Source organism: Calonectris borealis, chromosome 15 (genome assembly GCF_964195595.1).
Source record: "Calonectris borealis chromosome 15, bCalBor7.hap1.2, whole genome shotgun sequence".
Taxonomy (NCBI): domain Eukaryota; kingdom Metazoa; phylum Chordata; class Aves; order Procellariiformes; family Procellariidae; genus Calonectris; species Calonectris borealis.
Window position 1 is genome coordinate 21,064,177 of NC_134326.1, and position 144,179 is coordinate 21,208,355.

A 144,179-nucleotide genomic window follows, 5' to 3' on the forward strand; every position below is an offset into this window, starting at 1 on the left:
ACTATTTCTGCACAAAATCAGCTGGCTTATTTTAACAACCTTCATTGGCACAATTAGTGACTGATACCCCGTGAACTGAGCTAGCACGGAGGCGTGCTGGGGGTGTCTGCATCTCCAGGTGACAGCAAACAGCCCTAGGGCTGGGGTGGAAGGAGGGGATGCAAATAACTCCTTAAATTCCTCCAGGCAAGTCTCCTGTGGACAAGTCTGACAAAACATGGGTGCTGTTAAGGTGTTTGAACCATTGTTTAAAAATGGCACACTGCTGCAATGCCTGAAGAGCGCAGTACGTGCTGCTGTTGGGGAAGTAGTCGGCAGCTGACTCCTGTGGGGTTCCTGGTGCTGGTGTGTCTCTCAGGTTTGCTCAGCAGGCAGCTTAGGAATAGCTTCTGGTAGGGTTGCTGAAAGATCATACTGCTGCACGATGTTACAAAGCAGTTGAGAAAAATAGGAAACGCTGCTGAGACTGCTCATTGCACTTCTCACACGCTCCTACCTTGCTGTTGCTGTTCAAAACTGAATATTTGCTTGTTTTCTCTTCCAGTTTAATATTATGGCTTAGTGCTGCCGCATACATGATGTTTATCAACAGTCCCTCCAATGGATGCTGTTGATGCTCTGCCCAATACAGCAGATGGTAGCTAGGAAAGTACCATCCTGTGGGGCCTTGCTCCCGAAAAATACATCAAGGGGCTGTACGAGTCCCCAAGGCCAGCAGTGGAGGGGCTGCTCTCTGTGCTGGCGGTCTTCAACATTCAATGAGGTTGGAAGAAAATGGGTCAGGCTGGGAGTACAGCTGGGATCATTCCTTCCAGTACCCATCTCTAATCACCCTCACCTTCTGCAGTGAGCAGGCATTAGTGTTGAAACCTACCTGCCTGGAAATGAGCTTTTCCTGAGCAGCCTAATGCTCTGCATCCTAGGTGAATTATTATAAATGTGTTTATAATTATTTACTTAATTGCAAGTGCCTTCACAAATGATTTTGCTAGCACTTAAGGGGACATCTGAAGCTATAGTAATGAAAATATAATGCAACATGATAGCATGATAACAACACCAGAAAGACTGATCTGAGTGGGATTAGTGTTTCAAGATCCCAACCGTAGGTGGGTCGTTAGGCTAGACAGGAGCTTACAGTGCAGGGAACTGCTCTGAAGGGTGTGAACAGGCAAGGGGCCCAGGGAGAAGGAAGATCGTAGGGATTGTAGAAAAGAGGAGAATGCAGGGCACCAGGAGATAAGGACCCTTTTTTAGAAGAATGGTCAGGCTAATGGTCATGGGCACTGTCAGAAAGAAACCGCGAGTGGGTATGTTTTCATTGAACAGGTTTTCTGTATTCCTTTTTTTTTTCTTCTTTTTTTTTTTTTTTTTTTACAGTGACAGGTGCTCTGAATAAGACATCCTGGGTTTCTTTGTCTTTTTCTTCTACAATGACGTGAGAATTGCAGAGTAGTTATTTCTGAATAAAGACAGTTTCAGTCTGGAATATAGAGTCCACAGAGGGGAGTTACATGGAGAAGGTATAGAGGAACAGGCATTCAGCATCACTATAGCAAAGCAAAGCCCTTTGCAGATGCCTGTCCACAGCAGGTAAGGCAGGACGCTTATCCTCTGCGGGATGAATTCAGAGGGATAGTGGGAGGTGCAGAGGTGACAGTTAACCAGGCCATGAGGACACTTGGCCTCTGGCTGAGAGTACTTCTGTTTATAAACACAGCATCCACTTCCCAGGAAAATATTTTTGATGTTGACTTCAGACATCCTCTATCGAGAACGGCCCAGCCTCCTGGCTTGCCCAAGAGACAATAGAAGGAAAACAGGCACAATAGGTGCATGTGCTAAACACTTTAATGAGCACTTCCACACCATTCTCCTGTATTTCCCCACATCCCCATGAGTCAATAAGCACCTCATGCAGCTTTCTAGATAATGCGTAATAAACTGATACAGCTGTGGACTAGCCCAAATGTGAGCTCTCATTCATTGAATGACTGATAGAAATGTGAACTTATTTTGTTCCATGTATATTGTCTCAAAGTAATATTCCTGGTAATTTCTTTGCCTGTGTAAGCTTTCTACAATAAGATTGTGCTTAAGATATTTTAGATACAGTTATACAATTTTGTGCAAAAGGCACTGTGACAAATTTCGCACATGCACAAATACAGAGTTGATTTATCTGCACCTGCAAGCAGAAAAAGGCCTTTGAATTTGTTGCCCTGTGGCTCTGGAGGATGTGTCTCTCTCAGTTGTCTGCCGTTCATTTTGAATAGCAAGTTAATGACAGTACGCAAATCGCCAGTAATTACGCTCCAGTTTCTATTGTCACCCAACATAATGTCCTTCTCCAGTGGCACTTTGTGATGTTGCTCTGTGATGCACGGAGCGTTCAATAAGAAGCGCTGTAAGTTCTGTATCAGAAATTCAGCATTTATAGTAGTTACTTGGGACAATTTTATCTCCTGGAGACAGGGCTTTTAAATGATGACTAATACTTTGCATTGTATCTGGGAGTCTTTCACCTCCAGCTCTCTCTCAGATATTTAGTCCAGACAGACTTACATTATTCCCAAACCATTCGGCCTTTCTCTTCCAATTCATGCAAGAGGAATTTTTATGATTTATGTAAATGGCAAATTACTAGGCTTCAGAAAATTTATTTATTTTTTAATATTGTTTACACACACTGAGGAACCAGTAACAGGACCTGGAGCAAGGAATGTGGATCACAAAGCCCTGCAAAGAGAAAAGGGATGTGAGTTGGGAAGACTTAAGTCTCATTCTTTTAGATGTTGATAAATAAGAAATGTGCTGGTTTAGCATGAAATTCTGCTTCCATGTCCAACAATGTAAATCGATGAGGCCAACTGTTTCAATCAAGTTGGTCTGGCATCAGTTTAGGAACTGTTCTGATAAGTTCTGCCCCTCTGCTGACTCTCTCCAATAGTTTATCGACAGCTTTGCATCTGAGGCTGTGAAAAGCTCATATTTCAATATAAAAGAGTCAGATTTCACTTAGTATTTTCCATCATGCTTTAGGTTATACTAAATGCCCATCATCTTTGCATGCTTTGGAAGTGAGTGACTTCAAATACAATTCAGTGTGAGAATTCAGAAATAGAGATTGTTGGGAATTTTTCAACAGAATAGCTTTGCAGAAGAAAAATGCCATTTTCTCAAGCTGGGAGTACACCACTAGAAGCAACATTTCTACTGGGAAAGGTGATTGCTCGGGGTGTGGGAGACCAGGATACATTTTTCACGCTGCCTTTTCCTCCCCGCAGTGAACACAGTAACACTGTTTTTGTTAATCTAGGCTTAGTTTCTCAGATAAACCTGTTTTAGAACAATTTTCTTATTGGAGTAGGGTCTTGATCCTGAACCTCTCAGTCTACGTCCATGCTATTAAAACCAGTGATGCTTCCCAGCTCGCCGCTCTGGGCACCCCACCTCAGCAATGTCCTGTCTCCTCCCCCCGGGGATCGGTTTTTCTGGCAAGGGCTGTGAGGCAGGAGCTGTGACAGCATTTTCCTGATCTCGGTGTGTGCCGTGATGTCTCTGATGCACTTCTAAGCCATCTCCCGCAGCCTGCTGGCTCGTGACGCAGAAGCCTCTTTTCATTTCTGTTTAGGAACAAGAAAAAACATTTTTAGGAAGTTTCTCACTTCATCCCTCTGCCAAACCAGACTTTTCTGAGTGTTTTTGATGGCCAGAAGACTTTGGCAGAATGGGACTGTCCCCTATTGCCCTTTATAGCTTTAATCATAGTTTTCCCTGTTGTTTGTGTGATGAACTCCAAACTGTAGCTTGGTTGGCAGCTCAGTATGTCTTTAAATCACTACTGGTTTCTCCTATATGTCATTAATATTTTATTTATGTTGTATTACATTTCGCATCAGTCTCCATGCCAACAGTTCATGCCAGGAGCAATGTCTGATAGAATAATTTAAGTCCTCAGAGATATGAGCATTTTCTTTTTGGATAGTGTCATTAAGTCAGACTCATTTTGTCCTTTGTTTTGCCGTGTCAGAGAGCCAAGGCTGGATGTGTTCCATGCCTGCAGCAGCGTCCAAGGAGGACTCCTCTTCATGCAGCCGGAGTTGAGGACTAACACTCACTTAAGCTGGCATCAAGTGTCGTCTACAACTGACACCAAATCCCTAGGGAAAGGCAGAGCCTTTCGCTAGACCAGATGATAATTCTGGGAAAATACAAGGTTTTGAGTAGAAAGTCCCTTCCTCAGGACACTTACTTACAAACTCTTGCTTGTGGAGTTGCACCATCCTGGCTACACCACCGCTACTGCTCTCATTCCCGTGTAAGTGAATTCATGTAATGCTTTTATTGTTTCCCTGTTTATATTTTTTATCTGAACTGTGGGTTCCTATCTGTTTCTGTCAAGCAAATCCTCTGATGCTGGACTGGAGGAGAAGCCACTGGGAGGGAAGACTGAGGTCAGCTTAGCTCCCTTTTAACCACATACAGGATGGTCACAATTCTGATTTATGCTGCAGATCTGCTGGGATCCACGTAAAGTGCCTTCTAGGAGATTTACTCGATGTCTGCTGCTGAAAGCCTCTTTGTTCTTGGAAGTTGTCTCTCTTCCCTTTTATCCTGCAGTGGTAATAGTTCTCAGCACATAAAGTCCTGCAGAGTACAGACAGCAAAATGATTTCTGCAAGGAATATTCTAACCCTGTGCTCGTTGCACTCCTCTGGTTTCCAGAGAAAGGTGACACTCGCTGCTGTAGAGGACGTGGCTGGGACAGGGTGAGCCGGTGGGTGTCTGGCCCTTGGCTGCGCTGCACGGGGCCCTGGCGTTCCTCTGCCCACGTCTCCTCCCAGCCTCACTGCTCCAGCTGTTCTCTGAATGTGTGCGTTACCCATCAGCAGGTATGATGTAGGACATGGTGTGGTGGGCGTGGTGGTGGTGGGTTGGCGGTTGGACGCGATGATCTTAGAGGTCTTTTCCAACCTTAATGATTCTATGATTCTGTTCTATTCTATGAGGGTCACATCTGTTATTTCAACCTTTAATAGATGTCCAGTAAAGAGCAAGGAATGGTACTCGATCCCGCAGATCCTGCAAGAGGGGACGACTCTGCTGGGACTGCATGACTTCCACCCTGCCCTCTCTGGGATGCTTCACAGCACCAGAGAAATGCAAACACCAGAAAGAAAGAAGTGAAAAAGTGAGTAGAAATAAAAAAAAGAAAAGGAAACTTCTCAGGTTTAAGTAATAGAAGAATAAGCAGGAGGGTACAGACAAAAAGGGATGGAGTGTCAAGGGAAAGAGCAACAAAAAAGCGTGAGTGTGTTTCTCTGTGTTTAACAAAAAATGGATACAAAGGACCCCTAAAGGATTGTTATTTGAAATGCATGAAATGGGTAAAATAATGTATCAATGAGGATAATGTAATGCCTCACAGGAAAGAGGTGGTACTGAAAATACTTTAGACTCCTGGGGCCTGACAAATTCAAGTTTTCTCCCACCATATTCTTAAAATCCTAAATCTGCAAGACTCAGGGAACGGTATTAATCACAGGTGTAGCCAAAGGCAGAGATCCAGGAATCACAACTGCCTTCATAAGCCTCTGCACCAGAGGGGATTAAAGAAAAATGAGTTTAGCGGAGGGACTGTGGAGTTAGCACATATCATCCCAAGAAGCAATTTGTCAGTATACAACACCTCTATGCAAGCGAAGGGGAAGGAAAAGAAAGACCTAGGCAAAAACCTCAACTCATACACATGGCTGCCAATTAATGCCAGCTAAGAATACATCCCTGGAGACCACACAGTGAGCACTATAGGCAAAATTGCCTCGCTTAGATTACAGATGCCTTTGCAGACTCACGGTATCAGCCCTCCTTATTTGCTTCTGTTTCTTTTATTAAAAATCCACAGTGGGAAAGAAGCTGGTGCATCTTCCTGACTCCTGTAATGTAGTTGAGGGAATATCCGCCTGTTTCAGCAAGCCAAATCTATCCTCTATCTTGTTATATTTTTGTTTTGTTTTGTTCTTTGTGAAATATAATGGGCGGCCTTGCTTATGTTTCCCAACTAGCAATTCCTTTACAGATCAAATTGCAAGCAGCCCTGTAACTTTCTGACATGGCAGGATTATGCAAGACCTGCAGAACTGTCATGCAGTCTCTGCTGTGAAATCTGACAATTTAAGAGGTTCCATCCTGGCCCTGACAGTGATGATTGTTGATACCCTTTTAAAATGCACTTTTTTTCCTGCTCTGACAGGTATTGGAGAAATAAATGAAATCTGCAATCCTTTGTGCAGATGGGAGGGCATTAGATGATTCACTGGCTTTGAGGGTGCTAACAGCCATCCTTTACACGTCTTGTGTTGGTTTAATGGGTAGTTTGCAGCTGTGGGATCATTGCTATATTTTGTAGTTTTGTTCTATTATTAGCTATTAAAGGAATATGAGACCACAGATAGCATTGTATTAAACCACCAGTTCCTCTATTTATTGGCACCACCTGGGGATTAAAACAGATGCTGTCACTCTGCAGAGTTATCTTCAAAGCAGGGGAGTTATAATAAATACGTGATCAAAGCACCCTTGCTTCGTCCCATTGTGCAGTAATTACAGATGGAAAGGTTTTCTAAACAGGCAGCGTTGGCTCGGGGCAAACGAGCAGCACGGAGGCTTTGCCCCACAGGGCAGGAGCCGGCGCGGGAAAGCAAAGCCAGTCCGCGAAGCCTTCAGTGGTTCAGAGATGGGAAACACTCCACAGTCACGATGGCCTCTTCCGAGGAGAGAGCCTTTGCAGGAGGGTCCAGCAACACTCCCCGGGGCATGTAAATACCCTGTGGTTAGCCAGACGGCTGCTTATTCACAGTGACCTGAACTATGTTTATAATGAAAACTCTTTCGGTGACCTTTTGTGATCATTCCAGCTCATTCTGCCATAGCTGCTGGGCATGTTCCTGCCTCTCCAGGGGTTGATTGGGATCTCTTCACCCAAGGGGACCTCTTCACCCAAGGGACAATATATTTGCCTTGAAAATAGCATGGTAATCTGTGTTTTGGAGGAAAATTGGAAGAAACCAAGGATCTAGGATGAAGTATGAAATCTGTGGCAGAGCCACTAGCTCAAGTTCCTTGCATATGTAGGCAAAAGGGACACAATAAATAATGCAGCAAATGCACAGTAAACCATTTCGGTACAGTGAGGCTTGGCTGAGGTACATAAGAACCCCTCCTAATCTTGCAGCGCTTCTCTCTTTTTGCATTGCGGGAGGTCTGCAGCCTCTCAGACCTATGTGGGTGACATCCTGAGCCTGTCCCCTACCTGATCACCTTTCCTGACCGGGGTCAGGCAGCCACACACGGCCAGCACAACCTTTCTCAGTGCTCTACCTAACAGGCTTTGAGCTCAGCTGAATCAGGGCGCTGAAATATCTGAGTTGCATCCATCAGTGGCAACATTTTTAACGTCGAGTGTTGTCTTCCAGCCACCTCAGGTCCTGAAGCTGCTAGCGCAGGGTCTCAGAGACTGCCCTCGAATGCTAACGAACACCGTCCCCTTTCTCCTCCTGCCATTGCCAGGCACGGCTCCAGCCACCACAGGTGATACACCGAAAGGCAACACTTCCAGAAAAGGTCTGAGTGAGTAATTTGAACATCGATTGGCATTAACGTTAAGCGTAGTTCTGATATCTGGCTGCAGCCCAGTGCAGGTCGACACGTGCTGGTGGTGTGTAAGCGGTGACTCTCCGTCGGTGGGTTTATGGCGAGTTGTCTCTGGAGCTGGATGGCCTTCATGGCGTTGCTGTTCAAAGTTTGATGATGGGAGCATGTTGTGGTTAATGATAAATGTTATCTTCCTCCTTCAAAAAATGTGGGAACTGCTAAGGGAAATCTGAAGCTGGAGGCTAGTGAGAGAAAGGCGAGACACGTCCAGGAGCTGGATCTCTGCAGCTCTCGTGTTCTTGCGGAACCCTCATAATAATTATGAATAAAGCACTGTTCTTCCAAATCACTTTCTAAAATAAACCATCCAGATGGCTGTAAGTGAAGACCTAGTCATCAAGCTGAGTAATGCTTATTTTGAGTACATTAACCAAGAAATGAGTACAATTGTGCTGAATTATGCACAATGCAACTCAAACAGATGCACACGCAGAAGCAGGAATATCACAAGTGTCAGACAGCAGTGGTTCACACTGTCATTCTGGTCCTGGTCTACGGGACAGTCCTGAGAGCTATTTAAGGGTGTCTAACATGTCATGTGTAAAGAGGAAGAATGTCTTTTCTCTCCTACAGCTTTATAGGTACTGGAATCGCTCAAAAATATGTAACAGGAGATACTCAGTGCTAAGTGAAGATAAATGTTCTCTCTTTTCTTTTTGAGAGGAGGTGGAGAGGACAGAGAGATTTTCTTATAGTCTGTGAGAACAAGGTTATTTGGCTTTTCAGGCAATACTGGGGTTCTTTCCTCTCCTTTCCCCCCGGGTGTCCAATTCAAACTGGGAAAAAATGAAATCTGAAAAGCGATGCTATCAGAGGAAGGCAAAACCCAGGTGCTCTGCTAGGGCTGCCTATGTCCATAGTATAATGGATAAAATATCAATTCACAGAGATGTTTTCCATCCCGCTCTGCCCAAGCTAACATGCTTGTTTAGTACTCGTACTGAAGTGCCTGGTAAGCGCAGAGAGGTGTGCTTGATTGCTTTTAATGGGCACACGCAGTGGGATGGCTTTCAGCAGCATTTACTGCCTGAGTGGCGAAGCATCCCACGAGGTCTGTCCAGCTGAGGAATGCTGGAAGGGTCTTGTTGGCTACCGCCAGGGCTTTATGTTTCCTGGTCTCTCTCCTCAAACCTGGAGCAGAAAGCTTTCCGCAGGGAACACCCCCCAGAGTGCGCAGCGTTGTGGAGGCTGCGGCAGTGTCCCCCGCTGCCGGGACAGAGGGGAGGGCTCTGCATCGGCGCTGCCCCGCGGTGTGCCTTGCACGGGGCCCACTGCACATCGCAGAAGCTTCAACTAAGAAAAATGTCACCTGAAATCCACTACACGCCAGTTTATATAACAAAACTTTGTGCTAAAGTACAGCCTGAGTAGTAACAATTGCTTAATTTATTTTTATTCCTGAACGCAATTTTTATTAGCTGTGAAACCCAGCCCTTTCCCTAGCTGGAAGTATGTGAGCAACCTTCACGTATAGGAAGGTTATAGTGGTATAGCAGAAAAATAAAACTATTAGAAGCTCTTGAGGAATAAATTTGAACCCTCACTAATCTCTGTGGGCTGCATCTCAAACCTGAATTTTTATAGAATGTGGGTGGTATTTTCAAAGCGAGTTGCTGGAACTGGTTGGCTTAGAGGGTTGACTTAGATGGTAACAATATGTTTCTGAACCACAGTCTCTGCCTGAACAAGATGCAGGCTGTGGTTTATCCTGTGTACGTCACCGATAAAGGGTTGTGCCCGTGGCGTGGGGGTGGCTCCAGGTCCCTGCAATTCTAGCGCTGGAGAGCACAAGGGCTGTGGGGAGCGCGTGAAGCAGTGGGACTGACACACAGAGCTGTTGACAGACTAGTTTTGATTTTTCTGATATTCACTAATTCAGTTACGGCATGCTTTTTATGTGTCTTTGTTTTATTCTTTTTTTTAAGAAAAAACTGAACTCCCTTATCTGGGACAACTCAGCTTTTTTACTGTGAAATCCTAATTAAAATTGAAGAGTGTGGTGGATGTGTCATCCCAATAATTCTGTATCTCTCCTGTCTTTCACTCAGCCCCCAGAGGAGTCCCTTATTACTGAGAGTGCATCTTGCTATCACTGGAGACCCAGATGTCAGGAAGGAGGTTACACTGGCTTTGGCACAGGAGAGGTGCGCTCGACTCTTGAGCTTTTGCCTGTCTCCTAATTGCATCTGGGAGCATCAAGTTTGTTGGTTTAAGCTGTCATAATGCAAAGATTTCTGACTCACCACTGCAAGAAGAATAGCAAGAAATGAACTACTGTACTTCTGGAAGTTTAGGTTACAACTGAAGCGTTGTCTTTCATCAAGGACAGACTTTGTGCCTGGAAAGCGTAAAGGTTAAAGGCTAAATTCCAGCTCCAAGAAGGATGCAGGTTGGAGGGATTCCCTATTAGAATCTGAAAAGAGCTGTCACTCACTTTGCTATCACAAGTGTCTTAGTACCTCAGATCTGGGAATTTTCCACATTTTGTTAGTAATACTACTAAAATCTGAAGGGTGGATGATGAAAACCCTGCTTATTATGGGAGATGGTGGCAGAAATATGATTTCGTTTTCAAGTTTAAATCAGTTTGGTTTTCGCTTAGGTAAATACAGATTGGAGGAGATCCCAGTCTTCATTTTTTTTAAATAAGTATCAATAGCTGAATCTCCACTTTGGGGAAGCAGCGGGTGGTGATTTGGCCACAGCAGGTCCTAAACACAAAATTCAGCTGAAGGGAAAGTTTTGCTTATGGAGCTTTTTGTCTTTATTTTGTGCAGGTGTGAATGAGTGCGAGATACTGAAAGATGTGGTCCCCTGGGAGCAAGGTAGACATTTACCCCCCCAAAAAAGTAACACAGTACAAAGAAGAAAACCTATCTCAGTGCATCAGTCAGCTGAAGAAATACTGTCTTTCCTTCTAACAATAAAGTAGCAGTTCAACATTTCTTTGGTTTAATAATACAGTTTAATAAGAGCCAGATTCTTGTGGCTTTATGCGTTGTTAAAGCATGTAGGCAGGTTGCTATAATGAGCTGAAGAAAAACCCTGCAGAAAGAGGATTTTTTTTTTTTTCTCCTGTAGGTTTAGTTTTACTTTAGAGCACCAGAGAGGCAGAGCTGTGGATTACTTGTTCAGGAGCACAGCCTGCCGGCTCCGACCGCAACCAGCAGCGACGGGCACGAGTCCTCCTCCTACATCCATGCGAGTTTGTGTTTGAGCTTGGGAATGCTTTGCTTTGTGTTTTCCCCTTAGGAATGGACACGCCCACTGAAATCCCTATGAGGTACCCACGGCCTTTACTCCATAGCATGAAGAATATGTAGGGAAACACCTTGCAGCTCTCTGCAGGGACAAGAGGTTTGGACTTTTACAGAAAAAAATACTTCTGAAACAACGGCAAATAGTTCCTCTCCTCTCAGACCGCCAGGCTACTTGGGGATATTAAGGGTTGTGGGGCCATTGCATTGATGCTACTAGGCACAATTATTCCTTTTACTTTATGATGCTTTCTCTGGGCTGTACCCAGCATTTATGTTCAGGGCTGGCTTTTAGCAGACTCTGTAGGATGTCTGTGCCGTGTTTAAACCCCTGAGTTAGCTCTGAGCTAGCCAGTATGTCTGCACAGCTTAGGGGAAAGCTCAGAGACAGCAGTTCGTGCTGTGTGGCTGTAACTCCAGGCGAGGAAGGGCTATTATTTTAACTTATGACTGTTGACACCCATCTGTAACACTTTTTCCTCTCATTTCATAATACTTTTAGTTGCACCTTTCCCTCCTCATCATTATCACCTTAGGAAGGCTGCAGAACACGAACCCCACAAACCTTTTCCTAAAGGTTTAAAAAAACGAAAGGTAAACCCCAGCGTGCACAGGCTATAATTTATACAAAAGGGTGATGAGGCACAGCCAGGTGATGTACGCCGCAGTCTCCATGCCACAGCTCAGCTGCCGTGGGTGCAAATCTCCTGCCCTCATTCCCTTGGCTTTCCTTCCTGCAGACGCCTGCTCCCACCCTGTTCTGCTCTGAAAGCAAAACCTGCTGGAGGTTTGTGGTTCAGGTCCGTAACATCATCTCCTCCATCCTCCCTTTTAGGCAAGCTGTAGCTGGTTTTCTGCAGACCCCATTCGTCTCTGCAGCTCATGCGCCTGTGATGCCTGTGATGACCTCTGCCGTCACGCACCCGCACCGGATTTCCCACGACGATACTTATCACAGCAGGAACGGTGGCTGCGGAGCATCATGCAAAATGTATTCTGCTGTAATGGCTAGATGGTAGCAGGGACAGAGTCAGGTGTTATGAGGTACACAACACATGGTAAGTGTGTTTAATAAGTGCAAAAGTCTCCCTCAGGTTGTGTCTTGTTACTCTGCAGTGAATATGGTTTCTGATGAGGTACCTGTTATTTGCTCACTGTCGTACTTTAGTCTCAATAACATTGCTTTGCAGAAATCAGATACTGCCAGAAAGCCACGAGCTGGAGTAACTGCTCTTAGACGTGCTTAGTGACTGCCCCTCAAGCAAAATCGGTGGCCTCTCTTTAGCTAAAGGCTTGCCTAAGTGTTACTTCCACAGGCTTCGGGTTTGATGGCCCTAAGCGCTGTGACATGGATACGGTGTCACTGTGGACTTCGGGGGAAAGAAGACCAAAAGAAATTAATCTCAGCACCAGATCCCCCTGCACTCCTGCTGCGTAAGCCCTAATTAAACCCTTGCAGCAGAATAATTAATCATTAGCAAGGGAATTAAATATTAGTCTGTATTATAATAAACATTAGTTATACATTAACAAGCTCGTTAGCTATTCATTAACCTTTTAAGCCCTTCCAAATCCCCTTTATCACACTGTAGGTTTGTGTTAAATATCTGTCTCAAATGACCTTAAGCGAGTGTCATTTTGCTTGCTGTTAAAGGCATTACAAATTCCAAAACCAGTTTAGTTGTTTTGCTTCTTTGGTTATTATCTCCCTTTCTATTTGTCTTTATTTAAATTCAACTATAGTGAAGACTTATCTCGTTATTGATAGGGAGCCATTAAAACCTCCCAGAGACTGAGGGAATAACTTCCCAAAATGATATATGATAACTGAGGCAATGATTCTTTTTTCCTGTTGTTGCTCTTGCGCTGCTTGCACCGGGCATTGGCAGATCTTATCCCTCACACCGGAGTACGTGCCCTACAAAGATGCAGACAGGCAGTAAGAGAGGGGGAAGCTAATGGGTATATATAGCCCCAAATCAGATTCAGAGCCACAGATCCATTTTTGGTCCCTGACTTCCAGCTCATTAAGGCAAATCCCTGAATTTTTCTGTGCCTCCCTTCCCTCACTGGAAGCTAGGGTTATTTCTCCTGCTCCCTCTCTATTCTTTGTTACTAAAAATGTAAGTAAGTTCTTTAAGGTCATAGTTTGTGCAGACCGGTGTCCAGCATCAGCAGGGTTTGCAGCCCAGTCACTGGCAAGGTAAAACGAAGGGCAGGAACCAAGTGGGTGAAGGAGGGAGCAATGGGACCTGCTGACATGAGCATCTCTAACTCTGTGGTGGTGAGAGTTTTCTCGCTAAAGCAAGGGCAGAGCTGCTCTTAGGGATCCGGCTGGGTCACAAGGAAAATATTTATAATGTCTGGATAGAGGAAACATCTATCCCCCCCATCTGAAAGCCATCTTGCTCGACAGTCCTGGTAGCCTTGGCTATGAAGTCACGGCTTTCATTTCCCTGCCTGTTGGTTAGCGAGGGAGGCAAATGCAGACCGAATTAGGAATGAAAGACCTGTTTGCCAGGTTCCTGCCTCCTCCCTCCCCACAGCCCAGACCTGGCCAAGGGGCAGGCAGCGATCGCTGTCAGCTGGTGATGCGCTTGAAACCCTGGCCACGCTGCTCGGGTCTCCTGCGTTTGTGGTGATGGACTGTGTCCTGGCTTGTCCTTGCTGAATGATCCTTAATTTCTTACCTCTTTTAATTAGGGCAATTTCTTTTGGCCTGCTGGAAATGCTTTTCTCATGTAGATTAATTAAAAATAAAGCCGAGTTCTGACAATTTAATGTGCTGTGAGCTCTGGTCAGGATGCAGGCAGCTTTCTAAGCCATTATTCATGTCACTGTTCTTCCTTCTTATTTACTTCTAAACCGTGTTTTGTGGGAACTGAGGTCAGCAGTCGTTCTCTGTAAAGTTACAGAATTCTGGGTAGAATTAGTCCAGCTGTGAAGGCAAAGCTGCGTATGAAACATCACCTCCACTCTGTGGGCTTCAAAGCCCATCCCATGCTGCTGAAAGCGGTGGCGTGATGCCAGATGCCCTCGGGCAGCTCCTGTGTTCCAGGATTTGCACCTCTGGTCAGCAGGGGTTCCTGCCTTAAAACCTTGCAGTTCAGCTGTTTAAAGCTATTTAAAGTTAATGGTTTCTGCTGTTTGCTCCCTTTCTGTTAGCAGTAACTGACTGGTTTGGCCTTTGCAAAGCGTGAAACAACTGTCTGAAGACTTGGGCAGTCAGCAAATCAATATTGGCTAGTTAATTACTTTGTTCTGATTTTCCTCAGGGTGTCTGTTTAAGTTCTAGTTTGATTGGCCTGCGGGATTTGCAGAATTAGGACGATGTCTTGGAGAATATTCACTCTTCTGTGGATGACTTCAGGTTAGTTTCATCTTTCTCTAACATATTTCCCTTAAAAAGTCATAATTCTGTATCTACAAAGAGTTTGGGGAAAGTTGCATTCCTTAGCAGTATGAATTTGTCCAAGGAATATTAAATCCTGTATTTCAAAGCTAAAAGTAAGAGCTGTTACAGACCGGATTAAATCTAACCCAGCAGGTGGGTTGATGTGGCACTGGCCTGCCATGGGGTCTCTGGTGATGGGAGATGGGACAGGTCTGCTCGTCTCAGGTCTAATCCGATCTGGGAGCCACGTACTTTGATTTTTCCTCTTCAAACTCCCTAAGTTCTCTCAGGGATCTTTTAGTAAGGCTTCTTAATTTCAGTTTCTTATAAACAGGGCTTGGAGAATTAACATCATTTCTGCTGATAGCACATTAATACACAGTGTGCAGCTTCCTTGGGTGTGTTCCTGGGACCAGATGAGAAAAGCACTCTGATGAACTGGGATTTTGCTTGTCATGAATATTTATATAAGAAGTCTCAGTGCCTTGATAGTTGCTGGAATGTAAATGCAAAAGGGGAGGAAGCAGATTTTATTAACAGTATTTTTTATACATCTTTTAGTCTACTTTCGAAGTTCTAGAAATTTTTATGCTCTTTCATAGCAAATTCCTGAATGCAGAGCAGCATGCGAACTACCTGTGGCAGGACTGCACTGCTTCACTTACACAGATGCTATGAGGGCAGCAGGCAGTAGCTGATGGGACACGGCTATACCTCCCTCATGTGGGCCCACATAGTTCAGCAAAGCAGCACGGTGGTTTTTGTGCTGACCAGAACATGCATTGACCGCAATATTCAGCAGTAGGAGAACATTCTTGCTGGCATTGATGGACTTTAAGACAGGCTTTTTGTTGAGTTGCGTTTAAATGTACAAAATGTAAGTGCATCATAGCATGTCCACGTAACTTTCTTGTATGACTTGGCATGCAATATCATGAGAAATGGAAACTATGGTGGTTATTGTATGTTCTACCCAGAAAAATTCTGCTTTAATTCTGAGGGGATGCTAAAACACTGAATGGGAAGAGTAAAGCAATGCTTTGATCAGGAGCCAGGTCTAGAACTGTAATAAAATTAATTTTTAAGACAGTGCTGTGGCAACAGGGCTGATTTTCCGAAACTGAAAAAAGTTTTACACAGTGGCTGGAAATGGAGGGAAAAAAAGCAGTATTGCCATGAAAGATATTCCTCCTTCTTATGGGGAAAACTGAGTATTTGAAATCAGCAACATTTTCTGGTTTAAGTAGCGGAAGACAGCCCAAGCGATGAGTTATCATTCTTGCAGATATTATTACTTGCAGTGTCTGTCTTCTTACACTGGCATTTGATACTCTCTGCTGAACGTTGACATCTAAGTGTTTCATCATGGCACTACATTGCAAGAGCTATCATGCAAGAGCAACAGATTTCCCACATTTGCAAACAACGGCTATGGGAAACGCTACCCTGTGCTGGAGCGCTGTAAAGTACCACTTACCGAGATGGGGTAATCCAGGCGCAAATACTGTTTCGGGTGTCTTACCAGCTAAAGCCTGTAAACTTCGGTGTTGCTCATTTGACTTTTGATTGCACACTCGGTACCAGCACTGCGCTTGTCTGAAGCCAGCCGAGCTGAATTTCTGTTTTTGAAAGGCAATTTTACAAATACATTAATAAGGATACAATAATTTCAAATTAAGGACCACAAATAAGGAGTTATTTTTGCAGACTGTAGTTGGTCACAGAACCTTTAATTTCTTAGTTTTATTCTTTTTAAATGTATTGTAGTTTAAGTTTTGCTTTTTGACTCTTTCGGGCTTCAGAATTCCTATGGCAAAATTTCTTTATATAATGATTTCACTGTTGACACATCACAGAAAAGCAAAAAAATGTCCATGTATTGGATAGTCAAAAGATCAGGCAAATATTTCACTCAATGTACAACAAAATATTATGAGGTAATTTTATTTTTTTCCCATTTTTAAGTAAAAATATTACAGTATACAAGATAATCTTATTAAAGGTAAAAATACAGTATTTTGCTTTTTCTCTAAACAGATCTACGTACAGTACACTTTTTATTTTGTTTTCTTTTTTTTTTTTTTTTGTACAAATATAACTATTATTCTATTAGGCTATCTGTGTTCTCATCTGGCACTTAAGAACTGATCACAGGTCACCTTCTGGTTCTGTTTGTTTTTCTTAGCTGATACCTAAATGTAATGTTCATCTTATAGGTGTCTCTTGTAAACAAACAGTACAGTTCAGCGGTTCCCAAGTAGTAAGGTGTGCTTTAAGTAGTTGAAATCATGTAGCTAAACGTAAAAACCCAAGCAATCCAAGTTTGCAGTTGTGTTGCGCAGACCCATCACTTTCCAGTCATAGAAATGCAATCCAAGTACTCGTATTACTGCAGCCTTTAAAACAGTTTTAATCCCTTCCTCATCCTCTGTAACAGCCAAACACATAAGACAATAATTTCTACAAGGATTTTTCCTTTTTTTATCAGAATGTTCTCAGTGGAATTGAAGCCTTTTCGTATTGATGTAAAGGTTTGAAACTACTGGGCTATGTTCTTCATGATTTATCTCACCCTATGGCTTGCCGTTTGACCTCTGGAATCCGAAAGCTGAGCTCAGTTGCATCGGTGTCGCTGGATTAAGGTTGTTCCTTGAACTGAACACATTAGCACAATTATATGTTATTTCTGGGTATTCCTGGGAAGTGAGTTTCACACCATTATGAATATTTCAGTACACTGTTGTTGAAGCTGGGATCATCTAAGGATAAAAGAGACGCTAGGTGTGTACAAAGAGATCATATGCATTAGTGGACAGGCTAATATAGCTGGAAAAGGTGTAGAGGAGTATTTGGCTGGGAATCCTTTTATCAGGTTGTAGCAGAGGGGTGAAAGGATCCTTTACCCAACAAGCTTGGTCTATTTTTTCCAACACTGTCATCCAGTCTAAAAAGCAGGTGCCTTCTACCTGCCATACTTCACCTTGGTGATTTCAGCAGATTATTCCTCATTTGCTTTTCATTAACCACAGTGCTGTTCAAAGCTATCTTCATGCCCATGTAAACATAAAAGGAAAGTACACACCCAAGGAATTTTTAAAACTTTTCAGAGAATATGCTTGGCACATTTTTTCTTCAGACTTCACCCAGTCTCAGTTGGTATAAATGAGCACAGTTGCATTGTCTTCACGAGAGTCAGATGGATGAAGATCTGGCTTTTTTGCCTTTAACTAGAGGTGCCTTCCCTATGGTGCATCTATTTCTGATGTCAAAGGGCATATATTTTTACCAGTAAGTCACTTCTGTATCATAAAAGATTTAACTGGTAACTCATCAAGCACAGGAGTAATGCAAAGTGCTCCTACCAATACTTGCTAGTTAGCAAAAGTTGAGCGTGCGGTACCCATCTTTTGCATGGGTTTTGCCCTCCTAAGATGCTGGTTGAGGCTGAATAATGTTTAGAAAACCAGTTGCCTTTCTCTGTGTTCACCATCAAATGTCCTTATTTAAGTTCTTCCCAAATTTGTCGCTCAGCTGTTGTATTAGTCTTGCCAGCTCGCCAGTAGCTTGTGACTTTTCCTCTAAGAGTTCATAGCGGAGACTAGAAATATCTTGCTTAATCTCTTTAAGTTCTCCTAAAAGGAGGAAAATGTTCTTATTAGTAATATTGAACCAAATAAGTAATCCCTATGGTTTTAAAACCTGAGAAAGAATTAATTTCAGTTTGTTTGGTCATGAATGTGTGGCGCTCCATATAATGTCCCTGCATCTATGCACTTAATACTTGACTTATACGAAATAACCTGTACTTGTGGTAATGGTACTGACAGCAATAGCAAGTAAGTATGGAAGGTTCATCTTTTTTCTCAAGTCTATTCTCTCTCCACATATGGATCTCCACCTACATAGGGCATTTGCAGGAGGGTAGCAGGTAAGAGGTGTTAGTCGGAGGAGGTTCTTTGCTGTCTGCATACAAATCCTGCATGATACCATGGCCATAAATATCCTTATCCAGTTCAAAACAAGTCCTTGGGGCAGGCATGGGCAGTACAGTCAGGAATTCCTTTAATTAGACCCCAAGAAAAGGTTAGGGGTTGGCAATATTGTGGGTGTTGTAAAGCAAGGAGAGGTAGAGCTGTGGGGCAGAGCAGGACTGTGGAAAGACAGATCCTATGATATATGTGTTCTGCTAAGGAAAATGAAGGACCCAGAACTTCAAGAGCATAAAGGTGGCTCAGAGTCACCACTGCTTACCTTAGTGCGAGCATGCGCATGCTCTCTCTCTACAGAGGATGTTATCTAAGCTCAACCCTCTTACTGGCCATATCAGTAGCAATAACATTACATGCTCTAATCTGTGTCAAATATAAAAATCCACTTGCCTTCATTGACCTCATCATTTTCTCGGTCAACCTGAGCCTTCAGTACATACCGCTTAATCAGACGTTTCATTATTTTCTGAAAAGAGAACAGAAACACTTATCTTAACATGAGCTTATCCACATTGCCTTAATTCTAGACTTATTATGAGCAATTCAAACACCTGATTTCACTACGGATAAAACCTGGCTTCAGAGGATGCAAAGAGAATTCTTTATTGATTTCCCATTTATTTTATAGTTTATGTTATGAACTTTGTACTACAATAGCTGATTGACAGCCATTCCATAATGACCCCACATAGAAGGCACTTTGGGGTATTTAGTGGAATGCACATGAATGTAGAGTATGTCCCACAGATGATCCAACAGCAAGCTAAGAAATGGGATCCAGAGCCTTCCTTTAGCATGTTGCTGTTTAATGTACCAATAAAAAATACTTTACAGGAAGAAATAAGTGGTTAATTAATGACGTTAGCAAACTCACTCATGATGATGAACTAAACATCTGACCTCAGGTTAATAGAAAGACTCTGTTTGCTTTGGAATTGGGGTTTTAGGAGAGAAAATAAATGTAGTGAAGGACAGAGAAAAGAGAGTTTGAACAGAATTGGAGAACTTGGCTTAAGTGAGAGAATTTTCTTAGGGAAATGGCAGATTTTAAGGGACATGTACAGGGACAAAATAGAGCCGTAAATAGAGACTTATAAAATGGGAGATGATTGTTAGTAAGGAACAGCATATATGGAACTAGTAGGAGATGATTATGGATACGAACTTGCAATGTGATATTGTTCAAAAAATGCATAAGTTACATTTATCTAGAAGGCAAGTAACTTTGGCAGTCTTGGGCTACACACTGGGTTACAGCTGAAGGCCTGCGTCATTGCCGGTTCTTCACTACAGAAAAGACACTCATTGATGGGGGAAAAAAAATCTCAACTCTGATAAACATAAAAATGATTGCTCTATCACAGACAATGATTTAGGTGCATCCTCTGCAAACAGAGGAGAGCTCATTGAGCATCCAAGAACAGATACACAAATGTCTTTCATTGACCAGATGGCCGCTGTTAAGGGAAAAGCCTCTCCCAGCATGGGCTCACCTATTCACAGAGCAATGTCTCTGCTTTGAACATCACTGAAAAATGCTGCAAAGAGTGTGAAATATGAACTAAGAAATCAGTACACCTCCTCTTTCTTGTTAGTAGCCAAATACAGATTATAGCAGTGCAAAAGGCATGTGAACGTCAAAGAAGGATCCAGTCCTTGGTGTATGTCATGCAGTCATGGAATATGGGATGTCTAAGACTGTCCTTGTATCAAAGAGGCATCTGGCTAACCAGGTGAGTCATTAAGGCAACAGAGATGAGGCACAGAGCACGTACGGTGTGTTGAAGATGGCCAAGGTAGTAGAATCCAGAGGGAGGTAGGGTTGTCACCTGAGAAAACATAAATGAAGTAATGTTTGGGGAAAGTAGGGGAATCCTGGATCCAAAAAGAAACGATTTTTTCAGAACAGACGACAGAGGACATTGAGACTAAAACAAGGAATCAGCACACAGTGAATGCTCTTATTACCTGGAAAAATATGATAACATAACATCTGTCTACTCCAGTTTCCATATAGCTTGTATTTTTGATGGACACTACTCAAATGCTATCCTATATTAACAACAATGTCTGATATAAGTCACAAGCTTAAGGCTGCCTAGTCTATCAAATACATGTTCTAGTCAGATTTGGCTACAGAATTTTTAACACTTTTTAACACTTTTTAACAAAAGTCTACTTAGTCACTTAGTAGATATTTCTGCCAATAACTTTAGGAAAGTAATTCATTTTTGTGTCAATATTGCACTATGGCTTCTAAGCCTTGCTCCTCCCCTTCTCCCCAATACTGCTCCTTTTGGCTACAATGAGTGAAATAGCTTCTTGGCAAAATAATCCTGGTTACTGCAGGGAAATGCTGAACAAAACTTCCAGACAACCTCTTGGTAGCGAACGCTAAACTTGAAATAATTAAAATACATCTGATTTCTATAGAGTACTGTCCCCCGGTTCTCTAAAAGTTAAGTGAAATTATTCAGGTCTTAGAGATCTTTTATACTATGCAACTCTCAACTACCGAGTGTTGGTCTTAAAACGGTCTTAAGAGATAGGTTCTAGGAACAGGTCAGGCATTTGTAAGTTATAAATCTGTACTGATTTCGATCTTTTTTATGTATTTATTGGCACAACCTTCAAGCTCAGCATTTGCCATCAGCTATCTGAACACCTTCTATACCTTCTAGTACAGAGGGAAATGAGAAGAAAAGGACAGATCTGTGGCCAAGGCACTGCAACAGGACTCATGAGATTTGGGGTTCAGTTTCTGGTTCAACCATAGGCTTTTTGGGTCTGATAAATCCTGCTGAACCTCAGTTCCTTGTCTTTAATGTGGAGGCCATGATGTCTTCCCACTTCACTATTTATAGTGTTTTATTCTGGACTTCACTTATATGTGCCATTGAAGATCATGTTGTTACAGACCTTAATGCTGCTATTTAATTCACAGGTTTCTTCTTGATGCTGTGTTTGTGGACACTGCAGATGTCATTTGGCATGAGTGTGGTCCCAGGGCAGCACTAATGGGAGGAAATGTTTTGCACCTTCACCTCCCTGGTCAAAATCAGACGCAAGTCAGCAGTGATCAGAGGGGACAACTACTCACTGGGGCATCAGATCTCAAACCTGGGGATCTCAAATGCAAGTTATCAGTTAGCAGTAGAAGAGCACAAGAGTGAAGCGAGCAAACGAATTTGCTCATTTCTCACCTCTTTGCTATTTTGTCTCTCCAAACATTAAAGAAGTATACTTCTGAGCCTTTAAAAGTACAAACTATTCCTTTTATTTTTTCCTGACAAATCCTTTCCTGAGTTTTGTAGATGAAGACGTTGATGATAGCATGACAGACTGCAGTGCTGAAAGTGGGAAAAACTTGTGAGCTTAGCATAGCATTTTAGCAATGCTCCAACTTAAAGTCTCGGCTCAAGAGGGTTTGATAAAGGCATCATTTTGCCTGGACTAGTTTATTCCCAGATCATGGCAGCTGTGTGTTGACTTGTTCTTCCTAATTTTCAAATTATTGCATGTTTAGATTCTGTATATTTTTGTTATCCCTCAACAGCACTGCCTGTATGTACATGCACTCCAAGTACACATACTGCAGATATGTCACTTGATAAATACCACTAAAGAAAGCACTTCAGCAAGAAGCTACTGCTTCAAAGGTTTTCCCAGTTGTAGAAGAACACTTGCCGGCCAGATTATCAAATTGTCTGTTCTTCTTTATTTTTAGATAATCAAGACTATTACACTCTCCTTATATTATTCAGGAAACTTCTTCCTGCAGCAACTGAAACTTTCTAAGATCATTTGAAGACAAGCCTAGTAGGAGCATTATTAAAGCAAAACAACAGGTAGTTATCTTTTCCTATCTGTTTTTCACAGCTGCCTTTGGCTTTTTCAACCTTGGAAATAAGGGTTTACTTTACCACAAACATTAGGTGGTCTCATTTAGAAATAACAGCTACAGGAAGGGAACGAGTCCAGCAGAAGCTGACACATTTTTCCATTACTTGTGGGTTTGAATGAATGGGAGAATGTCAGAAATGCTAAAATGCCATTTTGAGTGGGACAGAATCATCTCTTCCCTTTGCCTTTGATGGTATCAAGCCAACTAACTCCAGATGCCAGAGGCAATGTATCCCATTTCTAACTTGGATTTTTAGACATACCTTCTATCCTGGCACAAAGGCCTGGAAAACTTTTAAAACCAGTAAAAATTTATTACTGGTGTGCTGTACAGCCTAAGAGCCCATTGTGCTGAATGCTGTACCAACACAAGACAAACCAATTCTAGAATTGCCATTGCGCATTTTACCCAATTTAACTATTACTTTCCTCAACTTTCTTTAATGTCGGTTCCTTCAGACATAACACTTGTCATCAGATTCCTTTTCACTTTACAATAAAAAATAAGGAAAAAATCCTGTGGGGCACATTTTGCGTATTGTCTTACCCTACTACACATGTTTGCACAAGAAATAATACATCTGCTGGCACGAACACGCCAGCTGAGACAGACAGTTGCGATAGTTCCTGCGATGGCTGGGGTACCCCATGCCACCGCTGCAGCCACAGGTATTTTTGAACCGTACCACATTGCAGGTTGAGCTTGGTAGGACAAGGCACTGCCAGAGAAAGCACATGCAAATGTTGATGCAAAGGCTGGAGAAAGGCTCTATGTCATGACAAATGCAATGTCAATGCAAGACTGGAGGATTAAATCTTGAATGATATTTCTTGTATTAAACTAAATACCCTTGAGTGGAATTAATTAGCACGACAAACGCTAACACCATGTGTATTTCCACGGGTGATAGGCTGCGTTTGTCTCTGAAGTGCCCCAGCCCAGTCCCATGCCCGTGCTAAGCCACAGCCTGGCACATCACAGGATGGCATCGACTGGAAGAAAGCAAACATGACCCTTGCAGGGAAGAGCTGTTCACTGGCAGATCTCTTCCTGGCTCCTGCTTTCATGTCGTGATTACCTGATATCTTGTGGGCTTGTTATAAGCATTCTTCCCAGAAAAATTTTCTGTATTTCGAGTGCTAGAGTGAAAACGAACTTTCTGAAATTATAAAACATCATGATATAATTAAATCAATGATAGATTCTCATACCCAGACACCCCAAACTAAACAGCGCTTTATAAAAACAGTAGGAAATGATTCAATGTATGAGTAGAATAAAAGCCAGTACATTCAGGTCTAAAAAAGTAAACTTTTGAAAGACAGAAAACAGTGAAAACATACAAATTACTGAAAAAAAGTTGTATTCTAAATTGTCTAGACAAAAATGGTATTCTCACACAAGCTTTAGAAGGTGTTAAGAGGCACAAAATATGTTAATCTTAAGTAGATTGGTGATTATCAATTTAGAACACAATTTAAGAAAGGAAGAAAAATAAATGCTTGTGTTTAAAGAGAACAAATCAATGTGGTATGAAAACAAAACCTGAAACAGAATTGATTTTCATCAGTCCTTTTAAAAGGAGTAGTACCATTTGCTACTTTTTTAGCTCAACAAAAATAAGCATTTTTTTTTTTTTAGATAGAGCAGTATCTTTTATCAGTGGACATCACAGCTACTGATTTTGTACTCTAGAAGCTTTGAAGGAGAGTTTTCTGAAGACTACATATTTGTAAGATATTTCTTGGATTCTGTTTTCCATCTCTGAAATTTTTGGTCCAAGTTCTAATGAAAAAGAAATCACTTATTCAAAGGAATTCATTCATATCATAGACCTCTGCACCTATATGCAAGTGTATGTACAGGGAAAGCCCTGGGTATGACTGGACCAGAGATCCTGAGAAATAAGTGATTTTTTTTTTTAAATTTTTTTTTTTAAATCAGAATGCTGATAGTGATTGGAATAAACATCTGAATAATCATGTAATTATTATTTTTTTTATTTCTCACTCATCAGGTGTGCTATGGTCTTACAGAGACTGTTTTGAAAATGATCTGTGAACAAAATCAACAGGCAAGAAAGAAATGACTGATACTCTTAATTGTTTATGTCAAAGCCATGGAAACTATGAATTTTGCATAAGTTCCGAAAAAGGGCAAGCACTTTCACTCGTGTGGCTTTGGGAAGGAGAGGGTTAGAAAAAATTTTATTACTTTTGTTTATGCTTTGAAGCAGAAATTAAATTTGAAACAAAGCAAGTTTTGTGTGGTTCGATTCAAATAATGTTTTAAAAATATTATCTTTTTTAATCATTATTTGAAATAGTTAAAGGACAAGCATTTCTTTCATTTCAAGACTCTGCTGTTCTAGTGAGTCTTTCATCTAGTGAGTAATCAATAGCAGTGTTAAATGAATTTATAGAGTAAAATGCCCCCAAATGTACATCTATCTTGGCAATGCTCACCGTGTTGGGTAGATTAATTGATAACATGAAAGACCCCATGGATATACTTCTCCCTCCAATTTAGGCTCTGACAGAGACTGAAAATGAACATCAGACCTGAGCAGGTCTCTTAAATTCATGGGAGCATGATGTCCTCCAAGGCCGTGGGCTTTGCCTGGAGCCGGATGGCTCACCGTGAGTTGTTGTATCGCTCAGCTGTTTTTTTCTTGAAGGAGAGCCAAGAGACCCAGACAAAGCCCAAAAGCAGGCTGCACGTTACAAAGGCAAACTCTGCAAAGCCTCCCCCAACTTCCCTTTCCTTCTCCTCAGTGTCTCTTAGTACACCTCTTCTCTTCTGCAAGCTTAAAACTGCCCACATCTCATCTGCCCTAGAAAGGCTGGCCAAGCCTGCCGAGGAGCCACATCAGCCTCTCATGTGCAGTGACTGTAAGAAATAATAGACAACACATTTCAGAGGGCTTTGCTTTTCCCCCAGGAATGGGTTCCTAGTGTTGTTCTGTTGTTTCAAACCCAGCTTGAGATGAGAAAATTAAATAAAGGCCAGGACACATTTAAGCAAAGCTGCCTCCTCACAGCCTTGAATCCACTGAATTTAAAGACAGCAGCCGAGCAGCTGTGGCTGAGTTCCTGTGAATGTTTTGGGCCTTTTCTTCTCCAATGTAAAGCAGGTGGACTTGCCCTGTGAGTGGGATTGTGTTTGTTATAAATTTATGTGTTGGGAACGCTTCATCCCAGTGATGTTCTGCACAGTGTTGCAGATAATAATTTCCATGGGCAACATCATTTTCTCTAATTTCTTTGGCATTTTCCCATGGGGGAGCAAAGCTAATTCTGTTGGGAAGGGATGCTAACCATAGCCTTGCATCTCTCTTGCTTTGTCATGCACTCACTAGTGCTGAGGAACTCACTAGTGCAGTGCGTGCCGCTGTGTAGCCAGTATTTCCAAAGCAAATTTCTATTTCAAATGACCAAAGAGGCTGTGGCTGAGGCAGGATCTACTCATTAGTGGCTACACATCACAAGGCAGATATCAGTAGAGAGGTTGTTAATTATAGCTTTAGGTATTTAGGAGGTCTTATTAAGCCCTGTTTGGAAACTTGTTCCCAAACCTGGAATGGCAGAAAATGTAATGACAGGAAAATTAATTTGGAAATCGCTTAAAGAAAGGTGGATGTTTTGAAGAGGCATAAGGCCTGCTGGGTAGATGATGAGCCAGACAAGCTGGGATCCTATTTGTGCCTCTGCTTCTGCCCGTGGTCTTTGACCTTGCTTATTTGGCCTTGGGAAACTCCCTTATAGAAGTGTCTGCTTTTATAAAAGTTCCTCTTTTCCCGGTGTCCTGACAGTGTCTAGTACAATGAGGCCACAAGTCTGGGAGGACCCTCTAGGTGCAATGTAATACAACTAATATGCAATGATGAGGCTGAGTAAGAGGCTGTGCTGTCCCTGATCTACCTGTGTACCATGCAACCCCCTCCAGAAGGTCCCTAGCATGAATCTTTTCTACAAAGAAGGTGAAAAGTGAAGATACAACATACCCGTTGTTTGGAATTCAGCATCCCCATCTCAAGATCATTTTCACAGTTTTTGGCCTTGGATTTGCAGAGTTTTATGAGGCACATTTTTATTCTCAGTATGAGATAATAAAATGATTTAGGGCTTGGCACTAGATTAAAAGGAGCAGGTAAAGTCCTTCCTTCGTCAAAGTAGGATAGCCAGAGCTTGGCACGTGCAAACTTCCACTCCACATCTGCATCCTCCTTGGGAAGAGAAGAGGAAAAAAAAGACCAACATCCAAATACATAATTAGTAAATAGGAAGGAATTTAGCTATTACAAGGACAAACATACAGGTAGGGTTTAACTAGAATCATATTTCTGTTTGCCAAATGTCGCTGATTTCTTCTATTATTAGCTGATTTCTTCATTGATCCTGTTTGCATTCACCATCACATATCCCTAGATCAATACATCTTAATTCTCTTACTATTCACCTCCTGCCACTGATGAAGGTGGAGAAAAGGTCCACCACTCAATGCCTGTGAATCTCCTTTATGAACTATCAAGGTGGGCCATGATCATTTCCAAGTACAAGGGCAAGGTTAGCATATATATTATGGATCTGCTTGGCATTTGTATAGGAGGATGGTCAGGGCCATGTATCAGGACCGTTTATCAGGCAAAAGAAAGAATGAGATACAGCTGCTCTACAGCTGTTTTCATTGTGGTTTATGGAGGCCAGCAGCATCAACAGAAATGTGGGTCTGCCAACACCCCATACTCATGGACATCTGTGTTCTGCTGAAATTAATAACCTCTGATTATCCTGTACCTCTGAAACCCAATCAAAAACTGGCATAACACAACTGAGATTAATTCTGTCACAGTTACAGCAGTATGTCTTTGCCAGTGGAGCAGCATTCACTTCTGCCGTTTGGCCTTCTCATTGCTTGGGGTTGCATTTCACAGAAGCCTTAAGCTGAATTACAGTGGAAATCACTTGTGAACGGTTTTAATGATTTTCTGTTAAGCAGCTAAGGAGCTACTGATGGAAGTAGCTGTGGTTTCTGGCTGGCAAAAGGACTTTTTCTTTCCATAAATGCACAGTTGGCAGGAAGCACTAATACTTGAGGCATAAACAGAAGAAAACCATGCTGAAGAGAGATGTTCAATGGAAAGCATGAGAATATGGTCTTGTCAGTCTAGCTAACAGTAAAACATGTCCCCACTGACCATAACAGAATTTAATTCCTAAGTAAGGACCATCCTCTGTCGTTACTGACATTGCTGTCATCAGATAAACACATTGGCAAAAGGGACTTTCTCTGCAGTCAGTAGGATGACTCTGTCTTCAATCTCCCTGCTACTGAGGATTGAAAGGAACTAGTATGAGATTTACTAGTTTTTCCCAGTCCTCAGGTAGGAGGATCTGGGCCAAATAGCTCACACTTGTTTTGCTTGCTGATAGTTACAAGTAGTCTTTAACAAAGTTTTGAAAATTTCCACGCAATCAAGAAGGATGATAAAGCATTTTTGCAGGAAAATGGTCACCACAAAGTTTAGACTAGAAAGTTAATCTAGGTCACCTATTCAGGTATTTTTAGAGATTTTTCTTAGGAAACTTTCAAGAGCACCTCTACCTACTACAATAAAGTAGAAAATGCAGTAAGAGGCTGAGACCCCTTCAGAAGTAGATCTTGTTTCAGCAGAAGAGGATTCAGGAAGATCCTTGATTTTAAGTGATTAGAGACCTTTGGGGAAATGACTCTGCCTTCTGCATGCAGGAAAGCTCCTGGGGCAGAGAACATGTGTAATGTCTCTCTGACATTTAGACTCAGATGCAGCATGCACAAGATAGAGTTATATTTGCACTACAGTACATGGATGAATCAGACATTACAGTGAGAAAATATTTTCAGCTCTGGCCTTTTGCAGGTTCTGAGGGGAGATTAGAACAAATAATTAATACAAACCCAACTACAGAAACTTGACATTTAAAAAATCGGAAGAAAGAGGTGACTCAGCATTAACATGATCCAAATAATAATTTTTTTCTGCCTTTATTTACATTAGCAGGGAGTTGTTTATGTCCAAAGCACTGAGCAAATCCAGTCTGCTAATAGCAATATTACTGAACAAGGTTGGGTAAACCCTGCAAACCTCTTTCTGCAGAAACCTATTCATATTCCTTGAGGGCTGTGTTCATATTCTTTAAAAGCTGCTTTTTGTGAATGTTCATGCAGTTATGTTTTGTAGACCTAGACACTCCTCAGAAAATCTATATCAAGCTTGTACACCTGGTATTTGGAAAGTATGGAATTTTTAAATATACATACATGAATTTCAGACCTAGATGGGGTTGGGCTTTTAAGCAGTAGAGAACAGAGCAAAAAGCCAGATAAAATATTACTCAATCTATTATAAGCAAACACCACAGCTAAGGTAGCACACGTGGATAAATTATCACAAGTAACATAGTAAAAAATATCAGAAACTGCTTTCATTAAATACATGTAAAGGAAATTGGGTTTATTCACAGACGGTCATTAAAAACAAGGAAGTTGAAGTTGTTCTAGAAATGATTCATTGTTAATTATTAATTCAATCCTAATTTGGGGAGGACAGACACAGCTTAAGATTTGTGTTTCCACAGCACTCTAATCTTGCATACGGAATAATCTACAGCTTGCTTGTTTTTTTAACATTTTAATTATCAGTCATAATTAAGTACATTGAGTTTGTAATTTAATTTCTTATCTTACCTCAATTTCCTGATAGGAGTTGTTGATCATGGCTATTAGCATATTAAGCAGCACCACCACCATAGTCACGTTATATACTCCATAGAGTACGTATCCGATATTCTCAATGAATTTATGATCGTACTTCAGCACCACAGATATCACTTCCGATAAGCCAAATATTGACCAGAATAAGGTTTTAAAACTTTCTTCTACCCTAAAAATAAAGCAAAAAAATCACATTATAGAGTTGATACCAGGTTAGCAAGGCCAAATGCTAATAATAAAAGTGGCAATCCACCAATATAAGTATGATGCCTTGGCACAGTCATTGTAAGCCATTATCCATCACCCAGGGATGCGCCAAATCGTATTTTCTGATTTGATAAGAAATATGATTTCTGACTGATACTGTAAAGACACAGTGTCCCCTTATTTGCTCCGTCTGTTCTTCTCAGGTGTATTATTTGTCACTTGGATTTTGTGTCCCTCTTAAGGACTTCTTCATTGGCAATTTGCAGTTTGAACTTTTTGAGTAGGGCTTTTTAATTCTACTCACTCACCCTTTTCTTATCCAGAAAAGACAGGCAGAGATTATCTGGGAAAAGGAAGAAGGAACCTAGTTTGACCTTCTTATATGCCGTTTCCAGGGCAGAAGAGTAGCATTACTTTATACCCAGAAGGAGTGAGGCAGCAATATAACGAGCACACAGTGCAAGTATAGTCAGCCCATAGTTTGATTTTCTTCCCATCCTGCTTTTGACTGCAAACAAGTCAGACGCCCAAGCATTTGTAGCAAAAATTTGAAATTAAGGAGTGGTAGAAGATGTTGCCGAGAGGCATTTTGATTTGATTATTACCCTTGCTTGAAAGTAGAAAGGAACCAGAGGAAAATAAAAAGGGGGGAATAAGCCAACAACAAAGAGAATTGGGGCTGGAAAGGATGCAGCTGGACTGGCAGGTCAAAAGGAGAGTCTGATTCAGAGGAATCAAAGCCGTAACAGGCAGAAGGGGAGCAGCCACAGGTGAAAAGGAAGGAAGGAGGAGGAGGGATGCTAGAACATTTTGGAAGCAGTTTGTTTAATTTTAATTTAGAAGCAATTTTGCCTTCACTTAACAATCCTTAACATGTTAAACAGTTAATTACGTCCCCTCTCCCCCTGCCTGCCAGGAGGTAAATGCCTTCTAAGAAACCAATGCCATTGACAAATTATTTTGATGAAATGTTTTTTACTAGGGTGGCAGCCTAATCCTGCTAAATCTGTTTATAAAACCAGATTATAGACACAAACTATGACATATCCTAAAGGAACAATAAGCTTTACATCAACTCCACTATCAATTACACCATGCATAAAAGCAAGAGAAAATAATTTCAACCTTTTGAAAGGCTAATGCAGAGCATTGGGCAGATCCTTTCTGCCAAAGCAAACTGGTATTTCTCTCCCATTATAACTTATGGTATTCCATATTCCATTTACAAGTAGTAGTAAGACTGCAGTAAAGATTTAGGTATCATTCTCAGCTAGGATAACTGCATTGATTTGTGGGGAGTAACCTTGAGTGGTGTTTCAAATAGATGTTGCACAATTTAATTTAAAATGTGGCTTTGTCTTCAGTCTCCATGATACTCAAAGTCACTGATACCATGTTCACTCCCCCTTGCTGCTTTGCAGGAGGCTGGGACACTATGCAAAGATACACTTGTGGGATGAGCTATGGCTGTACTGCAAACAAGTGCCATCACTTTTCTGCTTGTTGGACATTTCCTCTCCTGTAACACTCTGCCTTTGTCTCCTGCCCTCATCTGCAGCACTGGGTAGCTGGCATGAATGTGTCAGATACCCTTCACTTTTATGGTAGCAATCTGGCCACTGCTTGTTCTAAAATCTCTGGCTTTGAAACCCACCACCTAAGTCACTTATCAAACTAAAAAGACCCATAACCCCAGCCTTGATCCCAGCTGCACCCTGCTATTGACCTTCCTTCTTTAATTTGGAAAGGTTCACTTAGTTTTCCACCCTGCCAGCAGATTTTAATAAAACGTGTCAACTCTGCTCCTTTTCTGCAGCTTAAGCATTAACTTTTGTTCTGGAGTGGTGCCAGATTCTTCTTGAAAAGTTAATTAAGGACTGCGAGTGGCCTTGACCACCCCGAGCACTGCAGAGGAGGCAGGCAAGGGCCAGGGCGCCGGGCTCCAGTGCAAATGTCCATAGTCCTTGTTCCCAGGGTGCCCATGGTGGTGGGACTGGGACGGTGGTGTAGAGGTGGACGTGACCTGTAGCACCCCAAAACGGTGCATAGCAATGCCCCCAGGCAGATGCAGGTCTCCCTTTTGTAGAGGAAACATTTCTAGGAGATCTTATTTTAGTCCATTCCCACTCTCCCAAAAGGCTGGATGGCTCTTTCCTTCTCCCTTTTAGATTACTGCCAAATTGCACGAGATTTGGCACAGATCACAGGGAATGTCGGTTGGTTTTTTTTTTTTTTGAGAACATCTTGCTAAAACACGAGACGAGGATGTTTGGAGCCAAGTTCTCAATGATTCCAAGATGCTGATGTGTCTCATCGTTGCCAGCTAAGCAATTTACCCCCTTCCTGCAAGGTCAGCGGGTGTTTTATCCTTCTCAAAGGCAGACAAATGAAGGATCGGAGGAAGTCAGGAGCCCTGCCCAGACAGACAGCTCCTGGCAGCAGGAGGATCTGGCAGTGGCAGATTGACTGATGCTCCTTGTGGAGACGGGTACACTGCAATCTCTTCTACTGTGGTAGAGCCAACTGTTGCAGTGGGGAGGGAGCAGAGAGATTTTTTTTGTTTCAATACACATAGTCCTGTAAAAGTTAAATAAAGATTTTGCATCAAGGAAGAAAACGGATCATAGGCAATCACCTAGTTGCAGATTTTCTGTGCTTTTGTAAACGGCAGTGTGTTGTTCATCAAAAAAGATCATGGCAAGGCTATGACTTCATGTCAATCTTGTGTCCTCTTTAAGAAAGCTTAAGGCACCCTTTCAGACTTATTTCCTTAAATTGATTGGTTGAGATTTAACACTACCAAAAAAGCAATGCAGTCACTATAATCTACAAAAATATCACATTTTGGCAAAGCAAAATGAGAAGAAAAAAGCCTTCAAGCCTCCAAGTAACATTGGCACTGAACAGTGAGTCACATTTCCCTTTGGGGAGAGGGAGACAGAAAACCTCACGTTGTAGCCTTCAGCCTGATTTGTGATGCGGAAAGCAAGATGAATGCAATCAGTCTTGCCTCCATTTCGATTTTGTTTGCATAGCATATTCTTAATTACAGGCTGTTTCAAGAGCTGTGTTCTGTACACAGCATACAATAAACAGATAAACATAGCTGGGGTCGGTTGCGACTGTCGTGGAAATGGTCTACTTTTCAGCATTGAAGAAATTCAAAAAAATTTTGAAAGTATACCATGGTCAGTTAAATAATCTCTGTATTTTACTGTGTGAAGTGAAGTCCACTGCATCTTTATCTCCTTTGCATCCAGAACATTAAAATGGAAGGAATGACAGAAACTTTGCATGATAACTCGGTTCAGAGGCCACTGGGGTGCTACGTGCTTGCTCTGCAGATGGCAACACAAGCAAAATGGAGCACAAGATTTCAAAAGTGCAATAGCAAGGGAAGGTGAAAGCTAAGTTACACCAAACATTTACTGAATATTATCATTAGAACTAAGCAAGCAATTCCCTCTGAGTGTTACCTGTACACTCTTTTTCCTGCCTATGTACGGTCCCGGGGAGCTGTGGTTTTCTTAAATGTGTAATGAAGTTATTTTGGTGAGTAGCTGTTTGTCTGAGGTTTCTCACTGAGGCTATCCAGTGAGCTCTCAATTCAATGCCCTTTGAAACTGGCCACAATCAATTAGCGCACAAATCCAATGGGTCTTTTTCTGTCATGACTAGCCAAGTGATCTCTGAAAATCAGGTCCCATAGTCGAATAGTCACATTTCTGAACATAAAACTTGCTTTCTGTAAAATTTTACCCATCCTCATTAGAATTCACAAACATGCCCGCCAGGAAATGCATTCAAGTGATGTCTCTGAAGTCACAGAATGGTTATAAGGACACCAAAGTAAGTGTTATTCTGCTTTGCCCCACTGAATTTTCACAACAGTTGAGCTACTTACTCAGCTCTAATATTGAAATTTTCCTTCCTTTCATGAATAAGTTAATGGCAGGAGCCCATCACGTTCAGCAAGGCCCACAGGCAGCTCATGAAAAATAGAGGAGGAAATGTTGCTAGAATTGGTAGCCGCCCATCTGCCAATATAACCTTCTCATTAGCTGTACACCTCAAGGTTTCTAGCTTGTTGAATGAGATGTCTGAGAAGGATTTTCGGGATGAATGTTAATCTATTCTCTTTGTTTCATATGATGAAAGGGCTCATTTTCACTGATTATCATTTGACACTCCTGTGTTTAAATAATCAGAAGAAAATAAGTCTATTTTAAAACTCTTCTAAATTCTTAAAAGGAAAATTTATGCTCATGGAAAATTTGCTTCATAACAACATGAAGTCCTGCCAGGATAAGTAGTCACCAGGCTGAAGTTAAGGAGGAAGAGCACTGCCTTTTGACAAGCCTCTCCGCAATCCAAACATCCCTCAGGCATTTGAGCAAACTTTACTCCAGTGAGCAGTCATCATTTTAGTCAATGTTTGCTCATTACTCAAAAGACAGTAACTACTGGAAGATCCACTTAGGTAATGAGTGCTAATGAGAGAGTTACTGCACAGCATTGCATCAGAGACTGGAATTTGTCAGTGACGTGCTCTAGCGACGTGCCTGGGGGATACCATAACTGAGGGTTACTGTGCCACCAGGCAATCAAGGATGGTATCGACTCAACTTCTCATTAAGTCTAGTGCTTCAAGGGCATCTCCTTCTCTTCAAATAAGAAGCAAGTCACATCCCAAAGACTCAATTTTCTTCTACCTTACTACCGAGCACAGATAAATGTAATTGCATCTGGCCTCATAAATCCTTCCATTAAAATGTATCCTGAGGTTCGTGGAGAGGTCTAGAAGGCATATTTGACTCAATTAGAGAAAGTAAACATTATGCTACAAGATACGTGTCGCACAAGAGGGTGGTGTGGTAAAACTGGCTGCTGTGCATTTGGAAGGAAACAGCCACTCGCAGGACAGAAATGATGCTGAAAAGGTCATTTCTCCTAGAGGAGCTACAAGGTAAGCCGCCAGCTCGCCATGTGACACGTTAGAGAAATGACACGTCAAATGCCAGCTGCTGTCTGCTCTGCGTCTGGTAAACGTTGCGGGCTCAGGCATTACAAGCGTGGCGTGGTTGCCTGGAAGTCAGAACACAGCAAGGGGAAAACATTATGGCAAGCTGTCCTCTTCCCTCAGAGATGGGCGTGTGGGAAGGAAAGCCCACACCGAGTCCCTAAGGCAAGTCATGGTGGTTCTGTGAGACACAAAGGTGACTGCCAGGGTGCTATGCTGGTGCCACATCGCAGTGCAAAGGAGGAGGCTTTCCTGTGGATGCATGGGACACGTCCCTCAGACACAGCAGGGCACCAGGATGTCCCCTCCTCTGAAAGTTCCTTCAGGACCTCAACTGTCCCCACCAGGGTTGGGGCTTGTGTTCCCAGGGTCTCCAGAGAATCAGGGTTGCATTTTGTGTTACCACCAAAGGGTTGTCCCTTTTCAAAAGCAGCCTCAGCCTGAACCTCATACCAGAAGCATTTGCCAACCTCTTTCTCTTCCTGACATGCCTGACAAGATGAAGACAGGCCCTCTGGCACAGCCACCTCCGCAGGGCTGTGCGGCCACCCAGCGAGCACTGGCAGGTGAGCGTGACCCAGGCAGACCCACTGCCCTGCGTGGCCAGTAACCTGTCACGGTGCTCTCTGCAGCTTTCACATGGCCTCTGCTGAAAAGCACCCAGCCAGGATTTAAGAAACACAGCCTAGGCATCCTGGTTTGTTTTGCTATTTTGAGCATCATGACTAGCAGCTGGCTCTGCAGATGTGCACCGAATAACCACAGCTGCGCTCGCGTGGTATCCTAAAACAGACCTCACATAAGCAAAATCCTCCCTTATTTTACATCCATTTTGGCTTGCAGTTTTAAGAACAATAAGTCTAACCGCTATTCCACTGCTTCTCTGAACTCATGAAACTGAACATCTCACAAACTGTTTTCCTGATCTATTATTTTGATTTCCAGAAATAACCATTTCTGAACTACACGTGTCCTTACGTTCAGACCTTGAGCTGGCTGCCAGCGCTAGAGGCTGTGGCACAAGTTTCCCAGGCAAAGTCTAGATGTGACTTCCCCACATGGCTGGAGTAGAAACTATCTGAGCAGACCTTGCAGCAGCAAGGGACCAGAATGGATTGAGCCCTGCAAGAGCAGCTGCTTTTCCATAGGTACTCACGTTGTAAAGGCAGGGTTGTATTTTGCACCAAGGTAGTAAGAGTAAAGGTTGAACATTCCAATCATGAAGGCCAGGAACACCATGATGAAGATGACCATGAACTTGAAGATATCCTTCACAGTCCTCCCCAAAGAGATCTGCAGGGGGCCGAAGCTTTCGTTGGCTGGAAGAATGTAAGCAATGCGGGAGAAGCTGAGTACCACAGCTATTGCATACAGTCCTTCTGAAATGATCTGAGGATCCGAGGGAAGCCACTTGTTCCTGGCTAAAACAATACATGTACACTAAGTATTAGTAACAAAAAGTGTTAGATGGAAGTTATGATGATAAATGACCCCTTTTCAAGACTGAATCTTGGTTTTGGCCAGGAGTTAAAAAAAAAAAAAAGGTTTGGAACAACTGGTCACTGAAATCCTCAGCATGCTGTACAAATACGGGTGAGAAGAATTGTATTTTTCACATGGTAAAGATGAGAAATGAGCAAGTCACTGGGATTACCAAAGTCACACAGCAAATAAATAGCACGGCTTTAAAGAAATTTTATCTTTTCCGTTTCCTGGTCGAACATCAGCTGTGCTGTGCCTTTTCCATCTGAAGCCCTTCAGATGGAGAACCAAAACCACAACGCAGTGGAGTTTGGCTATAGATTTGGATACATGGCACAATATTTGGAAAGGGAGCATGAGGGAGACTGAGATCTCTACCCCTACCATTAGATAAGAAAGTTAGGATTTGTTCAGATAAAGCAAATATTAACTGTCAAGTATATAATCTTCGTGTTATCTTTAAATTAAAGCCAATTCTTGCAGTCTAGCCACTCTAATATTTTTACTTTAAAAAGCTTCTTGTTGAAATCAGATATGCATCATTTATTTAATCTACTGAAAAGTTGAACATTTATATTAATATAGCTTATAAGTGTCCTTGCATCAACTGAGCTTCTTGATGAAAAGTTTGTGACTCAGAGCTAAAATATGTGACATCTTTAAGGACACAGCAGTAAACTTAGGCATCATTTTCAGTAATCTGAACCAAAGGAAAAGCAGCAGATGGAGGAATTCACAGGATCTGGTTGTGACATTCTGTTCCGGACCCTTTGCACCTTTGTATCATGAATTCACTTTAAATGGGTCAGCAGCAAACCAGAGAGAGGAAAACCACATCATCATCTCAGTGGCCTCTTGCTTGCCTGGGCAAGGAGAGGGAAGCTTACCTTCAGAGGGGACACACCGAGCAAGAGCCTGAGCCAGTGTGGCCAGCTCACGGACCCACCAGCGAGCCTGTGGCTGTGCACCCTGGTGTGGGTGCCCCCAGGGCACGTGTCTCTGGTGCCATATGGTGCATGTCTACAGTGGATGAAGTCTGCTGCCCCAAATCTTCCTCTCCAGCCCAAGCACATCGCTAGAATTACTACCTTACAACCCTAGGGAGCAAATGGCTCTCCTTTGTGCCCAGCTCTCTAGCTCCTGCAGCTCCTCTGCGAGCAAAAATCCCCACGGATTTTGCTCAGGGTTACCTCTAAAGCTAGCAGAGGCATGCAGTGAATCCAGTCCCCACACTGGGGTGCAAAGCTCTATTCATTTGTCACTATCAAAGAAAAACCATTTCAGCCATCAAAAATAATGTTGTCAAGGTTATGCTACTTCTTACATTTCCAAACGTTAGCACTTATAGATTATATAGGCTCTCCAAAACAAAGGTTTTCCTCTTGGAGGAAGCAGTTTATGTGTGTAATTTGTATTTGTATTTCCATTATACAGGTGTTGGATATAACAGAGGTGCAGAGCATACCACCAGTTAGAAATGCAGCTTCATATCCTAGGTGTGTTCACACATCTCCCTCCTCTCACATTTGGAAAACCAAGCAGATTCATTCATCTGTAATTTAAATTATATTCTGCTCACTCCCAGTTCCTGATTATTTGTTGCTCAAGCTATTTTGTCAGGATGTGATTGACCTGAATGTAGCCTTAGCACAAGATCAGAGACTGAATGAGACTCAGATCTCAATTCCTTCTGACTCTTTAGGAAGATGGCTGGAATGGGTAGATCTGAGAAGAATAATTTGGTTTAATTAGAAAAAAACTACATAAATATCACAAAAAGAAAGCTGTTCCCAGCACTGCCACACATTGTCTTAAAAGAACAGGAAGCATTAGATAGCAAAAAGCATCTTACCATAAGTAAAGTAGGCAACTTCAGGGGGAAGGGTGACATTGCTGAGGTCATCATCTTGAACGTACTGATCTACATACTGTTGTGCTTCAGTCGCTTTGAGAAAAGCCATGAACCTGGCGGTGAACGATGCCACGAAGATGGACAGCATCCCAAAGTCCAGCAGGTTCCAGAGATGCACCACGTACTCGCGTGGCCCCTCTTCCCAGATCTCCTTGCACTCTGACCATATCATGCCTGCGGAAAGGCCAGAGCATGCTTAACTGGCAAACACAGATGATGTTTTTTATATTCAGACAGACCCATTTCCCGGCTAACAGCAGCTTCTAAGATCGAAACAAATAACTCTTCAGTTATACTGAATTTCTCAAGAGAATGGTTTGTGTCATGTTTTATTTAAAATTATTAAAAACTTCAAGCTTGTATGACCCTTTGTGCATATGAGGCAGAAATTTCAAAATTTCACTATATGAGGCAACGGTAAAGTAGATTTCTGGTGATGTCAGAGAAAGCACAATTCAGAAATACTGAAGACATTAGAAAATCCTACTGCTGGTCTATTTGGAAAAAATGTAGATTTCCTCCCTTGTCCCAAAATCTCCTTGCTAAACTGTGCCACTGAAGATGGTATCACTTGCTCTGCTGATGTTTTCCTCCTTCCCTAAACCAGTGGGTGGGTCCGTTTTGGGAACAGAAACAGATCTTTGCGAGACAAAATCTGATCCAGGAATAAATACAGTATGAACAGAGAAAAGGTAAGACAGAAGTTCTGCCCTTGGAGAACTTTTCATAAAGTTTTATATATTAAATAATAATGAATTTCCATACGATAAAGTCTGATCTACCACTTTGAAAACCCTGAGTTTAGTCTGAATTTAGTATCTTTCTGACAATAGACTTGCAGACAAACCAAAATGCCAAACCCAGAAAATTCAACAGTTTTGACATCCACGTTCTACTGGGGAGTGCTGGGCAGGACAGGTGAATTCAGTGGGCAACTGGAGCCGAGAGTTCAGGTCAAATTCTTCAACTTGCCCAACTTTCAATCAAAGCAGGGCCCCAAGGCCAATATCTTGCTTCTGAATAGCTAAAATATTGGAATATTTAACCCACTGATAAATATTTCCTGCACTCTACCCAATCCTGTTTCCATAGCAGCAGCAAAATTCACGTTTAATCAAGCAGGAGCAGTGCCTGCCAATTTCCATGCGGCCTCCTGCAACCTTGTCCTTTTTGTGAACTCTTCTTCATCCTCTTTACTGGAAGCTCTCGTGGTGTGGCATGTAAATGCATTTGCTCGGCTACTTCAGAGACTCCTGGAAGCACATGGTGTCCCAAGAGGCGCAGTGGAAAGCCGGGTTATAGGGAAGGAAACAAGTCAGTATGAATCTAGCCAGAGGCTGGGGGAATGAAGAACTGCCGCTGTCAGTCCTCGTGCACGGGGAAGGATTTGGGAGACAAAGGAAAGCTAAGCTATTGATACCACCGGTGGCCAAGGCACAGCTAGCCTGTGACCTCCATAGCCCTGGAATCTCCTTGGAGCTGTTCCGTGATATAGGTTATGCGCCATATAGATCTGTCTTGGGAGAGAGCCTGAGGTCTGCTGAGTGCTGAGCAGAGCCAGAGGGAGGGCAGAGGGGAGCCTCCCAGCTCTTCTCCTCGAGTCCGCAGCTGCCTGGCTGAGTAAAAGCAAGAACTTCATCCCAAGCTGTCATTCCCCATGAGTAAGATTTAATAAATAGTCTAAGGGAGAAGGAGGAAGAACTGGTTTCTCAGGAGCTGTCCCGGAGCGAGGATGAAATATTAAAGAAACATTTCTAGCTAAAAAAAAAAGATATTCCAGAAGTGATAGATAGGGGACATTAGCCTTACGCATTATGCGTGCGTGTCGTATAAAGGTACTAAAGCACTTCAGGAAGTATCACGTACATGGTAACATTGCCGACCAGAGTACTTGTTCACTGACACCCAGAAATGTCTCTTCTGGTTTAAATATTAACTCTCCCATCCCAGTTTATTTCTAATCTTGGTCACTTAATATACCTAAGTTGCAGATTAATGAAATAAGGAATGTCTAAAACTGAGTAGACTGACTAAAATTAGAATCATTCTGTGAAAGTATCACACTATTGGCCTATAATTTACATCATTCTTTTTGCCAACTGTGTGGCAATCATTTTTTATCCATACATATGGAAAAATGTCTATTCAGGACAAGTAGAAAAGTTACAGTAATTATTCGGTCAGTACTGCTGGGTAATTGTATATACATTGTAAGGGAGTAATTCAAAGTAAAAATACCGAGAAGAGAAAAAGCAGCTAAAATTCAGGGGATGGGACATAAGATGGGATGTAAGAACAGAAATAAGGGAAGGCAACTCGACAAAGCAGATTTGCCAGGATGTGATTGCATTCCAATACGGTGTTTCTGAGGCCCCCAATGGCTCTGGGAGAGGTCGTTTCCCTGAGTTTGAAGCACGGAGAGGTGGGATATGAGCAGCTTCTGCAGGTCTCTTGTGCCCGTTCTCCCACAGCAGGGATAATCAGAAATGTCACCTTGACGAGCATTTCTGGTTTCAGCAGGGGAAGGAGAGTCAAGCTACAGGCACAGCCCATCTGGAAGAAAAATGGAAGTGTGCAAGAAGTGCTGTTCATCACCTGTGCACAAAAAGGAACAGTTTGTCAGATTTTTATATCCACTGGCCTGGTACATAAATCACAAGCAGCTGATGTTGGAGAGCTGCCTTTGAGCCTTCCTGGATCCGCCAAAGGCTGTTGGATTAAGAGAGAGGGTTGTGCTCAGGTTGCGTCTACCCAGAGCTTAACTGCTACCTTGGCTGCTTTTGCATGGGGATTTTGTATCCCTAAATGAAACCTGTCTGCTTCCAGCGCAGACTTTGGTCCATATTGCTCATGAGGAAAATCCCAGCCTTCCTCACTGGAGGGCAAGAGATGGGAAGACCCAGCTGCAGGGGGAGAGGTAGCCAAGGCATGCAATGAGCCACAGATGCATGAGCTGAAATTGCCGTGCTCCGTGTACAAAGGGGCAAGTTCCCCTTTCAGAGCGTTGCGGTATTTCTCTGTGCTGACAGGTTTATCATCTGCAGCCCTTGGATGCTCGTTCATACCAAAGAGGACCTTCTCCCACGTAAAATGCTATTGTTTATCTGGCTGTTCATGGGGATGTTAAATGGGCTACCAACACTACCTGGCTTATCCAGCGATGGTCTACAGCCATTTTAGAGGTGCAGGCTAACAGCAAGTAAAGCCTCTGATATGGATTTTTGGAGGAGGATGAAGTGCTTTCCTGGCTGAAAGTCATTGTCTCTGCTCCGTTTACTCCACTACTCACCTGCATCACAATAATTGGGAGCAGGAGATGGCAATGGTATCTTTTTGCATAACTCCAGTCTAAAATTCTCCTTCTGGTAGTTTTCTCTTAAAATATATACACATGGGTCAATTTTCATATCTCTAGCAAGATTAATTGCAGGGAGTGTGTGCTGGTTTTGGCTGGGATAGAGTTAATTTTCTTCGTAGTAGCTACTATGGGGGGAGTGAGCAAGCAGCTGTGTGGTGCTTAGTTGCCAGCTGGGGTTAAACCACGACAGAGTGCTACTACAGGTTGTGCTCACTCGTGACCACACTATGCTATGCTAATGTAACACATTATCCTTGAGTAATGCTATGCTGAACATGCGTCATAATTTTATGGTTGACAGCCAGATAACTCGGACAGCTAATTTTCTCCCCAAAAAAGAACCAAGATCAGGGACCTGTAAACGAATTTCTCAAAAATGGTCTGCTGTGGTTGGATAAGTAATGTGTCATCAGTTTTCATCGGCTTGCTGCCATAGTATGAAGGAGAAAAGAGAAAGAACAGAAACAGAAGGAAGGGATTTACAAGCTGAGGATAAATAAAATTACACTTTTTGATTGTACTATGAATCGAAATGTAGGTAGCACACCTACACTGTTGAGTCTGAAGACAGCAACTGCAGGTGTTGCCAAGTAGGATTAAATATAGCTATATATATTTAGTACACAAGAGTTAGATTTATTATATTTCAACATACTTACTGTCTACTTACATTTGCCTCTTTGGAAAAGCATGTCTTGGCAAATTTACCTGTGAGATTTATCTATAGCATTTACATTTATTTAATTCTATTTCTACTTACATATACATATTTATAATACCTATAAGATTTTTGTGCCAAAAGGCTGGGCAGTTCGCCACCCTTAGTGCTTTTACAGTCCTTAAAGGTCACATATGGGGCTCGGCAAGCGCCCAAGCCCCCGTGCCAGCTGTCTGCAGGCCACGTGCACCAAACTTTCACCTTAGTATTACTGAAACGTTATTTGAAGCTTTATGTAGGCAGACAGGTAAAATGGCCAGAGAAGACTGTCACTGCTGATGTAGATAGTCATTAGAAAATCTCATTATATTCAGAACTCTGTACAATGAATCACCTTTCTTCTCGCAGAAAAGTGAAAACCTTCGCTTTAAATGAAATGTTTTCTCCTTCATCTCTCAGGATCTCACTAGGCAGACAGATACCTACTGCATATAAGAAAAGAATACCTCGTCTAAAATCTAATCATCTTGTCCAACTGCTTTAATATCATTTTAAAAATATATCTTACAGACTTACTCTACCCATCTGGCATAGTCTGGCATCTATTCAGTTTCTTTCTAGCCTAATATCCTGTATGGGATTCTGATTATTGTGGGGACAGGGAACAAAGAAATGGTGGTCAGGAAGTCATCAGAGAGAGCAGTCCTATCCTATTTTTTAGGGGGGTTTAATGCCATAAGTACTTATGGAACCATGGAATTATTTGTTGCAAGAAAAGAATCAAAATCATGGTGATGAGTAAAAATAGATGCAGAAGAGGTAGACAAAGATTATGCAGAGTTGATAAGCTCAATTTCCCAAGAAATCCTTCTGAGCTTGTTTAGATTAGTGGTTCAAGGTAGCTGACCTGCCAGGAATAAATTGTGCCTATAGGAAAAGTAATACATCTGAATTTCCATAATACTCCCTGTAAGTTTAACTTGCACATTACATACTTTTGCACTTGACAGGTTCATCCGCATGAATCCCTACTTTATAATTGTTGGATAACTTAATTTCTTTTAAAAGATTTGAGTGCTGTGCTGTTCTCTCACCAGTAACCATTTCATAATATGAATTTCATAATATCCATCTCATATTTACTTAACAGTTTTCATCACTAGATCTCAGAGTGCATTACAAAAAAGTAAATAACAATATACTCATTTTGCAGATGAAGAAACTGAGGCTCAATGAATTATAATAGGACCTCATGGCAGGGTAATAAAACAGGCTGGTGGTCACCCACATCCCAATGGACACATTTCTTTCTGCTCACTTTAGATAGAGCAATGTCCTAGAATGAAGTTATAAGTTTCTATGACTATATTACCTTCTTTAAGATGCAATGATTAAATCAACAGAGGCAAACAGACAACATCTATAGCATTCACCATGGAAAGCGGAAAATCAGGAAAGTGAGAATTTGCCAAGCATAATTCAATATTTTCAAAAGCGGTAACCAAGATCAGTCTTCTTTGATCCTGTTTTAATCAAAAATACTTCTACCGACTTCTAATTTAGCCTCATGGTGGGTTTTTTTGGTTTTGGGTTGGGTTTTTTTTTGGTTTGGTTTGGGTTTTTTTTCCTTCGTCTTGTCACTGTCTATCATGTTATTTCCAGTCATGTTGAATTTCTCTGGAGGACTTGTAGACATTTTGGTTTTGCTTACCCAATACCCACTTCATGATCAGCAATTCTGTCCATGAGAACTGAGTTGTTTTGACTCGAAATATTTGTTTTGGATGATCTGTGATGGTCTCGTTGGGGAGATTTTTTACTCCTTCAAACCGATCTGAAGCATTCACTACTAACAGCCCGAGGAAGATTGTGAAAGAAACTGCATGTGCCACAAACTTCATGAAAGGACTGCGGAGGGTCCGTCCCAACTGCAATGAAACATACACAAGACATATGATTTTTTTTTTTTCCTCATCCACCTCCTGGAATTCTTTTTCCTATAAAAGTTTGAACTATTTGCCCAAGGTGAAAAGGATTCAGAAATGAATTCTAGATCATGAACTAAGTGGAGTTTAGATTTGTTCAAGCTGTTCTTTGCTATTACTAGACATTAGGCACTTCAGTTCAAATTATGCCCTTTGGATAATTTTCTATGCATGGCAGTATCTTATATTGCTCATTTATACCCACATGTAATATCTAATTGTCCTGGCCATATGGTAAGTGGAAAATGAAGAGACAGGACATTTATATGAGACATGTTTGTGTGTATGTGTTATATGAATGCAGTCATGTGTGTCAATATAAATCCTAATGATGGGCTCACTTCTCATCCTTACGTCATTATTATATATTAGAATCTGTTATTAATGCTGAATTCTTGGTTCATTAACAATGTGCAGGAAATAATAGCTTTCTGTTTAAAGATTCTTTAGTAATGCTTTTAATATGCTTTGGTATGATAGCCTTCTCTCATAATTGCTACAAAAGCTGCAGATTCACTCTCCAGAACACAAAGATTTATTTCAAGACATTAAGCCAAGAATCAAAGCAGCAGATCTCTTTGCTATAGCTAATATTTGTTACATTCTTCTTGAAAAGCTTTGTTTGTTAATTAATTTAAATAACACTTTTTTCATTTTACATTTTCTGTGATCTAAGAAAACATTACTCCAGAAAGATGTCAGAGTAGAAGCATTTTTAGGAGTGCAAGGACCAATGCCTGTGGCGTTGGACACTATAGGCAGCAATGCAAGTGCCGTCTTGTATGTGCCCTTTCCAAAACCCCCTCAAAGCAAATGGGATTTTTTTTTGCAGTATATTACTCATTGATTCATTTCCCTTGATGACAAGGTATCCTCAAAATTTTCTTAATATCTACTGACTTGATCATAAAGCTTCATAGGAAATATGAAAAAGGACTGAAAAAGGAAATTCCTTGTTTTCTTACTTATCTCCAATAGCAGCTTTGTTCAAAGGAGCCCAGGTCTCTGGTCCTTGCAGAGCAGGAAATATTTTAAAAGTAGGGCTCTTTAGGTCTAGCAGAAATTTAAAGGAAGCCTTATGATTCTGGTTCTTATTTCTTTTTCTTCTCTGAATTTTTAAAATGTCCCAGCATTGGTTACGTGAAAGCCAGAGAACAACCCAGGCAATGAGAGCTGTGTATAAATGATCTCTGTTAGTGCTGTAATATTTGAACGTGCACTCAACCGACCACAGAAGAAAGAAAATACTTCCTGAAGTTCTGCAGACAGTCCAAACAGTTCTGCTTGCTCTTGTCATTATGTTTTTGGGCAGCAGACTGTGCAATTTTTCATTCTGTCTCTTATCTTCTCTTTTGATCACCAGTGAAACACGTTTTGGACACCAACATATAAAGCAACAGTTCATTGCAGAGTCACAGCCTCCATGAGACAGATGAGTCAACACAGATATTTCAGGATAGGATAGGCTTACACTCTGCGGGTCTTGTCAACAGTTTGTGCATCCAGAGGTGAATGAATGACCGGCAATAAATGGTTTTAATAAAGACAGCTCTGTGCAACTGAATGCAAAAGAAGACTTAAGGGTTTAGTTGCAAACTCCAGTTAATACTACTTACTAAATTTTCAAGGGTGGTATTTGGTATGGTATATTCTAACTCCACAGAGCTTTATTAAAGAAAATTTCTTGTTAGGGAGTAAAGGCTTGAAAACATATTCCTTGCTAAGATACATCAGCAAAGGATTTATATTGAGATATGAATTACTCTGTGTGAAACTGCAGAATTTGACCAATACATCCTAAGAATGTGATACACAACACTATTGGTCAGGACAGCTCCTATAAGCTGTATTCCACATTACAGAAATTTCCTTCATTTTTTCTCACTGTCTTAGCCCAGAAATGAGTCCCTGTCTTTTAAGTCAGGCCTGATGTGATTTGATTTGATTTAAGTATCTTAGCTGATTGTTACTATGGAAAAATTATTTTATTACCCACTTGTGTAACATCAAGATTGTTTCCATGACGTAAACCCAAACAAAACACTTGTAAAATTGACCAGGACAAAATTGGGCTGCTCAGAGCATCACATGCAAATCTTCTGTTAACATCACCATCCTTCCAGCGGATATGCTGCCTATGTAAAATTGTCTGTAATAACACTATGAGACCATACAAGGCTCATGCATCAACCCTCAGCTCTTGAACATAATAATGACTATTTTGGGTGAGGTACCAATTCATGGGGGAAAATGCATTTGTTATTCAGTTATTTCTATCACAGGCCCCAATCAAAAATCAAGACTACATTGTTCTGATCGATGCAAAGTCATTCATTAAAAGACAATTCCTGCCTGAAAGAACTTTCAATTTGACTTTATGACAGAAGGTTCTGTATGGTTTTTCACAGTCTAAAGTGGGGTGAAAAGAAAGGGACATTGAAAAATGTGAATGCGCTAAGGGTTTAGTGTAATGAAATCACAGTGAAAAGTTAAGTCTCCCTCCCTCCATTTTTTTTTAAATTTTAATACACCTACCTCAAGAAATTAAAACCAAATAACTTTCTGCTGTAAAACTGATTTATTTTTAATTTTTTGCCTCAGTTTTTTTCCCCTTAGTTTTTATGCTTTTCATTTAAATTCTCCACTTATTTCTAGTCTAATTGTTCTCCCCATCTCTTGCTATATTCAAATGCAACCTCTGTCAATTCTGAGAATATAACACAAATGTTGCTGTTGGCTGATGTGCCAACTCCCAGCACATTCATCAGAGATGAAGGAAATTAAACAGCTTCATAAATCCTTGCTAGACTGAGGTCTGACATAACGGAATCAAGGTGGTAATTTCACACATAAATTCCCTCTACGACGTAACCAAAACCACCCACAACACAGCCCGGCTTTCACATGCGTTTCTCTGTGTGAAACTCCGGAGTTCTGTCCAGTATTCATAAAAGCTGTGGGGTTTTGTGTTGACACAAACCTTGAGAAAATGAAGTTACATTCTCAATTACTCTAAGAGAAAGTACTTTTCTTGAAAATATTTTGGAGGATACTAAGCTTTAAACATGTTTTATTATCTCAGTTGTTCTGGAAGACTGTTTTCAAAAGGTTTGTCTGATTGCACCAACGTGAAACTTTTCAAATTATAGTTTTTCCTTAATACCCATCCATGGATCTATAATTTCTTGGGCTTGAGAAATTTAGAAAGGATTCCTCACTGGATTTTACAGGAAATGGGAGAAGATGCTTTCAAGACTGAATAAATTACCAGCACCAGGGGTAATTTTATCAAATTTAAGTACCTCTGATAAGCCTCCTGCTGAAGACCTCTCCCTTGTAATGGCTGATGTTGCTGGCTATTGCTGAAGGTGAAATTATCTTCTTCCCTGCCACCCCTTTCTTCTGCGGCAAGAGTAGTGAAAAAGCTATTTATCACTCAGCCACACACCTATTTATCTCCACTTGCTTGAGCAGACTCTTTCAGGATGGAAACCTCACTACAGATTTCACACCACAGACAACTCAAGCTTTTACCTAAGCTAATGGTTGGCTCTGGTCCTTTGACCTCTATGTCTCAACAAAACTCTCCTGCTCCATCTGGTGCTGTGAGACATAGCACAGCCGTATTTAGGTACATGGCAGTTTTCCAAGTTTCATCAAAACCATAAAGATTGTATGATTAAGTCTAGTCGTCTCTGCAGCGCTAAGCAGTCCCCTGGGGCTTGCCAGAGTTTCAGGCACATGTGCCGTAATAATGTTTCACTAACTAAAAATACAAATCAGAAAGAAGGAGGAAAGGGAAGAGAGGAGCCCTGAAGAGGGGCAGAATCTGCAACAAAAAGTACGTAAAAGGAACAAGAGCTTAAACATCAGAGTTAACTAAAAGGGCAACAAAGAACTTCTTTAGTTATTCCCCATTTTGGTAGTTCTTCCATTCTTTCTTCACCCCACTCCCATGTTGTTATCTCCTATCCATTTCTTGTTCCTATTCTTTTCTTGTCATCCCCTGTCTCAATGTGTCCTTCCCCGATAACCCCACCTTTATTACGTGTAAGGATGAACCTCAAACCATGCCTAATAACTCCATTTGTGTATATCAAGAAACACCTCACACTTGCTCTCCTCTGGGGCAATCTTAGAGGATAGCATGGCGTTACAGAAAAAGATGTGACTTCGTTCCAGGCCTTGGATAGAAATGACCATAAAAAACATGCACCTTAATGAGTTTGTACCTTGCTGCAGGGAGCGATCCAGTAGGCTATGGCAAGGAAGGGCAGGCCAATGGAGACCCCAAAGACAGCCAAGAACTTCACAGCTATAGATTGCTGCCGTAAGCCTGAGAGGTTTTCATACCACATGGTGAGCAATTGCTGCTGGCAGTTGGGGTGAGCAACAAACTGTAAGAGAAACAGAAATAGAAGTATCAGTAGCATTGTCTGAAGAGGGTGAGATTTCAGTGAATAACCTGCTAAACTTGCCAGTGGAACAAGACGGGGCACGTCTTTGTTGTCTAACATAGCTTATGATGTCACAAACAGAAAACTGCAAACCAGGCACCCAAAATCTCCAGGTACTGGCAGAACGTGTTTCACTTCTGCTTCTTGTCTTCTCTAGATAAAAGTTTTGTTAGACAGCAGACCGTCTCGGCCAAAACCCAACATCCATCAGTGGCCAGCACTGACAAAGTGCCTCTGTGGGGTCAGCATTTACATCTGAGACAGTCTACATCAAGATTCAGAAAAGACACAGAGGGGCACTTTGATGTCAAGCTGAAAAAACTCTGACAACTTGCTAAAGACATAGGCCATTGAAAGAGTAGCTCAACACAGCACTGATATTACATTGTTCTATTCACTGCATACGGACCCAAAGTGAACCATTCTGCATGGTTCTCCTTCCTCTGTAAAATATAAGAGGTCTGGCTGGTATTTTGCTACTTTAAATGCTTTATCTCAGATTACCTTTCAAAAAATGACAGCTCATTCTTTACTGATTGGACAAAAAGACAAATTTAAAAGCAGAAGGAAAAGCTGTGCTGCTCTGGTACAGAAAGTACATGTTTTGTATCCTGTAACTGAGACGCTTCTTCAGTTTATTGTTCAGAAGAAGAAAAGGCAAGCAGCAGACAACTGAAAAGGGCAATTTCTTAATGGTAAAATCACAGCACCACTGGACCTCTCAGAAGAGTTTTATAATAAAAGATTAAACTTCTTTATTTCATATTGTTCTTCAGGGTGATTGAATTTAGAATGTGACTATCTTTAATCACAAAGAAAGATAATTAACAGACAAAATAATTGAAAGAAAAGATGAAAAATAAACATGTTGCTAATGTAGTTGATTGCATTAGCAGAACTGAGTGTTTCATTTATGAGTTTTGTGGGCGAATAAATGTTCTTCGGAGGGAAATGTAAAACCTTCCACTATTTCAAAAAGCAGAACTTTCCGGAGGTGAGGGGGAGGATGAAGGGGGTAGAGAGAGAACGAGAGGAGGAAAGCAGAGGCTACTAGGGGGCTTCGTGTCCGTTGTTGCCCCTGCCTGGCAGTGGAGATGGACCATCGCTGCAGCTGCCCCGTTGCCCTGCTTCAGCCCTTTCAGCTGCAACCAGCGGGGGATTTCAGCCGTAGTCTGTAGTTTTATTGGGACTGAAAAGTAGAGAAAATTCTAACTGTGCTTTCACCTTCACTACCTATGAAATGATGATCAAATTGGGAATTTAATGGACTCTTTTCTAGATGTTTGCATAATAACAAAACCGTTACTGTCAGTTTAAATGATTGGTTTATTGCTAGTGCAGAATGAAATACAGTTGCACAGTAATTAAGATTGCTGTGGAATAGTGCATTTCCTTCTTCAACAGCACATTACCAGCTAGTTAGAATGTGTTTCTTCGATGAGTTAGGCTTTGGGGCCTGCATTTTTCAAAAAGAAAAAAAATAGAAAATAAGACTTTACCCCTTCCACTGAATAAATCAATCAGAATGAAGAAATTTGATAGATACCTTTAACCTCTTTTGTCTTTAGAATTTTTTCCTGGGAATATCAACATTTCAATATGCTTTCTTTAAAGCTGCTTTCAAAAAAAGGAAGCTTTCAAAAAAGGTAATCTATAAGTCATCAGTCCTAGTCATTCTGAGCATTTAAAGTTTAAGGTTAAGGTGATGACAGCAGCATTGCAAGGAGGCATTTCCTAATGCTCAGGGTTTGTGTTTGTGCTAATGCTGCTAGGGCTTTTTATCATTCTGGCAAATGGACAGAAAGATGAAGTGGAAGGAAGCTAGGCAGAGAATTGATTCCCTCTGTAAATTTTATTTTCTGATATGATGAATTCAATAGCAATTGTAGCAACTCGTGGAAAGGAAAATTACACTGGTAGATGTGCAGGCTTCTGAGATGAAGGGCCAAAGCAACAGCCAGGCTTCCTCCTGGTCTTGTAATTGTCCACCGCGTTATGAGAATTGATTCAGACAAAGAAATTGAGTTGTCCTTGGCAATGAGACAGTCAAAGACTTTTTCTGGTTGGCATTTCAGAGAGTCCGTCAGACATTTTAATCTGTTCATTGTTTCACTCTGTCTGGGAACGGCTACCATAAAAATACAAATATAGGAAAATTGAGAAGGAATTGCCATAAACCACAGTTCATTGGAACAATTTATTTTGTACAAGGCAATAAAGATTGGCAGCATGCCATAGAGCCTTGATGGTGTTCATCTTTGATTATTACAAAAATGAGGGAAAAATAAGATCAGGATAAGAAAGATAAGAGCACGAATGAGTTTTGATCCGTTATTTGCTTACAGCAAGCAGTACAGTTTTTCATTAGGTTTGCTCCATCAGATATTAATGAAATACACAGTGACCCTTGGACAATGCCAACCCTCCCTCTATCAAAATTTCAGAAATGGATCTTAGATCTCATCAAAGACATTACAGAGCCATTTAGTTTTCTCTCTTCTCTGGGAATGGGTGCTGACACCAAGTTAAAGATTACACTAATGTTTTGCTTAGTGTTACAGGCACAGAAAAGAACAGAGTTTGAGACAAAAGCTTCAACACAGAATGCTTCAAAGTGTAATGAAAAATGGTGATGTGGTATATTGAATTTCAGAGGCCTAAACGCTGCAGTGCTTTTCCAAAGTTCCCACTAAATGCTATTTCCCTTTCTTCAGTACTGGAAAACGGGGCTAGGAGGCTTTTAGGGGCAAACTGTGGCTGCTCCTGTGCTGCATCCCAGAAGAAGAGAAAGGCAGAAAGCATTGCAGCAAGACCGGTGTGGCCAGGGCTGTGCAGAAGGGCAAGATATCGCTGACTGAAATGGAAGCGCTGGCAGTGGAGGGGATTGCATGGGTCCAAAAAGAGCCATTTAAAAGCGTTAAATGCTTTATCTCATGGGCAGAGTGAGTCCCCCCCAAGCTGATAAAGATAACGCATCAGGATCTGAGAGCTCGAGTAAAATGTTTTCCAGTGCTTCTACATTCAGAAACCACAGTGGGAGCTTTTCTGGTCTCATGGCACAGTAGATAGCAGTGGTTTTTCCTTACACCATGCATACCTCTCTGATTTAGGAAGAAAATTTTACTTCCCTCCAGCCTACTAGTTACACATTTTTTTAAGTTAAAAAAAGGCTAAAAAAAAAAAAAAAATCACACATCAATCTGAAGAGCCAGCTCAAATAATGAAGCTGCCAAAGTGACGTTTATGAGAGCCACTGCAAGACACAGGAAAGTATTGACAGCTCCAAAAGCCACTGTTCTGTGCTACAGGGGGTTACATGACTGAGATGAATATTTGTCTAGAATATGGAAAAAATCTCTCAAAGCCTTGAGTGGGAATTGAAAAGGCCCAAAGGAACTGTTTTACACACAGAAATAAAGAGAATGTTTTAGAGACCACTGTGGATACCACATTGAATGATAACTTTTCCACATTGCTATCTAATTTGATGTATGACAGCTCTTTCTCATAGCTTATCATGTATATGCATTGTGGGAAAGCACTTTACAGCTCTCATAACAGAGTGAGATTTTTTCCTCAGCATACTTGTTCAAAAATGCATGAGTTTCACCACGCAGACAATAAAGTACATTTATATCTCTGTAACTATATAGGAAGTTACTTCTGATAGAAAACACTGTAATGGAGAGACTTTCATTTTTTATTTTCTATTATGTTGGACACAGAAAGAGTCTGTGCTGGGGACCCCGGTCACTGCTGGTCAGTATTAGCACTGCGGTCGCCCAAACTGTCAGTGGTTAGGCACTGTTTAAACCCCCTATCCAGAACACCCCATGGTCCCTGCCTGAAAGGCATCTCTCTTATCCTGTGGCACATAACAGATAAGCTACAGCCAGGCGACAAAAGCCCAGGCAATTCTTGAGAGTGTCAGACAATGCTCACACATCAAACAGAAAAAAAAAAAAAAAGAAAGAAAAAGATATCTATCTTGGACAGAAAAATGCTGTCAGCAGAAATAAGGAAACATGGCAAGACAGGTAAAAGACAGAGGTCAGCCTCAGATGACTGGAATTAATCGTGCAGAAAAAAGCCATCTCTTTCATTACTGAAATAATTCTCATTCCCTTATGAATGCCGAAATGTACCACTGAGACAAAAGAATTAACCACTCAGACAGGATCATCTTGCTTTGCTAATGCACCCTACGCTAGATAGCCAGGGGCTGAGGTAGGAAGGAAAAACTCATCAGTGAACCAATGAAAACACTTTAAAAACCTGCACGTCAGAACGAGCAACGCAAACTTGTGACTTCAACGTCCTGCCTTCACAGAGATACTCGTCGTGTCCTCTCCAGCTTGCCCCTTCACTGTAAGCCTTATAACAAATGCTGGCAAACCTCAGCAAACAAGAGCTGCAATTCAGGTGAGCAGCGGTGTGTTTAATCAGTGAGTGAGCGCTAGAAAAGGGCTGCATAAATAGATTTTCAGGAGAACATTGGTAATGTCAAAAGACACTGGCAGGGGCAGGGACGAGCCATTTTTCTTCCCATCATGTAGCTGCATTCATGTCCTTCAAGCAACCTTTCTGGGTTCATTATTAAACATTTGTCTTTTGATGTAGCTCATCGCTTCCTCAAGCCTACATTGATTAACACGTTTTAGGCTGCAGCACCTGCTCACAGGAACCCCCAGTTGGGTGCGTGATACTTCAAATGCCGGAGATCCTAGCGAAAATGCCAAAATCATTTTGATGACTCATTTGAGTCAATCATCACCCTGTGCTTCTGAATTACAATGGAAAATGAGGGGAGCATTAAGTGGATGGTATACATGGCTTTTTCCATTTTGCTGGGGATGTCACCAGGAGCAGCGCTCCTGCAGGGATCCACATGCTGGAAAAACCAGGTGGGATCTGAACCACACACGTTGTGTGCTCTGAAAAGATGAAAGTACGTATTCTTAAGAAGACTTCATGACACACCTCACAGACAAACACAGCCTGAGCTTGCCGTGCTGGTGTTCCCAGCAGGACCAAAGCCAGTCCTGGTCTGGAAGGTGGGTTGGCATTTGCTCGGCAGCGGTGCTGTGCTTGAGCAAGGCCAGAGGCAAGGAGGGATGGAAAGCTGGGCTTGCCCATCTCCGCTTCTGTGTAGGCAATGTCATGTTTCTCCCAGTGAAACCTTCATCAAAGGAGATATGAAATCATCCTTTTTCAGTGGGTTGCTGAAGATGCTGTGGGAGTATCAGCAAACATCGGCAGGGGTGGAAGAAACTCAGGGAAAGGTCGAAGCAGGATATTACTGCTCATCCCCTGAAGGGTAAAAAATACACTGCCATTTCACCAAAGAGGATCAGAAGAATTAAAGGGTAAACATATGCCCACATGCACATGGCAGAAGAAAAGGCAATAAAAATATTAAAACAAAACATAATTTCTTTGCTTTTAAACCACTTTTCACTTTCGACGTTTCCTTTGATATTTTAAGCATTTTTAAGACTCTAAGCCTAAATAAAGGGTCTGGATTTATACCAAATAAAATACTTTTCTTGAACTGAAACATATATTTTTTTGGAAAAAACAAACAAACAAACAAAAACCAAAAAAACAACTTGAAAAAAAATGGAAAACATGTCAGAATAGTTTTTTGATCTGGTAAAAGACCCACCTGCTTGCAGAGTCGTTTCACCCGATGCAGAGCAGGAGACAACAGAGCTCAGTGGAAATTACTGAAGCTTGCTAGGAAATATACAGGAAAAGGCCAACATATGCATATATCTTTTCTTATCTCCACCTTGTACTCTGTTCTGTGAACCTCCAAGTGAACAAAGAGCCCTTTGTTTTGAAGAAACTACTAACAGAAGCAGATGGGATATATATATATATATTTATTTCACGATCCGGAGTCGGAAAAAACCCTGCCTTTAGCCTGTGCCTGTGCTATTAAACTATGACAAATGAGGTTGTCAGAGGGTAAATATGGCTGGAACTTGGCTCACTGTTTGCTGTTGTGCCTGGTAAGAGGTGGAAGTAAAACTGTAGAAAGTTTAAGAAAGAAATAGAAAACTATTTGCCCTATTATTTATGAATTAAAAATAATAACTAAAGTTCCAATCCAAATACCCATGCTGTGAGACTGTGACCTTTTCACAAAAGAGACCTGCTCTAATTATAGTTAAATTCTATCTATGGCCACAGGCCCAGTTTTTAAAACATTTTGCACCAGAGTAACTTTACAAGGGAGAGTAAATCAGCCGGTCCAAATGCCTTCATCTAGACGCAAAAAAGAATTTCACAGAACCCTGCTCAACTTGGATGAAAAAAAAAGTAACTGATCAAGACTCGTTTCAATGGGATCTGACCATTGCATAAAAACAAGCACTGCCTGAGAAAAGGTCCTCTGAGATATTGCAGTTGCTGCAGACACACACAGAGAACATGAAGCAAGGAAACATCCCTGCCCTGAGGATTTCTGCAGCTTTCCCTCTGTCCCTGGGATTCATTTGACTGTCTAATGGCATCACACAAATATTCATGAGGTTCTTGCTCATGCCATAGATGAGCTTTATGACAGTCTTGGTGAATATTCAGACCTGATATCTGGAGTCTAACATCAGTGTTTATAAACCCGGTAGCAAAGGGAAAAGATTTATATTTGTAGGCAGAGCCCAGATGAGCTGGAATTATCAGGGGGGGGAAAAAAACACACCCAACAAATTGTGCAACCTCAGCCTCCGAGTTATTTTTGAGGTATAAACCCAGAAGTATTTATTATGGTTTTAGTAATAAACTATATCTTTCTTAAAATGTTTCACATGCACCTTTCTGAACCAAAATATCTTTCTTATTAGAGCCATTTGGCAGTGGGGAAATACTTGCTTGCATCAAATCCCAAGATACTCACATATTCCCCACTTTTATAGAAATCCAATATCTGGATCCACTTGCTGGTTGACCTGAGTTATCTAATCTAAAATTCTGATTTTGAACACTTAAAACCTTACCATAGCTACAGTTTACAACCACATCTCTTTCCTGTGACTCAGTCTGCTCTATAAAAGCAAGCGTGTTGTTTGGGATAGATGTTCTGCTCTCTGCTAAATCAGTGAGGACGTTAACAGGATCGGGATCTCAGTTTGCAAAGGTGACAAGAAGACAGAACCAAGGCAGGGAAGGTCATCCCAGCATCCCAATGCTTGTGTAATTGCCCAAAACCACCCCTGTGGCACAGCTCTGTAAAGAAGACGGCGCGGTCCCGTTAGAATGAGCAACATGGATGGAAACAGGATTTGACCAGGCACAAAATAAAACCCAATAAAAACAAATTAGTCTAATAGAAAACAAAAATAATGGGGTAAATAAAACTGCCAGGACCATTTCAAATGCAATTCGCTCATTGACAGAAATGCTCTCCAGTGCTGAGTGAAAACATAAAATGAATAATCCTCTTAGTAGTGGAAGGAATGGAGGGGGATTTTTTTGTTGTTCTGTTACATTTTCAATTCCTGTGATATAAAATTAAGTCTGATATACACACTTGAGGTGTATAACTAGAAAATGCAGAGTTTACACGAATTCTTTAATTGGTTCAGTTTAACCTTGTTCTGCCTGAAGTTTCTTTAAAATTTCACTTCCTTGAGACAAGGATAGAGGCTCTTTTCATTCTTCTATAGGGTAGTGAATAAGGTTGGCTCTTGAGAAAACTTCAGTTTCATATTCTAGTGGGCTGCATGTTTTCTGAAAATATTTATTGCTAATGCCTGGTTTCTCCTCTTTTTACACGTGTGAATAAATCTTATCACTGAATTATTTATCCGAAAACAAGCAAATGAATTGGAAGTCCCAGCCTCTAACATTCCAGGGTTTTCATATCTGTGCAGAATCAAAACCACTTGGAAATCCTTATTATTTAATTATTCATCTGAAAACATGCCACAATAAAAAGCTACCAAACAACAAGCTCCCTTCGGTATCTAAAAAAACAACCACAGTGGGCACAGAAGGAGTAATTTAAAATGCTATAGCCTCTTCCTGCCCCAGGAGAGTCAGTAAACTATTTTCCCTTGGCTACATGGTGAGGAAAGGCTGGGCTGGTGCTCAAACTCAGATGCCTCCAGTGTAGATGGCTTCACTCCCAATAGAGCCGATGGAGAGGAAAACTCACTCGTAGGATGAGACTCCTCTCACCATGAGGTGTAGAGTCCCAAAAACATACTCAAATGTAGACATCTACAGGTGTGTGACAAGAATCTCACATAGGAGAGCCACACCCTGGGTCAGTATCTATGCAGACATCTGAATTTGAACACCACATAGGAAAATTCCCTCAGTAACTTGAAATACTGAATCTTTTTTTTTTTTTTTTTGAGGGGTTGTGCTCATCCCCATCTGACTTTCCATCCAAAATGCACATTAGCAGATCTACTGCCTGCGGGGAGATAGATGAAGCCAAAATTGGGGGCAACTAAGGTCAGGCTTATAGCAGACCGTATTAACTGCTCTTTTCTAAGAGAATTTTATTATTAATAAAGGTAATTTTAAGTCCTTTCATCTGTGATGGACATCCATGCAATGGGTTTGATGTGTTCCCATGCTCTCTTGTCAATGTCTTGATGGACATCTAAGACCCTGTGGCACCTTTGCAAATGAAAATAATTAAGTCTGCATATTACAGTAAATTGGGAATATTGCAAACACCACTCAGGATGGAGAAATGATTCATTCAAGCCTTGAGAGGATGGATGTATGGGCAGGAAATAACAAAATGAGATTCATCTTGGAAAAGAAAAGAAATTAAAACATCTGGGCAAAAGGAAATAATCAGAACCACAGATTTTAGTGAGAGGAAGGAACCTTGCTAATGAAATACTCAGAGATATAGAAATACGTTCTGTGCGGAAGGGAAGTAACTCCTTCCCTTTCCAATCTCTGACAAAATGTCTATAATATGCAATTAAAAATGTAAAAAGAAAAATTGCATGGATAAGCTTAAGAGTCCAGAATGACCACAGTGTTTCTACTGTTCACATAGATATTAAATTACATTTGTACAGTATCGACTGGTTCTCCAGTGATGGAAATGAGAGACATTTTTCTTCCCACTACCACAGTCCAAACCATCAATGACTCCACAAGACCTCAGTTAAATATTCCTGAAACTAAAGAGTGGAAAAAAATTAACCCGGGATTACAGAAACAAAAGCAAAAAGCCAACTTCCTGAAAGCCTTTTTTCTTGAGGAGTTCTCCTCCTTGAGGCTTCACATTTAGATGGTAAAACATAACTCTGTCCTGCCTCAAGCCATATCTGTTACGACCATTGGGGTACAGGAAGATCAATGTTCATCCCATGGGAAATTCCTAAACTTAATTTCCTTCCAAAGAAGGACAAAGAGCCGCAAGAGAGATTTTCTGTGACCTACACAGCTCTGAAAGCTGTGGAGCTGAAACATTTCATTTGCGTTGTTGAAATGTAGTTTTCCATTTGTGTTAAGGCTAATGCACAGGCTGTGTGCGAGGTAGTGGGTGGTGTGCCCCCCATGCCCTCTCCGCCTTCCCCCTGCAGCGGTCCCTCCCCAGGGCATGGCATTCCAGGGATTTGCAGGATAACTGCAAATTGAGAGCACACAGAGCTCGCTACCCACCCTGGCACGTGGCACAGATATACTCCTTGCTCTCCAAAGGGAGGAATTTCAGAACTTCTCATTGTCCCTGGGCTTCTCCTGCCCTCTGCTCTCCAGTTTATTTTCTTGTGCTTCTCTTGCAAACACCAAGCTTTTCCAGTTAACCTTCCTACGGATGGGCTAGCTGAGCTCTGCCCCAGCCTGTGTTTGGGGCAGTGTCTGTTACTGCACATTTTGAGGGGCAGAGCTGTCTCTTCAGCAGGAGCAGGGCTGGTTCTTTTGCCCATTCAGGGACTTCTCTAGCTCTCTTGAGGGGTGGAAATGCTGCAAGTGGGGCCCCATTCAATAATGAGAAGGCACCTGGAAGGCATTTCATGCACAAGATATTGTGCAGGGTAAAACCGCATCTTCTGAGCAAATGAAGGGGAGCACAGGTTGTTGCAGCCGTTGACGAGAGCTGGGACTTCTCATGTGCTTCAGTATCTGAGTCACGTGATCTCAATGCGTGACCTCAAAGTCGCATTGACCACAATGCAGTGAAAAATTATAATCTAATGCAGCCATGAGTATTCTGTTCAGAGCATCCTCCATATGTTAATTATTAATAATACAGTTATGAGAAAAGTTCCTGTTCCAGCTCTCTATTAAATAGGATTTACACAGCCATCTGGTGTTCTGCTTAATTCTTATTAATTTTTTTTCAAACCCAATTTGTGTGTCTTACTGTTAATTAAATTAAAACTCGTGAAAGAGAAAGGTGCTCTGGCTTTGTGATGTCTATGAACCAAGCTGCTGAGAAAACAGAGGTGGGCACTCAACATTTGCAATTAAAAGAATACAGCAATGATAATTCTGACATTGGGAAAGAAGGAGAATGAACGTCACCTCCTACAAAGAAGCAATAGCTTTAGGTAAATGTCGACATATAAGCCCCCTGCCAAAATTAAAGGGTGACAAGAAAGGAGCACAGCAGTACAGACAAAAATGAGAACAAAAAATACAAAGTGCTCTGCAAAGCTGATATACACCAGTAAAATGGTTTTGTTGTGATACATCAAAACCTGCATTTTCTCACAACTGGCTGTCCAAGAGAAAAGTCCAAGACAGAGTTGTTCCAGCCTCTGTACCTATGCCTCTCACAGGTAGAAATCACACCCTGGCTTAATTAGAAATGAGTTGACACCCAGGAAAGACCTGTGCTATCCTTGTATTTCCCGTATCTGATTGAAAACAAAATTGTTTACTGTTTCAAGAAAAGAAAAAACTTTATTCCGCAATTTTCAGTCAAGAACATGAAGTAAACTCTCACTTAGATGTTGTAAACCTGCATGAAGAACAGCTGAGGGTATCCTTGGCTCAAGAAGCTCAAGATCAGTTTTATTTTTTTTCCTTGGGACCAGAACTCCAATTTAGCAACTCAAGCCACTTTTGGCTATAATCCACCAGAAACACCCAACCTAAATTATTCCTGTTTCACCTTAATGCTGCTTTTAATTTTGCGATTTCCATGGGTAGATGCTGGACTCCGTCATGGTGTTTGCCCTCACAGTGTGACGGTTCCCCATCCCTCTCCTACAATACCCAAAGAAACCACCTGAACAGCCTTGCTACAGCATCAGCAGGGTGCTCTGTTGCTCTTCCTGCACCCAACCTTTCTCCTCCCTTTGCTGGAGGCCCTGCACAACTGGTGAAGAAAGAAATCAGCCTGACTGGAGTATGCAAGTGAGAAGCATAGCTAAATAATATCAGGGGAGACAATAGTAAATTTGCAACAATCCCATAACATGGGCTAAAAGTCCATTTCTTGGGAAGAATCTAGGAAACAGTAAATGCTCAAATGTTTGCAAAGTGTTTCTTTTGCTCTTGACAAACCGTTCCTACTGTAATAATTTTCGAGGACTCATGAATCATTAGAACAGTTAATTTGAAGGGAGAATGGAGGACATCTGAGTGCAGTTTTCCAAGAAGCCTGGGGTACAGAATGATTATTTAGTTCTTTCAGGAAGGGTAGAGAATTAGAGTAATACAGCGTTTTTAAAGACCACTTTGTAAACTACTGTAATTTTAGCTTTCTCCTTGCTGGGAAATATGTACAAGGAGAGTTTCTCAATTCTTCAATGACCTTCTATTTAAAGTCCTTCAATTATATTAGAGCCTTAAACTTGCTTTCTTGCCAGCATCTCATATGTACTAGTAGCATGCTTTGCAGAAATAAAAAGGAAAAAAAGAGACAGACAAGTGAAGTCTGGAACTTTTGATGCTTTCTTGAGTGACTTCCCAAGATTCATCTCAAAATTTGTAAATTAGGAAAAAAGATAATGATCAATAAAACTGTGTCCTTTCAGTTGAACGGAGAACTGCTTTTTTGGAGTAGCAAAGGGACAAGGTGTCCTGGTTCCAGCTGGGACAGGGTTAACTTTCTTCCCAGTAGCTTGGGGGGTGTGCTGTGTTTTGGGTTCGGTGTGAAAGGAGCGTTGATGGCCCATCGATGCTTTGGCTGTTGCTGGGTGATGCTTGCACCGGGCGGGGGAGCACAGCCGGGGTGGTGGACCCAGCTGGCCAATGGGGTATTCTATACCATGTGACATCATGCTCAGTATAAAAACCGGGGGGGGGGGGGGGGGGCTCGCCCCCCGTTCATGACACGCGGTCTGCGGTCGGTGAGCGGTTGCGTTGTGCATTGCCTGCTTTGTGTATTCTGTTATTGTTGTTGTTCTCATTGTTATTATTACTGTTCTACTTCGTTTTATTTCAATTATTAAACTGTTTTTATCTCAACCCGGGAGCTTTCCTACTTGTGCCCTCCCAATTCTCTCCCCCATCCCACCGGGGAGGGGTGATCGAGCGGCTGCGTGGAGTTTATTTTTGCTGGCTGGGGTTAAACCACGACACAAGGTAACAGGGAACTCTAATGTGAAGCACAAAGGAAAAAGTGCAAAGAAAGATCATTCAGGGCCTGGACAAAAACCCGTTGTAGGTACCAGTTGCAGCTTTACCGAGTGGAGGGGGTAAGAAGGCGTCAGTCCCCCTTTTAGCCCTGATGTGCCTACAAGGTTTTCCTGCACTGATAGAACATGATCAATGAACAAGTCTGTAAACATTCCGCTCAAGGGCAGGTTGCCCCCGGACTTGGGGATTTTCAAGCAGGGATTTGCCCTTCAAAAATAGAGGCACGAGAAGCACAGTGGTTTGGGCTACCACAGGGCTGATGGCTGAGCTCCCTGCTGGGCAGGCATGACGTGCACTGTACACACAAAGGAGGTGCAGCCTCTACCTCCAACCAAGTGTGACTTATTGGGGAACACAATTGGGGAATTCAAGTCAAGAAGATAGTTTTGGAGAGAAAATTAGGACTTAAAATTCAAACTGTCTATGTAGCATCAACTGCATCCCTAAAAATTTCAGATGGGCACATAGGAAAAAAAAGAGAAAAGATGGCAGAGTCGATTTAAATGCATAAAATGCAATGTGATGGCTCTCAGTTTCAAAATTCTGCTATCTCTGCATCCTCCTGGCCTCTGTGGCCATTGGCCTTTATGGGGGAGGACAATTCCATGAGGACTGTGAGCTGGGCAGGGGGTGGGAGAAGCTGGTAGACCAGCTGCTACTATTAAAGAAAAATACCATTCTTAGATACTGGACTGTATGAGGACAATGAAGTAACAGAGAAATTTAAAAGAACAAGGAAGATTTTAAAGTTTGTGCAAAGACCTGATGAAGCTCTACAGATGCAACTGCTCTCCTTCCTGAGGATGGGAGCCCTTGACATCCTTCCCAGACTCTGGAAATAAAAGTGTGATAAAATGCAGACTGCAACAGCAGCTTTAAAAATAAAATCATGGGTATTAAATAATAATTTTCAATATAAGTTGTTCTCTGCAAATTTTCATCAAAAAAAGCCTGCTCTAGGCACTTGGAGTACTAATATGGAAATGTGAATTAAGAAGCTAATGGTAGAAATAGATTTTTTTAAACATCAAATATTTCTTAAGATTTCAGATGCGAATGCAAACATCTAATCTGGATACTAACTTAATGAAAAAAAAACAAACATAATAACTAACACCTCTTTTATTTTATTTTCTCAGACCATTCTGAAGTCCCTAAAGATTCTTCTTTCTGTTCATGGGAAAGAACGAATATAAAATACTTCAGGAGCTCTATACTCATTTAAGTAAGAACATCTTTTTTTCTCTGGCTCATCTAGAGCTTGCTGAGCTGGAGAATGCAAAACTGACCATCTGAATGTTGATGCTAATGGTAGAGGCGGGGAGCAGGGGTGGCAGGCACAGCTGTAGTCCCTTTGTTAGTCCTACCCTGCCAACTAAACTTCCAAGACAAAAAAAAAAGGCAAACACAACTATTTCTGTGTCATTCCAGTCCCAGTGTGCAGCTAAAAAACTGGAAAGGTCTCCACATCCCTGGGACTGTTTCTGGGTGAGTTACAGCACCCACGTCTCAGCACCCGGCCTCGGCCTGGGCAGGCAGCACTGCCAGACCAAGTGATGGGGCTCGGGGTTTGGGCGCTGTGGGTGGGAAGTCACTTGGTGCCCTGCCTCGGTCGGCCTTCACACTTGGAGGGCCACATGAGATCTCGCTTACGCCTATGAGTCATTGAATTAGCTTTGAAAAAGTGACTTGAAATTTACAGAATCTGTCCAAGAACTGATTTATTAAATATGTATAATAAAATTCATCCTCCATCTCACGCCTCTCTATTATAGGATTTTCTTAAAATGAAAATAGATTTCAAAGCACAGGGTTTTACACATAAGCCTAACTATCTCTCAGCTGGATAAAAAACTTGTACCTGAAATGTATGGCCTCTTAAGGAAATCATTACTGTGTTACCATAACACAATCTCTTTGTTCAGCAAGTGTGATAAATATGAATCTATTTTTATAAGTCACTGCCAATAACCAAAGCCATTTATCTGAATGTGTCTCTGCTTCCCACAAACGGAACTATCTTACTTTCAAGTTAGCAGTTAAATGCTCACCTTACACGTAGACATATACTGCCTGCTGAAAAGAATATTCTGAAAAGTGCTAACGGGAGAGTCAACATGATGTTGACGAATGCTCATGTTTATGTTCTGTAATTAGTTTAACAGTTGTTATAGGTGGGCAACAAGTTGCTGTGAGCCAGAAAGGATGCTCAGCTTTCTGGGCATAGGAAGATATTTATCCATAAAAAGATTAACTGTATATGACCTAAAGCACAGATGCTTTAGGTCAGTGTTCATGCATTATGAAAAGATGCACATATGTACAATGTAAGAAATGGAGGAAATGTTCCTCCAAAACCGACTGAGCTAGGATGAATGTACTCAAAGCAGCACAATAACTAACAGCAATTTAGGTCCAGCTAATGGTCTTGGTATCTGAAGGGTGACATAAATATTTATAAGAATAAACAAGCAAAATAGTGCAGAAGACTTCATACATTGAAAAGGCTTGAGGTTTTGACCAACTTCATGATAATTCTCAGACCACAGGTCACCTGGGACTATTCCTTCATGAAGTGCTATCAGTGTCTTTTAGATGAGTTCATTCTGTGAAAGAGCACCAGAGCAAGTTTGGCCTCCTGTTACCAAAGCAACAGCTTCCATAACGAAACTTGACCCAGGTTGTTGAAAGTCATCTAACTAAGAGTGAACTGAGATGTTATGCTCAGTTTTGGTGATGGAACGATGCAGAGACACAACATCCTAGGAGGAAATACTTGGCTCCATACCATGTGCTCCTGCATGAAAGCAATTCATTTCAAATAAGAGTTTTAAGATTCTCTTTAATTAATGGCTTTCATAACAGGAAGAGACCTTCTCTGGCCAGCACAGTGACACAGTCAAGAGGCAAACTGTAGCAGGTGGTGGGTTTGGGAGGGGAAAGAGATAGCAGATGTTAGCTTGAAAATTTGGAACGTTCCCCAAGTCCCATAGCAGGAGCCCAGTTTCCATCAATGCATATTGTAGGAGCAATTAATTGGGACCACCCAGGCCTAGGATTTGCCAGAATCAAATTTTCCATTCACAGAACATACTTCCGTAAAGCTGAATGTTTGTTTAAAATACTTCTAAAAGTCATTCAGTCTTCATGTTTTTCCTTAAAACATACATTTGTCTTCTGTTTTGAAGATTTGGTGGAAATCTGAACTCTTAGAATATGGATCTGGAGCTTTAGGAGAGTGGAAGCTGGGAATCTATCACTTTTTAATCAATGTTTATCTACTTGCATATGCTTTCAAAAAAAATCAAAATTCCAAGTTAATCAGAAATTTATTTTTGAGGTTTTGATCTAATTCTGAATAAAAATTATAAAAGTTCTTTTTTTAAAAACTTAAATTCCACTTTCCCCTCACACTGCAGTAAAGGGTCTCAGCTATGATAAAATTCCTGTTTTTTGAATATGTTCTTTCTGTAGCATTGCAGAAAAGGTAACATTTTTGGTGGTTACAAGTGGCTTTGGAGACTAAAACAAGATATGAATCAGAGCTGAGTGGTCAGGGAGCATTTGAGAGCAGACAGGTGAGACTGCAGACTTGGTCTGCTGACTTCAATCAGGCTGCAGAGTCCAGCTATTTCCTCAGTCTAAGCAGAAGATCTAGTTTGAAGGAAAGACAGATGGTTGGGGAATGGTGAGGAGCTGGATTAAATTATTTGCTTTTATAATTTGTTGCCAAAGATTCCACAGCATCTGATAGGTTTATCCCTTAGCTTCGTGCAAATCACAATGAAGGAAGGAAGACCCTCAGTTTGGTATGGTAACAACTTTTGGTTTCTGCTGAAGTCTTCACAGATTCTGCATAAGAAGCACTGTGCACTATGGGCAGTCCCTTGTGCCATCTATACATTCATGTCTATCACTTGAAAATAGATGCCATACTTGCTGTAATGCGTCCCTTGCAAGTATCCTTCTCCACACTAAAGTGTGTGAGAAAATGCAAATCATGCCATAAAACACTACAATTCCCCGTCCCACTGAAATCTATTTTTCATTTATTATTTTCCAGGTGACATCAAGGAACCATAATTAGATGTGAAGATGTATCTACCAGGGACCCAAAGAAATAGCTTACCTTTTTGACCTCGTATTTAATAGCAAGTTTAATCCTGCTCAGACTTGGCCGGTGGTGCTCAGGGCACAGATGTATGTTCACATCTCCGTTGAGAATCGCCTCTACTTCTTCGGTGTCTCTGCACAGGTCCAGCACCCCCACAACAAAGTCCTTGCATTGCATAGATAGCTTCCTATAGTCGTTCTAAGGGAAAACAGAGAAACCTGCGTTACTTAACTGTGCACTTGAAAGCATACCTCAGACAAACAAACAAAAAAAGCAAAAGCGCGCAATTGTGAGCAAGGTTACTTCTGCAAAAGGTGAGGCTGGAGTAGTAAGGAAGCACTTGATTTCACCCAGGACATAGCTAGCTTTTCACAAATACACAATAACTACTCCAGAATTAATTAGCACTGTTTAATCAGCAACATAGTTTACATTACAATAGAACGTGCTTTAGAGAATAACACATAAATAATTTACAGGGAAATTCTGATTTTAAGCAATCGCCTCACCTTGTCTCTCTGTGTGGCGTATCTTCTAGGAATGTGAAAAGGTGGCCAAACGAAGGTCCTGCTAACCAGTTAGAATTTACAGCAAATTTTACAATTGAGATTCTTCACTAGTAATTCTTTCTTTAGTAACTATCAAGGAGTTTCAGTCTGGTATGACAAGCTGTAGCATCATACACAGATGTGTTCAAATGAATTGTATAGTTGTAATACCAATTTCAGTTTCAAATTTATTACCTAACAATTTGGTTAAACAGTCCCAAAAGAGCATCCAGAGGATAATTTTTGTCATAACACTTCTCCAGGAAACAGAACTTCAGAAACTCAACGTGATTTCCTGTGAAATAATTTCACCTTGCAAACCCAAATTACACTTATTGGAAAAGAGATAGTATGCAGCTGACTTGATAGAGGGCTAGAAGAGCAATTTCACTGCTTTAAATTAAATTGTGATTGATTTTCACATGCTGACACTTAAAAAATGAGGAAAATGCCACCATCTGAGTAAATGTAGTAAATTAGAACACAATTAAGGCTACCATTAATATCCTAACAAAATGGTGATATTAAAGACTCGATGCAACAAATAGAAATGATAAGCATAAGACAAGCTCTTACTGACTTGAGAGATCTTTTCAAATTAGGTTTGATGAGTTAATTAAATTCAGCAGCTTATCTAATTAAGCAAGCAACCAAAAAAAGAAATAGTTAAACCTGGCTTTGATGAAACGATAAGAGTAACCTGGCTTTGTACTCCTATATTTTCTAAATTATTAATTGTAACATTTACACATAGCAAGATATTAGTCTTCCTTATTAGGCAAAGATCTCAAAGCACTGTGCAAACATTCATTAATTAGGTAGAATGGCACTGTCTAAAATATGGTGTTATTAGAGGTGGCTAAATTTCTTTGGACAGTTCTTCCCCTTCAGAACGGAGATGCTCTTGATAATGAATATTTTTTAAATAAGTGGGTTTAAGGACTTTGTCATAGGTTTGAGGTTGCTTCTAATGCATGTGTGTGTGTGTCCCAACTTTGCTTACCATGCTGTCCTGTATGCTGAGGGCTACGAAGAGTTGTTTCACTCAGCACAGAAATATTCAACCGTCGCAGGGAACCAGAAAGCCCTTCAGGGCTGGGATTAGAGCCTTCTCGCAGAAACGGGGAGATGCCATGTCTGATAGGTGAAGGCCCCCTCTCCCTGTTTAGGAGAAGGGCTGAGGAGGAGAGCTGGGGAACAGCCTGTATTTTAGTGTGTGAGACCTTCTGCAAGGTGGAACTTGTATGTTTACATCCTCTTAGCTATCAAAAAGGCTGAAATCTGGGTTTCCCTTTTCGTCCTTGAGTGCTGTAATCAGACCGCATGTTCTAATCGGGGTGTTCATAAATGGAGATCAGCAAGAACTTCAAATTGTCATTAGAAGGAGACATAATATAACAACAAGCAGGTGTTTATCTCTGGTAGAGCAGGTGCATGCCCCATTGCAGAAACTGGGGCACCGAGACATCTATAAACATGCCAATTCAGTGCACTAAGATTTAAGATGTCCTCAAGGTTCAGGCAGAACATGATTGTACATTTGCATCTAAATCTAGTACCTAAGTATTTTGTGGAGATAGGGTTTGTAGAGTGAATGTTATCAACTATGGGGTGAAGTAAGGTCTGAAATGTAAATGAAAGACAGATTGTACTTTATGGATTCAAAGCGCTCCTCTCTAATCAATTCCCTGCTTTAATCTTCACCATACCAAGATGAATTTCAATAAATAGAAAGCTTGTCTGTTCACTGAGAGAATAGATGCCCAAACAAAAATATCAGCCTGGAAATAACTGCAGGAATTGTGAAGGACAGCAAATATAGATAGATCTGAAAATAGATGTAAGCTGGGAATGAAATGCCTAGCTGCCACAGGTAATGGAGACACATAATTAGCCCAGCAGGTTTAAAAAAAACAAGGGTGAGAACTCTGCTAAGGTTTAATACCATTCTGTATGTACTGTTTGCAAAGTTCACAAGCTTATCTCTTAGCCAGCACATTTTAGGTAATTCTCATCACCATTTCCACATCAACTGAACAACTAGTATGTACTTGAACAGATTATTTTTCCTCTTCTGCTTTCTTCAAGGAAAGCAGTTTAGTTAGCAACTAGGAAAGTGCTTCTAAAGCAACTGTAAATGGCAGGCTCCCAGCTGGCAAACTCCATCAAGACCCAACTTTATTCACATCTCCAAGCCTAATTTTTTCACTGGTTCTCTACATTTGCAGAGACAATGAACGATTTTTCTGTTCAAAATTATTTACTCCAATTTTTAAGTAGACACAAGCAGCAACACAATCTACCCAGGATACAGGCTATATAAAGAATAGAATAAAATAAAATAGAGTAAAATAAAATAAAATAAAATAAAATAAAATAAAATAAAATAAAATAAAATAAAATAAAATAAAATGAAGTGTCTTCCAGCCAATCTGCAGCCAGGCAGGAGAGCAGCTCACTGCTCTCAGGAGATACTGCTCGTGTTAAGACAAGCCTCAATGATGACTGAACCTGCTGTGTCTTCTGATGATCCCTTTTACAAAAGCATTTGTCATCTTTGGTCTGGCTTCCTTAATGCTCACAGTCAGCATAGAAAATCCTGTTCAATCTGACGGTGAGAACACAGCCACTCAGTGACTCTCCTAATGTCAGTGTCTTTCTCTTTGCAAGCACAGGCTGTTGAAGGTATCTTTACTAAAAACTGAGATTAGCAGGAGACTGACAGCCACGCTTCTCCTGACCCTGGCTTGCATAGTGTAGCTTTGATGACACATGCAGAAATGACTTACCTGCATATAAAATACGGAATTGTAAGTCATGACGCACGGTAAAAAACTCAAGGAAGCCAAAAAGATTTACAGGCGGCATGCAAGCTATGTATGGTGTATGTGCCAGTGCTGTATAAACTGCCTGCTTTACACATTTGGAAGCATCTGAGATCCTGCATACCCTGCACAAAGGAGTGCTGGTGGGGCTCGCTTTTGCGTAGGACAGAAGGCTGCAGCCCCAGGGCAAGGGTTAGCGAGAGCTGGAAGGGTCAGGAGGAAGAGGTGAAGGAGATCCAGAACGCGTTTCCAGTTACTTTTTGTTACACCAACGTTTTTGAAGATGAGAGCCCTGAGGACTCCTGGTGACTCCACCAGGAGGGGCAGATGGCCACTGTGTCTTGGGGTGCAAAGGGCCGGTCCCCACTTCACCACTGCCTCTGCCAGCCGGGTTCGACCCCCTAACCAGGCACTTCATGGCCCTCCCAGTCTAAATACGTTTCTGGGGGGAACCATCCTGGTTGCAAACCTGGCCAGGGGGTGCAAGTGGGGGTCCTCCCTCCCTCCACAACAAGAAACTCATGGCTGGAGACACAAAATCCAGCTCAGTCCTCTCTCAGCGTTGCAAAACCAGACACAGTCAATGACAATAACCCAAACCTTTTTGAGTACTCCAATTAGCTACCACGTCATAGAAGTCTGAGGAGTATGAGTTTCATAAAACCGATGGGTCTTTACAGTAATGAAAACCACAAATCACATCTGAGGGATGCTGGGGCCTCATCCTGACAAGCTGAGCGCTCTCAAGCCTCAGGGAGGAAGATGAAGGATACAACTAACTACACAAGAAAGCCACTCTGCTTCAAATAACACATGGAACAGTATTTTATTTCCTATAGAGACAGTGAGCAGAGAAGGATCAGGATAATGCTTAAGAATGTTACAGTATCATTTTTTAAAAGCTAGAACATAATAAAAGGATTCCAAATTGGTCATTTCCTGCTTCTTCTAACCCTGTTGTGCATGTGGAGTTAAAAATGTCTAATTTTGCTGTTTTGAAAAGGCTGATGGTACTTGTCATTCACTGCAATTTCTGTGATTACCCTATTATTATCTGTTGATTATGTTCTAAATGAATTCTGTCATGTCTCCACATCTGTTCAAAACCACCCAGATTTCTTCAGAAAAGAGCTGTTTCAGGTCAGAGGGATACAGCCTGAGTAAAAAGTTAAATAAAAAGAGAAAAAGTAAGACCAGCAACCTATCTTGGCTAGTTAATGAAAAAAATAACTGTTTCAAAAGCAATCACAGACAGGGGTTGAAAAGGATCTTCTTCATCTATGGGAGCCTACCTCTGAGATGCCAGCATTGCAGGTGCATTTCGGATGGCACAGGGAGAAGTCTGGCCTCAGTGCTGCAACAGACAGCGAGCAGGTCTGAGATTTGCTGAACCCCTCAGTGCAGAGGAGCTTTCAGCAGAAACTGAAGGGGAGCCAATGGTTCAGAAACTAAGAGGATCAAACCGCTTTATATGCAATTACAAACATCCTCCAGCTCCCTCAAAATTGCTTCTGAGCCTTCTGCCTTCTCAGTCCCAGATTCAGGAACACACTTGGGTTTATGTTTAAATCCCACTGATAAAATACTTGCAAGCATGTGTTTCTGTGCACTGAAGCAATATTTCAGCTTCAGGAATTTCGAAGTGGGATGAGTTTGTCAGTTGGCTTGCAGTTTTTTTGGTTGTAGTCGTTGTAGGTTATTCACTGCACAGTTGTTACTGGAAATGGGGCCACAGACCCACAGGATGGTGCATGACACCCAAATACAGAACAACCTGTACAAGTGCACTATTCATGAAAATTACTCCCTATGTCACCATTTAGGATATTTAATTAAGTTCACTTGAATAATTGCTTCTAAATAACATCCGTAAAGAGCAGGATGGGAACCACAACCCATCAATAGATATTCTAAGCAGAGATAATTCCAAGTTTCACAGTTTTTACTGCTATCCTGTACACAATTAATTGTTCTGTTAGCCGATACTAAAGCTTCTCAGAGTCAGTCTTCTGATCAGAAAAGCTAGTATGACAGATAATTTTCCCTTTGCATATATAACCACATATCTGGCTCAGAATGATTTAATCTACAGACCTTTTCTAAAAAAAAAAAGCAATCTAATGTTGCTTATCAATGCACTTTTTTTTTTTTTTTTGGCCAAATAAAAGGAGGAAAAGGGGAGCAGACACAGGTTGATGGCTATATATTAAAGCCACCATTTCTCAAGGGCTCTGTCCATGGTATATTGTCTGTCTTATAAATCTGCTCCACTGGAATTTGAGGGTTTCCACACAAATCCAAGACTTCTGGAACTAATGAACATGAACGCCCAGCATCTGTGACTGGGGCTATCACAGCACCAGAAAGCCTCTGAGTATTCTCAGTGCATTAACAGATATTATGCATGGCACAGGTCTGCTGAATCCAACCTCCTGTCGGAGCAATGCAGGAGCTGTGTATTTGGCAGTAAATCTGGCATTTCTGGGCAGCATGAAATTTGCTGCACAAATGAAAGCTGTAGGCATGCTGCACAGAGCCTCTTTTTATGTTCCTTGAAGCTCTTGGCTCTTTATATTTAATCTACATCACACATACACATATATCATGGAGAGAAATACTGCATTGCTTAGATTATCATTTTGAGGAGAAGCAGCAGAAAATAAATAAAATGGAGAAGTCATTCTGTAAAAATGAACAGAAAACTACCCCAAATAAAAATGCTTGTAGGAAAAAAACAACGGTGAGAGAAAGGAGGGGGGCAGAAATATTACATGTTAGATTTGAAACGAAATTTTTAAATAAACCATCATATCAAATATTCAAGGTGCTTATAAATATTTACCAATTAGGTTTCACATGAAATATGCACACGCCAGTTTAGAAGCTGTTGGACAGATTTCATTCTAAGTATTTACACTGTCTGTGACTGGCCATATATTTAGGAATGAAAAAAAGCACAAGACCTGTGGGAGGGAAGGCGATGAGAAGAGACACTAAGAAAGGGCCCTGCACTGCTCCTACTCATGTAACCACGTTATCATCTGAAGTGCACTGAACACCCCTTCCAAAGAGCTCTGTCGACTGTGCACATAACTGCTGACACATGTGAATACAGCTGAGCGCATTTCTATTGTTTCCAGACTAAATGCCTACATGCACAGACTATGCCAAGGCTGTACAGTTAATTTTCCAGAAAGCACAACATCAAGTTGGTTTATGTCCTCTTGCTTCTTAAGTGACAGCACATCAGTGATTTTTTGGAGCCTTGGGTGTACTGTGTCATATTCAGTGGGCACGTCTCTGAAAATAAAGCCAAGTGCTCATTTAAAACATTTCACTACTCAGGTTCATGTTGCTAAGTATGTCTGGAGGTAGCAACAGATGCCGCTGGTTCATTTTTGAAATGATCCAGACCTTGACTTCTTCACCTCCAGTGAGCATAATATAATAAGCAATCTGTTGAAATACAAGAGTTTGACATTTCAAAAGTGTGTCTCTGTTGCTTTCCAAGCAATTTGGACCTTTCTAAACGGAGCCAAGACAGACATGGCAACTGTTTGCTCTCTGAAGAGTGCCAGGCTGCAGCACGGTGGAGCAGAGGGGCAGTGCCTCCAGGCAAAGGGTGATTTTCAATCCTGTGAGCGAGTGTCAGGAGACACCAAGAGATGTGTCCAATGAAAGAGCCCAAGGACAAAGCAGACAGTGCTGTTTGTGTTGACATTATTTTTGGCCAAAGACGACCAGAAAACAACAGTATGCTTTGACTGAGGACCAAAAATTGTGTGGCTTCCAATGAGCGATGAAAATAACATCCCTTGCATCATTACAAGGATTTCAATGGCAGTTGCATTGACTGATTTACCATAAGAAATTTTTTTTGCTGCCTCTTTTTTCTCCTCAATAGGTTAAGCTTTCTAGCTGCAATTCATCTCTTCATGTGCACTGCAGGAGCTGATTTCTGAGACAGTGTATCCCTTCAACAAGGGGATAGAGCAGTAAGAAATCAATCAAACCACTGACTTGGGATTTCACCTTATACCTGTTGACTGGTAGATATATCAAATCCTTAAAGAAGCTAACCAAGACGATATTAATGATTTCTGTGGTGGAGTTAGAAAATCCCTTAAAATCGGTTACTGTGCTTTCAGACAGGTCCAGGTGTATGTGTAACCTTCAACAATAACGTTCCAAGAGCTTTATAGTAGGAACTGTCAAAAGCAGCAGAAAGGATATGTTTGCACCTCCCTGTTTTGTTTCTACTCTTTTGTGCTCTAGCTGTTACATATCTATCAACTCTACCGATAATTGCTTATGGGAAATTGTTCATTTTTGTGATAAACACAGCTTCTGTGGGATCAAAACCAAGGAATAAATTTTGCAAGCTCTTTCCATCAATAAAAACATTGGAAAATGCAAAATATTTCACTTTGATATCCCCTTGAAACATTTTTTTAAAAAAACAAAATTCTTTAAAATTTTTTTTTTCTTTTTTAATCTAAAATTAATGGATGGATTATTTGGGGAAATAAAGCCAGGAATCCATTCACATAATCTTAGGAGAAAGCTAAGGACTGAGATTGAACATATTTCCTGACACTTTAACCAAAGTTTTAGATTCTCTAGCATAAGAAATTTCAGAATCAGTCCACTCTCAACTTTTTTTATTACTTATATTGATTTTTTTTCTATTTGAAATTTAAAATAAGTTTCCTGTACATGTGAACTCTCTCTACACTGAAATTAGTGCATTACTTCACTTGTTTAAAGTTCTCACCCTGAAGAGAGTACAATCTTCTTTTTTAATATGCATCTAAGAAGTTGCCATAAGAACACTCCATCTCCCCCATTCCTTTCCCACAGTCACCTTCTTCCTGACAAGTACCATTACTGAGCATCTCTGTAGCATGCATGTGTGCAGAAACATGAGTGCTATTCAGCGTAGAACTAACACCCTATTCCAAGTCTCTGAAGATATTTAAATACACTTAGAACAGAAATTATGTTGGTTGACAAATTTTTGAAATTGGAGTATTTAATATCTCAAGGGTGGCACAGCAGCTTTTCAGCATAAGATGGCATTTGATGTTTGATGTACTTCTCTTTCATATCATCTCAGCTGGTTTTCAAACGCACGTCACAAGTAAGCCACATGCTTTTGATTCCTCAACTAATTAAAAGGTGGGTTTTTACCTTCTTGCAGATTTTCCCAAGCCCATTTGAATGTTTATGCTGAAACACCTGTTTTCAGAAGATAAATTGTCAAGTCCCTGGAGTCACATGAACAGGACAGGCAATACAGAGGTATTAACTAAATGCTTTGGCATGCAAAATGCAGGGAATACACGCATTCCGTGAAGGAGAGGGTCTGTCTCCCTGTCTTGTCAACAGCTTCTCTTTATTAAATACAAACTACACATTTCAAAATAATACTTTGCTAATTCTCCTGGTGAAGAAGGGTTTAGGATCTATTAATGTCAGCAGCAAAAATCAAGCTCATGCTGATGCAGTGCAAAACTCCCGATCCCTCTCCATTATTTTCAAATATCTGTTTGCTCCTTCTGTGGGAACATGACACTCAGAAATGGCTTTTCATATTTTGAAAAACACAAATGCCCCTTGCATTAGAGGAACCTTTATCTCAGCCTTACTGCTATCGTCATGCAGGAAGAATTCCTCTTTTACCCCCAGATGCATTTCACAAGGGCAGGAGTCCAATGCACTGTTGGGGTTAACTGCTTTTGTTTGTCACCTTTTCTGCTTTCAGCAGAGCACTTACACACAGATGATGGACAGCAAATCTGCAGCTCGGATGTGATAGATGTATCAAGGCACAAAAGCTGCCTCTGGGCCAAGCTCCTCATTTCACGTGCCATCCATACTTTTTCTCTCTGGCATTTTCCCATGTTTATTACATCCCTGATCTGTCTGTTACAAGTTCCACTGGGGAAGATCCACATTTCCTATACAATTTGAGACTGAGTAGGTAGTTTCCTTGAGCTAAATGCATTAGCTGCTCTCCTTCAACTGTGTGGCTCTTTTCAGCTCAGCTGCTTGAAACCCCTACATTTCCTGAAAACCAGATGGGAAAAACCGGGAGAAAATAATGGATTTAAATTTAAAGCAATTATTTGCTTAACACAGCTATGTTTATCCCCTAAGCTGAGCTAAATTTTCAGGCACTTTCAGCTTGCTTAAGGAACACATCTATATGTTCAAAGGCGCTATGAGTCCCATCTCTCATAGGAATTTTGGCTAAAACCTGCACTTGCATATCAGAAGAAAGACGACTCCTAAATCCATCCTGCAAGTGAATGCTGGCTTAACTGAGAGCCATGATGCAACTTACTTACATCGATAACTAAAATAACCATATGTCTTCCAGATCTCAAACAGCCAACTACCACAGTTCCCAATGTCCAGCAACAACAGCTCCTTGGAAAACTAGCCACATGCATCAGAGTGGATTAAATTCTGGTCCCCACAGCACCTAAGCAGCAACTGAGCACTTCCGAAAAATGTGATCCCAGCTGCAGAGTCCTGGCACAGAGCACTCTTGACCATATGGACATCATCCTCTCTCTAAGAAGAGCAGACTTAGAAGTGAGGCTGCAGCATTTTTTAAAGCAGAAATATGAATATAAAAAGGTATAATTACATTTCTCTGTCTGAAATGAGTCCAAATCCTGGGGCTTGTGTAGTGACAATGAAATGACACACTTGGTAATGAGCAATTTCCATGCTGCACTGGTGTAAAGTTCCCTGCAACAAATTACATGCCAGGAAATTGCCATTTTTGATCATGTAAATGCCAAAAAACCATAGACACTGAAGTACCTAGCACCATTTTGTGGCGATGTAAAATTGTTTGTATACCATTCCTGTTTATCCACAATCCAGTGGGTAGTCTGCCTAGACACAGTGAGGATGAGTTCATTATAATTATCTACAATAACAACAATTAACAACACAATGAGGGATAAACTAAATCACTTCCCATCTGCATCCTCTTTAATGTTGGACTTGAGATCCTCAGAATGTGTTACTTCGTTTACATTCATTAATAGGATATTAATTCCCTACAGTGCCTTGGATAGACGTACCTGACTCCCTTCTCCCATCTGCTGATCTAGTATTATTATTCTATTCAGAGCAATAGTCCTAATTATGCTCATTTGTTGTTCCAGTAGATATCCTTGCCCAACGTGAATAATAAGCAGCAGCCTTTGGAAACCAGTCATCTCGCTCATAATAAACCACCCGGTTCCTAAGTATTCCCTAAAAACCAATGCTGGTATGTTTGGGCATTTGGTGTTACTAGTCAAACACACAGCGTACCAATATTGTACTGGATTTACATTGCAATAGTGATAGCATCATTTTCCCTCTGTTTTCCTCACCAATAATTTGATTTCATCTTTCTGAAAAATGTCTTTGTCTTTGGCTCTCTAGAGTATACCCGCTCTTGGTGCCATTTATTGGTGAAGGGAGGAGGCAGGGTAATTGTATTACCCTGTAATTTTATATCGGTAAGCGCTCTGAGAAAACTCTCCAAGATGAATGGTGAGTGTGCTGGTAAGGGCAAGCTCAAAGTCATACCAGCTCTGTACTCACTGCAGAGGATCCAGTGACGAGGATGGAAAGGGCCAACATGTCTTTCCTTTCAAAACAGCCAGCTGCAGGTGGCAGGAGCCCTCTCTGCATTGCCATCGAGTAGGTACTCCGGTTTGAATACCAGGACGCATTTTGTCTTGCACGCTCAGTGGGTAAGAAAGGAAAACACGCTGCCACTGTTAACTAAACACAGGCAACTGGCCAATTCATTCCCCCTATTTATCACAGTGCTGCGAGCAGCTGGCAGCAAACCTGGCAGAGAAACGCGAGCTGCTCCTCTCCAGAGCGGCAGCGAGGGCCACGGCTGAGCGCGGTCCCGGGCGGTTCGGCTCTGCCGCAGCAGCCTCCATCTGCCTGCACAAGCAGAAAGTCCCCTGGCACCTGGGCTGGGACACCGACAGAACAGTGAGAGGCAGCACGGAGGAGTTTGTCTCCCCTTAATAGCTTAGAGGCTGGAGAGACAAAAGGGATAGCCCAGAGCATTGGGAAAGGTTGTGGTAGAGCGTAAATCCTACCTATGGATACAACTGCTGTGCATGGATCTCTTAAACCAAGATGCCATCCGTTCTTTCTCACTTGTACAAAGAGAGGAACCCATGAGCAGTGGTCAGCCTCGGGTCAGACCCACCAATTAGTCCGCCAGCTTCACTTTCCAAATTCCTTTCAAAGGGCGAGGATGAAATCATGGTTTCAACAAATCCAAAGAGGATATGATGGTCCACTGAGCCATGATTTTGCCAACTACTGGGACTTTTCTCGCATGTTAAAGCTGTTATAAAATACAAAATGTGAAAGTAATAACATTGTGGTAAGCTGAAGTTTTTATGCTTAAATAAATTTTGAAAGTATTTCTAAACTATTTGTTGCCTGTCTACTGGGTTTGTGACAGTCATTATAACTGTTAGATCCATCCTTCTAAACATCTGTACTCAAAAAGCTGTGGTAGAGGAGTAGTGTTTGCACACAAAAGACTAACACAATGCGGGCAAATCATCTTCATTCCTAAAATCAGTCACCTCCAAAACCAAACAATTTTCTTAACTCCTTGCCTCTGAGAAGCAGAACCAGAGTGAGGAACAGGTATCACGGCATCACTTTCGCTAGAAGAGCTCCCAAAAGCCAGCTAAATGCTACTTAAATCTTCACACCAGCTGACTACTGACCTTTATGCAGCTGTATGTGGTGTATATGACTCCACAACACACATGGGCACTATATTAATTTAATTTAACCTTATTTCACTTCATTTTATATCACAGCAACTTTAACTTAATATAACCCTGTATTTAACCTTGCCTTCACACAAATCCCTTCCACACACAACAAATTATCTCAAAATGTCAGCTGGTTTTTTCCTTCTACTTAGTCAAAACTCTTTACATTCCTGATTAACATGTTACAAGCTTTATTATGCTTCACCCTGACTACAAAATATTCAGAGCTTGTCCGTATCAAAGGTGAATGATGCTCCCTTTTTCTTCACTATCAAAAGTTCAGCTTCAAGAAGGATGAAAAGGAAATGTCTCAACTCTGAAACCCTTTCTTCTAAATATATTCAATGTGCTCCAAGTTATTCTATGTAAGATGTTACACACACAAAAATACCTCCTGAAAATCATGGCTCAGTAAATTTAGTTGCCACTAGGCCTTGGCAGTTCAGAATGATTTATAAAAGTCACCTTACATAACAAAAATTAATTTCTAAATTCCTCATTATATCCAGGGTTTAAGAACTGTTTGGAAAATCTGGACTTAATATAATCACTACAGCAGGCCACAAGAGGAAGAAAAATAAAAGTCACCAGCCATTTATGCAGAGAGAAGACACACAGACGGCCCCGGGGCGACCCATTTACTGGAGTGTTGAAGCTTCAGATTCAGAAATTTAATATCAGATGTTTCTGGCAGGGGAGGAACAAACACACTGATGTTGCTGGGTTTTCCCCTCTTTTGCTACAGATTCCTTCCAGAATTATTTCTGTGTAAGGGAGTTCACTCCGCTCACCACCCTTACCAACTCCTGCCCTTCAGGTTCCTTAAAACCGTGTCCCTTAATAGGGATTTTGCAACTTGACAGAAGTGCACTCTTGATGGAGGGTGGGCTGCTTATTTGTAAGGAAACATTGAAATCCCAGGAGCAAAATGACTTTAAAGCAACTGAAATATGCTCAATGCCCACTGGTTCCAGATTTTGCACTTATCTCTCTACCTGGCTAAAATGTCGCATTGTTTGACTTAAAACTTATCTACACGAAAATGCTTCTGAAATGCTTGACAGTGGCGAGGCAGCTGCTGTGCTCCTTCGTTATGTGAACCATTTCCATTGTCTCCTCTTCCGACCCAGTTCATGAATCCACCTGTTGTCTCCCATTAATGATTATAAGGGGTTTCCATGTTATTTTATATTTTTATGATCATGGCTGTTGCTCACCAAAACTGGAATCCTGCTCTAGTATTAGGGCTGTTATGTGAAATCAAACTGGAAACAGTAAGCTGTAAGTGCCACAGTTGCAATGCTGTTCATCCTTAATTGAGTAGGACTAGAAATTACTTCCCAAGGAGCTGTAAAGGGTAATAAACATTGCACTGATGGTGTGCAAACTGGCATTGCCACGAGTCTCACTTGCAGTAGCATCACAGGAAACAAAAGTATCCCAGCTGTACTCTCTGGGAGATTCAAATATTTCCAGGGTTACTTCTGTCTTGCCATCTCCAAATGCCAAAAGTTTCCTCCAAACAATTTTTTGAGGGGAGCGAAACCCTTAAGGCATTAATTAAAATATTAAATTTTCTTACACTGAGGCATTGTCTCTGATTTGATGTGTTGAAAGAATCTTTTTTCCCCTCCACTCTTTCAAAAGAGAGACATGGGCTTGTTCCTCTGGGAAAGTGAAGGAAACATTTTCTTGCAGAAAGTATTTTGTCAACTTTTGGAGAGGTTTGCTTTTTCTTTTTTGACCAAAGTTAGCTGGGAGATTTCAACAACAATGTCACTCAATCATCCATAAAGTAGGTTAAATGACCTTGTAGCAGTGGCCAGGATCCAATTTTATGTGACTGCTCAGTGGCTAGTGCTGTCGCTAGAGTTACAACTTTCATGAATAATGGTCTTATTTTTTCCAAGTGCAGATGTGGGTTGTAGATGGCTGAGTTATACCTTTCACTGTGAATCACAGCATCTACTACTCTGCTTTACTGTGAATAGACATAGACAGATGTTAACATACCTTCACATTCGCAGATACAAATACATTTTTTTCAAGACAGCTCCAGGCATCACAGCTTTGGCATCAGTTCTAAACCACTGTGAAAAGCTTTGGAGATTTTCTTCTCATGCAACATTTTAAAACAATTTTGCTTGGGCAATGTGCCAGGCAGAAAATGATTTCATCACAGAACAGACATAGAAATAGCACTTGCAATAACAGCTCTCAAAATATGGAGGAAATTTCTTAATTTATAAATATTTAAAGAGAACAATACAAGAGTCACAAATTTGGTGCGTTTTTTTAAGGTCAGAAGGGTTCTCTACATCCATTTTCCACAATCTCTGCTACACATCCATGCAAAACATAGCTGCAATTAATTAATTTATCTCTCAAGACAAATCCAATGTATCATCTATTATTAGTGGATTTGTCTCTGAAAAAGAACAGCATGGAGAATGAGTTCCTCATGTGCAGAGTGAGACCAACTCAGTGAGCCAAACCAAATTTTGCTACAAGGCTTAAATATATTCTTCTTCTCTCAAGCTATTTCCACAATAATTTTTTATTTCCTCTCTTATTGTAATACCTAACTTGTTTCAACAGTAAGTTAAAACTTTAATAATAGGAAATTTGTTTTCCTGCTTTACTGGGACTTGATTCTTTCCTGTATTATGAGTTGGGTAATTGGTTGTACCTGCTTATGTGTTTGCTTTGCACAAGTGAAAATTGAAAAAAAGAATCGTAGCTTCTAAACACACATATTTTCAAGGCAGTAGAGAAAATTGTCTTTTAGGCAAGAAGGAAAAAAAAAAAAAGAATAAATAGTTCTTTTTTAAGGCTAAAAAAACCACCAAACCACATCCCTGACCCTGTCTCTAAGAAAAAATAACGTTATCATTAAAGACTGACCTGGAAAAGTTCGTATAATCTTTAAAAAAAGATTATAGATTACTGGCCTATCTTTAGAGACAGCAGTTTTCATCATTTCTGCAAAGTGTAACTCTCTTGACTTCTCACTAGCAGTGTAAATGCATTTAACAATGTATACATTTTTGTCCTTTCTCAGGGATCATGCACATTTAGATAAAAAAATCAAAAAGTGAGTCATCCTTTTGACTTTGAGTACCAAAGGCTTCAAAGGCAGCAGGGATGTCCCCTAGAGCAGCCAAAGGTAGTGAAGTAGCACAGAGCCAACAGGAGAAGCAGAGAAGCTAATTAGAACATAAATTGCAACACAAAAAAGGTCTGATAGGAATGTTCTGGCCCAGCCCTATCAAAGCCCAGTATCATTAGGCATTAATTTGGGATAAAGCTGAATAACCCAGTGGCCTGCTCTCTGCGTTAGAATTTTAGCAAGGAGAGTCACAAGAGGTAGCAGAGGAAAGGGATGCAATGGGGAGAGCTGGTTTTCACTCCCAAGCAGCTGCTTTTTTGGTTGTCAGAGAACCCACAGGAGCAGAAACAGCGGTGGCTTCACAGCTGTGTACAGGACCTGTGTGAGACAATCACTTGAGAACAGCGACCATGCATATACTCAAAAGTATTTATAATGGTGATGCTTCATTTTGAAAACAGGAACTAGGTAAGATTGATGCTACTTGTGCAGGAGAAAATAAAAACAGTAGTAAAAGGGATTGAATATATTCTGCCTACCAGGTCAGATTTCTGAAATTCCCTTCTGTCTTCTCTTCCTAAAATCCAGCAAAGTGAAACAGCAGGAAAAAAGGAAGTTGCACAAGTAAAAAGACAGCTTTTTAAAATGTACAAGTCCTATCTGGAAGAAAAAAATAGAAAAGAACAGAAATTCTGGAAAATTAAATTAAAACCTGAAGTAAGGCCAGGTAAAAACACTAAAGCCTCAAAGAGCATCTTGCTGAAATAATAAATATGACTCATAAAAGGTGTTCCCAAACATAGCCGAAGCAAGATATCTGCCAGAGAGTATGTTGAGGCGAGAGATTATGAAGGGATAAAACGATCACTCAAGGAAGAATGGGTCAGAGAGGAAAAATTAAGTGATTGATTTACAAGAGTGTTCATGAGGTTAATTAGGGAGGTTCCCACGGCAATCTCTTTTTTTTTTAATGGGAGATGAGTTTCAGAGGCTATCTCCAATCAGTCAGTCCTGAGAGCAAACAAGTCTAAGAGTTTGTTCAGTTTGGGTAGGAAGCAGCTTCTAAGTGCAGTCTTACTGGTTTACAGCCTGATGGTTTTCAAGAATTTTTCTCTTTCCAGGTTCACTGCTATCCTCCATTCTCACAAAATATTCCCCCTTCCTACTGTTTTGCTTCCCAATGTTTTCTGCCCTTTCCTATTTTCTTTATCACTCATTTCAAAAAGCAAGAGTCTAATAATTATTTTTTTAACTCCATGCAGCTTGTATTTTTCATGCTAAAATGTTTCCCAGTTGGGACCACAGAGTTCAACTTTTGCAGTCAGCTCTTCTTTCCAAGTTTTCTTAGGCCTTCACATAATTTTTATATCTTATTTTCTCTGTATATATTATCATCCCCTCTTATTTTCTTATAAATTTTAAAACAAACCCTCCTATTTATTTTTTATTTAAAGAGTTAGACTTCTTTCATTAAATCAAATTTCACCAAGTTTAGCAATAAATATGGGGAAAGGAAGCAGTTTACAATCCCTGATGTATTTATCCTCAGCAATGCCTGGGATTTGCAGATGGCCTGAGAAATGAAGAGGTTGGAAGGTGTCCTTCAATGCTGCAGAGCCACAAACCCTAAAAAGCTGCAGCTTCTCATCAAGATATAACCAGATATGCCAGTGCTTATTACTTTGCAACAGCAGTACAGTGTCATCCTCAAACTGCAGGATCTGGTCCCAATTCCTCATTTGTAGAGATAAAGCCAGAAATACTGAGAAAATTTACAAGGTCATTTCTCTTACAAAGTTTAGGCCAAGCACATCCTGTGAAGTTAACAATTTATATTTAGGTAGAAAAAAGGTGGGGCTGACTTACTGGAGCAAGAGCTGTGCTGCAGGAACGCCAAATCATCCCTAACAGATACAAGTCACTGAGTCTCCAGGGCTGTTCTGCCAGTCTTTCAGGATCACAAGAATTTAGGGATTTGAGCCTCAGCTGTTTTACATTTCTGCAGCCCCAACGAAACAAGAAGCAGTTCCTAGCAGGCATATCTCTGTAGGCATCTACACACCTGACTTGCTGCCACACAAGCCATCGCTCCCCACAAATAGCATAGCAGCCAGTTGCAGTCCATCAGCCAGCTGAGCCTGGACATGATGCTCGCCTGCACACACGAGCAGGCTCACAGCTGGGGTCTGCTTTTGGATCCCAATGTTTTTTTAGAGAAAGGACAACAGTTAAAAAAAAAGTGACAGCAAGAGGCATATAATTTAGAAACAAAACATGTTACGCTGTAGTAAATGAACTGACAATGTTGGTAGGATTGATAAACAAAGACCACGCACCATATGTCTTCCAGGTGGTGGTTTTGATCATGTCTTCAGTAACATTTTAATCAACAGGAGCTGAGATCTTATTTACCACTTATGGTTGGTGAGATCTTTTCATAGCTTCCTTTGCAATTCTACAATATATTTTGTCTCAATTGCTAAATGGAATGAATTGGCTGATTGTCTTCATCACAAGGGTGTTTCCTGACATACACAAGCATGTAGTCTAATTTGAGAGCGTGCAAGTCTGTAAAACAGACCTGGGTGCAGAGTGGGATCCCACCAGAAACAGGAATGCACAGTCACAGCTTTAAGAAAGAATAAACAAAGCTATTACTCTGCATTTTACTCATTGTTTCCAGGACGTGTATTGTAATATCAAGCCTAATGCTGCTGTTAAAGACAGTTGCAAGGGCATTTCCTGCAGACTGCTAGAAATGTTATCTCCTAAGGGGTTCAATGGATATATTAAAATGATTCTGTTGACTCTGCTTTTAATATTCCAGTCTGAGGACAGCGGGTAACTGTGAAGACATCTGCATACGGTTTCACGCCAAGGTGACATGAGGAAGATTGATTTCTCTGGACCAAAGTGGAGAGCAACACCCATCAGCCTGGCTCATGGGTGATGACTTGTTCATATGGACAAATCCTGGCTATGTTATTCACACTGGAAGTGACATCAAGCTTACTTGCATGAGCAAAACAAACAGAAGATACTGTAGATGAGAGAAGGATTATTTGCTTTATGACTCAGGCCCAGGGTCTGCCAACTTTGAAAGAAATGGGAGGATACACAGATTTTTTTCAATTTGAGTAAAAGCACAGCATGGTCCAGCAGCTTCAGATGCTTAACGTCTCCTTTTATAGTCAGCTGTGTTTAACACTCAGCTCTACTTCGAAGCTGTAAAATATCTTAACATAATATGATATGTACAAACTGATTGGGATGTATTAAGCTATAATTTGCCTAAATACCAAGATGGCATTTCATTAGTGACCATGCTTCTGCAGACTGTAGGCACAACTGGGTGGGAAACTGAGGCGTTTATTTCAATTAAAAATCAAAAGTAAAATTAAAACAGAAATGTAGGACAAAAGTAATGTGCTTTGTAGTTTTCCATGAAGGGTGGAAAACAGCCATTAGGCCAGTGATTACAATATGACGCTGTTTTGAGGGAGAAAACAAATAACTTTAGCCTAGCAGAGCTAGGATCCCTCTAGTCCGCAAAGGGAGGAAGGCTCCCTTCTCTTTCTCTCTCTTTCCAAGGGCAATACACACCAAGGGCCTAACCTAGTGGACTAAACCAGGCCCTTGATATGTATTGCCTTTGCTCCAGTGGATGAGGTTTTTTTTAAAAAAACACAAGATGAAAACTGGGAATAATGAGAAAGTAATGAACTGGTTCTTAATTTTGAGCTTTCAAATGGGATATACAAAAATGGCAAAGCACGGAGTTAAGGTTGTTTTTTCAACTTGGGCTTCCTCCACTATGGAAGGTTGTAATTGCACAAAGACCTGCAAACATGCACAGTGACTCTGACATGTACTTCTCTTCTGAAATTTCAAGAATACACCTCTGAGGGGTTTCCATATCTGGGCTAATTGCCAGGACATTTAATGCAATCACATTGCTAGTATTTTCAGTAGAAACAACCAGTTCAATATTTTTCATCTTATTTGGGGGAAGAGGGATTTTTTGGGTTGGATTATTTATTTTTAGACTCCTGGATGACATCTTTCAAAGCAATTTGTTTTCTCCTATTAATAAGAAATCTTTTTTGCAAGGCACAGACACTAGAGAATTTAAGGGGAAAATATGAAATTATTTCTATTTGAATGTAACATTATTCTACTTTTTTTTTTCCCTAATCAATAAGCACTGCAAAAGCTGGCATTTGCTTGAAATAATGGTACAGCAACATTGATCCAAACTATACATTTCTTCTAAATACTGGGACAGATCCTCATCTTCCATGGCCTCATCTAAGCTTCAGTGAAAAAGCACTGATTTACCCCAATAGAGTATCTGCTCCAGTAAAACCATCATCATTGCTCAGCTCTGAGAGCTTCCCTCTTTCTTCCAGCTCCAAGCCTCCACTCTTATTATTGTCTTCAGCAGCTGGGAAGCCACGTAGTAGCTGACTGTCTTGACCTTGCTTTTGAGCCAAAATCAACACATCAAGAACGGAGTTCAATAGGGCAGTATATCCACTCCAGACTGATAGCCAGAACATCTACTCTTGCTGTTAAAGACCTATCGATCAGTCAACAGAAAGGCTGCTAAAGTCCAGCAGTGTGATCTAACATATGTCCAGACTCCCATTTTCACCTTTATAACACTCCCATACTACTTTGTGATTGCGATGCTTATGCAAAGACATTTCATAAGAACTGCAGTGTATGACTGGATCTTAGCAATTTAGGATGAGAAAAATCTATTCAGCTTCTGTAGCTGTAAAAAAGAATGAATAAAATTATTTTCATCTGGTAGTCTTCATTGGAGTCTCTCTCAAACTGTGGCCAACCACAGCTAATGCAACTTCTCTCCTTTAAAGTGGTTCACATTGCTGGTTTTTTTCACCTTTCGTATCTGTACAAAGAGGCAACTCATCTCAAAATTTTCATGTTCTCTAAAAACACCCTCAGTCTGATGTGCTGAACAGTGCTATTGCATAAGAGATTTAGGGCAGCAAGCAGCAGGTGAGAGGCACTGCATTTATATTTTAATTAGGTCTTGCTAGGAGTTTCTTCAGAGGTAGGTTATCTAACCCTTAATTACTCTTTGTCCACCTACATTATTAAAATCTTACTTGTGTCCTTCCGTTTCAAGGACTTTTTGTACCTCCTGAAAACTGTATTGCTAAGATTGCATATAAATAACTATTCTGAAACAATCCCAAGTGATAATTCTATAAATCTGTTAAGCACCAATGGTAATTACAGAACTTTAGCAATAAAAAGTAAAAAGTTGGGGAAATTATTATTTTAAGGCACAAAAAAAAGTCCTGTGAAGCTTTTCTGGTTTCATAAATTTTCATTATTTGTGGACTCCTTAAATACATTTTAAGCAATTGCATTCTTTTAGAAATTCTTAGAAATGAATTCTCAAAATGTCATGTTCTGTGAAAAAAACCCTACTGTTTTAATACCCTATTCCACATCACACTGATTATGTTAATAACGTTAAATATTTTTGCATAAATACATACATCTGATTTTTTTTCCTACAGTGGGAATACATTATAATCTTAAGATGTTTCGTATTTCTGGAAGTATTAATATACAAAAGGAAGGTGACAACTTTGAAGTAAACTAGTGGTATGTGTACTTCTGAGGTACTTCACTAACATACATAGATGTGTCTGGCACAGAACCTTCCAAAAGGGCAATGAAATAGGAAAGCCTTCCTGGAAATACAATACTTTGGCAAAGGGTTTCTGATGATTTTTGCCATATTGATTTACTCGCATCCATTTGCCAATGCTGGGGAGATATAACCACCATGAGACTATTTAACATTTGATTGCTTGTTTGCTTCTGGAGGATTCATGTACCTGCCAGTGCCAGTCTAGACCATGCTGGCAGCTCTATGAACAAAAGGAGGGATTCTGGTAGAAATAGATTTTATCAGAACTGACAGGCATGCAATACTGAGGCTGCTCATGCTCCACACAATATATATTTTTCTACTGAAAAGAAGCTGGAACATTAATGAGATATTAATGTTGTTAACTGTGGATGTGAGCCCAGAGTGCTTTCACACTGGAGTAACCCTCGCTCAAGCAGCCAGATTCCCTGAACCCAAAGAGGTTGCTTCACCGGGACACAACGCCATGCAAGTAAAAACTGCCTTTTAAATTATTGTGTCCTTGCAATTCTGATTCACATGGGTAAAAAGAGTTTGCAAGATTTTGCCCTAATTTTATTGCCAAAAGACCTCAGTGGTTTGGGTGTTTTTTCCTGTTAGAGACTTACTACAGGGTTTCAAAGGCAATAGCCTGAGAACGTGCTTTCTTCTCACTTTTAAATTGGAGAGCATATAGCTACAAATCCTGAAATGGATTCTTTAACACTTGGATAGTTTTCTAAATTAAAAATAATGGATTCCTGGCAGGCATCCTCCCCCAGTTTACTCACAACATAGATTTTATTACCCCAGTGTCACTGATAGTGATTGTAGCTGCACAATAGTCATAAGTCAGAAAACAGTGTTATGTTGATGACTGAGCCACTGAAAATGATTTTTTTCATGACTAATTTATTTTAGAAAGGGAGACAATGCTATTTATGTCATGTAAATGACTTAGAAAAATAATGCAAATGACATTGGACATTTACAAACTCATTATGATAATGGAAATCTTGAATAACTTGTAAGATAGTTCTGCAAGTTCCACTGTTATGTTTGGCATGATGATAAACTTCATAACAATCTCTTGATCATTTTTCTCCTCCTTTTTCAAGAAATTCATCATATACAGATGCAGTACCAAACCATTAAGATGCAATGCAATTTAAATTATTTTACAGAGAACCAAAATTGCTTAATTTATATCTTTTATCCTTGTAACAGAACTAGATGTACTGGATTCTTAAGCCATTAAACCAGCCTCTAAAGCTCTGCCTCTAAAATAGATTGCTCAATTAAAAAGACTTACCTTTCTTACAAAAAATGAGTCTCCATTTTTGTAATAATCTAATTTTTATTCTTGCTGCAAACTAGAGATTCTGAGCAATCACAGTGTGCAACATAAAAACTCCAAGTAAGGGTGGCTCTGCTATAATACGCAATATTCAGTTCCAAATATTTATTAACTGGAGAATGCAGAGTGATCTGAATCTATGTGTCGTTAACACATCTGGCAGGTTCTGTAGCTTCTGTTTCCTCCCCCACCCCCTCAAATGGCAAACCAAGACTTGCTCAAACATGTAAAACACAGTACCCTGAACACATTCAGCCCAAGGAAAAAGGCACAGTGGTAAATTACCTTAAATTCAGTTTCAATGTTGGCTAGTCTGGCCAATTCATTGCTTAGCTCTAAAGCAGTAAGGACAGGGTCTTCACTGGAAAGAGACAAATAAGCAGCACTGGCTAATCCTTTGTAGGCATTCATTCTCGATCGAGAGTGACTAAAGGAATCTTTCCTCTGCTTCTCAATACATTCATTGCACTTGCAAAAATAGTCATGTGGCCGTTCAATCCGCGCGCCTTTTAGAAGTAAGATGTGAACGATTTCATATTCCTGGCAGTGGGCAGCAAGTATGATAGGGGTAATGTCGTGGGAGAACCGAGTTCCATCTTCATCGTAGGCATAAAAATCATCGTCTCTCAGTTCCTGCTCAAGGGGGCTGAGTGTGAGACGCTGTCCTTGTGCAAAGGCTGGATGGTTCAATATTGCTTCTACAATGCGCACGTATCCTTTACTGATGGCTAACAAAAGTGCATCTCCAACTCGAGCAAGATTCTCCTTTTTGAGGAGGAGCTCTGTCACTTCCAGATGCTCATTCCCTACAGCTAACTGTAGGGCGTTTTGTCCCATATAATCGACACAATTAAAGTTCAAGGTTTTGGATTCCTCCAGCATTTTTCGCACAACGGGAATATTGCCATATTCTGCAGAATCGAGAAAGCGTTCCTCTTCTGCAGTCAGGCTGGTGCCTTTCTCATTGAACATGTAGGCTGGGCCCCGGATGGCCTGCCTCCGGCCCTTCTCCCGAAGGGTTGTGTGCCTTCGATGCATGTTTTTATAATTGTTGTTTCTCAACCTGCAGAAAACCGGAAAGGAAGGTTGGTTATATTCTCGGAGAGTCATAAACTCACATAACCTGAAATAAGGCTAGAAATGTCTCATCATGATCAGATCTCGCTAGCTTTTTGTGATTTGGGCCAGTTGTTTAAAATCATTTAGGATACATGTGGAATAAAGAAGATTAGTTTTCTGAACAACACACGAGTTCTTTTCTGACTTGTACACCCTTCTGGATTTCAACAAGGATATGCAGCACATTCTTAACTTGAGAAATAGCCAAAAAAAAAAATGCATGAACACATTGTTTTCCATTTTTATTGTTTAGAACACCATTACACAGTGTTTAGGAATGATATCCACAACATAATGGTTCTCCTAATTACTCTTCTTGAGTTTTACCCTTGAGGGCATAAGGCAAGCTAAAGAAAGTTAGCAGGACTCCCCATGCCAATAGGCTGTGAATCGGGCCAATAAACTGTGTTCCATAAAGTTAAAAAGCATGCTTCTAATTTTAAACACACAGTAACCAGTATAAATATATCACATATTCTGCTAAGATTCAGCTGGTAGAAGCAAACCACTTTTATTTATTCACTGGTTTTTTTTATGCTACATAATACCATTTTTCTGTTTCCTCATCTAGAGTAGTTTAATGAATGACTGTCTAATTTTCTCACTGAAATATAGTTGGCAGCCACTCTAAATACAAATACACAAATCCAGAGGCCAGTCTTGTAAAATACAGGGATAACTCCTGATTTAGTGTCACATCATTCTCCAGTAAGCATCTTTCAGACAGCTACTGCAGAACGACAAGAACACAGGTAGCTGACCACAAACAGAAGGCAGATCAGAAAGGGTCATTAGCTTCCCCACTGATTATGTGGCTGAAATGCCTTCAACTTGGAGTTGGTAGGATGGAGAAAAACTATTCTTATTCTACCCTCTCTGGAACCCTCAAAGAAAACCATGCTATGTGCAACTGGGCTCAAGGGGGAACAGAACACCCCGTTGTATGAAATTAACTGAAATCCTAAATCCATCCGCCTCTTTGAAACATTCATACTTTGCATTCAGTGCCGTCTCAATGTTGCTATTCTTTGTTCATTTTATTGCAGCAGCATCTCAACAAAATTATAGCCCCTCTTTTAGAATCTAACCACGTGGAGTTAATTGCCATCCCAAGCCCACAGAATGTGCAGCCTGAGTAAAAAGGTAAAAACAACACCTCTTTCACAAAAAGCATTTGCACTCAGTCCAACAGCAAGTCCTAAATCACTTGGGTAAAGTTTTCAGGAGCCTCTAAGCTGCAGTGGGCAGATGCAACAAATAAGCAGGTGTTAATGCTCAGTGGGTGGCAAAGGTTCATCTTTCCACGCTCCATCTGTTCTCCAAGTCAGTTCTGACCTTCAGTCAATTAAAAGTTCATGTGTTGCTCTGAAAAAATACTACTGGAGTTTGAAAGTGCTGTTGTGAATGATGAGAGGGAAAGGTGCCAGGAGACAAAGTGGAGTAGATACGTGGCCTTCAATAACATGTTCTTCAGGAGAAGAAAAGAGTAAGACAATCAAGCAAAAAACACAGGAAAACAGAGGGTATCGGAAACACCCAAAATACCTAAAGTGCCAGGAACAGAAATTCTCAAGGTAGCGGTTTTTATGGAACTAACATATATATATGCATCTATCATTTTAATTAATTGCTTTTTTACTGATCTAGAACAGAAACCTAGTACTGAAGAGTTTCAAACAAATTTTACAGCAAATTTTTAGCAGCTACATTAAAATTTAAACAAATCCTAAGAAAGCAATTTTTTGTGTCCAAAGTTGAAAGCGAGTTCCATAATTAAGAACCTCTCCCCCTAAGCTTTAATGCATCAGTATAACAACTTAATAAAAGTTGGAAGAAACTGAACATATCATCCCATGCTCCACTAAGAGATAAAGTGCTGTATGAATTTTAAAACTAATCCCTTCCAGTGTGGCTGAAAGTTGAAGAAGAACACACAGATGAGGGACATAAGAATAATGAAGGATGTACGGTTAAGTCAATTAATTCCCAAGATTGCATCAAATTTTCTACAAAAGAAAGCAGTAACAGCTAAAAAATATACCACTAAGATAACTAACACTGACAGGGAGACAGAGATCTCTAAAGCAGCAAAATGCCCGGGGTAAAATTGGGGCTCTTTTGAAGTCAACAGTACAAGTTCCATTGATTTCAGTGAAGTCCAAATTTTTCAAACACATATGCATGCGCAGGCACACACACACAATGTCCCCAGCAATTATCTTTCATCTCAGAAACAGTCCCAGTGAGGCCAAGAGGACTAACATGTGCTTAAAATGAAATATTTAACCATATGCAAAAGTGCCTATTTAAACTGGAGCCCATGTCCTTAGCTATTCAGGACAGCATTTAAGTTTTAAACCTGTACTGAAGTCTTACTGAGTTCAGGTAAGGACTGTACATACAAACAAACACTTCTGAACTGTCACTTTGTTAAGTGGGGACTTATAGTACCAGAAAGCACTTTACACAGTTGCAGTCTTGGGATTTCCTGGATGTTAAATTAAAGCTCTTAAAATGTGAAGCAACTCGAAAGGGTGAGCTGGTGATGGCTTAAGCAACTGTTACTGAGATCAAGTGGAAAACAATCCATCTCCAGTAGCTGCTCAGTGATGACCCATGAGTGTGGCAGGATTGCACGTGCCTAAATATTTTAGGGCAGTTAATTGCAATAGCTGCTTCAAGCTGGACGAGTTCCCCTGGGCTTTTCTGATGTTCAAAAACCAGACATTTTTATGTTCTAAAAATGTTGTATGGTAAGATACTTGGCAACCTTATATTTGTTGTTATATTTAATGGTCAGTACTGGAAGCAGCTCAGAAATATGGAGGATTTCCAGCAGTGAGGAATCTATTAGATATTTTGCCTGATGTCCAAGTATAATTCATGATACTTTGTTCTTTTTTCTTAGAAAGCTTTTCTCTCCTGATATGTTATTACCTCTAAATAAGAACCCAGATAGGTGGGGCAGATAACCTTACAATTACACCCAATGTGGACATAAAACTACGTAAACTATTACCATTAGCCCAGTTCTAAGATTTTTGCCTGAGAAAGGAGGTTAGAGTTTAGCCTAGAGCTAATTCACACCAGTTTGTTGTGTATATAATAACATGCCAAAAAAAGGACCTTCGTTTCACTTTCTTCAATTCAGAGAGAGCCCTGGTTTCATGCACTGTTTCTAGCAACAGCAATTGCATCAGAAAAAGAGGAAACAGAAAAGCATACCTGCCCTCCAAAAAGATAATTACTATGCAACATTTATCTTACCCTAAATGTTCTGCAGGGATGTCCCTGCAGCACAGAATTGATCTCCACTGCCTACAAGTAAGGGCAAGAGCACCATAATTCAGAGGGCTTCACCTCAGATGAATTATGACCCCCAGTCTTGCTGATGAGCAGGGAAGATCAATATCTCAGCTATTGCACTTTATCATCTTTATAGCGAACAGGAGATGAATAAAAAATTATACTTTTAACTTCGAATAATTTCACAAGAAATGCTCAGCTATCAACTCCTGCTCTGAAAAGAAAGTTAAAATTATGTTTGACCTGAGCACTGAATCGTGATAGAGAAGTGGTAGTGCAAAGAGTAATATAGGCAGTAGCTGAAGATCGTGGAAACTGAACCCTACTGTAATGTCATGACTGCACTCGGCACCTTTTTCTATTCTGCTTTTCAGTTACGTGCAGGCAGGTTTAGAACTAATCATATGTACTGAACGTGTGTAATGTGCTCTCTTAAAAAAAAGTAATTGTAACTTGATTGCATTTATTTTACCATTTTTGTTTAAAGGTGCTTTGCATTGAAATGACTCTGTATTTGCATATTTTATTGAGACAGCTAGTGATCAAATTCATCAGGCACTGCAATTAAATATTGTGTTTTTCTAGGAAAGAATGCCAATGTATGCAGTGTTGTTGGAGAGAAAATATTCTGGGAAAAGAAAACCAAAAATTTCAGGGCCTAAGTGCTGCTTGCAGCAAAGTACATCCAGCTTTACACAGCTGAGGGAGCCATATGATGTCTGGACTCCTGTGGTGAGTGGAGAAGAATAGCAATTTCTGAAAGGTGATTTAGCTCTTAACAAATCATCCTCTGGGAGCATCTCAGCTTCTAATTAAAGTGGCTTAGAGTAGGTTCTTGCACCTTGCATTGACAGTACTAGGCGCTGAGGCACTCAACATCCGAAAAGGGAACATGGTGTAACATGAGATTTGTTCTTAACGTGCTGTCACTGTTGAAGCTGAAACTCTCCTTTTTTGCAGCCACACTCTCTTAACTGGTCTGAGCGCCAGACATGTAGGGCGAGGGAGACATGGGAAGGAAACTGGGCTGCTTCATATTGAGCCTACCCCAGCAAACGTCCTTTCTCCTTGATCCTCCTTTCCATAATGCTCCAGGCTATACCATGCAGGACCTTCTGCTGCCTCTCTAGTCCCACAGAAGAACCTATGGAGGGGCAGGGCTACCACCTAGAGCTAAGACTTGCAGAAATGTTCAAAGGCCTAAATGTCTCGAGAGGTTAAATTGGAGTTTTTACACGTGGCTTTGAACCAAAACTTTAGAAGCATGTAGGACAGGCTGAATAGTATCTGCTTGAGTTTTTAAAAAATCTGAAGGTCTGAATAGGTATTGAAATCAATGGGTATGAGGTACTGTGGCAGTTCTGGAATTCTCAGGTGATATCAACCTTTACTTGTTTTAAAGCCTATAAATTGAGCACGGCAGTTACAAAGGCAGCTTTAGGAACTTATGGTCTCTGACTATGCTTTGGGTTTGCTTTCACTCAGTGGAGAGAGGTTGGCAGGAGTCTCCCTGTGCCCTTTCAATGGCCCCCTTTGTCCAGAAACTACAGAAAAAACCTAGGATAAGTAACCATTACTATACCCCATGATGGGTAAAGCAACCATAAGAGTAGGCTTTGATGAGACATTGACTGTCTTGTTGAAAAGGAAATTTAAGTTTCTGAAAGCCATTTTGAAAGCATTACCCTTGGTTCCTGCAGAGCCTCAGAAACTGTCAGATTGACACCTTACTTATTATCTTTCTTTCTTACACCAATATTTCTAAAAAGAATCAGGGCACATAAAGGCTGCAGACTCCCTGAGGCCTCTTTGGAATTGCCACAGCTCTTATACATCAAATGGACCTTTTTCCTCTACTAAATCCTACTTCCACGCAGAAAACCTGACCATCCAATACATGCTATAAACACGAACAAAAATTAAGGAAATTAAGTTCTACAAGCAGACACAAATTGTTATAGAAATGAATCCATTTAAAAGAGTAAGTCAAATTGTTCAGAGCAAAAATAGTAGGATGTTGCATCTTTTAGTTAAAAAAATTACAACATATTCTGTAACAGGCTCCAGACTTCAGATTGAACACAAACTGCACACATTTATTATCCCATATGCAATTGGAGTTCCAAATGCTGTGTAGGCACATATTACCAGAGCTCTCTGATATCCTCTTTTTCTCCAATATCTTAAACAGCCTTCTAAATCTTACCTTAAGTCAAGATGTTATCCTCTCAGACAAAAGTTTTAAATATCCTTTTTTACATATTGCTGACTTACCATGTATAAAGTTTCAGTATCATTTGGGGTGGTTGCCTTCGATTAACAGCAGCTTATTCCAAAGATTTCTATGCTTTGAAGTGCTTAAGTACCATTTGATTTAATCTTAGGATGTCGAAAACACTAATTCAGTACTGTTAGCAATATGGTCTTTCTCCTACATGAAAAGTTGCATACATATCTAGGGACAATTAATAAATTTTTTTAGCTCTATCCAGGCAGATATTCATTCACTTGCAAAGTAGTTCTACAAAGCAGTTGCGAGAAGTAATAACCCCTCCCCAACATTCCCGCTGCTCATATAGATAAAAGAAAATGGTATTTCAAGGTCAAAGTTTGAAAAGAGGCCTCTCTTCTTGTGGAAGTACAGGTGCAGTCAGCAAAACCACGCCTTTTCAAATCCCTTTAAGAAAAGGCTGTGTGAGATACATTCAGGAAGACAAACCAGGCCTCTCATATCATTAAAGGATGCTGATGAATAATACACACTAACACTCCCATCATCTTCTTGAGGCCAATAACCTAGAAACATTGAGGACTGATCACCAAATCTTTACCAGCATCTAAATTTTCACGTCCACCCTGGTCTCTGTTAGAAAGGAGGCAGCTCTGGCCTGTGGTTTGAAAGAAAGGAAATGGAATTTGGCTTTCTACCAGCTATCTTTCACAAAAACCCATCCGCTGCTTCTCAGTGGTCTCACCCTCCCCCTTCTTATAAAATAAGCATCAGCATTTTCTTTCTCATTCCAAAGCAATATTGTGCACCAATACAAGACTTTTACAGCAGGAGATACTGTAAAATAAACACCTTGGTTCTTGTATTCAATTTCTTCTTGTTTTAATATATATATATAGGGAGTTTTTTCCTTCCTTCCTTCCTTGCTTCCCCTTAATATATGGTTGTGAAGATGACTGATTATTACAAAGGAATCATAGAACACATGTGAGATAGATATACCAAAATCAAGACTATTTTTGCATTCTCTCCCATTGTCCATTCATTATCATTTTTGGCCACCACATGAACTGCCATGACAAGAATGAGTCCTACGTTTTTTTAAATCTGGCTTTGGGAACTAGGAATAATTCACCCTCACTGTTGAAGCACTTCAGAACTCAGGCTCAAATCATACCGAGAACACAACAGAGGAATACCTGTTCATTCATAAATTTTTACTACTGAAGAGAGCAATGAAAAGTGTTTTTAATTGTGCAAGCAGGGGGCAGTGTAATGCTGATTTTCAACGAACAGTTCTATTAAAAAGAGAAAGAAAAAGCTGTGAAAAGAACTGGTAATCCCTGTTCTGGCTGTATTTCGTTTTTCCCTATTGCTGCACGCTTTTCATTGCTCACTTCATAGTTATTTCAAGACAAGACAAAACGTGGAGAGAAGGACTCCTGACAACCGTTAGACCCAGCAAGCTGCAACAGGCGTGATATAGTTTCCCGTATTTGCACCTCATTTTTCCTCATTCCACCTTGGCCACACTGTTTACAGGAAAAACAAACCCTTAAAAAACTCTACCAGCTACAAAAGAAGACAACAGCGTGACTCCAAACCATGTGGCCGGTAACAAACAACAAGCCCTTTGAGAGACACTGAGACCAAGTATGTTTGCACAAATTCAAAGAAAGCCAAACCTATTTCACATGCAGCCACCCACCTCACTCACTCCAGCCCATACTCAGGCTTGAAGGAGACCGAGTCGCACCGAGACACCTTTAACCCCAACAAAACTTCCCAGTGCAGAACTGGGGACCGGCATTAGAGCCAGGGCACTTCTCAGAGGAGCTGAAAGGAGAGCCGGCTCTGGAAGAGGCAGAACCCCGCGGCTGCCCGCCGCTCCCCGCAGGGGCAGCAGCTTACATGTGCGCGTCGGGGCCGGGTCCGCTTCACTCCAGAGGCGCGGGGCGCGGCGCTGCGCGGGCGCGGCCCCCCATGGCGCTGCCGCTGCCCGCGGTGCCGAAGTGCCGCTGTCCGTGGTGCTGAGACGCCGCCGTCCGCGGTGCCGAGACGCCGCTCAGCGCGGCCGGACGGGGCGGGCGCTGTCCGCGGTGCTGCAGCCGCCGCCGGCGCGGTCGAGGCGGTGCCTCATCCTCATCCCCTCGGCACCACTGGGGCAAAGCTCCCCCGGAGCGCCGGGGATTCGCTTCCTGGAGGAAGAGCCTGCTGCGAGGTTGGCATGTGAGTTGCGTTGTCCTCCCCGTCTTCCCTCCCCCTCCTCCCACGCCGTTGTCTCCTGTAGGTGTGGATTTGATGGGATTTTTTCGGCGCGTCCCCTTCTCGGCCGGAGCTGGGCGAGTGCCCCTGCGCCCTCCCAAGGGCTGCCCCAGAGCAGGCGTGGCGAGAGAGCCTTCCTGGAGAGGGCAGGGCTGCCTGCAGGCTGCCCGGCGGGGCGGAGGGCTCCGTCGGGGGCTCTCCCCCTCGCACACCGCCCTTCCAGTGGGAGTGGTTAGTGCCGCTTCGCCCCGTGTGCCGCGCCCAGGTCGAGATCTTTTTCTGCCTTCCCTAGGAGGGTTTGTCTCGGTAGCCGAGGAAGGTGTGTGGGGGGGGTATGTGGCAGGAGTGGAGGGGGAGGAATGAAACCAACACGCAAAGTAATCAGTCAATGCAATCAGTCCCCTCTCTTGCTTGGCAGAGGAGAGTGACCAGAACACCAACCTTCAACTGCACCCGGGAGCACCGGTGCACCCTTCTGCACCCTATCCCGAGCAGCAAGAGCAGGTGTTCTTCCTGGGATGCTCCCCCCCCACCCCCGCTCTCCACACAGCTCCAGCCACACAGGACTCTCCAAGCCCATGACCTTCCCTGTCCTTCCCCATCCGTGCAATTCCCTGGTCACCCACTCCTCCTTACCTGGACACGGGGATCCTCACCACATCACGCACCCCATTGCAATTACAAATAACGCCAGCCCACCTCACCTGGCATGTCTCCAGGAGTTTAAGCCTGGAGGAAACCCTCTGCTTGGAAAGGTGACGGTGGGAGGCAGTGCAGGGCTCTCTGAGCAGCACACGCGAGAGGATGGCAGGATGTTGATTTACCCCCAAGTTCTCCCTCTCCCACCCCCTCACAGCACTGGGTGAAGCAAGGGCATTGATTAAGAGGAGATTTTTCACCAACTTTCAGTCTCAAAGCTGTGTCACCAACTTGGCTGAAGATGTTATTTGATGGAAACACCTGAGGGAAATGATGGGCACAGGCACCGACCGTTTTAGCAGGGACCACTGAGAGCTTGGTGTGGCTTCTGTAGCGTACTATAAGAGCATCCCAGACCATGCCTTTCAGAAACCCTTAAAGACAGCTGGCGCAGGGCTTTCATCCCACATCCCTAGGCAGCTATGTTACCTTCACCAGCCTGAGCTGTACTTACAACTGTGAGAAGGATGAGCCTTTTCCTACTAAGACGTTTTATGGCTTGAATAAGGGGGAGAGTGTATTAACCTCTAACTACTGTGGGAGGCACCTGTACCTGCAGGATTCACTGCACTCTGTTTTGACACTGTCTTCCTGTGCTGATACCTCCTGCCCACTGACTGCTTTGTTCTTGCCCCCATTTATGGCTTCTTGGAGTTCACTGAGAAAGTCAGGAGGGCCCACATGGGTAAAGATGTAAGAAGGATATGGATGTTACCAGGCTCAGGGGAGAACAGCATTCTGTGGGGAAAGAAATCCTGTGAAAAGGAAAAAAAAAAAAAAAAAAAAAGAGAGAGAGAGACTCCACAGCTATATACTCACTTATGCTGTAGAAATAAACTTGAAATTGTATTGCTGCACAGACACAAATCTCTATTTTAGGTGGGTAACACAGCTTGGGGGTAAGAGCAACCCCTCTCTTTTGCTTTTGGACAACTTTTTCTCTAAGTGAAAAAATAGCCCTCCAAGTATTTTGGTATCTGTCTGGCCCTTCCCCCTTCAGGGTTTTATTTTCTGCTGTTCAATACTTGTCTGTCACCATAACAAACTAATTAAGAATCAAATATGTTCACAGGCTCTTGCATTCAAAGTATTTATTTACATTTCCTTTCTAAGGCTTGGGAACACTTGCAAAAGGTCAATTTATTCTTTTTTTTTTTTAATTGGGTAGATGGGAAGTGGAGATTAGACAAAACCAGCATTTTTTCATTTGTTTTATTCATAGACAGTATTGCTAGGTTATCTGATAAATATTCATTTTAGGGTTGAACATGTGATTGAGCTGACTAAACATAGGTAATCTTTCTCCCATATACATCCTGAAAAAAATTTAGTTATGGAATCAATGAACTGAGTTACTGCTCCATGTGTCTGTACAGCTGCAATTATGTCTCCTGGTCCTTCTTAGTTCTAACTCCACTGGAAAATATTCAACATTTATATTTTCATGCACTTTTTTTTTTCTAAAAGAAATACTCAAGCCCCAGCAATGTCTAGCACTCACAGTTATCAGGAGGACCTTCTTAATAGTCTTAATAATCAACAGCTTACCCACTCCATAAATCTGCAGCTGATAAAACACTGACAGTACTCCCAATTGCAGTTAATTATGTCAGATTAACACGTGCGAAGCAAAGAAGTGGGAGGAAAAAAGGGAACTGAGGATGTCTATAGTCTGTTATTATCAATGCACATTAAAAATATTCAAACTACTGTTGTAGGTTTCTGGTAAGGTACATCTCAGAATTAGTGAAAACTTACAGCTACAGAACTAAGAAGTCTTACACCTGGCTCTCTTAAAAGGCATTAATCACAAGGTTCTGAATTTCTACAAGTTGCCTTTCATCTTGATTAGCTTTGCATTTTGCTATTGCACAGTTTCACATGAAAAGAGTGTGCTGAGAAATCTATTTCTAATATTATACAAAACGCTTCTGACTAAAGTCTTATTGACTAAAGAATTACAGAAAACTTGTTGGTTTTTTTTTTTCCTGCACATCATCAACTATTTGTATTGTTGTACACTGTACCAAAAATGTCCTTACCTCATTGGGGGCAAAAACAACTCTTGTATGAAAGAATCGAGTTGTTATTTGCTTCATCTCACCTGTATCTTTAAGACTAAAGAAAACACATAGTAAGCGTTGCATCCTACCAAAACCAAGCAAGCACACATTTCTCTACAGGAACAAAAATATGGAAACAATTAAGCAATTTTAGACATCGTGGAATTGTATACTTATGTCATGACATTGAATGAATGATATATGGAGACTTCAAATTCCTCTCAGGGTTTGTAGTTTTGAAAGCTTTTGAGTTCTTACTGAGCTCAGTATTCTTTATCCACAAATATTATTGTATTCCCAGACATATTGGAGAAAGAGGGTTGCATTAGAAGGCCTTAAAATGAATGTAAAGTTCTACTTCTGTTTGTTCAGGTCTGATGTTTCAGACAGTTATCCATATGCCACCAAAAAAAGACTGAGGAAAGATGTTTTTGAAAAGCTTAAATGAAATGGAACAAAAAGACTCAGAAATCATGATATTGAACTTCTGATTCATTTTCAGAGTAAATTTTCTAGTTACTCAGCAGAGTCTTCTCTGCCATCTCTTGATTCCACTGTTCAACCCCTTTACTGCTGTCACAACCAGAACAAACCAGAACACAAGTGGAAGTTCAGCAATGATTTGTCAGAGGAATTTTTGCTTCTATTGATAAAAATTTTTTCATTACAAAACCCTTTTGTCCAGAGACTACTGTTTCATTTAGTCACTGATAACCTTGAATTGATCCTTCCTTCAAACACACACATGTGTTAAGCACCAACTTTTCAAACTAACCATCTCGGCTAAAATACAAACACTAAAGCAAAAGCATTAACAGTACAAGCAAGCTTGGTAGGGTTCCATCTTTTTTTCCCTTTTTGCACTGCTCCCTGCTCCTGTTCCCCAGACCTGAAATGACAGCCAAAGGATCAGGAGGAAAGGAGCAGAGTTCTGCTGTGCTTTTGGAGAAGCCAACGCAAGAAAGGTGAGGAAGGAGGAAGGGCTGAAACTGGCCAGCCCTTATAACTTGTGAGAGATGTGGGCAACAAAAGCATTTATCATTTCCAACCAAGCCCATGTAGAACTAGCTGTACTAACATCCTACTGCTCATAACTAGATATTAACACATAGGCCTATCATGCATAATCTTTAAAAATTCAAGAAGATAATTATAATATATATAACATGTATTTCTAATTATTTCTGGAATAGTACCCACCTGAACCAGCTTTGACCCAGGTACAAAAGGCAAAATATTGCTTTACATCTTTATATTACTTTTACCATCTCATGAATTTTCCATTCTCCAGAGTTATTGGTTGTGATGACTGGCAGCTTACAAAGGCATCTATGAATAGTAACCCCCTTGGCTGTAAAATCTCACCTAATATCCCTCCATATGAAAAAAGTGAAATAAATGCCAAAGTGTCCTCATATTAGAAGGCATAAGAAGTGGAATATATTTTGATTACTCACTCTCTGTCTAGCTGTAAACCATTATATTTAAGATGGTTTTATTCACTTCAGTGACATTTTTTTCTCTTTTAACTACTTCTCAGGCTGACCTAACTACTTCAGGATAACTTTGCTAAGACTAGCAGCAATCTATCCCCAACAAAGATAAATTTGATCATAAGTAAGTGATATCCCTCAGGTAAGAGAAGCAGCAGGGGAACAAAAGTGATGGGTTGATTTAAGATACTACCAGAAATAGGATTGGTCTGACAAGTGCCTATTTCTTTTAACCCATTTTATTTCAAGAACAATTTATATGATAATCGGATCTGGTGCAATTTTTTCCCATTAAAAGTAAATGATCCTTACATGTCAAAAAAGAAGTCTTCTCTTAATAGATTGGACAGTTAACATTAGAACGAGAAGAAACTCTGGAATACAAATAAATGTGTTTAATTTCTTACAGAACCTCATTCCCATTATAGATTAAAGTTATAAATATGGAAAAAATATTTATTTACAAGTTCAAAAGCTAGGGAAATTTAAGCTGGAAAGGTAGAAATTCCATTCCTTTCTTTTAATAAACATAACCTATGCCCTTCCTTATAATTACAATCTCATTTCCTTCTAGAAATTATGACTAAGTTTTGTCAAGGTCATATCATAGACGGTGCTATTTCTATACATATCTTGGTAGATATCTTGGTAGAATGCAGTGACCATTGTACCTATATTTTTTTGATGCTTATTTTAACAGCAGTGACTGTTCTTTATTCTCTGTGTGAAACATTACCTGCTGTACATCCTTTGATGCTTATAGAAATGCATGTGCCCATATTTGAGTTTTTGCTGCTGTTTGCCACCAAAGAGTACGATGTTGAACCTCTGCAAACCTCAGACATCACTTTACCAAAAGAAAAGTTTCAATTTCTCCATGTTTGCTTAGACTCTCATTCAACAAAACAACTGAATGGATGCTTACCTTTAAGTGCCTGTTCAAACCCATACTCATCCACTATACCACTTAGAGCTCATGTTCAAAGCCACGCAGATGCACGCATGGGACTACCACAAATGTGAAGAACTGAGCTTTTCTTTGCGCTGACACCAATTCTTTACACACTGAATTCCTGGTGATTCTGCAGGTCAGGATCACATCGGGGTCTGGAAACAACACTGTACAACACCCTTTCCTTCATTTTCTTTTCATACAGCAGCAGCTGGAGAGATTGCCCTGCAGCTTTGTTAAAGATTTCTGGACAGAAGTCTGTGAAAGGCTACATGCTTACAAACACCTTATCAACACTTACTCTGTACGATAGCCTTTCTGTTCTCCTCCAGTTTCATTGCTTTGTCCCAAACTTTACCAAAGCTTTCTAGAACCTTTCTAATTTTCTTTATCCTATTTCTATTTGTTAAGTGTTTGATTATTTTTGCTCATTTTTTCTGCATCTAAACCATTGCTTCCTTTCTCCTGAGGGTACAGGTTAGGGATAAGTTGCCAGATGGCCACTCTTACACTTGGGCATATATTAATTTAACCTTGAACTCCTCCCATTTCCCCTCTGAATCCTTTCCCTCTGCTGCCTTTTTTAATCAGATTTTATGCAACACTTCCTGCATGCTTCCCAAATATGTTTGGTTACAAACCCCATGGCCATTTTTCCCCATGATACCTTCTTCTTTCTGGATCCCACTCTAATTGCATTTAAAAGTCAGAGCATATGTCTTACTCTCACAATGATGTCCCATCTTAACATTTCAGCTGATGTGTCCTGAATTACTTATATCTCAGTTAAATATTACTCCCTCCAGAAGTACCATATAACAGGACAAATCTGGAAGGACTTAGTCAAGCAGAGTTTTTCTTGCGGAAGGAAGATATAGAAACTGAGGAGCAATAGGAGAATATCTGTCTTCAATACAAAAAATAAATATTTATTTTGTCTCTAGGTACAGTTAATTATCTGTTTCATTAGTTTATTTCCCTTTCAGACCTTCCCAGTTTTTTTATAGCATTCTGTTCATCTTTTTGTTCCTTTGTTCACAGTATTGTGAATTGGCATAATTTCAAGGAAAAGGGATTTTATTTTAATTGCATAGTCAAGAATTTTTACATTTGTTAATGCCAAATCTTCCTCTACTCTGTGAAATGAAATAACTACCTATGGGAAAAGAACTTCACAAGGTACAAAATTGCATACTGTTGTGTGATTACTACAGAGACAATTCACAGTAATCATGTGATTTTCCCATATTTTTTATTTCCATGGACAAGATTATTGATAAGACTCTTCCCTAAAACATTGTACATACAGAAAAATCAACATAAGACTTATTGCTACTTCATTTTCATGAGAATTAATACACACAATGAACAGCTGAAATAAGAGCTCTGAAAAAGAAGAATATATTTTTTGTTGTTTGGAGTAAAAAAAATCTCTATATACTGAATATTTGAGAAGGGAAAAAAAGACATAAAATAAAAGTAGATACTCCATCTAAGAATCAGAACATAATGGGAAATTTTCTTTTCAGAAATTGTTTTCTTGCAAAACAAAACTAGAGAATTACAAAATCACAGCTGCTATTTTACGTGTCATTAATCATAGGTCAAAAGAGACATTTTTGCTTCTATGATAGCAAGACACTTCATACCTACTTTCACTATCTGATTCTAGAGTGTAACCTGTAAATATGCGTCATGGTTTAACCCCAGTTGGCAACAAAACACCACATAGCCGCTCGCTCACCCTCCCCCACAGCAGGATCGGGGAGAGAATCGGAACGGCAAAAGTAAGAAAACTCATGGGTTGAGATACGAACAGTTTAGTGATTGAAATAAAATAAAATAATATTAATAATATTAATATTAATAATAATAAATTGTAATGAAAATGAAAACAAAAAGAGAGAGAGGGAAACAAAACCCATGAAAAACAAGTGATGCAACCGCTCACCACCTGCCAACAGATGCCCAGCCAGTCCCCGAGCAGCAATCACTGCCCCCCAGCCAACTCCCCCCAGTTTGTATACTGAGCATGACACCACGTGGTATGGAATATCCCTTTGGCCAGTTTGGGCCAGCTGTCCTGGCTATGCTCCCTCCCAGCCTCTTGTGCACCTCCTCGCTGGCAGAGCATGGGAAGCTGCAAAGTCCTTGACTTAGCATAAGCACTGCTTAGAAACAACTAAAACATTAGTGTGTTATCACATTATTCTCATGCCAAATCCAAAACACAACACTATACCAGCTACGAGGAGGAAAATTAACTCTATTCCAGCTGAAACCAGGACAATATGACATCATTTTTAAGTGGAAAAATGCAAAATATCAGTGTTATAATATGTTTTTAAAACAAATGTTTAAACAAGTTTTAAAGAAATGGCCACTCCATGGAAAATGTTGTGTCAACACTAAGTTTTCACTTCTGGTTCAAATTTTGAGCACAGAAATGTTCTTTCACTTTTCAACCCCCCAGAAATATGCACTGTTCCTAGCCCTTTCGAAACACTGTATTTTTGATGCCTCTTAGGGGATGAACACAAACTCTACCAATGACAGTCCAAAACCTTTAGTTGTGCCATGCTTATCCTGTAGGTATCCGAAACAATCAGACGTTAAACAAGCATGATCAAAGTTGTTTTTCTCCTCCCCTGCTTTTCATCAGGAGTAATTTGGAGTAGCTTAGTGCTGTAGAGTAATTAAGACTAGCTCTGAACTCCCACAGGGACTATCACCAAGGCCAAAAAGCAAGAGGACACAAGTCCTCCCTATGGCCAGTGTGGTCCTGATGAGCCTCTTGTGCACAAACAAGGTCCTGAGACAGCTACACTTCACAATTTCTCTCTTTCACAGGGTAAATTAGATAACACTTTGGGATAGCTTTTCAATTTCTTCAACCATTTGAAGAAGCCAAGAAACAGAACCAAGATTAACTCTGTTTGTCTAAAAGAATTTCCACCTAAACATTTGTGCACTGGAAACCATGCACAATGTAGGACAGATGATGATCTGTTTCATTCAATCTTACCCTAATTCAGAAGAGCCTTAGGTAATACCCCAAGCTAGAAAAAGAAAAAAGCTAACCCCTTGAAATCTGGGTTCCCATTAAATTTTCATTTCAGTGCTTGTAAACACCGAGGGTTCAGATGGTATTGGTGACAGCTAAGTTAGTACACTTTAGCACCAATGCTGTGAACTTTTGTGGTTAGCAGCCTATGTCCTAAAGCATCCTACTACGTGTCCTGGGCCTGAAAAACAACATCTGGAAATACTGTTCTGAATCTGACTTGGTTTTGGCCTTCCTTCCTCTCTGGAGCATTATTGTAAACAGTGTTATCACCAGACCAAGCTTGTCTAAAGCACATCCACTTATGGATGCTGATATGATGCCAGTGCTCTCAGAGTTATCAGCTAAAGCAAGCTAGCTGAAGGTGAACTTTCCAACAGTGCTTAAAAAACTTCTAATTAAAAAAAAAAAAAAAAAAGGGGGGAAAAAACCATTTAAAGTATTTCAGAAACAAGAAAGGTGTTTGAAACTTTTTCAGGACTGCCAGTAACCGGTCAAAAGCAGTTACTCTTGGAAATAGCATGGTATGCTCAGCAGTATTTGAGAGCAAGGCCATACAATGGCCTTTTTTGGCTTTAAGACAGTGACAATGATGAAGGATCAGCTCATACACATATCAATCTCCCTATGTGAAGGAAACAAGTCTCAAAATAACTAACAATTTCATACAGAAGACTAAGGTCCCCCTCAGCAACCTCTAGAGTCAACAGGTAAAAAGATTCAGATCTTGGATAGGCAGATCCACCACTAAAAGCTGATGATGGAAAGATTTAAGTGTACCAAATTTAGCCTGGAGGAATCCCATGCATTTTCCAGTGTTTGACATAATGTATCTACTCGTTGGTTCAACAAAAAAGAAAATTAGCAAAGATGCCAGCTCAGTTCACAAAACCACTAGTAAATTCCTTGTCCACAGTATGTTGAATGAAGTCAACAGGCTCCAGGCACTGTATTTATTTAATTCGTTCCTTCTGTCTTTGATCTTCCATCCCAAACGCTTTCATCTCTAATAATTTTTCTTTCCTTAAAATAAAATCCACAAAAGAAAGGCTATTCTATATAACATTGTATCATGTTCAGCATGTAGCTTAGATTTGTGGATCCCTCATTTTATTCTGCATTTTCAGCACAGAAGAAAAGATGAAGAAAGACAATGTGAAACAACACAGCCCTTCTGGTGAGACTCTGCCACTGTCTGTCCACAATGGCTTTGTCAAGTTCACACGTGAATGCTGTGAGAAGAGTAGACAAGAAAAGCATCACCAGTCTGCAGTAGTTTCATCAGCTTCCTCCAGAAGTTATAAGAGAGTTTCTCACTGGCATCCTTCTCAGCTTTTGTAGCTCAAAAACAAACCAACCAACAATCTTTTTGTGTGTGTGTGACTCAGGTCCTTTTAGCAAAATCTGTGTTAATGTCATCATTGTTGTGCTATGAAATGCGACTGGTGTACTAGAATCTCAAAAACCTCTCAATGCAGGCCCTGCTAAATGAAGTGAGCTCAGAGATGGGAGTTTTAAGCTCACAATGAGTTTTGATATTTGGATCAAGAAGTTGCAACCTTAATCAGAGCATCTTTCCCCTATCCGTTGCAAACCAAGACTGCACCCAGCAATGCCATGCCCTGCAGTACTGATATTACCATCTCTATTTCTCTCTCATCATGCATGGTTTCATCACAGGTTCAGTGCAGGCAATGTGCAGAATGAACTTGAAGCACATATCCCAATATGCCACAGGATACTGTCAGATATAGGAAGCATCAGATATGGCACAGGGAGTTATTTAACTCTACCATAACATAACAGTTTAGAAACTGTGTTGCACACCTCTACTCAGGAAGATTAGATATGAAATTTTACACTTCTTAGAAGTCATGATCATCGGTACTCAGCCACACATTGGTACCACTTGGGTTCTTGCTTGGTACCCAAGCAAATCAAAGATAAAACAGCCTCTTAGCATCTATTTAGCAACCTGGGGATGCAGGGGTTAAATACTGTGCAAATTCCTTCAACATCAGTTCAACAGGGGACCAATGTAATCCAACTAATATCGCTAGGCCAGGGCATGCATTGCAGTAAATCAGTGTGTATGCCAATTGACTTCAAATAAGTTTCTATTCCATTGCATTTACTACCCCGATGTACTTCGTTTTCTTTATGTGCCTAGAGCACATATTTCTTGCTGTTTACTATTCTAGAAAATGAGCTTTGTGAATGGCTCCCTCAGAGCATTTGAAATGCACTTTATTTTAAAGGCAGCAGCATTTGAGCATCTTTGAAACTGCATGCTTTGTTTCATGATAAAAACAAAATGTCAATACTGTCACCTTTGAAAGTCAGGGAAAATAGGTCTTTCATTCCGCCATGTCAAGTACAGCTGTTAAAGTTATACCTGGCATGCTCCTATTTTGCAAGGAAGAATGCAAGAAAATCAGATTTATAAACAATAGAGACAGACCATTCATGCCACATTATCACAACGAAAGGGTAAAAACATTACATACAAACAATGCTGAAAGATTTGGAAATCTCGCTGGCCTTTCACATTCTGGATTTCACGTCATATCTTTTGTGAACGTAACTGGTATGATAAATACTTCATGCTTATACTCTGATTTTTAATCTATGTAATAATCAGCTGTGATATTTAAGAATCCTGCATGAGATGACTGAGCTTTGAGTAACTTTGTCTCCATTGTTGATAGGTAAAAAATATGCAAGTATTTCGAGAAAAAAAAAAAAATTCAAACATCATTACTAAAGTGTATTGCATACTAAGTATAAGGCAATATAAAATATCACACACTGAGCCCAGAATGGTAATTCTTTCGAGAACACATCTGTGGTTATTTAATCTCTCTGCTACCTATAGCCTTCCCTGCCCTTCAGAAAGGGATGGTACCAGCTAAAGGACATAAATAGGAGAACATTTTCTTCTTTTTTAACCAGACATTTATTTGGGGAAAAAAATGTGGCCATTGAAACAGTGGTGAAAAGCAGGTTCTCTGTGTCCCTACTTACTTTCTTTTCTTATGCCATTCAGGTTGGACTCAGAGATCAGATACACTATTTATTCTTCAAACAATACCAGACCTACACAAGTAGGTTAGCAGACTGATGCATATGTGGTAAGAGCAGGAAAAAAAATGAAAAAAGATTCCTTTTACTCAAACATAAGTCAAGCAGAAGATAGTCTGACGATGTATGCATCGGTTTTCTGGTGCAAACTTTTGAAATGGCAATTTTTAAAATTTCAGTCATTGCTTTTAGCCAATTTGGTTTATGCTCCTCTAACCTAAGTTGCTTTGACTATATACGAGCATTCTCATTAGACCCCAGGTTTTAATTTCTCCCCAAATTAAAGCAATGAGCCCAAAGAGTGAGATTTATGGTGTCCCACATACTTCATACTCACATTGCTCTACCCAAACCCACCTCAGTATGCTAGCCTGGGAGCATCCTTATGCTATGTATTCTTTTCAAAAACCTTCGGATCACATTTTAAGCAGGTTTTGGCTCTTTCTTTTGTACTTACAAACAAATGCTCTCCTGACCAGCCCATTCCTATTCCTTGGGGAGAACAGCCGCGGTAAGAATCCCCCTTTCCTCCCCAGCCTGACCCTGCTGCTGACTGTGTTACTGCACAGTTCATGCTCATTAATGTGAGTAGGTGACTTACCTGTTAGTGTTTGTACTGTTTGCCTCTCTACTCTATTTACTGTTCAAGACAAGCAAGCAAGACAAGCTATGAATGCTGAGGTTTAATTACGCTGCAACTCCACTAACTGAGATCCTCCAGGAATTACCCAGCCATCATTCACCCGCAGCAGGTCATCCTTCCTTCTGTCTTTTCCACCTAGTGAAAGGAGTTTCCATTGATCCCTCACAACTCAGTTTGAGCTTTGCATGAGAAGCTTGCTGCTAGAGCAAGTATCTACCTCCTTTCTGTCTTTTAGAGGTGGGATTCATCTTGCCTAACTTTGGGGTTTTACAGAGCAGAGGATGTAATGACAATCTTAGCTGGACATAGAGTTTCTGCAGTCAAAGGAAAGAAACAAGCACTCCTGGGGTGGGATATGCTTTACTTAGGGGAGTCAAATCTGTTCTCAGCATACCTATTCTCCTCCTGACAAGGAATTAATGTAGACAATGATTTCAGGTATAGTTAGAGACATCTGAGTCTGAAAGGACAAATCCCACTTTTAGAGACTCAAGCTACTATTTATAAATTGTCTAAACCCCTAGTAGATGATGCTCAGCCTGAACATTCGCCACAAGATGATTGTCCTGCATGCATCCATCCAGCAAAATGTTCCTGAATTTGGAGAGTTAACAATTGTCTAATATTAATCAGAAACAAATTTATTCACCAGATGTAGACATGCTCCTCATCTTCTATAACTCCAGAACCCAATATTTAGAGAGTTTGGATCATTTTCAAAAAAAGCACAAGATAATTCACAGTCTACCCATCCTATTGTCTTCTTGAACCAAATCAAGCCTGAAGCTCCTTTTTGCCTTGGCTTTTGTTCCAGAATTTCAGGTCAGTTTAGAAGCCTTTCCTTGAAATATAGTAATCATAATCTCACCCTAAATCTTTCTCTGTGCTGATACTGAACTTTAAACCCCAAACTGCTTTCAGTCCTTCTTGTTAAAACCAACAGTCAATGACCCATCACTTTTAAGTTCCTATTTCAAGCTGAGCCAGAAAAACTGCTGTCTCAGTTCTAGAAAAGTGAGACCCAACACACTGTATGAGCAAGAAACCTTGTTATTCTAACTCTCCTTTTATCCCAACTAGTGACAAGTCGGTATTTTGCAAAGCTGCCTGGCTAGGTCTCTGCTGTGCAAAAGTATTTCCTGAAAAAATTACCAATATCTAATTACCATAGATTCTGCACTTGTAGTGAGCAATAGACTGTGGGTTGCATTGCTCAACAAATAACACAATCGCTGCTGTTTTATCTATTATTATGGTTTCGTGGTGGTGACCGGAATAAATCCTCTTTCCAATGATCATTTAAACAAACAGGCAGGTCAGATTTTCCCAATCTCTGCAAGGATTATTTGTGCTTTTGCTGGAATCAGTAGAAGTTTTGTGACAAAGTCCCCGAGAATCAGTAAAGTTTCAAATGAAGCCAGATGAATTTTTTTGTATCTTCTCACAAAGACAAAACAACGGATCATTATGGGGTGGCACAGATTAACCTGACAGTATAACACAGCTTTCAGTTTAGCACACCCTAACATGGCCACTGTGCAAACAGAGCCAATGCTTTCTAGAGGAAACAAAACGGACCCGTCTGTCTTGCTCTGGGAGTCAACCTCATAGACCTGGACCAAACCATCATTTGGAAAACAATGGTCAACCATGTCAGCAACATCACTTTAAAAAGGCTGAGTTCATCGGTGGTGTAATTTGGATGAGGCAACTGGGACTCATCCCAGTCTTTAGGAGAGGCATCAAGGTATTAAGACAAAGTCTGTGGTCGAGACTCATAAACTATAATAAGTAAATCTTGTTTCTATGATTAGTTTTATTTGTTTGTATATGTGCATATTAAAGCAGTAGAAAAATTATATTCTGTAAATCTTTCCTATATGCAGTCAGTCCACAACCAATTTTGAAAGCCAGATAAAAAGACCTTATCTCCCCAAAACACAGATAGACAGTCCTGTCAATAAGGGATGATTCACGAAAGCCATTTGTCTTTTACTGTTCTTCTGAGACACTTGGAAGGGCAAGAAGGTGCATCTTAAAAAGATTTATCAAGGTGATAATGGGAGAGGAGAGAAATCTTTCTTTTTCAAAGTTTTAATGGCTATCTATCATTATTTCTTCCACCAGTTCGGAATTTTAAGGGAATACTCAAGGGATAATGTGTGGGTTTGTCCATCTATTGCAGTACATACAGTACCTAGGAAGCCCAGGGGACTACTTAGCAGTATCTCTGGCTCAGTGGCACCAGGATATGACCAAAGGTCTAAAATAAACCTAAACCCAGTAGGTAGAAAGACCACCGAGTTCACAGGGCTTCCCTTGAGGCTGATTATCCACGACACCTCAAGACAATGCGAATGATGCTCCTCCTGAAGGTTTTCTATCTATCTTTTTCTCATAAATAAAGATGCTGGGTTGATAACTGGAGTCAGAATTATGTATTTTGATTCACATTTCTGACCAGTGTAAATTTTTTAAAATGTTTTTTTTCATGCTTATTTTGAAAGAGGCTAACCATAGTCAAAGAGTCTAATGCTTCCTCTGCTTCTATGGAAAGCTTGAGAAGGTAGCACTGAGGGTCCTGCCCAGGCTCACGTCGAGGAAATACACCACCTTTTCAAAATGGTTTTCTTTCAGGAAGAGGGAGTGTTTTTACCTAAACCAAACCTCAGTAGTTTGTACAGACAGAGGTCACTGTGGCAGCTTTATATCTTCACATTTCTTTCAGTGTTCAGAAAATGAGCGTGCTATCTGCTTCTCCAGTCTGCTGCTTTAACTGCGAGAAGAGTGAGAATCTTTCGCCCCTATCACTTTGAATACTGAATTAAACAAGGAAGATTTCACGGTTTTGTTCAAAGTAAATCCTTCAAATAATTTTGTTTAGGTTGCATAAACAAACAAAAAAAGTAATTTTGCCTTATAAAAATGCAGAGATTACAAGATTTTTTCAGTATGTCAAAACAAAAAATAAATGGGATTCAAAGGGAAATGTTCTTGCAGCATTGGCAAAATCCTTGTTGCATCAAATTTGAGTCTGTTAGTGTAAAGGTGGCTGCAAAGCCAGTTCCTGTGTCTAAGCAGAAATCCTGGGTAAACGTGCAACCTCCCTCGCAGCTTGCCTGCGTACTTCATCTCCTTACACAGCAAGGGGAATCCAAAACATCACTACTACAACCTCGCTACTTCCTGAGGCCAAAGTCAATGTACTTCAGTACCTGTTGTGTTGGGTATAGAACCAGCTCTTCAACTATAGTAAGTAAAACGGAGAGTCTACACCAGTAGACTGTCCGTCCCTATGAAGATGCTTAGGAAGACAATGAGGTGGCTTATAGGTACATCCAAAGTTCCTGTCTGCTCTTCCCTGGGGCTGCCCCTATACAGGTAGATAAACAGAGGGATGCAGTTTCCAAATCTGGCAACTTGCTGATTGTTTGTTTTAAATTGATTTGCTAAAATGACCAGAAAGCAAATCCAACACTGGAGTATTTTTGGGAGATCGAAGGGAAAGTTACAGCTGCAGCCCCTTGTAAGCCTAATGGAAAGATAAATTTCATATGAAATGAGGAGTGGATAATTATGTGTTGCCTAAGAAAAAGAAAACTCTCCCCTCCTAGAGCTTATTTTCTTTTGAACTTAAGTGCTGCTGGTGAATTTCTGTCTATGCAGAATGATTGGAACAGAGGAAAGCAGTCAGGAGAAGCTACAAAAGCAGTTGCATACAGGGGCAAGCAAATACTCCAAATGAATTTGGCTTTTTCATATTGAAACATGGATATTTTTGAGAAGGTGAAGTAGTTATCTAATAAAAGAGAAAGCAGCATGCCTATTAAAAGAGGGATTTAGAGTGTTACATGTGAGTCAATGGATTCCTGTTCCTTAAGGGAAAAAATTAAGTGCTTTAAAGGAAAAAATACAACCTGCAGTTTCCCAATCATGTTTCAAAAGATAAATAAGTCAATCATAGAAGGACACAATGATTCCTATAAACCAACAGCAGTATCTACACAGGGAGATGAGACAAAACTGCAGGAGGCTTCTTAATGGTGCTTGAAACTAAAAGAAAAAAAAAATAACAGCAAAACAAAATGTCCCTTTTAAAATATCCCTTTGAAAACATGCAGACATTGGAAGGAATATGAAATTCAGATTCCTCTTAAATTGTGGTTACAGTGACGAGAGGATTTTTTTCTAGGACATGCTATCCCGCAGTCTGCTCTGGAGGCAGTCAGAAGTGTACAAGTCAGGCAGAGTTACCGTAAGGACAGAAAAAAGCTGGCTCCAGGTATGAAAACCCTGAGGTAGCTCAGGGCAAAAAACTCACATAAATAGTTCAGCACCAGCCTGGATGAAAAGCAAAGGAATTTCTTGGCTGAACAAAAAAAAATGAGGCAAGACACATAGACAAGAGAGACTAGTCACAATAACTATGCAATTAGTGAAAGAAATTTTTACAAGGATTGCTATGTTCATTTTAGATCACACTTTCTGAATTCACAGAATCAAAGATTGATTGAGGTTGGAAGGGACCTCTGGGGGTCATATGGTCCAACCTTCTACTCAAGCAGGACCACCTAGAGCCAGCTGCCCAGGACCATATCCAGATAGCTTTTTAATGTCTTCGAGGATGGAGACTCCACAACCTCTCTGGGCAACCTGTGCCAGTGCTCGGTCACCCTCACATTTCCTCATGCGTTACCAGGCACTTGTAGATGAAGGTTTAGCATTGGACATGTCTTTAATTCCAAAGGTGTGAAGTATTACCTTCAGTCAACTTGACAAGCATTTTTCTTCCAGAATTTAGTCTTCAAACCTGCAAATCTGAGCAACAAGTACCATGCACATCTTTAAAATTGGGCAGTGGGTAGGACCTGCTGCCTTTAATTCTCTTTTAACCTTTGCTGAGCTGTTCTTTAAAATACTGCCACAGCTACTTAGTTTCCCTCCCCAACCTTACCAGTTGGCGGGATTTTCTTTTGTTTGTATGTTTTGGCTATTTTTTTTTTTTTTTTTATTTAAGTGTTATTGTTTGGGTTTTCATTGTTATTTAATTGTTTCTTCTTTTTTGAGTTGTGGAAGATAACAGCTGTGTCACAGTGATGTAGCACTAATGATGGAAACCAGCCCTGGTGATGTCATGGCTGTGTCACAGCAGGCAGAACGTTGGCAGTGGCCGTGTCACTGGGGGGCTGGTGACAGAGGTGGTCCAGGACAGATATAAAAAGAACTGCTAGGACTGCTAATGTCACAGGAGCAGCTGGACCACTCTCTGCTGCAGCAAAATGAGCTCTCTTACGAGTCAGACAAATGCAGCACGCTGTGAAGTTGTGTGTGAGGACTTGTGCTTTTACGGATAAGGAACACACTCCATGGCAGCCAGCTGACCTACATCTACAGCTGAGGAGGTACAGCCGACCCCCAGGGAGTTGCATCTAACCTACCAACACAGAAGGAGTGCTAGTCAAACGGACTGTGCCTTTTAAAATGATAAACTGAGCAGGGGCACCTGCATGGGGACAGGCTTTTTCCTGCTGCCATACGTAAGAAGCAAACGAGATCAATACTTAATTATCAAGGATTACCTATAATTGACAATACCCATTATGTAAGATGAAGTTAGACGAGTCCGTAACAGTTTCCAGTGCAATACCTGCTCCTTAGTGACTAACAAAGTTTTTTCTTTCCCAGTCTCGTTTAAGCCGTGCCTGCCCCACTGCTCTCCTGGTTCCCAGCAAAAGGATCGGCTGCTCCAAGGTACAATTACTGTTCAGAACTAAGAGTTCTGCTCTATTTATGATTTTAAGGCAAGTTTATTTTCATAAATACTAGACTTGCCTGTTTAGAGGTTTGACATTTTATTGACAGCCATACAAGTTAGGTTATGCAGATGGAACAGATGCTGCCATTTTTAGGTATAATTAGCATTTCATTTCCTTTCAAACAATTTCCCCATCATGTTGAGCACCACCAGGGCAATGGGAATGTTCAAAAGAACACTCCACTGCAGTTTTATGCTATTTTAAAAAAAAGATCACAGCAATTTCTGAACTAAGGTTCTTGGTGGTGGTTTTTTGTTGTGTGTTTTTTTTTTTTTTCTGTTTTGGTTTGGGTTTTTTTGTTGTTTTGGGGTTGTTTTTTTTTTATACAGTGATGTTTTACCATGTTAATACCAGGTAGCATATCTGAAGCTTTAGGAAGGGTTGAATTCTATCTTTTCTAGTGTAATTAATTTCTCTCACAGACTTAAAAAGTTACCTTATTAAAACTTTTCTAGCAGAAGGGAAGTTTTTAGTGCATAACATGACAGAAAGGAGACCGGGAATCTCCCTGGATTTGCACAAACAACTGGGGATGATTTCCCATCGTCCCCGGCTCCTTGCTGCGTACATACAGCAGCCCCAGTCCCAGCGAGCTTCTGAGGAGCGCGAGAGGGGAGGTGAATCTCCTGTTAGACCCGTGCCAGGCTGCCTTGGTATTTGAGGCAAGGGATGAGGACCAGCAGTCTATCAGGTCACAAAACCAACCCCAGGTGTCCGAATCTCTCACACCTTAAGTGGACTATTGCAGGCAATTTTTAGCCCCATCTCCTTGCTTTGAGAAACTTTCCAAGGGAAGTTGTGTCAAAACTGATGCATCTCCATAAGTTTAGGGTTCAGTAAGAGGTTTTCCTCACTGCTTCCCCACTGACCCCTGCTCTGGGGGTGGAGATCCTCCAGGCTCTGGCTGGATAACAGACAGAAGATGACACCTTCATGTCACAATGCTACATGCTCATTACAGTGTTTTCCTGGTTATTGGGGGGCTCTCTGAAGACATTAAAAATCAAGCAGCCCAATTCCTGCTGAATCCTAGCCCAAAATTCATGATCCACAGGACTTCTCAGCATGGCAAGAGACACCAACATCTGACACAGTCATTTACAAAGCTTCTCCCTGACAGGATTTAACTACCATTTGCCACTGACATCAGCCTCTGCTTTAATAGACCTGATGTGTCATTTTTGCTATTCTTGCCTCCCACCCGTTTTCTGCAAAACATGAGGAATATTCCTTTCGCTGTTCACTTCAGTGACAGCAGGAGAATGCCCCAAACACAGTGTCTGGCGTGTGTCAGTCTAGTCATGGAGACAAATACACCAAGAAAAGCAGCCTGTAGATTTAGAGTCTGTAACAGTGGCATGTAATGCTTGCCAGAGGTACGTTGCCATGCAGTGAACTACAGGATCCTCACGCTGTCAGAATAACCGAAATAAGTTACAATGCAAAAAACAGCAGTATTTCCTACGCTAAAGCAAAGTTTCTAGAAAGTCATTGTGTAACCTTGGCTACCCTTTACAGAGCAACTTATAGAGCAACTACAGGGAAAAAAAAAGAATGAATGTTTATGGCCTCCAAGCATATTATTTTTTCCTTTTAAATGCATTAACCTCTTAACAATTTAGATGTTTCTGGTCATGTTTTCATTAGATTAGAGCAGAGTCACACTTTTTAATACTCTGTATGCAGGGGTTGAGATTCTATAAGACATGTTCTATAATTACTGTCACTTAGCAGAAAGTTTAAAAGGTTTGTTCGCACAGTGACCAGTTACTTTCTACTGTAATAATACTATTTACTGATCATTTGCTATTAATTATGTGTGTCTTAAACTGGCCATCAGTGGACAGAAGTTTTAAAGAGACAATTTAATAATACTTAAGGAGCAAGAGTTCATAAACCCCAAGTGTGTTATTTTAAGTTGAAAAATGAACTGTGAAAGGTTCTAGCAGCAGGGGTTTGATTTTCATAATTGGATGTACACAATAGGATTTTACTTGTGTAAGAAATTATCTGTAGGATTGTGGTTTCTGTGCTAGATACGTCTGATACTCATGTACCTGTCCTTAAGCAAATGAACAAAAAAAAAAAAAAAAAAGAAATCAAAAAGGGCTTTCATGCTTACCGATCACCTCGAAATAAATAGCAAAATTCAACTAATTTCAAAGGGAACCTGACTGAGCCTGGAAGAGGCAGCAATAAAATGAGAAGTATTGGGCAACCATTCATATTTATTGAAAGTGTAAAAAAGATTAATTTTCTGTATAATCAAATCCACACATAAGCATCCATTTCTACTATTGTAGTCCAATAAAAGTAAATCAAATGGTGTCAGAACTGATGGGTTTTCCTTATGAGGCAGATAACAGCCACAAACGAGGCTATGGAAATGAATCTAACTATGAGTGCAGTTCACATTGTTTACAGAGAGCAGGAAAAACCAGCAGCCACGTGGGCACAGACTATGCAACAGTAGTTCAAAAAACAGTAAACTTTGCTTCATTCCTCTTACACTAAAAAAACCTTTAATTTTCTTCTTTAGTTTTTTCTGAGACTAGGAATGATAATGTAAGCCAGTGGCAGCCAAAGAAAAGAGAAAGAAAATCTCTCGTGATGGGAAAGTTTCAAACATTGACAAATGTCTGTCAGCTCCATATACGAAAGCATTTTTAATCCAGGCTGTTTCTTTGTGCTGTGCTGCCAGATGAGTCACTGATAGATGGAGGAGTTTGTAGTGCAGCAGACATGAAAACTGTTCCTTATTATAAACCAATATAGGAAATTAAATATAGTTTTTCTGTATGCAAAGACAGACACCAAAAGAGTTTAATGAAGCTGTTCCTGCAATCTCACTTCAGCCTCCCCAGGCACAGACGTTTCCTCACTGCTCCCAGCCTCAGAGACGCACTGACAGCCTGTGACAGAAACGCCCTTTGGGGCTTCCACTCCCAATCGCTGAACCCTGAGAGAAGACTTCTTTTTGATTTTTTAAACTTTCTGCTTTAATTACTATTCAACCTGCATATGAAAGGAGACTGGGCTGGTTTACAGGGCTTGTACAGAATATGGCACTGCCTTAAGGAATTTACTAAACTGTTGCTTGACTTTGCAACCCAGTGCTCTCAAATGGGAAGTTAACCACTCTTGCACCAGTTTTTCCAAAGAGAAGAAGACTTAAACCTGTCAGCATGCGTGGCCCAGTCAGCTATTCATTGACTCCATAAGAAGAAATTAAATCCAAGTCCTAGTCAAGTCAGCAACAGACTCCTCTTGACTTTATTAAGTCAGGCTTCACTTTGGGCTTCAGTTCAAGGTCCATCACTGCAAGAAAGTTGAAGAAGCAGGTGGCAGCAAGGATTTGTGTCTCCCATAAGCACTATCTGCTGCCCCGGGGAGCAGCAGCACACAGGCAGCCAGCAGCTCCTACAGCTCCTGGGCAGAGAGCAGAGGAGTCTGGAGCCTTGCTCCTCTTTGGGATGAGGGCAGTGATGGTGCCCTGCAGAGCTGGCACCATACACCTCCCCAGGTCCTCATAACGTGGGACGAGGGGCACGTGTTTGGGAGCAGGAACCCAAGGACTTTAGCCAAAGCAATGTGCTTGGTTAAGCCTGTGGAAGATTAAGGACTTCTGACTCCAGACCTCAGTAATCCAGAGGATCCTGTTCCAAGAATATGTCCTCAATATTTGGCTCAGTAAAATGTCCTGCAAAGTGCTCAGGAGCAGCAGTTGTCAGTGGAAGAGCCAAGGCCTGATGGAAACCCTGGTAGAGGGATGAAAGACGAGAGCTGCTGCTGGCTACCTCTGCCAGCCCGCTGCTGGGACTCCAGGCAGGGAGAAAAACAAAATCACTTAGACATCCAGAGATTTTAAGATCTTAGAATAAGATAAACAGTATCAGAATTATTACTCTTATTTTCAGGACTGGGCCCCTGTGCAAACTTATTTGAACTTAATGCAAAGCACAGGGCTACGTCTTGTTTTCTGTTCTCCTGCTATAGTGTTGGGAATCAGAGGCAGCAAAGGCACAAGGGATCTCTCAGATTCTCTCTAGGCATCTCAAATGACCTCAGAGATCTGCTACAAGGGTACTGCTTGTATTTTGGTAAGATAAGGCTAGTCTGATTACCCTTCTTAGGGAACCTTTAAGTTTTAGAAACACACCAGCGTTCACTTACCCTTTCCAAGGCTCTAATACAGAGGAAATTCTGACAAGACTGTTCTAGTTGTCATACAAAAGCAACAGCAAGAGCTAAAGCTGAAATTAGGAACCAAGTAAAAACAAATATATTTATGCAATGCCAATATACATGTTTCCCCTTAAATTGTTAATTCTCTCCCTTGCCATATTGGAAGCTAACTCTGAATCCAATAAAGCAAAACATCTCCCAGTAAATTACTTGCAACTGAATGGATCTGATCCAAAGTTTTTTCCTCCCCAACACAAGTTAATAAATGAAACAGCTACATGAAGTAATAAAGAGAAAATATTTCTAATTTATGCAATGTTACAAAAGCTATATCCATCAAGTTACTCTGGGCAAATGGTCTGTAATAATAGATTCCCTTTAAATATAGCCAAGAAGGAAATTAAAACTGGCTTAAAATAGAAATTTAAACCCCCACTATAACAATGAAAAATAGATTGCTGAATGACAGTGTCCAGATTCAAAAAAAATGTCAAAGTCACTGTGAGATAAATGTAAGGCTGACTCATCCAAACTATTTCATAAACTTGTGTGTTAGAAGAACAGCTCTATGCGACAAATGTGAGAACACCACAGTGTTATGTAGCTCCCACTCTTAAATGCATTTCTGAATGTTGAAGGTGTCACACACATCTCTCTCTCTTTAATGAATAATTATTGTATTAGTACAACATATTACTTGAAGTATTTTTGATGCCTGACTAACAGGTCAAAGAGACACTGTCCAAGTCACAACCTGACTCTGGCAAAGGTAGAAGTAAAAGTCAAATTTTACACATAACCTTCACATTAGCAGAGTTTTCCATAGCTAACTGAGTTGGTCCTTCTCAAGCACACCAAAGCTTTCAGCTACCGAACATCTTGAAACACATGGCATGAGTTCTCAGCAAGAACTGCTTCACTATACAGATCTGCCCTTGTAGACCTCGCTGGGTGCTAAGGTAGACACAGAAACTCTTCCTAAGCTGGATGCAAAGAATTCATTCGGCAAAAAAAAAAAAGCTGTAAAAAAGTTACTATCCATTTCTCATCACTTCTCTCACACCATAAGAGCGTGAGAGAAGTGTGAGAGTGCAAATCTTGGTGGTTTTTTTGGGGGATGGACATACACACACACATTGTTTTACATTAAAAGAGAGAGATATCATTGGAATGGCTTGTAGGTGATAATGTTATATGTCCTAGATAGTTTGAATAGCTTTGCAAAATCTCCTGCATAAGCAGGAAGAAAGAGGACCACGGAATTAAAGAACAGAGAACAGGAGAATGGGAGAATGAAAACAAGAAAACAGAAGTTAACCATATGTTTATTTTTTTGTACACAAACTAACGTCAGCTTCTGTAAATTAAAAATAACAGAAATTTAAAATAACATTTAGGTTATGTTCCTAAACAGTAACTAGAAATGTATTTTCCTGATCAGCAAGCAAGGCAGCACACCATGCATTTGAACTAGCATGCTGGTAGGCAGAAAGTTGATCTAGTACCCAAGAATGGGAAAATTAAGCTGGTTAATTGCTATTTTTCTTTCCTAACATAGCATAGGAAAACTCTGCAGAAGTATCCCAATCAGGCTATAGTTAGTAGCAATTTGCAAATCAGTGCCTTTCAGAGGGGTTTAGTTGTGTCTGACTTTACATTTTGGGAAACCTTCTGCGGCTTCTTCCCGGAAAGCAAACATAGCTCTACCCTCGTCCCTTTTCTGTACTCTGACACCAGCAAATCCAGACACCATCTCACATGTCTATCTCTCCACTCCAAGAATGGCATTTTTCATATGCACCTAAAACCTCATCGTGTCCTTTATGATTCTTCCCCTGATGTTTTTTATCCACTGTTTCAAGCCTAGTATAGCTAAAGCCAGAAGTTTCCATAATCTTCCCAAATCTTCCATTCTTCTGTCACTGTGGACAACAGTCATCCAGTCCTACTTTCCAGGTAATACCTTCAATTCTCTTTCTAGGTCACAGAGATTTTTATGCATCTGATCTCCAAAATGAACATTTTCCTAGCTTTCCTGAGGCTAAAGGTTCTTTTTCAAGTTTTCATCTCTTTATTACAAATTTTTTTTTCTTTGTCTATTCTGAATTCTGCTGCACAGATTGTTTTCCTTGCATGACCTCGTGGCTGTGACATCTATATTTTCACATCTTATACTGCCTTCCTTACTTCAAGCTCTGCTGGCATGAGCTGATTGTTCACCCTTTCATGGTCCTTCATGGGCTGACTCACTCATCCAACATAGAGTAGTTAACACAGCTCTAAACAGTCCACGAGCCCTTCCTCCATTATCTGTCTGTCAAATTTTAAAAGACACATCCCATTTTGCTTGCCATCCTTCTTCCTTGCCTAATTCCCCAATAATTTGCTAGACCACCTCATTGTTTATACTCAAAACATCTTTTTCTTCCCCCCTCCTAAGGCTATTAAGAAGTCTTGATAGGAGTTGGCCTATTGGTGTGTGAAGATCAACCTCTATCATGCTGACAAATATCTTCCTATTACCTTGTTTCCTCTCACCTGTCTGTTAGCATCCATCATACCCAGCACTCACGTGCTTAGACTACAGCATTTTTCAGCAGGTGCTGTCTTTTTCTGTTTAAGAAATCAGTACAGTTGTGAATTTTAGGAGTTCTTCCCCTTCCCAAAAGGGTCAGGCAAGTTCATAGTAGGCCAAGTAAATTGACTTTAGTTGCTCTCATTAGAAAAGGGACCAAAAAGCTTTAATGCAGGATTTTCTTAATTGATGATTACAGAAACAGGATAAGAAAAATGCAAGAGAAATTGCAAAATAATTTATATTAAATATGGCTGAATTTTATCATTGGAAAGCAAAATGCATTTGCTTAAGTTGAGCACAGAAGAGATGGAGGGTGGGAGAACATGGTCTAGTTCAGAGCTGAGGGGCAAGAATTGCCCTTGTACAAGGAGCTCTCATCTCAAACCCGTGGGCTGCTTGTCCGCCCAGTGCTACACACAATTGGGAAATGCAGGTCATGCATCATCTGCAAAGCTACACTTCCATGCACATACAGGTTTCCTTGATCCTCTTCCTATAGTACGCAATTAACATTTCAAATTAGACAAAGCATTATCATTTTGATAAGAAGGCTAGATAAAATGGATAAAATATGCATTTTAATTCTAGGTTTTGTTCAAGTTATGTTTTTATTCATGACTTGTACTTTTTAATTACTTCTGATTACTGTATCAATAAAATGTCACACATCAATCCCTAGAGTTTACCAGCTGGAAATCTGAGGGTGTATCTTTAAAGAACTGAAAGCCACATATGCTCCACTATGCTATGTTTAAGATTCACAGTACAGAAAAACAGTCAAACAAGCACCCAGATTGAAAAGAGATAGGCTAATATGTATTCCCAAAATAATAACAATAACAATAATAAAGCTGAACCTCCTGTAGAAACAATATCCTAGGAGTCCCTTCCTACAACCTCCTAGGATTTCCCGTCTCTGCAGACTCATAGGATGTTCTTGTCACTGTCAGGTACAGGCTGCAGAGCTAAGTCACTGCGTTGGAGTCGTAGGCAGTACACAAACACACAAAGATGCCAATTCTTTCCAAATCCAATACCTCAGTACATCCAGCTGTGAGATTGAGAAGCCCAGCACCTTAAAAAGATTAGAATGCTCTTCACATGAAGTTCCAGCAGAGAAAGACTCCTTCAATACTAAATTACTGATATTGAGTGCTGAAAATACAGCTTTTTTTCAGAAAATACAAAGAATTAAGCACAATCATCCAGGCAACCCCTAATGCCTATATTTAATCTTTTGGATTCAGACACACAACTATAAATTTCTCATTAGAGTCCAAGATAAGCCCTTAGTAGCTATAGTAAAAGTACACACAAAATACCGACCATGGAAATCACTTTAATTTTCCAAATAGTTATTATTTCCGTACTTCCCTATGAGCTGTTTCAAGTGATGAATAAGATTTTTGCTTCACCTCCCCAGGTCTAGTTAGTAGATCTGAATCTCTTCACAAGCTCCAGTGACATAATTCATTTCATAAGAAAAGAAGTAATAATACAAGTAATAGAACCATTAGGGGGAAAAAAGGAACATTATAATTACTGTCAACAATATAGATGTTCTTCATACGTTGAAGTTCTCTCAACTTCTCTAAATACAGAGCGCTATTTTTCATACTTTCCTTTTAAGAAAATATTGCATCGATTACATAAATGTAATGTTCAGGTTTTGCATATGCTTGTTTGGTTTTTGAAGAGATGGAAAGAAGAGAAAGGCAATCACTTTTGGGAAAAATACAGCTTGAGGCCTGATTTTTCAAATACGTCATCCAAAAGATTGCGATAACAAGGAGAAGTGGGGGGGGAAGAGGACAGTGGCTAGCAGCAAATGCTGTCCACAAATCCTGACTTGCTCAAAACTTTCCTGGAATTTTAAGAGATCTTTTAGTGTGCTTGGTAAAAACAGGATTTTCATATGACTTCTCCAACATCTTACCACTAGATAGTTTCATTGAATATTGAAGATATCCTGTGTGCTTATCAGTTGAATCGCTTTGTAGCATCATGCTTGATTACTCCTGTCAGTGGTCTTCTGTCTCCCACTTCTACATCAAGTCTGCCACGCGGATATTTCCAAAACAAGCTAGCAAGTGTAGCAAAAAAGATCACATTATGCCTCTGTACTCATGTATGATTTGGATTGCACACAGTAGAATTTTTAGCTCCAAAGCTTAGGGATTTTTATAATCACCACACATGTTATATTCAGTGCAGACAGAACTCTTGACTCAAAACCAGAGAGGTCCTGCACACTGTTATAAAACTGAACCCCTGCAAAGTGTGTGGAGGAAAGCGCATTCAAGACCATTTTTTCTTGCAACTGCTGCTCTCTCACACATCTTTGCCTGCACCCTCTGGAGAAGACAGATCCACTGCAATAGGGCTGCCTTGACAGCTAGCAGGATGCTCCTGCCAGATGAGTGAAAAATTTAGAAAGGAACCAGTTCATATTCCAACAGCTTCTACAGATTGCACCTGGAATTATACCATCCAGGCCAAACAACTGGATTGTTCATTAAAACCATCTGATTGCCATGCACTTATCTTTGTGCTCACAACAAAAGAGAGAAAAAGAAAGAAGAGCTGGGTTTTTTCAGTCCTTTGTACTATCATCTCTTTCTATTAGACTCTGCCTATTGGACAGAGACTTTGCCATGATTGGTTTCTTTGACATATATTTCTATAGCTTTTCATCTGAAAGGAGAAGGTGGCTAAAAATTAAGCGAATTGTTCATTAAATAGCCACCCCTGCTTTGAGAAAACATTATTCTTTCTTTGGATTCTTTGATGCTGTGTTAACGATGCCTTTCATTCCAGAGGCTTTGTGCACAAAAGGCAAGCTTGTGGAGAAAAAATTGGAAAATAAACCTTCTCCCCCCCATCCTTTCCACGATGGTAATTTAAAAGATAACTCTTTTGAAGATAAAATTGATTTCTGATAACAAAAGACACACTGTTTAAAATGAGAGTCTACTACTGTTAGCAGATGATTGACATGAAAAACGGTCCAGCAGAAGGCGTGGCCAGATTGGCTGATGGGGACTTGCAACAATGAAAAAGAAAGCAGAAATCATGAGTCAAAGTGACTCCACTAAACTATTTCTGGGCTAGAACCATATTTTCTTTGTTTGTATTTTTGTTTTAACTATTGGTGCATTTAGACACAGCAGGAATGTAGGCCATCTCACAGGAAATTACATCCTATAAAGAAAAAAAAAATATCACCCAGCTCCTTGCTTCACCCATCCTCAGTCTGTTTGTAGTGCTGACATTCTGAATTGTGGGAGTGTGAGCTGTGTGGTGCTCTTCTCTTGTCTTTCTTATATTACTGCTAATACAATCAAGTTTACTTGTTCTTACGAAAAAAGGAGAAGTTAGAAGAACAAAAAATAAAGATATGCTTGGTATTACCATTTATTATTTCTTGAATGCTGCCTTATTCATTCAGGAATATAAATATATAAGAATTTGTTGGTATAAGACCAAAAACAATTTCTAGGCACATGAGAAATTTTCTGTTCCTCACCCCTAATATGAAGGCCTGCACGCACGTAAAAAATAAAGTTCTCAAAATGAGGTGTTGGTGAAATATAGTGATGTATTAGCTTCTTATTGTTTTTTGCCAAGGGATACTTTCATGCTTAGCTAATTACTAAAGTCTACCCAGAGCAAAATATCTAACTCCAACGTGTCAGCACCTGCAATCCCATGGCAGATGTAGAAAAATGATGCACAACTAAGTTCCTTGCCTTAAGAGAAAGACCATATGCCAGCTGGGTTTTTTTGGTTATTCTGCAGCATTGTTTACCAACTATGAACATGCTGTCCAAAGAACAGGCAATAAGTGTCACCCAAAATGTCCAAACCCCACCAAACATATTAAATATGCAGTCAGCAACACTCAGCGCAATTCTACAGCTACACACTACAAACCTCCGGTAGCACTAAAATGCACTCCTAAAAGGTATTAGGGACGATCTATTAATCCTTACTCATATCAGTAGTCATATCAATCTCAACAATAATACAGATATGAAAAAGGGCATCCAGATAAAGCTCTTAATTATACAGAGTTAAGGCATTTGAAAGACAACAACCGAGAAACCTATTAATTATCATTCTGGTTCCTCTACTCAGTTGCTCTCATCCTCAAAGCGTTTATATCCTATGTGCAAAAGCTATTATCATGCCTACCAGAGTAGGGCGGAGAAGTACTGAGTAAAGGAGACAGGATAGAAGTGAAAAAATATACTAAAGAAATTAGACTTGGCCAGGAGGCATTAATTCTAATAGGCTGGCCAAGGGACTCTCGAAAAGTCACTTCTAGACGGGTTTGGGTGCAGCGCAGCAGCAGCACACTCACAATTACACACAAAATAAAGGGCCTGCGGTACGCTGCCTGGGGAGCTGCTGAACTGGTTTACCCACCCTTGCACTGACTACATTCAAGCTGTGTTTGCTCTTCACTAATAAATATGTGTTTAGCTGGCTTCACAACATATTTCAAAAGAAGGCTTGCCATGGATTATCTTCATTTTAGGAGCTAAAAACTACCTTGGATTTTTCTTTCAGTTCCATATATAATGAATGCCCAGAAAATTTCCCTCAAAAATTAAATTTTGGGGGAAATAAGAAAGGACTGGAGAATGGCATTTGTGATGCTCAATCACTGTCCTGTCAACCTATAACTAGCTGTCAGATTTGAAACCTCCAACACTGTTGCACTAGCATAGCTTAGTGGTGACCAATGTATATGACGTGTTTAGGCTCTCATGGACCGTGTGGGGAAAAGCGTCCCTTTTGTCAGTGCAGAACCTTCCAGTCTGCCTCAATGACAGCAGCAGAACAGCGAGTTGAAGCCAATATCAGTGCAAGCCCCTGGAGGATTGACTTCTTTTTATCAACATCCTCTTCCTCTGAGCTGAGTGTAGCTGGCTGCTGCTCCACATATACTTCTATTTAAGTCCTGGGGACATCTGGAGAGCACATCTGTTGCAGAAGACATGTACAGCTGGGTGTCCACAGCATATCAAAGCAAGGGAGCCCCCAGAGATGTTGAAAAGCAGACCAGAAAGTCCAGTACTCATGAGGGTCCATATGCCAGGGCCACAAGGGACAAGAGCAGCAGATGTTTCTCATGCTCCTCTGGGGTCTCCCAGTCCTTCTTTCTCTCTCTCCTTCCTTCCAAACTACTGGCACTGCTGGAGTGACAGGAGATCTACAGCTGCATGTTGTCCTGAGGTTGTGTGGATGATGGACAGGCAACGTTCATTTAACTTTTTTCTCCAAAGTCAGTTGATCATCTTGTTCTGATCATCCTTTCCCCCAGCTGTTTGCTGCCAAGGGTGCTACCAGATCTGCCACTGTGAGGACTATCCATAAATTGGTAGTCATTCCTGAGCCAGTTGGTAACCCTCAACATTTTCAGAAGAACAGGATAGGTTTACAATAGCTGTCCTGAGCTGTGAGCCCAGACACCATATACGTACTTCTGTCTGGCTATTGATGAGTTCTAGAAAGGTCAGAAAATTAAAGCTTTGAAGTAAACCTGAAGTATAATTCTGAGAAACGTTTGCAGAAATAATCAGCAAAGATAAGAATTTTTAACTGATGACATCTTTTTACTTACAAAAATAAAATCATGGGAGCAAAATTCTGTAGAAGGAAGAGACAAATCAATACAGCAGGAACTGACAGGAAGATTATAATCACATCTGTTGCTCTTTTGTGCTGCAAAGTAATTTTAGAAACCAGAGAGAAACTTGAATGTAGAAATTCAACTCAAATTTTAGTCATCCTAAAATTTATTCTCAATTCCAGAAGTTATTTAAATTACTTCTGCTGGATTTTTTTTTTTTTTTCTTTTCTGAAAGCTTCATAAGCCATCCTCACTATGGTTTTAATTTCATAGATATTTCTTATTTTCACCCCACTGGATAAAGATGACATAGCACATGACTGAAAGCTTGTCAGAGAGAATTAGAGAGAGCAAGAAGAGACTCTCTTCATCTGACAAGCTAACATTAGGGGCCAGATACAGGAGAACGGGAAGAGATGCACATGAGCGTTAGGCGGGTTAACCAGCACATCTAGCGGGTATAGAAGGGATGGAAGTATTAGCCAACAGAAACAGGAAAGCCTGTTCTTCTTGGAGAATAAAGATCAAGAGGGTTTTGTAAATCTCTTTTTCTGAACTCAAAACGCAGGCGTCTCATTAAGGAAGGACTTTGTAGGAGCAGACACCCAGCAGTTGTTTCTCAAAAGGAAGAATTATCATTTCTCCAGAAGGAACTATCGGGGTTCCTTGCATTTGCCTTATAAACCTGAGAAGCTCCAGATACCACAATGTCTATCTTCAGCTGACCCAAGTTAGACTGTTTCAGATAATCCACCCCATTCTGGTATCATTGGCCTTACTCATTTCTGTGGCTCTCCTGAAATATGGTTTACAGTGTATGATAGAGACTGAAAGTTCAGCTTTCTCCCAACTTCGTTACTGTTCAACCTTGGTGCACAGTGTGATGAGCTTAGCTGCAGATGTCACCGTACAACCGTTCAACCTGGGAGAGACATGGGGGAGAAAGATGAGCTACTGTGGCTCACAGACCAGGTTATTTATGGTGAGAGAGTCTAGAGGCAGCCTTGATTATGAAGAACTGCATCCAATTGAGTGCATTTTTCTGCAATTACAATCAATTAAAAAAGAGGGTTCCTGTGTCTTAATAAAATGCTTTCCTTATGCTGTCATAGTCTAAGCTGTACAACTCAAATAAGAATGTTAACAGAATATGTATAAAACCAAAATCAGAGTCAAAATAAAAGAGCATTTTAATTCTTGCAAAATATAAGCAAACTGAGGTATATGTTAGGTTGAGATCATGCTCGTCTCAGAGTTTCAGTACATGAACTCCAGGAACAGAGAACAGGAAAAGATACCAATCTTGTGAAATTTCTGAAGTAACAGAGATTTAAGTAAGATAGGACTCTGGCCCATATTATACATAAGCCAGTGTAGAAAAAGGAATAACAGTATATTCAGATGTATAAACTGGAATATTCCTTGGCAGGCACAGGAAGTAACCATTCCATTCTACCCAGCATTAACTAGGAGTCGGTGTACGAGTCTCAGTCAATGGCAACATATTGTTTCATCTGCCTCAATTCTTTAAAATTAAAATGAAAAGGGTGGATGACTGTAGGTTAGAAAACATGATCTGCAACGAGCATTTGACGTAATTGGAATCAACTAGTCTGGAATAGAGGAGACTTGAAGGAAAACAGTAATAACTCTCAGATAAAAAGAGGAAATTATATATCATGACATGCTCCACAGCCATATTATATGTGTTGTTTTGACAAATATTTTTTCCATATGATTGCAATGACTTTTATTAAAAAAAGAGAAACTAACATTTGGGAAGTAAGGGAGGAAGACATCAATTAGCTGTATCTCATTTTCTCCCAAGTTTCTGGATTTCAAAATCAGAAGCTGAATATAGCATGATGATGACATAGTTGTTTAGAAATTATTTCGTAATGGCTCATCTCACCTTAGGTGGGTAAGGGATAGATTTTGTCACTTAATTGTATGTATGAAAGATCACTCAAAAAGGCTCAAAGATGCAGCGTCGAGAACGGGTCAAGAACTGAAGGGAGTAAGCTGCAGACGCACAGAGCTGATTACAAACCCTGTTCTGCTCACAGTACCCAGTGACTTTTGAAGTCAGTAAAATCTCACCAGCTTAAGTATGGTGTTGCATGCGAGTCAGCCCTATCACTCCATATGTCACATTTAGTTTTGTTATCTACTAAATTATCTCAATGTTTAGAGTCCGTCTTAGGACTGAGATTCAATATATTCACTGTTAATATGTATCTCGGGCACTTATCTTCACCTTCATGCAAAGGTCCATTTTTAGTACATTTTTTGCCATTCTAAGGAATCGTAGAAAAATACACGATCATTAATCAGCTGAAGATATACCTTCCATCAGAGACAGTGAGACCTACAGCAAACCTTCTTTGAGACAATCAATCATATTTTATCACAGTAAAGTACTTCATTATTCCTACAGTTTTAAAACTATTCTGTTTCATGGTACTTTTTTCAAGCTTGCTTTCAAGAAATAAATCTAATATACACAAAACTTAGATAAAGAAGACAGCTTATTGCCAGGAGGTTTGTGGGCTTGGTTTTGTTGTTTAAAAACAAAATTTTGCAAATCCTGAAATAGGTTTGAAAACCAAGAGAGATCATGTTATTACCATCACTACAACTACATAAATATTTACTAGCTTTACACTTCCACTTGTAAAAAACTGAAGCAACAAAAGAACTCTAAATGAATCAGCCTTTTTAACCTCAAAAATGGAAAAGTTAGGAAAAGTTACCTTGAACAAAACTGCATCCTTGTACATGTCAGTCAAGCTCTTATACTTTGGAAGAAAAAAACCCCACAGTGATATTTTCAAAACACCTGCAATGAAAAGTAAGGCCATTTCATTGCTATGAAATCAGTATTTTAGTTACCCAGAAAGCACTAGCAGAGGTAAGGACAGCTAAACAATAGCTGAGCAGAACATGAGAAATAACTGGGATCTGCCCACCCCTTTTGTTATTCAAGATGAAATTCAGCTGCAACAGGGAGGGTTAATTTCCCTTCAGCCAGTAACCTGTGGGAGGAGTGACCAGGCTGCTCCTTGACTTCCATCAACCCTGGCAATACAGGAAAGCAAGCATTTTTGGGGAAAGGTTTTCTGATTTTCTCTGAAGGTTTGAGGAAATAAGACACACAGAAGACCCACACCAAAAAAACCCAAAGAAACAAAACATACAAAGTTGAACATCCCTAAATATAAGAAGGTGATGGTGTCTGCTCTATTACAGCCAGGGATTGAGGCTTAAGGGTCTGAACACCAGCTGACATTCATGCGATTTCCCTGATGCTTGTCCTGTCTGCAGCTGCAGAACGATGCCTGCATGAGGATCCCAGGGTTTCTCTCCTTACAGCTGTCCGTGTGTGACAGACATAAAGGTAGCTCACAGGACACTTTCTGTTTATCTTATGTCTAGTAAGGAACAGAACAGATATGGGAAGTTCGACCACTTTCTATTCTCAGTAATCATACAGCCTTTGCCAAAGAACCTTGCCTCAGTCATTTGCACAAATCCAGTCATCTGCTCCCTCAAATGCATCAGCACTCCAGCTCTGCAGCTTCCTCTGGGTGATGGATGCAGTACAGTCTGTGCTTCCCTCCAGTGTGTTGTACAAGAGAAGGGAAAATGCAGGGGTGGGGAGGATACTCACTCAGTGGTCCAAGGTGGATCGTGTTTTTATAACTGATTAGTATTGCTGTGCCATTGCATTTCTCATTAAAATCCCTTTCTTGAAGCTAGGTACAATTTGTGCCGTGTTTTCCACTTGTTTAAGCTTCAAGCTGTCGCTCAAAAAATTAATTTTAGCTGGGTTCATCTTTCCATCACAATCTTTTTGTCACAGTGGTTGATTAATTCTATGTCATTGTTTGCTCTTTTACAAGATTAATTGCAGGATGAGAGAATATATGACATTCTGGTGAGGGAATATATCAAATTACTGGAATTCCACAATGCTGGAAAGCAACTTTTTTCCTCCATCTAAATTCAGGCAACAAGCAAATCATGTAGTGAAACTGGTTTGGTCTGTATTTGGACAAATAGCATTGACTGAAGCAAAGACCTTCTTTAGTTGTTTGGTTAAGGTTTGCCAGCATAGCGCCCATTCCCTCCAGGTCCATTCTAACAAAGCCCCTAAGGTCTGAAATGTATCTCCTGAGCTCTTGAAGGAGGCAAGCCATTTTCACAGTCCAGATAGACTGACCAACAACGGACAGCTGCAGGGAAGGGTCTAGCATTAAAACAAGTAATTCCTCTGGAATTTTATGTGAACACCTAAAACAGCCAGAGACTAATACCTTTACCAAACTGCAACGCAAGAACGAATAGAAGCACCATCAGTTTTCACATCAGTTGTTGTAACACCAGGTAGGTTCAGAAGAGACTACCCTATGCTCAGAGCAATGCACAGATCCTGGGCTCTTACTTGAGGCTTGTACATCCCATGTTTCCCTCCGTTGAATTTGGTTTGGGTTTTAGGATTTTTACTCAAAGATGTGAGCCACTGATAAATCACAGAATGGTCACTCATGACCTGCACATTTCCTGGTAGGAAACATATGTGACAGAGGTTTTCCCCAGGTGAGACTTGTCCTGTTCCAGTCCAGGTGAGCTGACACCTCCGGTTTTAATGCCCTCAAGACACAATATATGTATGCAAAGGAAGGACAGGGAGGGGCCTTTGGGACACCCTTTCTTTAGTCTGTAATGGTGTCAGATAAACAGTACTTTGTATACAGTCAACCTTTCATTGGCTTACTTCAATATACATTTATTTCCCCACAGAGCAGCTTTGCAAAGCATGTTTTCAATGCCGTACTGCTGTTTGCAATACTGTATGATGCAGTCATACATATCTTTTCTATACAAACTTTATTTATTTGGCTTTTATTCCTTTTATTCTGCCTACTGATTGTTTGGAAGAAATACTATCCACTAGCTGACAACTGAATTGATATTTCTGTACTGGTTTAAGCTTGAACATAGTCTTTCTGTTCCTCATTTAGCCCATTGTATAGAGAAATAAAAGGTTTTCCAGAAATGTCTATGCTCTCCAGATGCATAACACTGTAAAGGCTTGTTCCCTCCTGCATTGAAGCCAAGGAGAATATTCTCTCCAATTTCTATGAAAGCAGGTTTAGGCACGGCTTGTATAAATTACTTTCATTAATAAAGCAGAATGAATTGCTTTGCATCATAATAAATTTAGGCATCTAACCCAAAAAGATATAACACTGCATAAATGCAATAATATTGTCCATAATCTGTGAGATTTTTACTATTTGAATGAAATCAATAAATATAGACAGACTGAAAGTGAGTTTTCACAGTGTGTAGCAAAGCTATGTAAGAAGAAAAATGCTTTATATTTTACCTTTTTATTTTTCCCCATTCAGCTCTACTTTTTGTACGAACAAAGTGGGTTTTTTAGTATTATGTTAATAGTCAGTGCTCATTTGACATCATTACACTACATTTTCAGTATTTTTTTCTCATTCTCTTTTACGGGTATTCTACTTGTGCTTCTCTTCCCCTTCTTGTGAATCAATTGAGCACATTCCATTCATGGAAATTCCTCTTCAAATTTTAATTTGGCTTCAGTTGTATCAGCATCAATAAACAAAGACATACACAATACAAATCAACTTGTTTTGAGTATTGCTTCTGTACGGGTCAGAGATGCATCAAAGTCCTGTTGACCTGTGTAGAGATGGGGCTGGGTGTGCAATGCCAGGAATACTTGGGGTTTTGTAAGCCATCCCAGTGAGACCAATGGGGACTATTCATGTAAGAGAAGGTAATAAGGCATATCACTTAGTTGGTGTAACTCTGTAACAGAAGTAACAGCCCTGAAATGGCATCTGCTCCAAACAGTCCTGATCTGCATGAATATATGAATACAACCTGAATGTTAATCTGAATTTTGCAACTGTCATTGAAATAGATTATGGGCACCGAAAATACTTCCACTTCTACAAGGAGATAAATACAGCTTTATTAATTAATTCTATTAATTCTTCATTAATTAATTTTACTTTTGTCTGACTTTACCCACATTTAAAAAAAAAAATTAATATTGTATAGGAAGGTACTTCCATGGAGTATGTACATTTTTAGTCAGTGAAAGCTGTGCTACCTTTTTTTTCCTGAAAAAACCCGCTTTAGTTTATCCAAGAAAAATATGCTACAATGCTGGAAATATGTACTAGTCTACTGTAATTATGACTGACTATAAACAAAATCCACCTCTCCCCAAAGCAAGGATATAATAAAGCATTTAGAGTTTCTGTAAATTGCATTAACCTTCTCATGAAATGTTGCAGCAGTCGGGGAAGCCTACTGGAGCGACTGGAGTCAGCTTCTGAAACAAGTTTTTGGTTGCTACTCATATTGGCCATATTTAAAGTCTTCCCATAATAAATTCTGCTTGCAGAGGATTACTGCACACAGAGTGAATGCATAACTGACCACCTGAAACTGCTGTGTCTAGAAAAGAGGGGGGAATAAAATCCTATAAATAGACATTGTAAACACGTTGTCGTCTTAACAGCATACAATTGCTTCTTGATTTGTGCATCGGTATTGCTTTAGGAATAGGGAATGCATGCCCAGGACCAAAACCCAGCAGCCTGTCCAGTTTCTTCTGGTTACTGCTTTCAGTATTCAAACTTTTCCAAGGTGTCATGTCATATCTTGTGAGGCAATTCTGCCTTCTAGATTTCAGCCCATAGAGGAAAGTAAACCTGATTTGCCTTTTCCAGGTAAGAAAAATATATGCTGTACCCAATTGAGTGAAATCCTTATTGACATTAGACCATCAAGCCTGTGATTTTGAAAGTCATCCAATGACTTTGGGGACTTACTTTGTAATTTACCAGCAACTACGTGACTAAATCCCATCAGGAAAATCACATGAGCAACTTAGAAAATTTCAGTATAAAAAACCTGAAACTCAGTGAATTAGTCTGGGAAAAATCTCTGCGTTCCTTATATCCAGGTAGCAATGGTGAAATCATGCCCTGTGCAGAAGAAGCAAAAGAAATATGTGAGATGTAGTAAATCATGAAGAGCAAGCCCTTTCTAAATCTGTTTTCCCGCAGGGATATTCAACATATCCCTTCATCATGATCACTCCAATGCCGCACTGCAATGTTCAAGGTGGTTGAGTAATTTCTGCAATTCCTCTTCAGTTTTAGTTTTTCAGCCTTCCTGCACCAAAGTAACACATTCTGGGGAGAATTTGCAATTTCTTGTCACAAGGCAGCATCTGATGATCAAAATGTCATCTGTGTTGTACTCTGCAAGTAAGGAGAGGAATTAATGAGCCACAACATATACATAAAGAAAAATGTGTATTTCATTTTTAAAAAATCATGTTTTCTCCTTGAATGAAAAGCTTTTCTTAAATATTTACCAAAGCATCAGATTTAAACAGGATTACTCAGATGTTTGAAGCTTGCTATTTGTTTAAATGTCTCATAGCATGAGGGAACTAAAGGTAATGCACAAATTGCTCTCATGTTCACAATATGCAATTTTTCCTAGTCTTGGGGCTCTTGGGTATTATATTGAACAATGTCAGAGAGTATTAATAATTAGGTAGAATTGCATCCAGAAAGCCTATCTGGATATATAAAGTAGCGTAGGATTTTACAGGGTTTTTCCTCCCTCCAGGCCATAAAGCTCATTTAGCAAAAATGTGCAACAGTGAAATATACATCAGTAAACCTGATGTGTAAATTAGAGAAGTCTCCAAACAATTTACATTTTTATATACCTCTGAGGAAGTAGGACACTTTTATTAGCTACTGTCACGTAGCACATAAATAACTGCAGATCCAATTGCCTGAATTTCTGGAACTTGTCAAAGAGCTTAATAGAAAGATTTATGAGAACTTCAAGCTTTAGGTTTCAAATCCTTGGTATCTGTCAAGCTGCAGTCTTAATACTAAACTTCTCATCCCCAAAACTGTCTGTAAATTCAAAATGAAGCTATAAAGAGTTGTTAAAGCCTTTTATTTTGCATCTTAAATTCTATTCTCATGTTCTGTTCAATATGCATTATTGCTGGGAAGCCCTTTGTGCTTTGAAGTAATCGTACAGCTCATACCAGACCAACCTGCCTTACTTCTCCCTAATATGTGCTTTGGTTTTGTTTTTTTATTTCCAGCAGAATGATGCTGACATTTAATTGTCTTATTTAATGTCAGTAATTGGGATGACTAGATTATTTTCCTTCTGAGAAGGGCTGTTAGGAGATTTTGATTCCTGTATTGGTTCACTTAACAGGGGAGGCATCACCTGCTTTGGATTACAGGACCGTGGTCCCATGCCAGGGGACTGAGGGTGGTGGGGAACAGAGTTTGACAGGAGACAGCAAATTCCTGTCCTTGCAGCTAACACTGGAATTACGTAAACAACATGGATATATCTGTCTCCTTTGAAGAAGCCAGTATATCTACATATGTACACACACACACATATACATTTATACACACATATACTACGTATACTTGCCGTTAGAATGAGCATCTTACATAAATGTAATTGAATTTAAGAAAAGGCAAACATCTGAGTAAGAAAATGCAGATCTGCAGAAACCAAACTCTTGCTCTGCATGACCACAATATTTGAAACCACTGCAGCATACATTTTCAGACGTCCCATTATTTGGGAAATTGTTCTTTGACTTACAGGTTTTTAATCATCGAATTTTTTTTGTTTAATTGGAAAAAAGGCACCATTGTTTACTTACTAGAAAGGAAAAGATTCCTGAGCTGAGTTATTGCTCAAATAACCTAATTTCTGAGGAAGTCCAGGAAGGAAACACTTAAAAGGAAACCAAAAGGGGCCTAAAGCTTTTCTAGATAGTTTTTGGGTGTTAAGGTTTTTGTTGGTTGGCTCTGCACAAAAGTTGCATTCTTTCTAGATTTTGTGATCAAAACCAACATAATGTTACATAAAATTTATGTTAATAAATTATGCTAATAATAATTTAATATAACGTTTCCATACCTCAAAGTTACTATCAATTTTATTTATGGATAAGAAAATTCACAGAAAAAAAAAAATAAAGACTGTTGAATGTGCCTCTTCGGAATGCGTTATCTTACTAAACGAAGAAACTATCTAATCCTTTATGCACAGAGTCTGCCAAGGTGGACTGAGCTTTAAAACCAGTAGGAGCTGAAAGGGTTAAAAGTAAGGAAAATGCTTGCTTTCTCATTCCTAGTATCAGTTCAAGTTCTTATGGTGTCAGTCATGTAAAGTAACTCAACTGACTGAGTAAAATAATGGCCTGTCTTGTCAATGAATATTTTGGCACTAAATCAATAAACTACTTTTGGTTGCTCTTCACATGCATTGAACTCCAGCCCAAATTAAATACCCCTGTTTTTATTTAAATTTTTTTAGATGACCCTTTACAAACTAAACTCTAATTATAAATAAAGTTGTTCTGCCTTTCTTTCTAAACATACCAAAGCATATTTTGAAATATAGGACTGAAGAAAGTCACTTTCAGAAACTGCATATTTAAATTACAAGAAGCTGACAAGCCATATGGAACCAACAACTTTTGAAGCTGCAAATCCATTTAAGAAAGTAGGAAAGGGATGGGGAACATTGGCTCTATCCAAGTTCCATCCTGAAGGCAACTGGTAGCCCCAAAGCTAAAATTCTCAAACCAAGGCTTACAGGATTTTAGCAGTTTTAATTATGGTCAATGGAACCAGTATGAACCTTAACATATACTTGATTTCATATCATCTACAAATTATCAGATTCTGGCTAATCTAAAAATATCTGCCATAGTTTGTTGACTTATAATAAACCCAAAAGAATGGGGAATAGGAAAGGAGAGGACGAGTGAAAAATTAAGAAACACTCACAGAAAAATGAAAATTAATATTACAAGACACTGTATGGGTTCTGGCCCTGCTATCCTCTTTCAGCCTGGAATTAGTGACTAAGAGTTGGCACAAAGAGCTACTCAACATCAGTTAGGAGCAGCAGGTCTAAGGCCACTTCACCTCAAGTTACCGTGACAGGTTTTTAAGCCTAGGTGCTTAATGCAGCACAGGAAAAATGAAGGCTTACATGTCCTTGCACCAAGGCTGTGCTATCATAACCCCCAAAGATCTCTCAAATGCAGTTGTGCTGTAGAAAATGCTTGTTATTGAACTCTGTTCCCAAACTACTTCCTAAATCTGTATCTTCCTTTGCTAGTGAGGACATAGTCCAAGAAGAATGTGAAGGGAGGAGAGAAGGGAGCTAATTAAGTTATTTTGACTTTTAGTTTTTTGGTGTTTGTTGGGGTTTTTCGTGGACTTTGATCAAGATTTGCAGCTGTGGGAAATCCCATCCTGCTTTCTGGATACCATCAGTATTCTTAGACTGCACGCTAAATTAAAAGACACCATCATGCAGGCATCCTGTTTACTCTTCAGCAATTTATTCTTTGTGCTTTTCTATGAAATGCTTCAGTCTCTTGCCTGTGTGTAACAACAGTGTTGAGCCATATTTGACAGGCTGTTTAGAAGAGTTTATATCCCGATATTCATCAGTAACTGGTCAACAGCAGAGAAAGCTGATGAGCTTACTCTGAGCTTCTCCAAGGTGACCTACACCATAACCTGCTATACCCTGGATAGCAACCTGCACTTGCCCTGGATACCCCTACACCCTCCGTTTCTCCCTGGCTTTACTGGCTTGTGCTGAGAGCAATGATACCGTTGCCCTCAATCTTTCTACCCATCCTCTTTTTAGTGCCAAACGCCCATAGAAATACCCAGAAAAAGTAATGTCTGCTTATCTCCTGGAAGACTGGAGATAGACTCTAAGAATGGGATAAGAGAAATTTTGCAAAGAAACTATAAATTGTGGAAGAAATAAGAGCGCTGGACTTCTGTGTCCTGCCCTTGTTATCCAGGAGTTGTTTTTCCCCTGCAAACACCTGCGGGCAGCACTAATTAGTAGTCATGATTTGGTTTTCTTGGAAAAATAACAATTCAAACAGCTCTTTATCAAGCATTTTAAGAACAGGGGGTTTTTTTGCCAAACCTTTTGCTTTTTCCTACCTGTATGTAATTATCCACATACTCAGATCAATTTATTACCTTATGCATAAGCACATTCTCCCTCATTTTTCTTTCCCTTAGGACCTTTACGACTCAGACTGCTAAAATCGCCCAATTGCAAATGCACTTTGATCAAACGATGACTCAAGGAGACTCAAAGATTACTTCTGCAGGGAAAGACAAAGCAAATTGATCAGTGCTGTCACCAGTGAGAAACAGCTCCTAAAGGAATAGTTCTAAAATACATTATCTTTAATGTAATCAAAGGAACATTTCATTTAATTTTAAAATGCCTTGCAATATTTGTTAGCGTTATCGTTTCAGGGGGTTACGGGGACAAAAGTTAATCACACTGACTAGACAAACACTAAATTGTTTAATTAAGGCTATCCTACCTTTTTTGTGTAATATTTTTCTAACTTAGTGTACACATAGACTATTTTTAAAATAGTAAGAGCATAGGTGTAAATAATCTTTCAGGGTAGAGGTGCTGAGACTGAAGATGTAAGAGGGCTGGTGGTCTAGGAAACTAAAGAATGAAGAGATGTTTTTCTTGTCACCTCATGACACGTTTTAGATTGAAATGAGAAGAGACTAGGCATGCCCATGGCATGGTTTTTCCAGAAGGCATGAAGCAGATCATAATCCACCCATGGATTACCCAGGCAGCAGGAGTGAAAATTTGGTATATTGCCTAGACACTGCTCCCAGAGCCGGTGATTAGGAGGAGTTTGCAGCCTTCTGCCTATTTTCCTGTTTTGGCGTTCCACTTCCATAGGAAGGGGATGTAGCTGCAGCAGCAATGGAGGGGGAGAGGGTCTCCAGAGGCAAAGCCCTTCCCTCACCACGTAGCAAGAGGTGCTGCTAACAGAGGGAGCTGAAAGCCCTTAAGTCCAGGCAATCTGCACCTGGACCTCACCCAGGCGGGATGGCAGATGTAGGCGACAGAGCTGACACACTGTACATACCAGAGAAAGCCCCGCGTCCACACGGGACACGAGGCTAAGGCTTGCTTTTAGCATCTGATACGAGGCAGGCTTTGAATGCTTGGGTTGAACCAAAAGAAGAGCGTATTTCTCTATTCCTAGGTATTCCCATAGGCTCTAGAAAGCAAGTTAGCATCCAAGCTGGTTCTTCCTTATGACTTTCATTTCTGTGACAGTGATGCATTATCCTTCTCTTTTATCCACTCTGAGATGACAGCATTCACTTGTTAAAGAAAAAGAGAGGTTTATGAACCAGTGGAAAGTGGACAGCTGGATTTAAATAGCTAAGAATATAGCAGGAAAGAGAAGGAAAAAAGTGGAAAGGATGTCTTGGAAAGCGAACTTCCTGAAGCGCAAGACAATGGGTAAGATTAATGTTATTTTTAGGGATCTTCCAATGGTTATTCTTTATGTAACAATTCACAGGCATAAAATGAAAGTTAAACCTTTAAAACCTTTAAAAGGGGAAGAGGGGGAGTCCGAAGAGCTTCTGTACGTTCTGGATATCACAGGACATTAGATGTAAATTAGGAACCAACCACATCCTTATAACAGCTGGAGAAAAGATCAGAATAATTACAGATGAAAGCCAGGACCAAAGGAAAGATGAACTGAACACCAGAGAGGCCAGACTAGTAAAGTCAGGCCCATTGTCTGTAAACCAAATGAGAGCATGTCCTCCCTGTCCATCTGTAAGCTATGTGGTTCCTCAGAAAAAGCATTTGCCTCTGTATTCTGTGTTTCAATGCCAGAATATGATGTCCCCTATCTTGGTACAAAACAGAGTAAGCACATGGAGCTTTGCAGGGACATTTTGTATTTATAACTGTTATAAGTAAAAAAATTATATCAATTTGATTTTTTTCCCCCCAGATTTTTCAGATGTGCTCTTTTGTCCATGAAACTATATTGTCGATAATTTGTGGCCCTCTGACTCTAACTGAACTCTACAGCAAGAAAGTTTTATTTAGAGCCAGCCTTTACACTTTTCTTATTTGCCTTCTGTGAAATCTGACACATCCCCCAAAAACCAGACTTAAACATAAGTAAATTTTAGTGAAAAAATGCCTGTTAAATAAAGCACTTATTCACTAGCAGAACGATATCAAACCATCAGCAAGACCCAGGATTTAGGTGACTTACATAAATATTTTCTGGTGTTCATATCTTTGTTTTCCTAGAATAATAGTGTATTTGAAAGTTTTCTCTTCAGTAACATTGGCAAAGAAATAGTTAATTTTCCAAGACATCAACCCTTGTTCCACCATTGCTCACCTTCACACCAGCCGTCTTCTCACTCAAGCAGAAAAGTGAAAATGGAAGTAGCACTTCAAGTCAAGAAAATAAGAAAACACTCTGCACATGGCAATTTGAATAAAAGCATTTCTGTGCAGCCTCATTCTTTGTTGCAGAAACAAGAAAGCGGACGCATTTGGTCTGCTTTTCATTTGCAGCTACAGCTGTGGTTGCAGCTACAAGCAAGAGCTGCTCCCAGAGAAAGTACTTGCTTAGGAAGAACCCAAGAGCAGAAAAGGTATTATTTTAGGATAAATTACAGAATAAAACTGAAACAAAATAAAGCAGACTAAAAGTCACATGAAAACATGTTGGGTGAAAATACAGTTTCTAAGGGTAAGTAAATAGCACTGCGACGTTGAGTTCCCACCTCCTCTTTGCTCATACTGTCCACTCAAAAAACTTCACACCGAATGAGATATTTTCATGGGAAGGGAGAGCAAAGTTACAGAGAATGCTCATGGTTCATGAAAACCCTGTTTAATGAGTTGTAACTCTATTGCTGAAAATACAGAATTAGACTCTGGCATATGTGCAGTAATAGTGCCCCAGCTATAGTCTGCTATTAAGAAATATTTAGTCCACTCCCAAAATCTGTTACAGAGAAATGTTTTTTTCCTGATTCATCTGACTATAGCTCTAAAATTTTCTCAGGAAGCTAAGCTTTAATGGATCTCTTCTGTCAAACAGCACTAACCAGGTTCAACCTGAACCATTCTTGGGCTCACTGAGGTGGAAAATGCATAGAACTGCTTTAATATTCTAGAGCTTGATTATAGGTTTGTAGCTAGTTCAAAAGACACCTTGGCAGTGCGCCTATAAAACTAGGCACAGGCTTCCACTGGATTTTTTCCCCTGCTTCTTGTGGAAAGTTTGCAGTCCACACCGCAGCTAGATTTAATGCTCAAGTTAGCTGGTTAAGGCTTATTGCATCAGTCACAGACCTGCTCCCTGCCACCAAGTCACCCAGGCTGTCAGTGCCATTAGGTACTTTTGAAAAATAAGATGGATGGTAGCAGTGCAGGAACAGGCAAGCAAGCTCTGAATTGGGACTAAAAGCAGAGCTAATTCAGGTGTCTCTTGCACCATGCTGCAAAAGCCCAGGAGAGAAGATGTGATGATTAACTTTTACTCAGAAGAACATAGGGTGAGCTAGACCTATAGAGGCCAGATTGGAGGAACCTAGTTGGAACTCTTCCCAAACAAAGGCAGGTTATAGTAAAAAAAGTATAGAAGACAGGACAAAGGGAACAGTGGAGAAAGGAGTTTAAGGGAGTCCCAGGCAAGTAAAATATTTCTTCAATACTGAATCATACACTATTTATTTTATACTACAGTATCTTGGACTGCTATTGAGTACCCCTGGCTATAGGAGGTAGCAGAGCCTCTGAAAGTTCAGAGAATTGGCCTCTGGAAATATGCAACATACAGAATAGAAAGTAAAATACAAAAAAAAAAGTGAGGAAACCTTCCTTCAGATAGGCAAGTACTTTCCCATTTAATGTAAGGGATAATCTTCCAAATAGCACCCATCGAAGAACATTTCTATCGCATACGAATCATTGAAACAAAGGATTGTTTCTGCAGCACAGACCGGTCCCCTTTACGTGTCATCAGGTACAGTTTAGGGTTAAAAGTAAAACTGTTGAGGCTTTTTCCACCTGTTTTACATACATTTTCTACCACAACAGCATCAAGATTTAGGATGCCTAAAGTTTATTCCAGCTTTAATTTTCTTCACAAATTCTTCATCTTCATAGCAAATTAAAGGAGGAGATGCATCCCTGGGAAGGTTTCCAGACTGATTTTGAAGAAAGTGAGACAACCAATCCTTCCTGAGCTGAGCTGGGGTTTCTGATCAGCAATAATACCACACACAGAATCAACGAAGAGCTTGGAGTAAATAACTGATGTGTAGAGTTGTATAAAATGGTTAGGACACAAATGGTTTCTGTACCTCCTCATGGACTCCTGCTGAAGATATAAAGCGCTGATCCCCATCTTTGATTATCACGCAGATCATCTATATCTCTTTATCCTTTGATGCAGCTGAATGCTCTGCTTCTATATGTGTAACTTATGTTTATATTTATTTTCAAAGATGAGGGAAAGCCTTTCAAAAAAAATAAATATACATGTAAAAGTTCCATGACTAATATTGTTAAACTAGTATGTTATCACTAGTATGTAATGACTAGTATTTTCTACAAAGACCTGGCTTTTATCTCTGTTGTATGGCATCCAAATAGCAAATCCCAATACTTCATCTCTGCTTCCCTGGGCATGCAGCAAAGGGAAATATCAGCCTTTCGCTCTTAGTGCAGGTCCAGACTAATTGTTGCAGAGCATTTCAAACACTAGGTTATTCATCTGTTCAGCTTATTGCATGTTAACTCCCACTAATTTTCATGGGGTAATGAGCATAAAAAATGCATTTGAGAAAATTCAATTACAAAATGAAGCTGACCATGGTGCGTCTGACTATGTAAAGTAAGTTTAATCCTCTATTTGTAGGCAAACAAGAGTTTCAGGTAGGGACGTGGTTTGATCTCAGAGGGGGTATGTGAAAGCTGACAGAGGTGGCACAGTTTTTCTAATATAGCTCTGCATAACTGCAGTTTTTAGAACAAAGCTCAGTTGAATTAGGTACATCAGGTAGAATACCACAGATGCTTCAAATGCTACTAAATAACTATTTAACTAACGCAAACAAACATAAGCTTAGATTAAGAAGCCAAACAAACTCTGTAATTTCTAATTCATACAGTAATATCTTACTTCAGTGGCCAATTGCCCTTTTCACAACATGAATCCTTGCCATTTATTGGAAAAACACATTTCTTGAGAAGATTGTTTTGTTTTTAATCATGTGTATAAAGCCTGTGAGGAGGTTGTAATATAAATTGTAATTCACTCATTTTCTTTCAGCTCTAGAATTTATTCTGGCTTAGAGATTGGCCAAGACAGCTTTCATTTCATGCTTATAACTTTATATTTCCCTTAGTATGGAGCAAAGCAACATTTTTTGTTGCTCTTGTTGAAGTTATTATTCCTGTGTTAAGATCAAAATTGCAAATACAAAGAGAATGGTTTTATTTATAATAAAAGAAACATTGAAAAAACATTTTTCCCTGAATTATGTTTGAAATGTGTGTTCATTCCCTCAAAAGTACAGTTCATTATACAGTATAAAACAATATTGCTGAATTACATAGCTAGAGCCTTCAGCAGAGCCCTAAAGGCCAGATCTTGCAGCTCTACCACAGAGCTGCTGAATAAAAAAAAGAAAGAGGGGGAAAAAAAAAAAGGAAATGCTGCAGTTTCATTAGAAAAAAGGAGATGGGATTACCAGGCTCTCATGCATTAAACTTACATCCAGAAAGTCTAAGTTCATACACGGTGAAACGTTTTCAAACGCTGGCTTTTGGAAACAGCTATCAACTAATGAAGTCAATGTGCAGAAGTAAGAGCTCTCATACCTACTAAAGAGGACCCTACTGATCATGGTAGTGGAGTTACACATTTCAATGTAAAAAGTAATTTCAACATCACAGGATTTCCCCATTCCACCGTGGAACAAAAGCAAGAGCCTCAGACATTGAATATACACGTAAGCAAAGATTTGTTCCAAAATATGCATCACAGCTGGACATCAAGGCATTTGACTGTTTTGGGATAAAAGAGCAGATCAGGGTAAGGATGTAGATCCTGAAGCTCCTAGCCTTCCATCTCTCTGTACTTTTGACCATCTCCAAAATGAGGAATGCCCAATTTTAATTCCTAATCAAATTTCCTCAAAACAGGTATAATCCCACTATATATTTCAGTTTTGGAAATAAAAATCACAACTGTTTCTAGTTCTATGTGAATAATTTCCTTCTAAACACTTCAAAGTTCACAAATTTGGAAAGCTTCTGAAACCGGCTTTTATTGGGGAAAGTGCTGGCTACTACAGCTAGCACTGCATGAACTGCCTACAATGCTTATTAGTGATGGCAACCTACTATGGAGGAAGAAATTAATAGACTATGAGTCGTTCTTATCACACTTAGTATTTCTGCAATGATTAAAATGAAATTCCTCATGGGGGGAGAGGAAGGATGATTCAACATTAAACTAACTGCATGGATGCACTCTGTAAAAGTGACAAATAAGGTGGCTTGAGCATGGGAGACATTGCACTAACCTATAGCTGAAAGGCTGGCTGCTCTGCTCCTCATAAAAGTCTCTGAACGTGTGGTTTCCTATCCAACTGATGTGCTTAATTCAATGACTTAAAGGGGTTTCATTGAAGGAAAAGTCTCAGTATTGTTTGGTTTCATTTTATTATTTAAGTTAAGCTCTTTCTGCTGCAATGTCCTCAAGGAAGCAGCCTCATTGTAAATGCCTTCCCACGTTAAGACCAGATGGGAAGGTCTGACACCATTGCTCATTCCATGCAAGAAATATTGTAGCCACAGTTTATTACTTACTCAAACCAATGGAAAGCAGCTTTTTGTCCCCACATTTTATGTTTTCCTTCCAATAGTTAGGGGGATAAGAAAGATGATTTTCCTCCAAG

General features: G+C 40.4%; 1 protein-coding gene across 1 annotated transcript; it reads right to left on the minus strand.

The window, feature by feature from the left end:
• Window positions 1-17,856: 17,856 nt before the first annotated feature.
• TRPC7 (transient receptor potential cation channel subfamily C member 7) lies at window positions 17,857-88,164 on the minus strand. Its single transcript, XM_075164637.1, has 11 exons — window positions 87,394-88,164; window positions 64,789-64,971; window positions 47,868-48,032; window positions 43,362-43,578; window positions 37,575-37,808; window positions 35,397-35,661; window positions 28,987-29,182; window positions 26,264-26,485; window positions 23,339-23,419; window positions 18,747-18,822; window positions 17,857-17,999 (listed from the first exon to the last, which is right to left on the minus strand). The coding sequence occupies exons 1-11, from the start codon at window positions 88,144-88,146 to the stop codon at window positions 17,857-17,859; spliced, it is 2,535 nt and encodes an 844-aa protein (XP_075020738.1). The 5' UTR covers window positions 88,147-88,164.
• Between the last annotated feature and the right edge of the window lie 56,015 nt (window positions 88,165-144,179).

Coding starts and splice junctions, on each gene's coding strand:
- TRPC7 (XM_075164637.1), bottom strand. CDS start 88,146: ATGCATCGAAGGCACACAACCCTTCGGGAGAAGGGCCGGAGGCAGGCC. Junction 26,486..28,986: donor ACTCCTATCAGGAAATTGAG/GTAAGATAAGAA, acceptor TCTCTTCCCAAG/GAGGATGCAGATGTGGAGTG. Junction 23,420..26,263: donor TGCTGAATTCCAAACAACGG/GTATGTTGTATC, acceptor TTATAATTTCAG/AAAGTTCGTTTTCACTCTAG.